This window comes from Streptopelia decaocto (assembly GCF_964273445.1).
Source record: "Streptopelia decaocto genome assembly, chromosome: 14".
In the NCBI taxonomy this organism is placed as follows: domain Eukaryota; kingdom Metazoa; phylum Chordata; class Aves; order Columbiformes; family Columbidae; genus Streptopelia; species Streptopelia decaocto.
This window is the reverse complement of record NC_138669.1, coordinates 1,100,724-1,240,544: the sequence shown is the minus strand read 5'-3', so window position 1 is coordinate 1,240,544 and position 139,821 is coordinate 1,100,724. Positions and strand designations below refer to the sequence as shown.

Sequence of the window (139,821 nt, the reverse complement as noted above, 5' to 3'; positions counted from 1 at the left end):
CGGGGTGGGATGGAGCTGTACCCGCCATGGGCCCAGGAAACAGACCGGAAGCATTAAACTTCTTAGATCTATTCACCCTGAGCAACTTGTACTTTGTTTAGTAGGAAATACACTGCACTAACATTCCTCAAAAGTGGGTTTGCTGAGCTGGGACTCTGCTGAAGGCAGGTATGTAAAAACATAGCAAATGTACCAGAGATAATTTCCCTGCATATTTGATAAAAAAACCTTGTGCCTCTCAGACCATTCTTCACTGCCATGTCAATGTCAGTGTGCGGAGGGCTCAGAGGGTGGGATGCAGGATAAGAGGACGCCTATGGAATGAAACCATGCCAAGAAAGCTGCACCTGCCAGAGCTGGTACAATGCAAAGTCACTCCAGATCTGAACGAACCTGTTAGGTGTGGTGTTGTTCTGTACCTTCACAATGGTGTTGACCCAGGCCACATCAACAGAGCAGGTGTTGACAGGCTGCATCTATCCTAACAAGCCATTATGGGCTGCAGCCGGTGCTGCGTAGCTTCACACGGGTATTGAAAGCCCACCATTCATTCTGTGGTTTGTGTTCCTTGGCACAGCGCTGGACCCATCCTGAATCTGTGAGCACATCTGTTCTGCAGCTAGGAAAAGTCCTGCACCCGGGCAGGAATAACCCCGGGCACCAGTACAGGTTAGGGCTGGACCTGCTGGAAAGCAGCTCTGCAGAGAAGGACTGGGGAGTTCCGGTAGACAACAGGTCGACCATGAGTCAACAATGTGCCCTTGTGGTCAAGAGGCCAATGGTACCTGGGGTGCATGAGGAAGAGTGTGACCAGCAGGTCGAGGGAGGTTGTTCCTCCCCCTCTGCTCTGCCCTGGTGAGGCCACATCTGGAGTTACTGTGGCCAGTCCTGGGCTCCCCAGTTTAAGAAGGCCAAGGAATTACTGGAGAGAGTCCAGTGGCAGGATATGAAGATGCTGAGCGGCCTAGAGCACCTTTCTGATGAGGAGAGACCGAGAGAGCTGGGGCTGTTCAGCTGGAGAAGCTGAGAGGGGATCTCATCAATGTTTATAAATGTATCCAGGGTGGGTGTCAGAGGATGGACCAGACTCTGTTCAGTGGTGCCCAGCGCCAGGGTGAGGGGCAACGGGCACAGACTGGGACACAGGAGGTTCCATCCAAATATGAGGAGGAACTTCTTTGCTGTGAGGTGCCGGAGCCTGGCCCAGGCTGCCCAGAGCGGGTGTGGAGTCTCCTTCTCTGAGACAGCCAGCACACCCGAGCACAGAACACACAGTCCCCTAAGCCCACAAAAACCTCTTCACCACTCTTGCCCCAAATGTGCAGTAAGGAGCCCCACAGAGACAAGGGTAGGACACAGCAGAACGAGGGTCACCCTCCAGGAGGTTGTTTTGTACCAAGAAGCCTCACGTAGATTAAAGATTTAGCGACAGAGCAGAGCCAGGCTTTACAGCCACCTTCAGAGGGTGTGTGCAGATGGGAAGAAGTGACAAATTCCTGCAGAAACACACTCCTCTGGCAGACTGATCTTAAAAAATGGAGGTGACATGGAGCAGGTAAAAGGAGATGAATTGACAGTCCAAGTCCAGAGGAGACTGTCAAAGGAGCTTGATAAATATAACCCATCATAGCATCAGGGGCATGAATGAAGGATGTAAAAGCACTTGTCCAGGACTCAGCCGTCTTGAATGCAGCTGGAGCACTTTGTGCAACTCCTGCACTCTGTTTTCTACCTGCTCTATCTCCCAGCTTGTCCAGTGGAGGAGGCAAAGCAGCTTTCTCATCAGATATTTCACTTATCCTCATAGCCCCTTTCCAAGCATCATCTGGTTTCCTGCTCTGTCTAAGCAGCAAGATGGGCAAATTTTTTTGCTGTTTGTGTTTCTGTTCTCTCACCAATTTGTTCAATGAGAAAGGTCCCCTGTACCTAGAATGGTCCTCCATAATTACCCAGCCTGCCTCTAGGTAAATAATGTCATTAATCTCAGCTGACCGCACTAATTAACAATGACCTGTAGGGAATGCTCTCCAACTGTCATCTCTACATTATCTGAGAAGGTCCCAGTAAGGAGAAGGTATGTGTGTGAATCAGCAGGAACATAAAGCTGTTTGTTCATAGTCTCTGGACAAAGAGGTGGTATAGCCATTGTCCTTCCTACCACCTGGAGTGAAAATTGATCATTCTCTGATATGGTGTTGGCTGGAGACAGTGCTGAGAGGAAGAAGAAGAGCCATAAGCATGTCTGAGAGATGCCGAGGAGGTTCCTGGCCTGGGAACAGCGCACAGCCCGGGGCGGAGCTGGCACAGACAGACCCACAAGGAACTCGTTTCAACCCAGAAAGTCAGGTCTAATCTGAAGGGAAGATTTCTTTTTTACATGGTAGTTTATCTTGCCAGCCTTGTTCTAGTTTGTTATTCTTGTGTTCTAATAAAACGCAGCCTCAGCCATTAGGAGCCTCCAGTATTTTTTGCTACATTCATTAAAAAAATAATAATTAAAAAAAAAAAAATCCACAAAAAACCAAGGCACACCAATGTTCCAGCCCAGCGCTCCGGGATTGCTGCTGCCTGTGTGCCCCATGCCAGCATCCAGCCCCGTACTAGTGATTAGCAGTGTATGTGGGGTCAGACTCATGCCAGTGATTAATTTATCCCCGTACTCCAACCTGCAATTGCTTTTTGTTGGCACGTTCCTGCTCAGCGTGAGGACCAGCGGGTCTTTGCCCTGGGGGAAAAGCAACCTTCCTTCCCCCAGTGCAGGCCCAAAGGAGGCCTGAACGGTTTTGTGTTCATTGCCATACTGTTCCTCACACATTAAAAGCTCTTCTCCTTCATCCGCTGTTTAAGATGCTACCAGGAGATTGCTGGCTGTGCCCTGCATTTGTCACTGGACAGATTCCCTTGTTCATGTCTAAGCTCCTTCTAGGCAGGACCTCTGGGTGTTTCTACAGAAATGAGCTCCTTAACGAACAGGATGAGCAGCCCTTCTGGCCTGGAGCCCGGCGGTGTTGCGTTGTGTGCAGCATAACACCATCTCCTACAACTCAGTTACACCTCGAGGCCTCTCCACACACCTGCTGCACGTTGGGTGTCTCAGGTGTGCTCTGCGGGCAAAGCCATTGATGCGACTGGAAATCAATACACTGAAAATGGAACTATCAGTTTCTGTAAAGTGTGACATACGGTGGCATTTAAGGCAGAGCTAAGTAGAATTGCTTCCATTGCGTTGCGCAGAATGCTGAAAGGAATTGATTTCAGCCCGTGAAGGCCTGTGCTTGTTTATTCAGTAGCTGAGGGTTTTTTTTGGTGGCTGTTCCTGATTTTGAATGCTTTGTTTAGTCCCGTGTTTGGAGCACATGAGAGGGAGAATTGGAGACCCTCTGTAAAATCAAGCCAAGATTGCACGGGCAAGGAGGATTCAGCTCCAAAGAGCGTTAGAAGCTGGAGCCCAAAGCAGTATCTGCGTTCTCTCTCTCTCTGCCAGCTCAATGCTCCCTCTGAAGTGAGATCTGCTCCAGTCAGACGGACAAACCAGGACAGCCTTGTTTTATGGGTTCATCACAAAACAACACGCTGTGGAAAAGCTGCTCGTAAAGCTGCCTACCTGGCACTGCACGTCTTGGGGACTCGACTCAAGGCTCCTTGTGTGAGGTGGCACTTTCATCGTCACCTTCCAGGATGCTGCAGGTGGAGTCTGACGGGAAAAGCCCTTATAAAACCTGTCTGAGATAGATCCCTTGACTACCAATGAGGAAGAGGATAAATGGCTGCAAATAGGGGATGCTGCCATCCTAATAATGCAAACCACGCGTTCAGACAGTGAGCAAACCATGAGCAGTGACTGGGATCAGAGAACTGGGACTGAGATAGGAACTTCTCATCTTCCCGGTCTCTGCTCAGTCCCAGCCTGGGTTTGTGCCTGCAGAACATCGCTCGGGGCCCATGGGGCAGACTGAAGAATGGTGCAGGATGCATCTGTCTGAGGCAAGACCCTAAAAATGTGACCCAGTGCCCTCTGGGGCTGCTGGAAAAGCTCCCAATGACTCTCCAGAGTGTTTTCTGACACGGGCCCAGGTCGTTTGCTGACCGCTCAGCCATGCACTGAAGCCACCAGCATTCTTCCAGTTTCCCCTGCATTGCAAACAAGCCGTCACGATCTGCCTGACATCCCTGAAGTCGAAGCCAAGAAATAATTGAGCCCAAGATGCCAGACTCCCATTTTGTCAAGGAGACGGTGCATTTCGGTAACAGCTCAGGCACATAGGTGCGGTCAGAGGGGAAGCTCAAATAGCTGCTGCTGTTATCCTGTTAACCGAAAAGTGTAACTGCAGCCTCATGGGCAGGGGCAGAACATCACTGTGTCTTGAGATATTTTTTCTTTCTCATCTAATGATGATTTGCTCATCCTTTTGTTCAGAGGATATTCATTAAACAGGGAACAGGAGCAGGTGGCAGCACTCTAATTTGACACATGCTGCAATCCAGAGGGGACTCATTTCTTTGCTCAGTAAGGTTTGCATTTCCCATGTCATATCTGTTGCACTGTGTCCCTTTGTCCTCTAATGCTGTAGGGGCTCTCGAGCCCATCACTAACTTGGTTCAACAGACAGCTAAGAGTCGGTTTAGTCACAGATTTATCTCATCAGTCTGGGAAGTGCTCAAATCCCTCTTCAGGTGGATGTCCTTATCTCTGATTATGCACACATTTTTCTCCTGTATTTTGAGATGAGAGGAAAACATGGCTCATCTTTTGCATCCCCTGAAGCTGGAGTCTCACTCCATTCACCCTCACAAAAGCCTGGAGTCACTTCATTAGTCGGAGTCGTTCCAGCCTGCCCAAAATCAGGAGGGAGCCGGGCGCCAAGCGGGCTGGGAGCAAACCTCTGCTGTCAACAGCTGGAAAGAAAGGGAGGAAGAAAATAATCCACTCTGCTGACTACCTCCCTAACAGGATAAAGGCAATATTTTGCAATAGTCTTGCTCAGAGTGTTTTCCACAGACATTTGCTCTGGTGTGAGCTGCTGTGCCGATTCAGCTGCTGTCAATATTTCCATAGCTCGAGTCTGCAGAAGAAGAGCGACATTAGTGTCAGCGTTGAAAAATTCATACTTAGATTCACTGCCTCAGCTTGCCAGGGATTTTAAGGCCGGAACGGACCATTACGATTATCTACCTGATGTCCTTGATAACCCAGGTGAGCAAGGTTCACACCAGGGTTTCTACATCAAAGCCAGAGACTGGCAGCTGAGCTTGTGTTTGAAAAGGACCCTGGGCCTCAGTTCAACAGACTCCATAACCACCTCTTGGTAACCTGACTCAGGGATTTAAGTACTGCCACTGCCAAAATGTGAGCTTTATTTCTATCGGAATGTGCCTAGTTTTTACCTACAGTCCTGCTATTTACAGATTTTACAGGGTAACTTCTATTAAGTCACATAACTTCCTGCAATAACAAATGAATCTACTGTTTTTGCAGTTATGGATCATACCTGCTTGTCAAAAAAGGAAATTAGAAGGTATTTTACCTGACAAAAGATGAGTTAGAGATTGCAGGGTGCCCGTGCCAAGTGCAAGGGCATCGATACTTAAAGCGGTGGAAAGCATAGGAGCTGTGCTGTACTGGTTGGTGTGAAGATCATGATTGATACAGGTGTAATCCAATGAAGGAAAAATGATTGATATGTTTATTATTTGAAGTTCGGTTTCAACCATTTTGACTCAGCCTTAAATGCATTAGGCTTTATTTTCACTCAGGGGCGACACTGCTCAGCTAATTGCGTTTGGGGGCTGCGGGTTCTGCGAAGGTCCAGCTCCGAGGAGTGGGGCTGCTTCCCAGGGCGAAATCAGCCCGGCTTGCAGCACCACGGTCTGCTCCTGTACCGAATGATGCTCGGGAACAGGCGGCAGCAGCTTCCTTCTAAATGGGATATTGTTTCAAGAGAAAATTGAAATAGAAAAATCAAATCTCTTTCGCTACATTTGTGAGGCTTTATATCCAAACAACCCCTCACAGTCGCCATCGAATATTTTGTCAGACCCAACCTGATTTGTCCCAGCAGAAAAAGAATAAAAATAAGAACACCTAGCAAGGGTTAAACAGCCTTTTAATGTCTCACTGTTGCTCTCTGACCTTCCCAGGTTTTTCAGACAGTCCTTCAGGAATTCGTGATTAAGGTGAGATGTTCGTGGAGCAGCTCCTGCTGCAGCACCAGCCGGTCCCAGAGGTTGGTGAGGGGAGCCTTCATCGCAGAGCCTGGGAGGGGAGGAGGAGGAGGGACGCAGTCTGAGCGGGTGAATGGCTGCAAACGAAAGCAGGCGCCTTCAGCGATTCTGCCTTCACCGACTTCCTAGGAAATGTGTTCCGTTTGCTTTAAGGATGACACATCTATGACAGGGTTTCTTTTTAAATGCTGTTTTGTTTAATAAATCATGTAAATTCCAGCATGTAAACTAGAGCACTACAGACAGGCTTGTAAATAATTAATTGCTCGTTTGCATGAAGGGGGAGAAAATACCCAGCTGGGCAATGAGACAGGGAGCTGCCCGTGTGCCCTCCTGCCGAATAAAAGGTTGGCTCCTGAAATTCTTGTGGGTTTGCTGATGTGAGGAGAGAGATGGGGTTTGTTTGTGGGGTTTTTGTGTGGGTTTGGTTTGGTTTTCTTCCTCAGGATGTTGGTTTGAAATAAGGAATCTAATATGTTCTGAGCTGGCTAGTAAGTATCCCTCTGTGTTTAAGCTTTGTAAGAGAGTGATAATAAAGCTTTTCCTGCACTTAAGGTTTTTATTTGGTTTTCTTAGTAGTTTGTTTTCTCCTGGAACCCTTTCACTCAACTTTCCGCTTTGGGAGTGCGGGGGTAGGAGGGGTGAGCAGCAAGATGATGCTTTTGATAGCTGGAAGTTAGTGGTACTAAAACCAAAACTGAATGCACGTAGGAATTATTAACTGATATGTGAACCCACACAGGCATCCTAAAACCCAGGAGCTCAATGTGTCTTTTGGGGGCGTTCTGTCCCAGCTTCAGTAGAGTTACGATTCTTGCACTGATGGTGCCCTCAGCCATGGAAGGATTCAGGGCTTCAGAGAAATCTGTGTAAGAAAAGCACCGCAACGTATTTGTCAGTATCTCAGAAAGCACTGACACCTTTTTTTAGGCTTGAACTTCACAAACAATGGGTTTTCATGTTGCTGGGTGAAGCGTTAGGTCAGTTAATACTAAAGCTACATATACCAAAGTTTTCTGTGATGCTGAATCCTGTTCTCTCTCACTTGAAGCTTCAAGTCTTTGAACCCGGTATAACAGTAGCCTCTTATTTCAACAATAAAAACAACTAAATAGGGGGTTACACAGACCGAAAGGAAAAGAAATCTGCTTTGTCTTTGCAGGTCTTTCTGCATAAATGCCTCTAGACACATTAAAGCCAGCCAAAAGCACTACCTTTGCGGTTAAATTGCCGTGATGTGATATATTGGTCAGAATCACACCATGCTAACCAAGCCACTTACTGGAATATCTTGGTGAAAATAATAAAATTATCCAGCAGCAAAACACATTAGAATGACAAATTGACTGTTGCCTAAAGCAGCCCCTGGCTGCCCGGCCCCTCCTGGCCAGCCCGTTGCCGCCTCCTCGCTGCAGCCGGCGGCTCCGTATCGCGTGTGCGCGTTGTTTGTACTGATCGGAAGCTGGATGTGGGAATGAATTGTGGTGTCATTCCGGGCTGCCTGTAAAATGGGTTGTTTTTAGGAAAAACAGCATCTGCGATGTATCTTCAGTGTAACAGAGTTGTATCTATCAGCGTGACAAAGCTTTGCGTTTCTGCAGCACTAAGTAGCTAGGGATTTAAAGGCAGTGTCTAACCATTGATTAGGGTGTGGCTAATTATGGCACAGTCTGGTAGGTCAGTGCTGTTAGCTGCTGCCTTTAGAGGACAGGAATAGGCTGGGGAGGTGAGCTGGGGACGGAGCAGTTGTCTGGCAGGGCTGCGGTAAGAGCGGACACCCCCTGTGCGTGGTATGGGATCAGTGCTCTGCTTTGCACACCCAGCTGGGGGTACAGCACCCAGAGTGCTTCTCGTCCTCTGAGGTACCTGTAACGTGTCCCTTTAGACAGGCAAAGTGCCCCAGCCGAGGGGAGCAGTGCCAGGATCGCTGTGCACAGGGAAATGGAGGTGGGGAGATGCGCTTTGTGCACAGTCCTCGGCCCCAGCCTGATGCATTCACAGCATCCTCTGCAGGGTTTTCCTGATGAATTCCCTTTCTTGGGGAGCTTTGACATGCTGAAGCCTGTACTCTGTTTACACAAATACCCATGTCTGCTTCTCTATAGCATTTTGTGTGGCGTTGTGCTTTCTCTATTCCCTCCTTCCACCTGCTCTTCCAAGGGGACCACTGTCCTGCCAGCGAGATCGGTCTGTTGCTATGGAAATCTTTGTCACAAATGAAGACTTCACAGCACGGCAGTGGTATTAAAACCAGACATTTACATATGCCTCTGGCTCCAGGGGGATTTGGGTCTCATCACTGACTGCGGTGAAGGATGCAGCTGCTTTCCCGTTCCACCCAGGCTGGTGCGGGCTGGGGGACGCGGGACCTGCAGAGCAGCCGGGAGCCCTCCCCGGGTTGGGCGCCTCTGGCATCCCTGCTGGGTTGTGGGTCAGACGCCCGTCCTGCAGCATTCCTGCCTCCTCCTCAAAGCAGCTGGAGCTTCTCTGAAGTGCTGCAGAGCAGCAGCGTCAGACCAGCAGAGTGGAGTTGGGAGGAGTGTTGGAAATGGATGTGTAGGGAGGGTAGTGGTCGAACCCAACCGTGCTGCGGGGCCAGGCAGCCTCCTCAGCGTCAGCGTGGGGGATTCAATCTTCCCCCTGAGAAGGGGTTAGGGGTAACGGGAGGAATCCAAATATGTCATCTTCACGCTACTTCCCCCTAAGCGTTGCTAAGTTTAGCTGTATTGCTTCCAAGAGGAGCTGCTCATTTAAATCCCAGGGCCTGGCTTTGAAAATTTCAGCACGTCCCCTGTACTGCAAAATCAAAGCTTCTTCCCTGCTGAATACACCTTTGATCAGAACTGTGAGAAATATTTGCAACCATGTGAAACTTGAATGATTTGGGGTTTCATTACACACTTGAAACTCAGACCATTTTCATCAAAGGCATTGCTAAAGTTCACCAACCCTCTAACAGAACCTTTGATGGTTTATGGCTTGCATTTTGTGTGAAACTCGCAGGTTTGCTAGACTTTTTTTTTAAGTGAAACTAGCGGAAAGTGGCTTTGACTGCATTTGGAGAACTTAGAGAAGAAACCAGCCATCCAGATTTGGTTGCGTTTGCCGCTGCCGCGTGCTGGAATCTCGCCGTAACGGGTAATTCTGCTGAAAGCCGGTAGCTGGGTGAGAAGGCGGCAGAGAACACTGGTGTTGTGCCCTCTGCCCTGTTCCCTCTGGGCTGGGGGTCCCATAGTAGCACAGGGCTTGGCCATTCCATGTACCAAGAGGTTGGGCGTTTCTCAGCGCTGACGAGTACCTTGTCCTAGACCAGCCTGGCAGGCCGGGTCTAACCTGCCATCAGAGCACTTGGGAGGTCTCGGTTTCTGGGAACATGGGATTCCCCTGAGTCCAACCTGTCCTTATCCTGGCTCAGTCCCCAGCAGAGTGTTGATCATCTCCGATGGCTTAGTCCTGCAAAATATCACCCACTCTCTTGCCCATTACTGAGTTTTGGGCCTCCTCTCCCAGTCCCTCCAGCAGCCTGGGAGCCGGGAGCTCCTGCTGCTTGTCCAGGACTGTTCTCAGGCTTGGGCAGCGAGGTTCCTTCCCACATTGTCAGCCACGGCTGTTCCTGACCCTGCCCGTCCCCGAAGCAGCCTGGGCCAGGCAGAGTGGGCTTCTCCGTGCTCCTCTTCACCCCTGGCAGGGGGATCTCTCACTGACCACAAAACGCTCCAGCTACAGCGCTGTCCTGGTCAGCTGCTTAAACTCTGCTCTCCTGCCACCCCTGCTAATGAGCAGTGAGGAGCATGAGGGAAGAGTGGTAGCTTATAATAAAGGGCTGCAGTAGATGGATGAGTGTTAAATTTGCCGTTTGCACAGGCGTTCACTGTGGGTCTGTTGTATTTGCAAGTGCATGTTCTCTTCTGGAAATGATGGAAATGCTCAGAGCAGTGTTTCCTACCTGGCACCAGTTGCAAACCCTTCGGAAGTCAGAGCAGCCAGAGCCTCTGCTCCATGTTTCCACTTCACCTCTTTATTTTATGGATCTCATTTTCCTTTAGAAGAGATGGAGCTTGGTTTTGGTTAATCCTTTGGTCCAAAGGCACAAACCTGAGGAAACTGAGATGTCATTCCTCCATTCTGGGTTGGAAGAGATCTGAAAGAGTTACATTTAGATTATGTATGTCTACCTTTGCATGTTTGGATGCAAAATTTGATTCAACTGAAATATAAACCTTGGAAAATCATGCAAGTAACTGCAATAGATAAAATGCTGGTACTTTGCTGCCTGAGGAAAGTGTTGCTGGGAGTGCCCCAAGGGACACCAGGAATGTCCAGCACATGATGCATTCTGTAATGCATAACTTGTATGCCATGAAACTTGACCCTTGTCAAGATTTCCTTGTCCTCCACAAGGAAAGCACCAGTACTCTGTCTTAATTAGGGGTGTGCTTGGCTTGATCAAAGCATCATGCTTTGAAATGCAGCACTTGCTTTCAAACGTGGACTCAAATGGCCCCTGTCTGGTACTGACAGTGCTGTGAGGACACTGATTGCTGCTTTCTCTACCTTTTTGTCCTGTTGCCTGACCACAGGAGGCAGTTCCCTCTTGCCCCAGTGAAAGCCGCGGTGCATCACAGCACAGTTCAGAGCCCTCATCTGTGGCGCAGAGCTGGAAATAAGGCCCGGAGAAGCACGGCAGCAGACTGGATCTTGAGACAGAGGGTCCTGTGGCTTTGACGGGCACCCCCCGGCGCTTTCTCCCATGGAGACGCGCCAGCTGTGCGGGGACACCAGGCAGAGCTCTCTGTCCCCGAGCTGCCACCCCAGCAGCCAGGCTGCTGCAGCACGGGGAGCTGGCACATTTCAGGGCAAGCTGGAAAACTTGAGCTTGCTTAAGGTGCTGATATGCCCCATGATTTAGGCGCGATCAGGGCCTGTTGCTAAGCTCTTCTTCCTCAGACCTGTCTGAGAGCAGTGAAGCAGGCACCCAGGGCCGCCCGCGTTGCCTCTAATGAGGGCATCAGGGACGCGATCTCCCCGGTGCGGATGTTAATGTGCAGAGCAGACAGCAGCAAACCGAATTTGCATCAGCTGAAACAGCAGCAAACCTAATTTGCATCAGCTGAAGTGACGTGAGAGCAAAGCCAGGCCACGTGTCCTCGTTAGGAGGCTCAACAGATAGGGCTGAAAGTCACAAGGGACAGTGAACTCTGCAGGGCTTGTTTAGTTAACGTGGTTACAGCCCCCCTTTCTATCTTCTTCGTGCATGTCCTCTCCCGTTACAAGAGTTCTTTTCTGCTTTACGCCTTTTCCTGGTTTAATACATCAGAATGAAAGCTACAGTGACTTACGGCATCTAACCCTCCTAGTCTGACTCCTCCCAGCGCTGTACCAGTGCTGTGAGTGACCGCTGCTCCGCACACAGCCAAACGTGACACAGGAGAAACGAGCAAGGGGCAGGAGATAGGCTGGGCCTTACACCACAGCAAATCCAAGGCTGAACTTGTTGAGTCTGCATCGGAGCAGGCGCTCGGGAAGCATCATCTGTGCCTGGTGGATCGCTCTGCTGCCCCAGAAGTCACGGGAGGCAGATGGTGTTGTGCAATCCAGGCCAATGCTACGCAATGTGGACACGACCAAAAAACCTTTTTCTCTGGCATTGTAGTGAGATAAAAATGGGGGGGGCGGGTTGGGAAATAACAAGTCTTTAGCTGCATCTGAATGAACTCCCCATTGCTCACTTCAGTTAACGTTTGAGGACCGCTGCATGTCCCCAGCAGGTCTGGAAAGCTGCACGTACTCAAGGCTGGAAAACTGAGGAGGTGCAGCAGATTGGGAGGGTTCTTGTTCATGTGTGTGATGTTCCAAGAGCGTTGAGGTCTTTGCATGTGCTGCTTGCTGAGCGTGGGCTCTGGGGGCGCAGCCGGCCCACGAGGGGGCTGCACGAGTGTGCTCCTGGCCCCCCACACCCCGCGCTCCCGCCTTGGGGACGTCCCTTCCACAATGAGGATTCGTACCCGGTGTCTGCATGTGCACACAGACGGTGCACAAATATTACCGTGGGGGTGTGGGGTTTGTGTGTGGAGGTAGGAGTCGGATGAGGATAAATCGTTCTGCAGATCGAAGAGCACAGGGAAATGCAGGCAGCAAATGTAAAAGTAGAATGAGGGGCAGTTATTGTTAGAAAAGCTGCTCTGAAGGGGTGGGATGAAGAGGGAGGGTTTCGCTGTTACCTCTGGGATGTGTGAAGGAAGGCATCTCGTCAAAACAAGCTAGAGATCTAAGGGCACTATGGGCTTCTTAACCTGGCAAGAAACACCAGCAAAAAGGTATAGGACATGGTCCAGCAACCTAAATTAACAGTTCACTATGGATCCTGGGCTTTTAGAACAGAAGCCCTCGCTGTCACCTTGTTACTGTGGATGTTAGCTGAGCTGATGAGATCAAAGCCAGCAAGGGACTGGCTGCCCAAACTGCATTCCTGCTGGATCATGACCTAAAGATGGGATTTGGCCAAGCAAGGGCTGAGCAAGTAAGCGAGGAGAATGCAGCTGAGAAGCTGTGGTGAAAGGGAGAAGGTCAGGCGTGCAGGAGGAGCTGGTGAGAGCGGTGATGATCCCAAGACAGCTGGGGTGCCAGGAGGGCTGCAGGACTGATCGGAATCAGGATATGAAATTTGGGGCTAGGAGAGAGTTTGTGAAGAATGTTAATAACCTGGAAAATGCCAACTAACGTTTACTGTCACGGCTGCGTCCCCGAATGACACTGGATGTCTGTGTCAACAGCAGCAAAAGGCGATGAAAGGACATTGCACAACATGGCATGCGTGCAGGCTGGAAAAGGGGAGAGGGCAGCGAAGCATCTTTTATGGGCTGCTCAGACAGTGCCGTGTGATCCCGCGTGCGGCAGTTCAGGCCGAGGCCGCCCCAACCAAGCACAGAGCTCATAGCTGCGCCAGGTTTTGTGTGGGTGTGCACGCAAAACGTGCGTCCAGACCAGCCGCGATGCGTGTGTGCGGTTGCTAACTAGTGTGTGCAAACCATATGGCATGTGAGAGCAAGTCAGCACGAGCATTGTCAAGGGGACAGTTGGAGAAACAGTCCTCCCCTCCCACCGTGGGCAATTTGTGCCCTACCTTATGCCAGAGAAAAGAAATTCAGAAGGAGCTACAAGAAGAGCAGCCGGTCCACAGGGAGATGAGAGCCTGTCAGACTTGGAGATTAAATGGAAGCACGACAAATCTGGATCGTTCCTGCCAAAATCAACTTTGATTACTTTATAATTCAACATGTGTTACCAGCTCCTATTATTAGAAAGCCAAACTTCCTCCACTGTGGGAAGAGGCTGAGATGGAGTTTTTCTAGCCTGGTGTAAGTTAATTACAGTACACATGTTAAAAGCAGCATCTGTCTTAGTCAATCTAGTTGATTATTGCAGCACTTTATTTTTAGTTATCATCAAGGTGAAGGATGACACTAATATAAGTGGAGAGCTTCCCACAGATCTTGCTCAACTGTGTATTCTCTAAAACCAGCTATGCCAGATCTGGTGGGACCTTCTCTCCTGGAGCTGGGCCAGGTGAAGCCCTTGATGGACTTGTTGGAAAAGAGTCTGTGTAACATGCTTTGACTACAGAGTTACAACAAAGATACTGAGACCTGGCTATTAAAATCAGCTGCGAAAACACTAGGGCTGTTAGATCTTTGTGATGCTTCACTTCTATTCTGAGCTCCCTCTGATGCAAGTGTTTCTGGCCTCACGACTGAATGCTTTGATTTATCACGTAATAGCACCCTGTTCTTTCCCTTACATCTAATTCTGCTGCCTGGTGTTGTTTCAACTTCTGGACAAGGTCTGGGATGTGTGAGTGTCAGGCTGACTCTGATAACTCATCTGGCACGTTTTTGTTGGCTTTTTCTTTGCCAATGTGGGAAGCTTCTCCTGAACGACTGAGAGGTCTTGAGGTCTGGCCTTGGGTAAAAGCAACAGCTCCTCCCTCCTGCCTCAGTGGGCTGGGGTGCTGCTGCTGTCCCGCAGGAGCTCTGCAGGTAAAATTCATGGTGTCTTCAAGAGCTGCTGCAGTGCAGATGGGCACTGATACCATTCCTCGGGAGCTGCAGGCCTGGGGAAACCTTGGTTTGCTTCCTATTCTGAGAGAGAATGATTATTCTCCTTCCCAAACTAAAATGAACAGGTAAACAAGAAATTAAAAACCTTGAGCAGAACAAACCCTCCCCTTTGTGTTTTAAGGCAGCAGCCCCCAGGCCAGCAGCACTCGGGAAGCCCAGGGCAGCCTGCAGAGCCCGCAGTCTGATGGCCATGACTGTCTCCAGGATGCTCCTCGTGGACCTGCTTTGTGATCCAAGTTAATTGGTGCTGGAGAATGGGAAGAGCATTGACAGCTCCTGTGTTAGTTCTCATAAGAGGTCTTGGCTTTCTCAGCTCGTGTTTAGAAGAGCCTACTGTTGGCAATATGTCTTGTGTGTGCCGTTTCAGCAGAGGTGTTGCAGGTGCCAGATGTGGGTTTGTGTGACAGACGGGTACACAGACACCTTCTGCAGCAGGTCTGGGATCTGTTTAGCAGATCAAAAGGAAATCTAAATGGGCTGACTAGCTCTGTGCCTGCAGCAGCACGGTGGGCTGGTGCTGTCTGATAAGAGATCAGACTTCCCTGGCGTTTGCGCAAGGACCATTTCCAGGGTGGCTTTGCCATTCTTATTCCTGTCTTTTGCTTTGCTGCTTATCTTTCCAGAACTGACAGAACAAAATGTAGCTAGAAAAGTGATGCCTGACTCTTTACCGTAAAGGCGTGGGCACAAGCACCAAGTGCCTCTCGCTTCTCTGGGCCCCCGTGCCAGGACTCAAGCAAAAGCAGCGTCTTGTCCCTGGTTATGGTCCTTGCCGGGATGCACTGACCCTGTTCACCTCCCTCCGGCTGTGAACCAGTATTGACTCATGGTTCACATGTGATGGGCATTGCAGTTTGCTCATGGTAAGAACTGACACTCCCGATGGTACCATAGCTGAACGTGGTCTCCAGGTCACTCTGCAGAGACGAGAGGTGTCAACATACAGGTCAGGTATGCAGAGAGGCTCTTGGAGTACTCCTGACTCAGCTGGAGCAGTAGCTCTTGAAATACTTCGAGGAGTAAACCTTAAATACCCAGAGGAGCCACTAGCTGGCTTTCCAGATAAAATGCAGACAGATTAGGCTGTTTGGGAGAGGAGTTAATGTCCCTTGAGACACCAGCAACATGAGACACAGTAGCCCTGTCCCCTTTAGTTCTTCTATTTAAAGTGGGCCTGGGGCCCATGCAAAGGGTGTCTCCGGGATCAGTACCACAGGAACAGCTGGAGCAACGCAATCTTCACGAGCGCTGGAGCCGATGTGTCCAACTCCCACTGGCTACTGAGGGAATGTGTTTATTATTAAACAATTAATGGTTGTAAGATTAGAAAGAACTATTACTCAGTGGAAGATAGCTTCAAAAGGTCACAGTTGCTGTGTGTTTACTCCCAGGAGGTCTGGGAAGCCACTGTGGTATGAGGGATGGAGAGCACCGTGCCCTTGCTCCCACCGCCTGCACGAGCCTCGTCGTGCTGCACCTCATCCAGCTCTGCCCGACCCTCCAGCCTTGCGCTGGGGTGACCCGGGCACGAGGGGAAACTGTTCTCCCGTGGCTCGGCTGTTGTGCGGTGGGTGGCCATGGTGGCCAGGGCTCCTCTTGGTGCTGCAGCCGCCCAGCACGCCAGCCGTCCCGGGCAGGCAGAGGCGCAGCTGCTGCTGGCGATGTGTGTGCGCACCCGCGCACAGCGGGGGCATCAGACGCAACTTTACTGTTCCTGTAAGCCGGGAAGAGTGACTGGCGTGGTGAAAATGCCTCTGCTCAGCGTGAGTCTTTGTAGTGCTGCAGCCGGGGGATAAAGTGTTCAAACGCGCTCCCTGAGGGAACCTTCTCCTGTCTGACGGGAGCTGGAGCCCTTGGCAGGGATTCCTCACCTGGGACGGGGTGCTGCCCTCCTCCTCCGCTCCCCACCATGGCGAAGAGGCGCCGGGTGGAAGCAGATGAGGGATTGCTTCTCCTTTGGTAACAAACAACTTCCAAGCCTGTCCAAGAGACTTTCAACTTAACCGCTCTCTTTGCTCCTTTCATGTCTCCTCTTTGTTTGGCGAGCGCACTAATGTAAGCTCCAAACAAGCATCTGTACTCAGAAGACATGAACAAATAGGGAAGGGATAATAATATCCAAAGGTTTTACAGGAGAGGTTAAAAAGGGAGCCAGACCACAGAGACTGCTGAATAGTGGTTTGCTTGACTGATGTTACAAAGGCAAAAGAAAAATCCTTGGAAAATGCCTCTGAGCAGTGATTGCTTTCTCAGAAAGCCTTTCAATTAGGCATGAAAGGAGTCTTTCCAAGCTTCTAAGATGCATTAAAGACATTATTATGAAATAATTAAGCTTCATGGGATGACTTGAGATCCACGCCATCCCCTACATCCCCATCTGTTGAGGTCTTTAAGTAGAGCCAATGTAACTGGTCTTAACATCCCTCAGACCCTTTGGCTGGTCCTGGCTCCCTACTGCTCTGTCCCACCTGCACGCAGTTCACACCGCCCTGCCCAAACTGCCCAGGAAAGGCAAAATGAGCTCCGAGTGTTAATAGCACCATCCTAAGGTCCAGACCTGCACAGCTGGAGCCCTGACAGCACCGACTCCTGACCTCGGGATGTCCCTGTGCCCTCGGAATGAAGCAGAGCTGCTGTCCCTTGCCCAGGTCCGTCACAGTGCACACACAGTGCAGGGACCACCCAGGTACACATGGTGGCCAGCAGCTCTGTGCTTCTCCAGGGGTCTTTTGTGTACACTGAGCACCGCATTGCTGCACCCAGAAATGACAAGACTGGATTGACTCATTCTTAAATCCATTAAGTAGCTGATGGGTATCTTCTCCTATTCATCTTTTCCACATTTGAGGACTGGGCACTCCTTGGCAGAATGTGCTGACACACCAGGGTGCAGTCGGGTCACTCGGGACAGAGACAGTGATGGAAGGGGCTCTGCATCCCTGTCTTGTTCGCTCCAGATCATGAAGAGCTGAGAGCCAAGAGCACGGAGCTCCTCGGTTATTCTGTTCTGCTCCTGGAGCGCGGTCTGCGGTGCGACCAGCAGCGAGGGCTGAGGGCCAGTCCTGCCGCTGGTTATTCCGAGGTCCCAGAGTCACTAAGGAGAGAAAGCCCATGTCAGCACAAGTAGCTCAGGGAGGCTCAGTATTAGTTGAGATAAAGAAAAGTAGTTTCACCATCAGAAGGGCAAGAAACCTTCTTTTTCTTTTTAAATGGAAGCCGCAAGTTTGAAGCAAAGAATAAAATCTGTGGGGATGCTCTAAACTCTCAGAATTTGTGGATTTTTTCCATGGTTGAACATTTCATGTCCCTCTGCTTGTGCAAAATGAGTTAAAGGTTTCAATGCAGCTCCTGGTGGGAAAAGTGCTGGCATCACAACTGGCACTAATTGGCTCCCTCGTTAGCGGCCTGGGAGCGAAGGTGAGGAGCAACCTGAGCGTCCTGCCCCAGCAGCTCGAGGGACGGGCTGGGAAACAGGACCTGCTGCTTTCCCTCCTAACTTTAGACTCGCTTTCTAGGCCCGCCAACTTAGCATTAAACTCTCTTAAATTTTGTTTGCGATGGAAGTGTCACCCTGACAGATTAATTGAGCTATAACATATGCAAAGTAACGTGAAAAAAGAATGCAGTTGCGTTACCCAGTGCTAACGCCGCAAATAGGCACCGCTACCTGCAGTGATGACTGTCTTGAATGCTAAAGGATCGCAATCCTGGGTGCACCAAATGAGCCATTTTAATGGGGAAAAACATCATGTTAGGCTCACCTACAGTTGAAGGAAGTGGAAACACATCTGGGAAGTGGTTCTGTGGTGAGTGCAGGGGTTCATCTATCAATATTAATAATAACACATAAAACTGTGGCTTGCATATTATCTCCCAATGAACAGGAGACAGAGACTGAGTTCCATGTAATTTAATTTCAATTAGTGCATTGGAGCTTTTTAAAGAATGGACTATATATTCTTCTACAGTTATTCGCAGACTATTAAACACAATGCAGAAAAAATGTTATGTAAATGAGAATTATCTTATTGGCTTTAGTATCGTTCTCCCTTTTCCTTCCCCAGGTAATTGGGTGGGTAGGTGCTGGGAGAAAACAGATGATGGGAAATGTGAATAATGAAATCTCTGCAGCACTCTCTCCCCTTGGATGCAGAAACCCAAAATATATGTGTGTGTCAGTTTAATTTAATTTGCTGTTAATTAGCTAAAATACTAGCCTTACCTTCCTTTGCTTTCACTGCATTTCTGTCCGGGCTCTCATTAGGCAGCATGATAAAGCAGGTGCTTGTTAAAAACACTGTGAGTACCCATTTACATTACAAAGCTGCTCCTAGAACTTGTGGTGAAGGAAACTGGAGGCTTGTCCCTGGATGCAGCTGCTGGGAGAAGGGAAGCAGCATCTTGTTTTCACATATTTAAACTCTAGAACACTAATTCCAATGCTAATAAGACCAGAGTTTAAAAGACAAGGTGCAGAAGCATCCAACAAATGAGTAGGTGTGCAGCTTCCTCCAAAGCGAGCTGGACGTTGACAAACAGAGCTCTGCCTGGGGTTCAGGTGTTCTCACCAATTTCAAATGTGCAGAAAGGACTAAATCTACACAGGGTTTGTATGGAGATCATCTTTGAACAACCGTCATTCAGAAAGGAAGTTCCCAGTTATTTAATTCAGGCCAACGAAGGAAGCATCAAGTCTAGGGTTGATTTTTATCAGCACAGATAAAGCCGGGAGGGTGAACAAACAGGGAAGAGAAAGAAGAGGTGGGAGGGAGGCAGCAGGGACAGCAAGGGGCATGGAGTGAGAATGCAGAATAGGGTGCTGTGCTTTCAAATATTGATATGGAACACGTACAAATAGAAAGCATGCTTGTGGAGCTAATAAAGGGCTTGTTTACAAGTAAGCAGAGTGATTCATTAAGAACGGGAACAAGCACCTGCTCTGAAAATAAGGAAAAAATTAATGAAAGCACTGGGAGACTAGAGAAAGTGATTTGAGTGCACGTGTGCTCGGGGAAGCTCCCACGCTCACCCGCGCGTGTCCGTGCCGCGGGCGGAGCTGCCGGGACAGCGGGTGCTGCCGCGGGCCGGCGAGGGCGGCACGAGCAGCTCGGGAACAGGGCGCCTGGTTCCCCAGGCTTCTATTCCAAGCACTGTTAGCTCCAGGAAAAACAAAACAACAACAGCAAAAATCCCATCTCCTTTCTCATTTGTAATTCAATAACTTCTCCTGTTCCTTCTTTTCATTTCTCCAACTAAAGAAAAAAACACAGACAGGAAATAAAGTCAAAACTCCCTGGCGAAGAGCTGAGTTCCACTGGCAGAGCAGCAGCCTCCAGCTGCACCTGGGCTCTGCGGGTGTGGGGATCAGGCTGAGGTGCTCTCAGATTAAATCCTTCCTTGTCTTCATCTTCAGAAGGACCCACCTCTTTGGATGCGCTCGTGACCCCTCCTTAAGGAGGAAGATGCATTTGGTAAGGTTGTGAGACCTTGATACGGGTTAAAGAGGGAAGATGGTCAAATAGCCTCGAATATGGGTGCATATGGAGGGTAGTAAGAATGGCTGGCTGTCTTCCCTGGACCAGCTCTTACCAGAGCACGGAGGAATTGCAAAGGGTGTTACTCAGTGTGGGAGAGCTGTTTTAATCCCCTCCAAGGTGTGCTCTGACAGAGCTAATGCCACTCACCTAGCGCTCTCCTTCCCCAACACAGCTGCTATTCATCTTTGTTCTTCTTTTGCTCAGCAGGGCTTAGAAAAAAATCCATGCAGAAATCACGCCGGTAGCACATCACCACCCTTGCTGTCTGCCATGTGCTTTCTGCCACTTGCTGTCCGGGGCTGTGACAGCTCTGCTCCTGGCACCCCTATACCTGTCACCTGGAAGGGACAGACTTCTCTTGAGTTTGGTACCAGTGAAGGACAAGAATGTTTCCCTGTCACGTTGGGAAATCTCCTGTTCGCTCCCTGCCGGCCAGCCCTGCCTGGGGCAGACTAAGGAAACAACTCCGCTGTGACCCCTGGGAGGGCTGTGGCTGCTCCCAGCAAAGGGTTTGAAGCTGCCAGTTGGTGAACTGGGCTCTTCACCGGCCTCATGGGACTTCTGAGGTGAGGAGAGTCAGATATGGACCTGGGCAGCAGCCTCGAAGCCAACATTTGCTTTCTGTGGGGAGCAATGCAGTGATCACCGGTGGCACCCAGTGCCCTGGGAGGGCAATGTCGGACCCCTCATTTTTTCACGCTGGGGCACTAGGAAGCCCCTGCCCCTCGCTGGCCTCTGCCTGCTTTCTGGCTGGGTTCAGCTGTACCAGCACACACTGTTTCCAAAAAGCCTTCAAGACAGTTGCAGCAGATTTATCTATGCAGTCAGTTTAGCACAGGTTTGCTCCTGGGACCAGCTAAACTCCTGCCTCAGCTGGAGCTCTGCGCAGGGAGGGAAGCCCAAGCTTTGATCGCGGGAGCTGCGCTGACACGCTGCTGGCAGGGCTTGAAGCATCCCAGACCCACCTCTCCTGGGCCTCTGCAGACTCCCCAGCCAGGCAAGCACACGGTGGTGGGGGGACTGTCCGCTTCCACGCTCACCTGCCCCGGGTTTGCTGGGACCGTGCAGGTCCCGCCTGGCCCAGAGGGAGGAGCAGCCCTGCCCGGCGCACACGGGGTGCAGAGGGTCTCCTGCCCTAGCGTGTCCCGCAGTCAGCACTGAGCGGTCCTGATGTCCACGACAGGCGATCGCCCCATGGCTGCTCAGCAAAGGCGTCATGTTGTCAAAAGCTATGGGAGGGTGAAGATGGGCTTGGCCTTTCTATACGCTGCCATCGGAGATGGGTTTGAAGGGCAAACGGAGACTGAGCTGCCCTGGTCTCCCATAACCGCCCCGTCGTGAGGACAAGGCGTAAAGAGCCCGTTTGTTCATTCTGCCGGTATGATCTGATGTCGTGCTCTGTGTTTAGCAGAGAAGCTCTTTCCCCTTGAGCAGTGTTACGCACTTTGCAGTTACTTCTTTAAAACGACTTAGTTATACATTTGCTACATCTTATTTTGAATTCTCTTGAAGATCAAGGACGCTACAAAGCCAGCAAGATAAAATTAGCATCTGAGCTGTAGCCTTTGCGTGGTGTAAGAAATGCAGATCAGCCTCACTTGTAGTGAATGCTGGAAGGTGATTTTCGTTTATGCCTCTTTTCAGCAGACCTAGTTCTGCCACCCCTGCTTGTTTTGAGTGTCACCACAGCCCGTGAGCTGTGCCGGTAGTGACGCTGCTTCCAGTTTATCCCTGGTAGTCTGGTTCCACCAAGAGCCATTCGGTGTTGCCCTGAGTACCGGAATACACATAAAGGAGATGGGCCCCGTCCCCAGAACATCAGCAAAGATAGGAAATTGAAAACAAAACTATTGGAGTAGAATAAGGGAACAGGGAAATGGCCATGATTGAAAAGAGAGAACATGAATAAGGGGATTGTATTTCACCCCTCTAGCATCTGTCTAAAACAAACACCCCTGAAATGGTTTGCTTGGTCCCCAATTCACTCTCATTTCAGGCTTTCCGCTGTTATTTTACATTTCATTTTCTCGGTGTTTTCAGCTGAAAATAGTCTCACTCCAACAAATTGCTGGCAGTGAGCTTCTCCTCTGGTGCAGACAGACCGTCCCCTGCTCCTCCCCAGCGCTCAGCACACGCGTGTGAGCTGGACCAGCGCTCGGCGCCCCCGAACGCTGCCCCCCTGCTGGGTGTCCTGGCTGAGGTGGAGTGAGCGCTGAAGAGCAGATCTGTGATTTTCTCACTTTGATAGCAGTAAGAAAACACATGAAAATAAGCACAGGTTTTGTTTTCAGACCGTCTTCCGCTGCATGTGGTGTGCGGTTCCTGGAAGAAAAGGCACTTGGATACACAGAGTAGGTGCACAGGAACCAAAAATAACGCCAATATTGATGTCACATCGCGCAGGTGTTCTGCACCCGTGGCGGCAGCGTGCAGACCGGCGTGAAAAGCGCAGCCCTTCCCCAAAACAACAGCTGTACGGGTACATCATGGCCACGTTACAGCTTTCTGCTTTTTGAGATGCTGTTCACTGAGTTTTCCTCCTTTAAGGTGAAGCCGGATGAGACCCGGTTCCCCCCCCAACATCCCTTTACTGCTTGTAGACTCTGCGATGGGGCGGAAAGCGAATCTGAGAGCGGTGAGTTCCGAGGTCAGCGCTGCTCACCCGCCTCTGTCGTCCCACCGAGCTCACAAATTGGTGTTAACACGTCCTGGAAAAAACACCATCTATAAAAAGGGAACCTGGCTCACACATGGGAGCAAACCCGTCACTGGGGCTGCGGAGCACGGGTCCGGCAGGACCACCAGTGCAGCCCAAAGCCCATCAGTGTTCAGCCCCCGGCAGCATCTGCCCAGAGCAAGCAGGACAAAGCTGCCTGTTTAGGCAACTTATTTTCTTTAAACATCATAAAGCACCTACGTATTTTTTGTTCCTCTGCTTTCAGAAATCCGCTTTTGCAGAATGATCTTTTTTTGGCTTGTTCTTTAAATAGCTGCTTATAGTGGGGCCTCATGGTGGAGAAGGCACAAACAACTTCAGAGCCTTTGAGAGCCACCCTCACCCCCTCCACCAACAATTCTCTTCAGTGGGATTCATAAAATCTATTATTGTTGCTGCAGATTGGCCACGATGTGACTTTGGAGAAAATTCTTTCTGTGTTGACACTGTTGCTTCATTGTTATTCTTTCTGTACCAGTGGAACAAAATGAAAAATTCATTAAAAACAGAGAAAAAAGGGAAAGAAAGAAAACCACTGGCATTTCTCTGTCTCCCAGCATGAAAATCAAATGTAGAAGATTGAAATCAGGGTGATGGGAAGAGAGGGGTGAGAGGGTTAAATGTCTGAAGGATTCGCAGCCACACACCATGTCCTGGACAAACGTGCTGATAAAATGGCCCTGTCAGCTCCTTCGCAGGGCGCTGCTGCCAGCTGAGCGGTCAGAGAAGGGTCTGGCAGGAGAACCTGCTTTCCTCAGGGCGTTTGAGCAGGCAGAGACCCCTTGGAGCAGCTCAGGAGGGAGGGCGCCAAGCAGAGCAGCACATGCACTTGGGGCCGCCCTGGAGCCCAGAGACGTGGTGCTGAACTGGGGTACGTCCAGCAGCCTCCCAGGAGGTTGGATGAGACCTCCAGGGTCCCCTCCAGCCTCAGGTCCCCTGGGACTTCGTGGCTCCTCAATTCATTTCCCAAACCTGCCGCAGGTTTGCTCTATAGCTGCAGCTTTTTATTCTCATGACGGGCCTCGATCTCCATGATTTTAGTGAAAATACTTTTCCACCCTATGAAAGGGGCTCCCTCAAGAACAAGCATCTAAATCTTTTTGAAAAATAAAAATGACGAAACAAAGCACTCCCCAGGATCTCTGCTCAGCAATGTCACAGGGCAAGAGAAGTTCTTTTTGTGATCAACAGACTTAACTTCAAAAGCATCCAAATGGCAGCTCTCTGTGGGGCACCTTTCTGCAGGGTTATTAATAAGAAATAATTGTTTTAAGTGCAGAAAAGTATGTGTGCTTTCTATTTCCTTCCAAAAGCCCTGCACCATTTGTCCTTAATGAATAATGAAAGATACTTTTGTATTGCTTCCCACCCACAGACTTGAAAGAGATTATAAGCAATAATAAATAGGACTTTAAAGGAAGCCAGGTTTTGATGAAAGCTTAATTCTAATATGAGAATCACCTGCCTTTGCAGGAGTTTACAGATGTTACTGAGGCTTTTGTGGGTGGAGAATTTTGGTCAAAAAGCTGAATGTCCCAACACTGGGAAAATATTGCTAAATTATTCTGAAATGCTATTGCATAGCTCCATAGAAATTATCATTTGGTGCCCCTTGATCATCCCTCTGGAAGGAAACCAGGAGATTACCTTGCCCAGGACATGCACTTTGATACTCAGAACACAGAACTGCTACGATTCAGTGTCTCGGTGCTTATCACAGGAAGCAAAACCCAGGGAAGAGATTGTTTTCTGAGGAGAGAAGGGGCACAATGTCCCATGCCAGACTGGGGTATATGGATCTCAGTGGAAAATTCAGTGTATTACATGGGGAAGATGATGCGGTTTTGTCTTCTTTGTCTTCTTTGGGAAGCCCACTGTGCTGGTGAAAAACTGAAGCTTGGAAGAGATATGGGAGTTGTCCAAGAAAAACTGAGCGGAATGAACAGTTATTTCTTCACGTCTGGGTTGGTAGGTACCAGAGATCTTGTCTCCAGCCCTTGGTGAGTCAGGTCTTGATGCTGGCAAGAGCGTTCACCTTATTATGGGGTCTCATCCTACTGACCAACCCACTGCAGAGGTATCTTCTGAGCATTATGCTGGCTAGTTTTGTGTAACTGAGCATTTAAATGCCACTACAGTCATGCTGGGATTATCAGAGAATGCTTCGGGGGGGATCTGTCTCTGCCTTGATCGCCAATGAATCATCTGTGCTATGGCACTATCCCAGAAATGTTTGACCAGGAACACTGCTAAGAAAACATCTGATTCCTATAAGAATTTGTTTTCTTCCTCATAAGTGTGAGGAGCAATCAAACCCAAAATAGAGAAGCCAACCGGTCTGTTAGAGCAGCTGAGGAGCAGCGGCAGAGGGGGAGTTTCAGCTCCGGGTCCCGGTGTGCAGCCCCAGGCTGGGTGCCCCGCTCCGGGCGGCGCTCACCGGGGAACTCTGCTGCTTGGCGCGGGCGGACGAGCGCGGTCTGCGGGTACGAGCGTCGGCTGCGATTTGGAGGAATCTGGTTAAAACACGGAGCGATCGGCTGCTCTGCAGCCCCTGGAGGCCCCAGCGCCGGCTGCGGGACCCGAACCCTCGTCCACCAGGACCCGTCGCCACCTGCCCCGCAGCCGGAGCATCTCCCCGCCCCAGCACCACGCTGGACTCTTCCACCGCGCCGGCTGCAGAGCGGGAGGGGAGCTGAGGGGTACGGGGAGGGAAACGACATTGCCCTGGGCCGACCTCCGGCGGCGCGGCACAGCACAGCCCCGCAGGACGGATCCGCTCGGATCGGCACCGGGCGCGGGCAGCGGCTGCCGGCCTGGGCACCCCTCCCGCCGCCCGGTGTCTTGTGTTCCCCCCCCCCTCCGGCGCCGCGCCGTGGTACGGTCGGCGGGAAGGAGCCGGCGCGCGGGGCGGCGCGCGGCACTGTGCCTGCGGCTCCCGCGGGGCGAGGCGGGCAGGGCCGGGCTGGGGCCGCCGCTCCGCTCCCTCCGCATCCTCCGCATCCTCCGCGCCCGGCGCTGCCTCCCTCCGGCACGGCCTGCTCGGTGAGTGCTCCGGCCGCGTCCCTCTTGGCTGCTCCCCGGGGCCGGCGGACCCCGCAGCGGGCTGCCTCCGCCCGACCGCCCGTCGGCTCCGCTGCGCTCGGCGGGGCTGCCCCTGCGGGACGGGGCGGACGTCGGCGGGGGCTCCGCTCGCCGCGGGGGTCTGGCTGCAAAGGAATTACTGTCTCTTTTTTTTTTTTTCCTCCAGACTTCTCCTTTACCTTCTATTCACCGTTTTTCTCGTGTTTGGTTTTCTCCTCCTTTTTTTTTTTCTTTTTTTTTTTCTTTTCCTTTTTTTCTGTGGTGTTTTTTTTTTTTCCTTTTTTCTTTTTTTTTTCCGTTTTTTCTCTTTTTTTTTTCCTGTTTTTCCTTTATTTTCTATTTTTTTCCTTTTTTCTTTTATTTATTTCTTTTTACTTTTTATTTTTAATTTTTATTATTTTTCGGTTCTTTTTTTTTTAATTATATTTTAGGGTTATTTTTTTTCTTCCCCAAGCCCGCGTTTCCCCGTTTTCAACGGGAAGGCTGCGCGGACGTGCCGGCACCTGCGGGACGGGAAACTTTGGCGTTGAAAAGCGGCCGCTGGGTGCATTCCCGTCCCCGCTGCCGCCGGGGTGTGGGTCCCGGGTGCCCCCGCTCCGCCGTGGGGCCGCGTCAGCCGGTCCCGACGGGCCCCGCGGTGCTCGGTAACGGGGGGCACGGCCGGGAGGGGTGTCCGCAAAGCGACCGCAACGATCGCAAGTTACTTTGTGTAAATTGTCGGCTTCTCCGGGAGCGCGGCCCCTTGGGCGGGCGGGAGCTGCCTGAGACGCTTCGTACCGATACAACCGGATAAATAACGAGACCGATCGGCTCCCGCGGCAGCTCGAGCCGCGCCTGGGTTTGTGCCCTCGGAGCCAAGAGGCTTCAGAAGCAGCCCCACCATCTCTTAAAAGGCGATTTTCTAGCGTTTGGGAATGTCACCTGTCATGAATACGTTTGGGTTGGAGATTTCTGTACCTGTTTGAGGTGATGTATATGAAACTCCAGTTTTAACTCCGGGCTGCTGTCAGAACCCTTTGGCTCTCAGCGAGTTTGGCTGTGGCTGCATGTTTATAACGGTGGTCCTACGGCTCGTTTCTTTTATGATTAGAGAACGTGGAAGGCAAAGATATAAATTGCCTGTATGGAGAACAGTGTGGATGCTCACCTTTATTTTCCCAGCTGTGCTTCTGAGTGTAATTCTCTGGTTTGTTTTTGTGGGTGCTGTTTTTGGTGGGGTTTGGGTTTCTTTTTGTTTCTTGGCGCGAGGAAGATCTGGGCTGTAAGGCCAAGTGGGGAACCAGCTTGTGCTGGGCTGCGGGGCTTCCCCGCGTTCCGCAGCTGCTCTGTTTCTGGCCGCTCTTCTGCTTTAGTGGAGACTGGGGTTAATAGCATCGTGATTGGCTTTAGCTTATTTCTGAGACAAGAAGAAAAGACCCTCCTATTTCATATTGAGGAAGTTATTGCTTTCTTTCCCCTGCAAATCAATACCGTGAGGTGATCGATAGCTGATGCCGGTGTTTGCCGGGCTGGCGTTTCTCCCGGGCTGGCAGGGGCTGGGTGCGGGTCAGCACTGGTATTTGCTGTGGATCTCGGCGTCCGGGCTGAGCCTGTTTTCTTTGGCTGTCACCTCGGCCGTGTCGCAGCGCTCTGGTTGTCCCTTCTCGCCTCTACAGGTGCTCCTGCTCTTTGTGGTTGGGGAGGGGAAGGTGGTGCTTTCACCCGCGTTTTGTCCTTTATTCTGCAGGTTGTTCTGGTTTGGGCTCTTTGCATTATTTTCTTCCAAGGTAAAGCATAGGGAAGGAGTTTTTCTGAGCACAGCCAGCAGCGGGGCTCCTGCATGAGGAGCCTGCGCTGACTTGCTGCACAGGGAAGGACCTTTTTCTGCTCTCCACGGGTGACCAGGGAGGTCAGGAACCTGTGTGATGAGCAAAACCTCAGGTTAAACCGCAGCAGTGTGGCTCCGTAGCATCGTTTATGAGCTGCTCCTCAGTGACAGCTTGTCGTGCGGTTTATTGCTCGCGCTGCTGGAAGCGTTTGTGCCGCTGTGCCGGCGCTGCGCTGCGCCGTCCCTCCCGTCGGGCGCGGGTGTCAGTGCGGACGCTGTGGAGTTCACCGCGCCGTGCCCGGGAAGGGCTGCCCGTGTTTTACTCCTGTCAAGCTGATGTTGTAGATGGATTTCAGGGGAATGTCAAAGCAGAAAAAGCTGGGTCTCTTAAGAACCACTTTCTTTAGAAAAAGCAGATCACAGGCAGAGAGTTTTGGAAGGATGTTTTATTTAAGAATTGTAAAGTGAGGATCTAAGCTCTTGACAGAGAACAATTCATGTTGAATAAGTCATAAGACTCGATCGTTTGGAAAAATAAGTTGCTAACACATTCCCAGCACCCACGGAGTTTTCAGTTTTCCTCATCCCAAATTATTCAATAAAAGCAACTGAACTTCTGTTGATTTTAGTTCTTTATTGATGGCTGCAGAAGGAGTTTTCAGACCGAGAAGTAAACTTGCGTCTACTCAAAGAAAATGTCCTGTGGATATCATAATCTCTGGTATGCTAAAGGTGCTGTAGAGATATCCAACATGTTAATTATTGATATTAGGAGTAGCTGTGCCTGTCTTGAAGAGAATCACAGTTTCCTCTGCCTTGCTCCCATGAGGTCTCACCCAGCACAGGGCTCGTGTCCCGCGTTTGAAGAGTGCAGGGGCATTGACTGCACGGTTGCTGAGGTGAAGAGGGTTTTGTGGAGTGGAGAAGAAACAAGGAAACACATTTTGGGCTCCAGTTTTGATTCCAAAACAATTTGCTCATTCTTTTCACAGCTTGAGCTTTGTAATGGGAAGATCGAAAACACCCAGCAAGAGAAATGTGCTTGGAAAATCCCCTCTGAAATCAGGGAAGCAGAGTGGAATTCAGAATAAAATGTCATCAGAGTGTTTATAAACCTACTGAAGAAAAGGGAGGGAGAGAGGAGCCATTTGGGTCAATAACAAGTTCTTTTTTATAACTGTACAGCTTTAATTAAATCGTTTAAAAAAAAATCATAAATGTGCGCTTTTTATACCTGTGCTGGTAGCCAAGGCTGAATCTGCAGAGTTCATGCTGCTCTGGGTAATCTGGATCAAGCTGAATAGCAAAGAGGCTCTTAGGAGAATCTGAAACCCGGGAGGTGTTTTTCAGACCTGAGTTATGTCACTTTTTTAAGAAGTGCCTCAGGCAATTGCATTTTAAGAAGACAAAGCTTTTGTTTTCAAGCTGGCCTAGAAAAATGCCAAGGATGAATCCCCAGTCAAGGCTTTCAGAAGTTGTCATTTATTATTAAGTTGATTTTGCTGTTGTGCACAGGGATGCTGCTGCTTCTTCAGCCTGGTGTGAATTGTCTGGTTTTATTTTTGCCACCAGTGTACCTGCTTAATTCAAGTGAGTAATATTGCATGTGGTGGTTCTCACCTGAAAGTTTGTATTTCACTCAAAGGTCAGGTGTCTGCTAGCTCCATCTTGATATAAAATTAATTGGATGTGCTTTGCAGAAGGCAGAATGGAAGTGACACCGATGCAGAGATTGACTCAAAACCAGTGTTCTGCAGAATTAACATCTGCTTCTAAGTGTCTAGTTTTGCATTTAAGATGCTGGAACTACCAAAGCCAGGGCTTGTAACAGTGAGTAAAGCAAAGACTGGTGGGTTTTTTTGCATGTCTTAGGAAATCCTCAGCTTGCATGTGGATAAGAAGTATGCATGCGAATAGTGAATGTAAAGCTTTTCTTGTGGCTTCTTGTGTTTCGTGCAGCTTAAACCAACCAGGAATAGTATAAAAACAATCAGAAATAGTATCCTGTTGTTGCCAGGCCGTGGGCAAACAAGAGAAGCCACTTCTGTGGAGCCTGAGATGGGGCGGGTGTGTGGACGGGCCAGGCGGTGCTGGAGCGTGGATGTGGAAGGTGTGCGGCCTGCGGTTCCGTGAGCTCCCAGCGAGGTTGTTCTGGATTAAGAAAGGTGAAATATGGGGAATATTGTCATGACTTTCCTCAATAAAACGAGAAATCTCACAGCTGTAAATCAGCGTGGGCCTTGCTGTTGGTGTCTGAAGCCACGTGGCCAGGGCAGGGTGTCCCTGGGCCGGCCTCCCCCCGGGCACAGCGGCTTTTTGTCACCGTGCTCTGGGCACCCAGTGCGAGTCATCTCTGTGGCTCTTGTACAACGCTGGGCAACACAAACAATCCCGTTTGTTCGGCTCCTGGAGGTCTCTGGTATCTTCCACCTTGAGGAGAGCTGGGGTGGATGGACCATCTCCGGGGGACCTGTGGGCCGCTCTGACTGTTTGAGGCGGGTGGATTCTGCATTTGTCACTCTGGCACGTAATGTTAATAATAATAATATTTTTAAAAAGCAAGCCTTGAGACGTCGAAACCAAATACTGACATAGAGCAAGACATGCCGGGGAGAAGCTCCTGAGGCAAGACTTGGCCTCGCCTTAGCAGGCAAGGTCCTCACATTGATTTAAGGGCTTTTGAGGTTTTCTTCTCCCCTGATGCTGGAGCTGAACAGCAGGACGCTGGACTCGCTCTCAGTCGCATTTCTGCACCTGCAGCAGAATTTCCTTTACTGAACATCCATTTGTAGACTTCGCCAGTGAATGTTGCACAACTGTCCTTTTTGCTTTCGTTCCAAAAAGTCTGCCATTAGAATAGAAAACATAATGCCGCGTTGTGGTTTGTGCGGTTTGCGGGTGCATTGGGTCTTTTGTTTGTGTTTTCTAAGCGAACAAGGATGAGGTGAATAGCGTGGGCACCCCCGGGCTGTGTCAGTGTGAATTCAGCGATTCCCAGGTGAATTCTGCGGCATCTTCAGAATGTGGTGGTATCGAACAATAGGCTCTGAAAAGTGACGTAGCTTTACCTGATGCGTTTGCGAGTGGGTTATATTTCAACAAATACAGCCGCAGCGGGAATGAATGTGAACTCATCTTCTGATGGCTGTTACAAACAGAGGAAGAATTGTCAGGCTAAATGCATGAGCAAGAGCAATAACCAAGGCAGCTCTGTCTCCTGTGCCAGGACGAAGCGGCTCCTGCCGCATCTCGCCCTCCTTGGAGCAAGAACGCCCTTCCCTGTGGGGCTCACCTGCCCCAGAGAGCCATCAAACAGGGGGTCAGGGTGGCGGTTTCTGCCAGAGAAGGTGCTGTGGAAATGATGGGAATGGACGCTTGTTCTGGAAGCTGCGAATATATCAACGCTATTATTCATTTTAATATATGAATGTGTGAGGTCAGGACTAGACTGGCAAGGTGGATGGTGGAAGTGGGTTCTGATGTTCCTCACCTGGGCTCTCAATGTCTTTATTATTGTAAATTTCATGCCTTTAGCAAACTTTTTTTGGAAAACTGTCTTGGGAGCATTTGTGAGGAAAAAATCCCGCTGTTAGAAGGACATGGGGAACAGCATTTCTGTCACTTCTCCTGCGCAGGGAGGAAATACCTCTGCTTGGGGTGGGAGGTCTGCTTGAGCTTAACTTGAGAATGAAGCCCACTGACTTGGAGAAATAAGGATAACCTGGTGCTCCAGTGAAGAGGGTTGGACCGTGACCGTGTGGGGTGGCCTGTAGCAGCTCCTTGCGTGGGTGTTGTATGACAGTCGGCTGGCAGGCCGTGCTGTCCGCATTTTGTAACCTCTTTCATCTGGTCTTCACTTGCTCTTCTCAGTTCCATCCTGGACTTGCCAGGACTTCAAGGTGACTCTCCTGGTCTGAAATATGGCCCCTATGTAGGAGATTCCAGGTGGCTGGTACTGGGCTTATAGTTTGGGGCAAGGCCTTTAGCCTCCACCGTAGTTTTAATTTCTTTTTCTAGATAGCTTTGAGCAGCCCTGTGGTTGCTGTGGGACAGAACGTTGCGGAGCTGAGGGTGCTGCTTGGCCTGGCTGGGCACGTCTCTGCTGGAAGGGCGACGCTGTGGTGCTTTGGGAGTTCAACAGCTCCTGGTTTCTGTTCCTGGGGCTGTGTCTGCTTGTAAAACAGGTATTTGCTTGCAACCGTTGGTTCTGCACCAATGTGCAGTGCATGTAACTCTTACCAAGCAAGCCCTAGGGCCTCTTCCTGGAGTTGGTGAGAGCTATAAGCACTACAGAAATCCTCTGGAGCCCCTCTAGTAACTTGGGCTTAATTTTTAAATTTTTATTTTTCGCGTTTTCCTCCAAAGTTTAGTAAGAGTTGCAGGCAAGACGAGTGCTCGCGCATTTCAACGAGCCAGTGGAGCTGGGCCTGGCGCTCATGCTGCCCTGGCTGTGACGGGTTTGGGGGGTCCCAGCCGGTACCCAGGGCCAGACCTCCCCCCATCGCTGCAGGCACTGGGGCGCTGGAGAGAATGTCACAAGGATGAGGACCCAGACTGTGGATTTGTGCTTATAAAACGACTGAAACACCCTTGGTACAGCTAATGTCATGCAGAGGGGTCTTTTCTCTACCTCCAGTATCATCTTGGCACCCACGAGGCGCAGGCGATGGTGAATTCCACGGGTGGGCTGCCCGGTGAGGCTGATGCTGTTGAGCAGCTTCACAAGCACGTGGGGAATGGCGGCTGCCAGCGGTGCACGTTGAAGCTGGGCCGTGTTCTTCCCGCCTGGTGAGCATTGGGGGGCACTCCTGCAGCCGAGCTCCCCAGCGCTATGAACAGCATTGTCAGGGAGGGCATGTTAATAAGCCGGGCTTTGCTAATACCTCCTGTGACAGAGTTACACCTCATGGCAGGAAGGGCTTAGATGATTTTAATTAAAGTTGTTGTGAGGAAGAAATTTAAATTTAGTCTCTTGCCCTGCTCCTATTAGGAGGGGAGAGAGCTCAGGCTCTGAACGGAGCTATTAGCCGCCTTCTGCTTGCCTAGGAAAAGCAGCAATTTCTTTGTCAGCTTTTACCCTGGCTCCTGGGCCATGGCTGCTGGTTTATTTTCAGCAGCTCCCCAAATCACTTTGAAGATGGGCTTAAACATTGATCATCTCCTACAGTCCTTCATCTTGTTCTGCCAGCAGACAGTATAAAAGGTATTTTAAATTACCTCTTTTCCCAAAATGACCGGGCTCTGTATATGGTCCAGGAGAATAAAGCTCTTTCAGCCAAACTATAAATTGGCTGATGTGTTTGCTCCCGGTTCTCCCGGTTTTGCCTTCCAGCCTGGTCTGGAAAGCAGCAGGGGTTCCAGGGAAGAAACAAGCCAAAGTGCTCCTTGATTTCAAGGCAAAAGCTGCACGTGTGTTTGAGTGGGATCCCGTTGCAAACCAGCTTGCTCTCCCCTCATTGCAGCAGTGGGTTCTTTCCTCTTGCTGCTGCCGGAGGGCGGTGGTGCGGGGGGCGGTGGTGCGGGGCGATGCTGTGGTGCGGGGCGATGCTGTGGTGCGGGGCGATGCTGTGGTGCGGGGCGATGCTGTGGTGCGGGGCGATGCTGTGGTGCGGGGCGATGCTGTGGTGCGGGGCGATGCTGTGGTGCGGGGCGATGCTGTGGTGCGGGGCGATGCTGTGGTGCGGGGCGATGCTGTGGTGCGGGGCGATGCTGTGGTGCGGGGCGATGCTGTGGTGCGGGGCGATGCTGTGGTGCGGGGCGATGCTGTGGTGCGGGGCGATGCTGTGGTGCGGGGCGATGCTGTGGTGCGGGGCGATGCTGTGGTGCGGGGCGATGCTGTGGTGCGGGGCGATGCTGTGGTGCGGGGCGATGCTGTGGTGCGGGGCGATGCTGTGGTGCGGGGCGATGCTGTGGTGCGGGGCGATGCTGTGGTGCGGGGCGATGCTGTGGTGCGGGGCGATGCTGTGGTGCGGGGCGATGCTGTGGTGCGGGGCGATGCTGTGGTGCGGGGCGATGCTGTGGTGCGGGGCGATGCTGTGGTGCGGGGCGATGCTGTGGTGCGGGGCGATGCTGTGGTGCGGGGCGATGCTGTGGTGCGGGGCGATGCTGTGGTGCGGGGCGATGCTGTGGTGCGGGGCGATGCTGTGGTGCGGGGCGATGCTGTGGTGCGGGGCGATGCTGTGGTGCGGGGCGATGCTGTGGTGCGGGGCGATGCTGTGGTGCGGGGCGATGCTGTGGTGCGGGGCGATGCTGTGGTGCGGGGCGATGCTGTGGTGCGGGGCGATGCTGTGGTGCGGGGCGATGCTGTGGTGCGGGGCGATGCTGTGGTGCGGGGCGATGCTGTGGTGCGGGGCGATGCTGTGGTGCGGGGCGATGCTGTGGTGCGGGGCGATGCTGTGGTGCGGGGCGATGCTGTGGTGCGGGGCGATGCTGTGGTGCGGGGCGATGCTGTGGTGCGGGGCGATGCTGTGGTGCGGGGCGATGCTGTGGTGCGGGGCGATGCTGTGGTGCGGGGCGATGCTGTGGTGCGGGGCGATGCTGTGGTGCGGGGCGATGCTGTGGTGCGGGGCGATGCTGTGGTGCGGGGCGATGCTGTGGTGCGGGGCGATGCTGTGGTGCGGGGCGATGCTGTGGTGCGGGGCGATGCTGTGGTGCGGGGCGATGCTGTGGTGCGGGGCGATGCTGTGGTGCGGGGCGATGCTGTGGTGCGGGGCGATGCTGTGGTGCGGGGCGATGCTGTGGTGCGGGGCGATGCTGTGGTGCGGGGCGATGCTGTGGTGCGGGGCGATGCTGTGGTGCGGGGCGATGCTGTGGTGCGGGGCGATGCTGTGGTGCGGGGCGATGCTGTGGTGCGGGGCGATGCTGTGGTGCGGGGCGATGCTGTGGTGCGGGGCGATGCTGTGGTGCGGGGCGATGCTGTGGTGCGGGGCGATGCTGTGGTGCGGGGCGATGCTGTGGTGCGGGGCGATGCTGTGGTGCGGGGCGATGCTGTGGTGCGGGGCGATGCTGTGGTGCGGGGCGATGCTGTGGTGCGGGGCGATGCTGTGGTGCGGGGCGATGCTGTGGTGCGGGGCGATGCTGTGGTGCGGGGCGATGCTGTGGTGCGGGGCGATGCTGTGGTGCGGGGCGATGCTGTGGTGCGGGGCGATGCTGTGGTGCGGGGCGATGCTGTGGTGCGGGGCGATGCTGTGGTGCGGGGCGATGCTGTGGTGCGGGGCGATGCTGTGGTGCGGGGCGATGCTGTGGTGCGGGGCGATGCTGTGGTGCGGGGCGATGCTGTGGTGCGGGGCGATGCTGTGGTGCGGGGCGATGCTGTGGTGCGGGGCGATGCTGTGGTGCGGGGCGATGCTGTGGTGCGGGGCGATGCTGTGGTGCGGGGCGATGCTGTGGTGCGGGGCGATGCTGTGGTGCGGGGCGATGCTGTGGTGCGGGGCGATGCTGTGGTGCGGGGCGATGCTGTGGTGCGGGGCGATGCTGTGGTGCGGGGCGATGCTGTGGTGCGGGGCGATGCTGTGGTGCGGGGCGATGCTGTGGTGCGGGGCGATGCTGTGGTGCGGGGCGATGCTGTGGTGCGGGGCGATGCTGTGGTGCGGGGCGATGCTGTGGTGCGGGGCGATGCTGTGGTGCGGGGCGATGCTGTGGTGCGGGGCGATGCTGTGGTGCGGGGCGATGCTGTGGTGCGGGGCGATGCTGTGGTGCGGGGCGATGCTGTGGTGCGGGGCGATGCTGTGGTGCGGGGCGATGCTGTGGTGCGGGGCGATGCTGTGGTGCGGGGCGATGCTGTGGTGCGGGGCGATGCTGTGGTGCGGGGCGATGCTGTGGTGCGGGGCGATGCTGTGGTGCGGGGCGATGCTGTGGTGCGGGGCGATGCTGTGGTGCGGGGCGATGCTGTGGTGCGGGGCGATGCTGTGGTGCGGGGCGATGCTGTGGTGCGGGGCGATGCTGTGGTGCGGGGCGATGCTGTGGTGCGGGGCGATGCTGTGGTGCGGGGCGATGCTGTGGTGCGGGGCGATGCTGTGGTGCGGGGCGATGCTGTGGTGCGGGGCGATGCTGTGGTGCGGGGCGATGCTGTGGTGCGGGGCGATGCTGTGGTGCGGGGCGATGCTGTGGTGCGGGGCGATGCTGTGGTGCGGGGCGATGCTGTGGTGCGGGGCGATGCTGTGGTGCGGGGCGATGCTGTGGTGCGGGGCGATGCTGTGGTGCGGGGCGATGCTGTGGTGCGGGGCGATGCTGTGGTGCGGGGCGATGCTGTGGTGCGGGGCGATGCTGTGGTGCGGGGCGATGCTGTGGTGCGGGGCGATGCTGTGGTGCGGGGCGATGCTGTGGTGCGGGGCGATGCTGTGGTGCGGGGCGATGCTGTGGTGCGGGGCGATGCTGTGGTGCGGGGCGATGCTGTGGTGCGGGGCGATGCTGTGGTGCGGGGCGATGCTGTGGTGCGGGGCGATGCTGTGGTGCGGGGCGATGCTGTGGTGCGGGGCGATGCTGTGGTGCGGGGCGATGCTGTGGTGCGGGGCGATGCTGTGGTGCGGGGCGATGCTGTGGTGCGGGGCGATGCTGTGGTGCGGTGATGCAGCGCTGAAATGATGCCCGGCCCTGGCGGCTGCTGGCCGGGGGTCTGGAGAAGAAACTGTGGATCTCTTCCTTCCTTGTCCGTTTGAGCACTGAGAGCTGCCAGGGCTGGGATCAAACACCCCACAACAGCAAAACATTCTGTGTAAAACAGCCAGGAGACGGGAGGTGGCTAATTCAGTGTAGAAAAGCCCAGAAGTTACAGTTGAATAGGAAGCAAAAATTTAATAAAGCGATATGTAGCATGCTTCTGATGGCTACTTTATGTATGCATATACTTATTTTTTCTAACTTTGTTAGCACCGCAGTGGTAACAGCTCGTTCTGACCGCTCTTCCTGCGTTAACCTGGAAGGGAGCGCGTTGCAGACCTGCTGAGCTGCCTCTCGCCTGGTTCCTGCCGCGTGTTCCGAACCCCGCGAGCGGCGCCGCGGGTGCTGCAGCAGCCGGAGCGGCGTCTGCTTGTAACACACGCCGGCCTCTGCATTCGTTGCTTTTATTACCATTTCCTTCCGCAGTCCAGTTTGTAGATGCTGTATCACCATCCAATTTTGTGTGCTTCTAGCTGATGGTGTATGCTTGTTCAAATACTGACTTGCAAGAGGGGCAAAACACAGTGCTTGTGACCTCAGAATTAATAGATTTTAGCCATATATGTAGCATAAACATTGATACTTTAATTTGTTGTGAGGCATGGGTGCATGCGACTCTGGCACAGCAAGTCATAGGCTTTCACCCATTAAGTCATTTATAGCTTGGCCTGAGTCTTCACAGCTGTGTTGCCAACCTATAGCATGTATGGGGAGTAAACAGTGTATGTCCACACAAAGCCTTTTCTTTCGGGGTCCCCAAAAAGAGGATGAACTCCATGCTTCAGCAATATGCTCAGCCTGAGAAGTTGCCGTGTCTCGGAGCAAAATGCAGTTGGGCAGAGCAGCCTGGCGATATCTTATAAAAATAGACACTTTTGTGTTTCTTTCTTTGGTTGTAACACAGGGAGAGCATTACCGAGAGTCTCCACAAGCCACAATGATGCGGCGGTGATGTGAGCGAGAGAGCTTTGTGCAGTGATGGAAAACAGCCTCTAGAACCACTGAGTTACTGTTTGAGAGGAGAGAACGGTTCTGGAGTTCGTGCCCTGGGACGCAGGCCGGGGCTGCGGAGGTGCTGGTGCCCATTGCACAGGGTGACGCTCGTTTTTAAAATGCCAGCAAAGAGCAGGTAGTGAGTTTGGATTTTTTCTCTTACCTGAAGTTTTTAATGTGTTTCTATCCCCTCCAGAGCCTCACAGTTGTGAGCAAGGGGAGTCTTTAGCAAGTAGACTAAAGACTAGCTGGTAAAATGGATGCAGACTGATAAAATTCAAGGAACAAACAGGAATAAGCAAATTAATTTCTATTAGAGGTTTTCCAGTAGGACTCAAGAAGATCAGGAAGCAATCGATAAGGCTTCCCGCTCTCTAGACTTGCTGCTGTCCTCGTTCCCTGGGAAAAGGGTTTGTTTTTTAAACATGGAAAGTGTGGAGGATTTACTGGTCTTTGCCATCTTTCCATGCAGTAGGATGGTATCCGGAGCTCTGTGTGTGTAGCTAGTGGGAAGCTGTGGTGACTCCCGAGTTTATGCTCTAAATATATAAAAGGTAGGAGGGCATGTGACTTGGCCTGACCTTGGGTGGTGGCAGAGCTGGGAATAAAGCCAGGAGCCCTTGCTCCCGGTTCGCACTCTTTGACGTTAGTTACGCTGCCCTCTTGTCTTTCTCCATCAAAACCTGCCTGCAGGAACCTGCCTTGCAGCCCAAGCAGCTGGTGGCGTTGCAAGCCCGGTCCCGGCTGTGCAAACGCGCTGGCTCTCCCGGGATTCCCGTTCTGAGGGGCTTTGCCCCGTCACGGCTGATGTTCTCACGGGGGTGGGCTCTGGGGGCCGCGTGGCATCAGGGATTCAGCGCGGTGGGAGCGCAGCGGCCGTTCCTGCCTTCCCGCGAGGCCCGAGGCTGCTGTGCGGGGAGGGAGCTCCCTTGCTGGGAACTTGGCACATCTGGTTGGAGCCTTCATGTTGTTTCATATTCCTGCATCTGCTTGTTTTCCCACTGTCGAGGTTTGATTGTGGGGTGACAATAAAACCATAGCAGATGTATTGTTAACCCGCTCTCACCCCTTCCCACTAAGGGCAGGAGATTGAGAGGAAAAGAAGGACAGAGAAAAGAGTTGGACAAACTAGAAATGTTTTACTAATGCTACTGATAAAATAGAGAAAATAATACAAAATATACAAAACCAATCTGGAAAGTCCCAGCAACTGCAGAGCTGGCAGCCGAAGTCCTGGACTGGACTCTGCAGCCACCGGAGCTGGATTCAGTCTGTCACTGGCCTCTGTTTGCAGGGACGACTCGCAAGGTCCTCTCCTAATGTCGGCCATAAGGAAAAGGGATGAAATCCTTGTGATCTCCCACTTTTATATGAAGTACCATGTGAATGGAATGGAATACTCAACTGTTTTTTGGTCACCCGTTTCTCGTTGCCCCTCTCACGAGATGTGCATCCATTCTTAGCAGTGACCTCACATTCCATTGCTGTCTACCAAAATGTGTATCTGGCTTTTCAGGAAAATGCAGCTAACATGAAGCTTTAGCTGATAGGGAAATTCACTAAAAGAGAAACTTGTTTTTAACAAAACCAGGACACCTATTCTCTTTTTTGTCTCAAGGTTAAACTCTGGGATTCTCTTACAACAACAGACACCTACTGCACTTGGGCTTTTGATCGGTCATCTGGATGTGGAGAAGCGCGCAGCTTATTTAAGATACAAAGGCTGTTGGCGCTGGAGGTGCCGTAGTTCTCGCCCGGTGGCGCGGATCCAGCGCTCGGTCCCTGCGCCGGTGCCATGGACTGTCAGGCAAAACTGCAAAGATCCCCAAGGGACAGATGTTGATCCCTCAGAGTCCTGCCCAAGGTTATCAGTCCTTTCAGTCCTGGTAACAAAAGCTGCATCTTAAACAATCTTGAAAATGATCCATGGAACTGTGTATCTAAACCGGGATGGACGTGGCGATACCGAGTTCCAGGCGCAGCCTGGGGCAGCGCTCCGGTGCGCAGCCGCCTTTTGTTCCTGCACGGTTCCGAAGCAGGGGGTGGTTAATTTTTTTGCATTGAAAAAAATAATCTGAGTACTATGTGAGGCTGCTCACATCTGTGCACTCTATGTAGGTCAGATGCGTGTTCACTTCTTTATGAAGACTAAACTTGACAGCATTTCCTTTCTGCAACCAGGGAGAGAGAGTCGCGAAATTCGCATGCTGGCTCCACAGGGAATGTCCTGAAGGAAAGACCCCAAAGGGGACACGTGTGCAGGTGAAGTACGTGAGGTTTACCATGTGCTTCAGGTTTGTGACAATGAGCTTAACTGATGAAAGATTTATCTAAGCTGTGTATCCAGGGTTGATGGAGTGTCATAACAGATTAGCCTTAAGTTCAGAATACTAAATGCTGCTGTGCTGTGCTTCCAGCAGGTGCCTCTTGCTTTGCTTTCACTAAAATACCTGTTTCCTGTGCTCTGAAGCCTGTGTTTCTATTGCTGTATTTCTTAAAATGCAAATTGCTCTCCTTCCTGCCCCCCAGCCAACCCTGTTCTGCTATTTCTTGACCTGTTCTGACTCTGGCTGTGGTGGAAGATAAAATGAGCTGGAAACAGGTAACCTGTCTTGCCCAGGAGCATGTTAGACACCTGATCTAACTCCTTTAAAACAGAGTCTCCCTTTGCTTGTTGGACGTGGCCTCAGATCCAGATGTGTTTGGTCTTTTGGAAGATGATCTACTAGGGTGAAACTAGTGGGGATCAAAGATAGTTTCTACTAATGTACCCACTTGAGCGTGGTCCTCTGATCTCCTTGGTCCGTGGAGCAGGGGACCTCAACCAGTCTGGCTGGCTTCTACGTGTTGGGGAGTTTGTCTTCAGTGCTGAAGCCATGGGATGATCCAAGGACTTTGTTTCTCACAGAAGGAAGCTACAAGGAAAAACTTGAAAATGTGACCCTGAACATCCATTAAAACCAGATAAGTAGAGGATTTAGGGTTTATTTTAAAGCTGAAGGGGGAACTGGCTCTGCTACCCAAAGTATTTTTCCTCAGCTGCCATGACCTTCCAAGCGGCCGTGAGTGAAACGGTGGCAGAGGAGCACCAGAGCAGGTGAAGGTGGATATGTGATGTCCTTATGCAATCCAGTGCAGCGTGGAAGATACTCCTAGTATTAAAGCTGATCTGCTGATCGAGAAACATTTGAAATGGAAGAAGGGCTGCACCTGTCACCTCCTCCTTCAGCAAATAACTTGCATCTGCAAGCAAATGAACATCAGCTGCAGCTCTTCCAGATAAATAATTGTCTACAAGCACTACCAGCCCCCTGAGAGACTCGAAATGGGACCTGAGGTTCTGTGCGCTGAGGCAGCTGGGTGAGCAGACAGCACGTCGGGACCTCTCAGCAGTGAGCAGATCCCGGTGACCCGGGCAGGAAACTGTGGGAGACGGCCCATGCGAGTGGCCTTGGCTGTGGTCGGTGTGTGGATCTGGAGCAGTGTCGTGGGAGCTGGGGCTGTGTTGTGGGTGCCCTGTGTGGGGAGGTGGGCTGGACTTCGTGGAGCTGCTCAGGGTTGCTTGGAAAGGAGCTGTACTGGAGCACTTGAGGGGGAATTGGAGTAAAACTTCTGTCTGTCCTATCCTGCAAAATTCTGGCTGGAATCCTGATTGCCAGAGTGTAAATCCGTGAAGCGTGTGAGGACTATCGGTACAGATGTCTCTGCTGGACAGACCACCTTGCTAATTGCTCTGTTGCTGTATTCAGCAGGATCGAGGGACGAGATGTTTCCTATGACTGCTCTTTCCGTTCTTCCTAAATAGATGAACGGTGCTAGGAGAGCTCCCGAGTGCGATCAATCTCGAGTCCCTGCTGACCAGCTGAAACTAAGGGGAAACTCATGAAGTCCCTGTTGTCAGGAGGTTTGGTTTTTCTGTTGACCTTTAAAAGGGGAACGTGCTGGTGAGTCAGGAGCCCCGCTGGGAAGCCTGTGCGGCTTGTTTTGGGCAGAAGGTGAGCTGGGACGCAGCGGTGACAGGGCGGTTTAGAATAAAGACAGCGATGGGTGGTACAAACGTGCCGTGCTGTTGTGTCTGGGTTCTGCAGGAGCGGAGTCCCCGGGGCTGTCGAGCGTCTCTCAGCTGTTCTGGTTAGGAAGCAATCAGAGAAGTTGGAGTGTTTTGCGTTTTTCTCCTGCCTTGATTTTAAAACTGGGTTGTAAACTCCTTATTTTCGGAGAATAAATAAAAAAGAGGGCAGAAGAATGCTGTTCCCTGCCCTGCATTTACATGAGACGCAAAATGGCTGTTTAGGTCAAAACAAATAATCTTGAACACTTTCATGGCAGTAAATCCTTCTGAGAAAGGTTTGGATGGAGTTTGTGCTTCGAGGGGAGTGAGCCTGGCTGGCACTTCAGCAGTTCCACGAAGCCTTTCTTAATTTTATGCAAATTCAGAGTTGGATAAGAGAGGATGGGACGAGGCTGAGTTCAGGTGCTGCTAATAGCCTCAAAGTTCTCCTAATAGCCTCAAAGTTTGGAGGATTGAAGTATTTTGGTAGGCTTGTGCATTCATTGACCTCTAGACATAGGTGGGTGACTGTTGCTTTTCCTGGTTTGTGAAGAATTTACTCGCTTTGCAAATATTGGGCTGTGTTTTCCTGGCAAAGACCTTTGGCTGCCAGTGCTGCTCTCCCTATTGCCGGCCCTTCTGACGCACCACGGTGCGACCGCACGTGTGTTTCCCTTGGCCTCTGTGCACACGTGGATTATTTTGATCTTATCTTTGATATGGTAATGCCACAAGAGCTGGGAATCCTGCGTCCCCTGCTTGCTCCGGTTTATTAAAATAACTCATTATTAATAACTCAAAGCCCTGCGCTCCAGGAGCTGCAGCGCTGTATCACCTATAAAACATGATCCTGCGATAAACGGCCTCTGTGGGCAACTTTTCATTCTGACCACCCCTGAAGTAATGTTCCAAACCAGGCGTCTCCTGTCCATTCAGCAGAGCCCGAGTCTCCTTTAGGTAAGAACATGACCCTGGGTGTTGGTGAGATCTTATTTGTCCCTTGGAACGGGAATTATTTCCGTAGAGGTGTCAGCAGTGCCTCCTATACTGTGGGATTCAGTTGCAGATTAGCATGAGTTTGTTGTTCTAAAGGAAGAAGAGAAAAATATGCCAGACCAAGCGATTTGACACCACTTTATTTTTATCAGTATTGCGGTGGCAGTGAGGAGCTCCCCCAGCCTACGCTGATGCTTTTGGGTGCTGGTGGTGTGTGGATGTCACCCCGTCCTCCCTGGAAAGGGCCTGAGGAGGTGGGAGAAGCAGCTTTTTATGCCTCGCAAAAGGAGAGAAATGCTGTGATTTCATGGTGACTTAACGGTGTAAACTGGGGGGGGCTCAGAGGAGTTGTGTGAAACTTCAGCAAGAGTCCTGCACATCTGTACTGTCCCGTCACAGCTGCGTCTTTCCCTTGGGTGGAACTTCATACATTTCAAAGTAATAGTCTGGCACAACCAGCTAAAAAGTTGAATCAAAAATCATTCTTCCTACTTGCGGTGTTCCCCGAGTAAAACACCTTTCATTAACCTCTGCGCTCTGCTCTGCTCCAGCCGAGCCACTGCTGCTCCTGCTACTGTGTGGTGCTGAAAATCCTGAGCTATTTCTGCACCTACAATTAATAAGGAAGAATACTTGATTATTTTTAATATAGCGCTCACCTGCAACTTTCGGGAGGAGGGGGATCAGTGGAACTTCCTTTCCCTGGGTGTCTTTGTGCTCTGGTTGGTAATTATTTGGGAGCTGCTCATCATGTTGTGGGTTGGGTTGTTGCGGAGTTTGTTTTGCAGTTGTCAAAATGTCAATTCCAATGAAAGTCTCCACAGACATGCTGTACATAAGTGATTTAAGCCTTCAGGCTAAGCCGGCTGTTGATAGTATTTTGAGATGAGTCAGAAAGGTTTGTGTGTTTTTTTTAATATATTTTTGTTTAATGGAATGTCTTCATCCAAATGGGTTTTTGAACTATTTTCCCTTTTTAAAGGCAAAGCTGTTGCCTGTCAGCTCCCCACAAAGCTGCTCGCAATTCAGCGTCTTACATGGCATCTCATTGGGGAAAAAGGAAGTGCCTGTGTAATAACAGTAATTGAAAATTAATAGTAGATTAAATTAATACTTAATTAGAAAACACTAATGCTCCCTGCGAACAAAGGCTGATTCCTATAGGAGCCTTATGAATTGAGGAGGAAAAGTATATGATGCTTTCCCTGGGCCCTGTCTATTCCAGCCTGCAGATCATTAAAGCAATTCTGATTTCACAGAGGTTTGATCTGGGATTGATTGCTGTGTGATGATTCAATTTCGGGGCCTGTTTCCTCCGGGGCGGCAGGTGGCAGAGATGAAGGGTGTAAACGCGCGGCTCATTCCACGGGCACGCGTGGGGACCGGCGCCCGGCCGGCCGGGGCTGCTCCTCTTCTGACTGCTGTGTCGGACCAATTAGTGCTTAATTAGGAAACGGTCACTAGCAGGTTTGTGCTAGGCCGTGTTGTCGCAGAGGCCGGGTGGGATGTGTGCTGGGTGTGGGTCCTGTCATCCTTGCTAGGGAGTGTACCAGGAACATTTTGGCCATCTGTTCCACAGCCCACGGTGAAACCCTGGAGGAGAATCCATGAGGATGTTCACTCACCTGCGCCAAACGTGTTTTGCAGCCTGTCAGCTGCTTTGGGCTCATCTTGATCAGCAAAAACCAACATAACCCAATGGGACCTGGGGTGGGTTAGAAGGGGGTGGTCAGTAGGTCAGAGAGGTTCTCTCTGCCTGGGGAGACCACACCTGGAATCTTGTGTCCAGTTGTGGCCCCTCAGTTCCAGCAGGACAGGGAACTGCTGGAGAGAGTCCAGCGCAGCCACCAAGATGCTGCAGGGAGTGGAGCATCTCCTGTGTGAGGAAAGGCTGAGGGAGCTGGGGCTCTGGAGCTGGACAAGAGGAGACTGAGGGGGGACTCGTTCATGGGGATCAAGATGGAAAGGGGGAGTGTCAGGAGGATGGAGCCAGGCTCTTCTGGTGACAACCAGTGACAGGACAAGGGGCAATGGGTGCAAACTGGAACACAAGAGGTTCCACTGAAAGATGAGAAGAAAATTCTTGATGGTGAGGGTGGCAGAGCCTGGCCCAGGCTGCCCAGGGGGTTGTGGAGTCTCCTTCTGTGCAGACATTCCAACCCGCCTGGACACCTTCCTGTGGAACCTCAGCTGGGTGTTCCTGCTCCATGGGGGGATTGCACTGGATGAGCTTTCCAGGGCCCTTCCAACCCCTGACATTCTGGGGTTCTGTATCTGGTAAAAGCAGGACAGTTGGCCCCAATGATGGACTTGTGAAGGATTTTTTTGGTAGCCAGACCTGGGTGTTGTGATAAAAATGTGCAGAGAGAGAGATGAGGAAGAGGAAGGAAAATAAAGCAGAGGACAGTAAAATACAGAAGGGCGCAGTGAATCCAGGGCAGCAGGGAAAATCGGGACACCATGAAAAATAATGATAAAGTTTGCTGAGCAGTTTCTGTGCTCCGTGCCTGCCCCCCCGATTACACTGTGTTGGTGGCTTGTGGGAAGGAACATGTCCAGCCCAAACTAGTACAAGGCAGAAAGAAATATCCCCTCGTTAATTTGCTTTCTTCTTGGCCCAACACAACATTTAGCGTTCATTTTGCAGCTTTGTGCACGAACACTCCCCGTGTGTTTGGGATCCTGGTGGCACAGCTGTTCTGGCTGGGGTTTGCTCCTGCATATCAAATTGTGTTTGTTAAAGTGGTTTTAGTCGCTGCTCCATTTCAGGGCTTTTTTCTTTTTTTTTTTTTTTAACCAAACAAACTCCCCCAAACAAACCCTGTTCAGAAGAAAGGAAAGAAATTAAGAGACTTTTAGCTTTAATTGCATTCATTAGGCTTGGCAGTGATAATAAGGAAATGTCAGGGAAAGATGAATAAAAAAATCCATTATTTCAATCAAGGTAGGCAGGAGGGTTCATGGCTGGGTTATGTAATGCTTCTTCACAGCAGCCAGCACTTATTCAATCAGTGCATTTATTTTGATCTCTCTTACCTCTATATTTAGTGAGGGTAAAAAAGAGCCGTCTCAGCCCTGCAGGACGTGTCCCTTCCAGCGTTCTCCAATGATGGGAGCGCAGGGAGGTGACATCCCCGGTGGGTCCCACGTGGTGGGTGCTGTTATGTCGGGGGGTGCCCCGCTCTGCAGGAGGTTCCTTGGTTTGGGGGGCGGTGTGGGGAGGTGACGTGACACCCCGTGGGTCCCTTTGCATGGCGTCTCCTTGCTGTGATCCAGCAGTGGGGTTGGCTTTTCCTGAGTCAGAGAAGTGCGTGTGTCCCGGTCATTAGGAAACCAAGCTGGCCGGAGCTACACTGTGGCGTTTGGAGGCTGAATGTTCTTCAGCATTGAGATGGACCTTTTTCATCATGTCTTCTTTGAGGGTGTTGAGGTTTGATTGTGGGGTGACAATAAAACTGTGGCAGGTGTATTGTTAGCCCCCTGCCCCCCTCCTCCCCCTTCAGCCGCTTCCCACTAAGGGCAGGAGATTGAGAGGAAAAGGACAGAGAAAAGAGTTGGACAAACTAGAAATGTTTTACTAATGCTACTGATAAAATAGAGAAAATAATACAAAATATACAAAACCAATCTGGAAAGTCCCAGCAACTGCAGAGCCGGCAGCCAAAGTCCTGGACTGGACTCTGCAGCCAACCGGAGCTGGATTCAGTCTGTCACTGGCCTCAGTTCGCAGGGACGACTTGGAAGGTCCTCTGCTAATGTCGCCATAAGGAAAAGAGATGAGATCCTCGTGATCTCCCACTTTTATATGAAGTATCACATGAATGGGATGGAATACTTAGTTGGTCACTTTCAGTTCACTGCTTCTCGTTGCCCGTCTCATGGGATGTGCATCCACCCTTATGAGTGACCTTGCATTCCATTGCTATGTCTACTAAAACATGTATCTGGCTTTTCAGGAAAACGCAGCTAATAAGAAGGCTTTAGCTGACGAGGAAAATTCACTAAAAGAGAAACTTGTTATTTAACAAAACCAGGCCAGAAGGCACCTCCCGCCCTTCAGCCCCGGGCAGAGCTGCACGGGGACGCGCAGGCTCCGGGTGCAGGGGAATTGCTCATCTGCACAACTTGATTTCTGCATGGTGGAAAAATACACATCGGAGGCTGCTGAGCTAATGACTGGAGTGACAACGGTCCGGGTATGTCTGGCATCTCCGCAGCGTCTCTGCATCGCTGATGAGACAGGCGGGAGATCACAGGAAGGTTTAAACTAGACCGGCACAAAAACCCCTGGGAAGTACTCTGCTCTGTGGATTTTAAGGAGACATCGCAGCCACAGTTTGAGTGGAAAGAAGGCTTAATATTGGATGGTCTTTTAGAGTCCAGGGCAAATTCAGCAACATCGTGCAAAGAGGTGAGGTGGGAAGTGTCTTCGCTGTGAATGGGAAGACACGAGGAGAATAATTTGCAGGAAGGCGTTGGGAAGCTGGAAGGGTTGCTGTGGAGCTCCCTGGGTCACAGAGTGGACATGGTGCAGCAGCCACAGGAAACGTGAAGCTTTGATCTTTCCTGCTTCTGTGAGCCCTGGACTCCATGACTGGCCTTGGGGTGCCTGTCCATGCACAGCAGTGCCAATGAGTTCATCATCTTTGCTATCTGACACTTTTTGATCCATATAGCAACCCAGCACAGCAGAATGCCTAATGCATTTTGATGTTTTTTGTCTAATTTTGACCTGTGACCATAGTTTATAAAGACTAAAAGTTGTTTTGTGGTACAAGAGAGAGAGAAATCATTCGGGTCCACGTGCAAGGATGGATCCTGATGCCAAAGAACTGCCATGTTTTATATTGTATGACAGAGCCCAGGGAACGGCAGAAGATGTGCCAGGGAGGGGCAGTGGGACATGGGGAAAAGGTTCTTCCCCAGAGGTGCTGGACACTGAACAGGCTCCCCAGGGAGGGGTCACGGCCCCAACCTGACAGTGTTCAAGAAGAGACTGGACACCGTCCCCAGACACACGGGGTGACCTGCGGGGTGTCACTGCAGGGACAGCAGTTGGACTCCATGAGCCTTGGGGGTCCCTTCCAGCTCAGGACATTCTGTGATTGTGTTAGTGTAGGAAACAGCTGTATGTCTAGAATTGTTGCTCCTTCAGCCCATACACCCCAGGAAGAAAACCAGCCTGTGGTGCTTGAGGAGACTTTGTGCCCAGTGAACAGATGGAGGGTTGTGGGGAGTGGTGGTAGGGACAGCAGGACACCAGGTGGGTGTCGGGGATGCTGTCGTGGTGGCACCTCTTGGGTGACTCTGGAGCAGGTCCGCACTGAACGTTGTGGGGGATGTGGAACAGCCGCCACTCTCTCAGGTGACGACAGCGCAGCATGTGTCGTGTTTGCAAAGTGTTCTGGGCTCCCTCGAAATGAGAGGCATAATATGAAGGTAAGACTGTATTTAATATACCATGTTTAATGGCAGGACTTTCAGTAGAGTCTGAGTATCTGACTTGCATCTTAATGAAGTCCAAGGCTATTTAATCACCTGCCTTCCCCAGGTGTTTTTGTAAAGCCAATCCTAACAGCAGGAGGGAATGCAGAAGGATAAGCTATGTGTAATGCCAGCTATAAAGATAGGTGCTGAGCACTATATATAGATATTTATCCTATAAAGATAGGTGGCTCTATCTCTCCTTTAATGTATTTTGCAGTATGTTTCATATGATCTAGCTTTAGTACCAATAAAGTTTGGTTTAAATTGGATATTGGAAAAACAGGCAGATGGGCAGACATGGCAAGAACGTGCCCTTTGCTGCATAGCGGTGTCCTGGCTGGGAGCAGCCATGTGAGCTCGTGGGTAACCTGGACCCGTGGTGCTGCCCCCTGAAAGCACAGGGGCTTTGGGGAAAAGACTCTTCATACTCAGAAGTAGGAATCTCAAGTTGATATTCCTGCTTCAACAAGACCTTTACGTTAAATGGCATTGATCTGCTTAGCTGCATGAATCAGAAATACTCTTGCAATCTGTTTTGCTCTTCCCTTAAGCCAATGGGAAATCAATTTAGGACAAATTGGGCTAAATTGAACTGGGGATGATGCTGTTTAGAGTCAGGGAAATGCTTATTTAAACCAGGTTGCTGAGGACTCTGGTAAAATAGCCAGGACCAGCATGTGCTGGGGTCAGGTCTGGGTTATGGGTGGACACACGCATAGCATCCTTTTAATTTCCTGAAGACAGAACAGCGATGGGTGGTTGATCTCATCAGGAGGGGTTGGGGAGCAGGAGGGAATTGTGTCAGGTCTCCCACATCTGCTGGATGGAGAAGCAGATCCCAGCAGGCAGTGATGTGTTCCTGTTAATCCATGCCACCTCCACCTTCGTGCAGGGACACAAGATTGTCATTGGAGAGATGACAGCGAGGGCGCCTCTTCCTTCCCACTCTCAGATAGTGTCTCCAGGGTCTGACGGCTTGTCTGTGCAGTGGGTTGCATAGTCCTGTGTGAAGTACCATAGTGAACGGGTTGACTTGCTCTTGCTGTGTGCTGAGGAGGGGTCTGCAAAGGAGGGGTGCCTGAAGTTGGAGGTTTGGGGGAAACTGGGGTGTTGGCAGAGCAAGGAGGAAAGTGCTGGGGCTGTTCTGTGGGCTGGGTTGGTGTTAGGAGCTGCTTTGGCAAACAAAAGTGCTCAGGACCTGAATTACATCATTCAAAGTGATGGTAGATACTTTGTACAGGAGAGAAGCTCATGTTGGGGTGCAGGACCCTCTCCAAAACGTTTGGGTGCGTGCCTCAGGCTGTCCCCTCCGCACCCAGCTGCCTCCATCTGTCTTGGCAAGGAGAAGCTGTGTGTGTGTGTCAAGTGAGCCCGGCCAGGAGCTGCTGAGCAAGCAGGGACAGATTTAGTGGCCTCGCAGCTTTGCTGACCCCAGCTGAACTGCCGTGTCCAGCCCCGCGGTCGGCGCCGCAGAGCTGGGCACCTGCGGGACCTGCGCTCGGAGCCACCGGGTCGCGTTTGCTGCTGCCGTGTGCTGGAGGATTCGCACCAGGTCCCTGAACATCAGCCATCTGCACCATCTGTTAACCACGCAGTTGACGGCTTTGTGAGCAGCTCGTGCTTGGGATTTTGTGCAAGTTTTGAGTTGCTTTGTGGGCAGTGAGCTGTGCGGGAACCGGGACGGGGGCTGCAGCGGTTCCTGCGGCAGGGCTGGTGTTACAGGTGACACGCACGGTATGCGAAAGCGGGGCTGGTGTTTCCTTCACAGGTCCGTCATTCCCTGTTTGCTTTCAGCAGGAGGATATTCAGGTGGCAGGGGGTACTTTATTTCAAAAAAGCCATTCCCATGTGTTTCCAAACAGTTAAAATTCCCTGCTTGATTGCCAGTTCTTCTGCATCTTTCATCCAGGCATCTCATGGCCAAGAAGAAAGTCCTACGATCCCAGCACAGTTCTCCTAACCTCCCTAATGGAGCAGTTTAGGTCGGAAGGGCCCTTTGGAGGTCCCCAGTCCAGTGCCTGGGCTGTTGCAGAAGCTGCAGGAGATGTCTCTGGACGGGGAGATGTGGGGATGGTCTGTAGGTCGGTGTTCCTCACGTGGCTGCACTGGTGTTTCACAGCGTACAAGCAGAGGGCTGCATTGAGCTTCACCCCGGGGGTTCCTCCTCATCAAGTTCTCTATCCCAATGATCCTCTTCCAAGGATCTCTCCCAAAATGTCCGAGTTATTCTCCCCTTTTCACCCTTTGGGGTGTAGTAACCCCAGAAACATCCCCATAGGCAGCGCGTGTCCAAAGTTCTGAGGCTCTTCATCCATCGCACCATATGTGACTTTGGAGAGCAGTGCTCAGTTTGCTCATCTGTTTGGATGATGCAACAAAAATTTGAAAAAAAATAAACCCCTAAACTAAAAATAATAATAAAAAGAATTCCTGTGTGCACTGAAACAGCAAATAAAAGGTTTTCTTACCTTTGACAGGGATACCAGCAGGGAGAGAGCTATTCCGGCAGCCCTGTGTCCTTACATGCTGTGTGGGATGTGCTGTTGGGGTACGCGTTTCTCCCAGTGTATAAGAAGCTGTCCTCTTCTCACCACCACTCATCGCCTTTAGGTAAATCAATACTTACTCGTCTTTGTAAGATTGTTTCATGCAATCAGTCAAGACGAGATCCTGAATGAGGAGATCTTTGTCATAAAATAACTCCTTTCATCAAATTTGAAATGTTTGGAAAAATACAGATGTGCCAGGAGAAGTGTTGAATAGAAAAAATATTCCACTCCCAAGTCTGTTTTGAGAGTTCAACTTCTTTGTTTCAAATTTCAGCTTGTGATGGAGGGTTGTTTTTAATGTTTGTTGCTATTATTGGGACATTGTGACACCAGGCAACTTGTGGGAGTGACCCTTTATTTCAGTGCTGGCCAGATAGAACCACACTTTGTACCAGAGGAAATGCAGAGCATAAGAAGCAGACTTTTAGAAGCTGGAGTATTTGAATATTCGATGTTTGTTCCGAGGTGTGACAGCTGTGTGAGTCCCAGCTGTGCGGATCAGTTCTCTGCTGATTACTCAGCCGTGATTTGTGTTCTTCCAAACTGATTTCTGTTTCCTCCTTTCCAAACCACTCACCTCATGTTTCGTGGAGACTGTTACGTTTTGGACAACTACTGAAATATCGCTGCTCTTAAGTGAGAATGAACTTGTGTCTGAAGTCAGTTTACACCTGTACTTTGTTTACTATAAGTATGCATTAGGGTGTTTCTGTGTTGGGTGCTCTGTCACCAGGGCAGTGACGCAGGATGTCCCTGTTGGAGGATACACGCTCCCAATTGCATCTTCAACTCGAGCCGCTGCTCATCCTCGTAGCTCTGAAGGTCAGTGGTCATGTCCTGCCCATCCAGGAGGAGCTGGGTGGCCCAGGGTCAGCCAGGGCACCCCAATGGGACGCAGAAACCAGAGTTTCTCACCGTTGGGAGCTTGGCTTTGTGGAACATCCCGAACAAGAAGCAGGTGGTATTATTTGGAAGAAGGGAGACTTGGAACAGCTCGTCTCATTGATGGCTTGCCCAAGGTCTTTGGTAAAGCCCAACAAGAACTAGTTTTCGTGAGGAAAACACGGCAGGCTGTGAGCGGCGCCCCGTGTGCTCGGAGCCGGTGGACGCGGCTGCTGCTGCGCCTGCCCCACTCCAGACAGGACGTTTCTCCCAAGCTTCTTCCTCAAGTGGTTTTGATGAAGAGCTCTCAGAGTTGTTCAGCTTCAAAAAAACATCGAAAATTCAAGCTGTGCTGCTTACTTGTGATTGGCCTGAGGAGCTGGAGGGTTCCTAAGAGTCACTCGGGGCTGTGATTGCGGTGAACAAATGAGCACTTCTGGCCTGAAAGCCTGCAGGTGGGGACAAGTCTTCATCCCACAAACAGCACTGCGAGGAATTTGAGGAGCAGGGACCGTGTACCTGAGGGAAAGCTGCAGAAGAGGAAGGAAACAAGATTTTTTGCATCATAATTTGACTCTCACCTGGCTGTGCAAATAAACATTTTGTTTAAATTAGCCCCAGGCATGACTGCAAACATAGATTAGGGGTCCTTGAAATGTTTGTTAAGGACTTTCTTTAAAGTGCTCCTTAATCAAATGCTTTTGTCGTTGTGTTGTGAGTTGTTTGTGTAACTGGTTCCTCCTTTTCCCACCTGCCAGTGCTGCTGCTGGAAAAGCAGCTTAATGGAAAAACTTTTCAGGGTAAGTCTATCATTTTAGGAGTTTTGTTGTCTCCAGTGTTTAGAGCTGCCTTTTTCTATATTTTCCATCTTTTTGCAAGTCCTGCCATAACTTGTCGTAGCTGGAGCCCAGCCAGAGTGTAGATGTTACTATCTCAGAAGCTCTCATTTGGAATCCCTGGTGGCCCCACTTGGAATTTGGTGGCCCCCTCTGGCCACCTCATCTCCAATCAAAGCCACCGCTGCACTGTCCCCTCTTCAGTGAGAGAAGTTACCTAAGGTGTAAATACTGCTCAGAGTAGTAAGGCAGCCATGTGTAAATCTGGTAGTAGAGCTGGCTGTTCTCTTGCCAGTAGCTGACTCCGTGGCCGGGGGCCATTTCTTGTCTCCGCTTCATTTCCCCAGCTGTAAAAAATAGTCTAATGGGGAAACCTCAGGCTCAGGTCTCCCAGGAGAGGTTTTTCCTGTTGCTTTACTGTTTCGTGCCTTTGGTGCGTCCCTCTAGGGTGCAGAGCGTGCAGTTAGAGGTGCCCGGGATAACGGGGGTGACAGTGATGTGCCCACGGCTATCGCAGAGGACAGAGCTCGGGGAGCTTTTTAAAGCCGCGATGCTGGGGGTGCGGCCAGATCCTGCTCTTGGCTGTGCCACAAGGTGCTTTTCTGCCTTGGGGTGAATTAAAGCGGCTTTGGGTGTCAGTGTCCGTGCTAAAGCACCCGTGTCACAGCATGTGATGTTGTCCAGGAGGACCGTGCGCTGGCGCTGAGACGATGCAGCACTTTGAACGGGAAAGGTGGTACCCAGACTCCCAGTTATCCCAATTGGTCAGGTAAATATCCCAGCAGGAGAAGGAAATCTCAGAAGGAACTGGTTTTAATATTTTTTTTAACTTGCTCCTGCCTGATCTCTGTTTCTTAGCCATGCAAAATGTGCCAGAAGTGAAGCATTATGCACGCCTTGTGAAGGTCTCAGAGCCAAAGATGTTATTTGTTGCAGATTACCAGTCAGCTCTGGGAGCTACGGAGAAATCTGTTACCGTCTTGTATAACCCCTTCCAAGCAATATTTTTTCTGCTGTGTGAAATAACTCAGTGAATTTCTAATTACACAAATCTAATTAAAGGCTGAATGTAACAACTATGCCTAATCATAATGATACACCCCCTTCATTAAAAAAAAAGAAATTGCTGGTGTACGACAAACCACCTAATTTAGTACACAGTTAACATCCACCTCTGCAGCTGGAGCCGCGCGAGCGCGGGCTCGTGTGGCCTCCCCGAGGTCCCTGTGGCCACGCTGGGTCTCGCGTGGCTGCGTTTGAAACGCTGGGAGTTGGTTCTTGAGGTGTCTGTGTAAGATGGGGGCGAGGAAGGACCCCCCCTCACTGACCGTGGGCTGTGCACTGTGGCCAAGTGGCCAGGGAGCCGCTCCCCTGGGATTTAGTGGGGGGTGTGTGAAGCTCAGCAGAGGTGGAGCAGAGTGGTGCCCTTGTGGGGTGCTGCTTTGCTTTCCACATCAGCTTTACTTGATCTGATCTGCTCTGAGACCAAAGCAGCACAGAAAATTATTTATCCCCCATTGGAGTTCTTTTCTTCTCTGGTTTTCAGTGACCGCACCAAAGCCTGGAACGGGTGTTGCATGTTTGACAAAAGCCTATTTTGTAAAATTCTCGGATCTGCTCTCCCGCAAGGTGCCTCTGCCATCAGCAGCAAGAATAAAGCACACAACCATGGTAACGGGCGGGACCCTGCTGTCACCGTGCTGTGGGGGTCTGGGCGGCTTCTCAGGCCTTTCCCAGCCATCTGCTGGTCTGTCCATTCTGCCTTTCAGCTCCAGTGCAGTGTCCTCTTGTATGAGAGCTCAGCAGCATTGCTGTCAGGAGACACAGGATCCCAGGCTGGCTGGGGCTGAAGGGACCTCTGCAGATCCCCCAGTCCAACCCCTGCTCACACAGGGTCACAGAGCAGATCACACAGGGGGGTCCAGGGGGTTTGAATGTCTCAGAGAAGGAGACTCCACACCCGCTCTGGGCAGCCTGGGCCAGGCTCTGGCACCGAACAGCAAACAAGTTTCTGCTCATGTTCACATGGAGCCTCCTGTGTTCCAGTCTGTGCCCGTTGCCCCTCACCCTGGCGTTGGGCACCACTGAACAGAGTCTGGTCCATCCTCTGACACCCACCCTGAGATATTTATAAACATTGATGAGATCCCCTCTCAGCTTCTCTTCTCCAGCTGAACAGCCCCAGCTCTCTCAGTCTCTCCTCATCAGAAAGATGCTCCAGACCCCTCAGCGTCTTTGTAGCTCTTCACTGGGCTCCCTCCAGTAATTCCTTGGCCTTTTTAACCTGGGGAGCGCAGAACTGGCCACAGTAACTCCAGACGTGGCCTCACCAGCACAGAGGGGGAGGAACAACCTCCCTGACCTGCTGGTCACACTCTTCCTCATGCACCCCAGGTACCATCCATCGTCCTCTTGGCCACAAGGGCACATTGACTCATGGTCGACCTGTTGTTGACCAGAATTCCGCAGTCCTTCTCTGCAGAGATGAGTTCTTACAGTAAGATATGGACTTTAATCCGTGCAGTGGCGTGCAAGTTGCAGAGGGCATGGCTGTGCTTGTAGATCTGGAGATTTCTATTCCTGTTTCTGCATTATTTTACTGGTGAAATCACCCTTGCAGAAGCCGCAGTGGCTTTAGCCTTTGCTTACCTTGGTGAATGCAGGAGGAGGTTTGTCCTGCAACCTGGAGATCGCACCCAAATACCTGGCAAGCCTGCAAGAATTCAGATATCAGAATGGAGCCAAGTACGGGACAGAGGGGATAATATCAGGGCAGTGAGGTTAAATAGATAATTGATTTTTATTTTTTTTTTTCAGTGCTGGTCTCGGGTGTAAATCCATTGAGGTTAATGAAGTAAGGCAAATTGAATTGTATGGAAAGCGCAGCCTGGCACGGAGCCGGTTTCAGGGTCTCCTCTTGGTGCTCCCGTGGTGTTTTTCGTGGCTGCGTCTTGGTGTCAGCGTTTTGGCCGTTTACGCTGGCTGAGAGGATCCAAACTCTGACAGTTGCAATCATTTTAACTTGCCATTAAGAGAGCAAACCTCCTGTTTTATTGCTCTACTTAAATACCTGGAGATGTGTGTTCCTTGGGCTTTCTGATTTTTTCTTTTCTGTTTTGTGGAGCTCTGGGGGCGTCGCAGAGCCCGGGGCTGCGGCTGCAGGACCTGAGCTCGGTGCGTCTCAGCCCTGCGTCCTGGGGCTCCCTGGCGCAGCCGTGCTCTGGGCAGTGTCTTCTGGATGAGGCGTCAAATGTTTGTCATAGAAGCACTCGTGGCACCTTGGCAAGCGTGAGCTCTGGGGCCCAAATTAAATCCCGATGCAGATCAGTGTATCCTGCCAGCCCTCCCTGAGCTGGACTGAGGGGGGTGTTTGACTTCCTGGGCCGAGCAGTGGGACATGGCCATGCTGATGGCATCGGTGGGACAGGACGAGAAGGGAGGCCTGGCAGTTTTAGGATTAACGAGCCCGTCAGGGTTTGGGTGGGAGGTGATGCACAGGTGGGTTTGCTAGAAATAGAGAATCTATGACTCTGTGTGCAGAGATGCTCTCCCTGCGGGAAGGGCTGATGCCCGAGCTCCCAGGTGCTGGGATGGGGCTGTGCCAGGCAGGAGGGTCCCAGCCCTGGGAGCTGGCACAGTGGCACCAACATGAGCTGTGACCTCGTGGCCAGAGCTCTCTTGGACCCCCATTCTCGCACACCTCGCACCCATCCCGGCTGAGCATCGCCCAGCAGGACCTGCGCCTGTCACACCCGCAGCGTTCTACAGAGGACACTTCACTGCGGAGGTACCAAGTGTCAGCAGTGCCCGAGTTTCCAAAAGAGGTGGCCCAAGAGGAGGGGTTGACATGATGTTTTCTCAGGCCACAGAGATGCTTCACTGGTTTCTCTCCTGCTGGGCTCAGAGCTTGTGGAAGGACACGTGTCTTATTACAGAAATGGGTCTGAGGGTTCATTCGCCAGTGGGTCATCTGTCCTTAGCATCACTTAGGTCTGGCTGTTGTTAAATGGTCGCTGTCATGGGTAGTAGATCATACCCTGTCCATCCCCACTGTTGATGCATTGCTCCATACAGCTAGTTCAGCAGGACCTTTTGCTGCTCATGGCCAGACTTCCAAAAGCTTCTCGAGTCCAGTTAGTGCAGGGTTTGCTGTTCTGAAGGATGTGAGGGTGAGCAGGATGTCTCGTCTTCCCTGCAGCCCCAGCTGCTGCTTCCCCACACCCGCTGGGCTCTGGCAGGACACGGTTTAACCTTGGTAAGTGAAACTTTGCAGGTGTTACTGGAGAAAAGGACTCTGCCAAGAAGCTCTCACTGGGTCTAATCTGTTCTTCTGTTCTTGGGTTCTCCTTGTGACCCAGAACTCTTCTAAGAGCAAGACAGGAGCAAAATCAAGCTGAGAAAACCTTAATCCTATCATGACCTTTTCCAACATTTTTCTCTTAGCCCGGAGCTCTTTGGGAATGATTCTCATCATAGATACCACAAACTGGACAGGTCTGAGCATGGAGCCTGATGGGGTTTGGGTCCTGAGCTCGCTGTTGTGGTGGTGAGGGCGAGAGCGTTTGCCGGAGCAGTGGTTTCCATCCCTCGCCGTTCCCCTCTGGTCCTGCACGTACTCTGCTTTGTGCAGCGACTAAAGATAATTGTAATGAAGGTGTGAGCCCACGGTGGGGGAGAGGGAAGCCCAGTGTCTGCGGAGAAACCGGACTCCTGCAGCTGCCCGCAGCCCGTCCGTCACACAGGCAGCATGTGTGCGCAGCTCTGGCCCTCTTGCTGGATAGTCACCGGCTACATAAATAAACAGGCTCTGTTTTTGTCTTCGGTCACCTTACCAGCGCCTCTTGCTAGCCTTGACTTTTTGGCTTGTGTCTGTATTTTTAGCTACGGGACACCCTGTCCCCAAACCCAGAAAGGACCCGAGTTTTCTCATACCTTTCTAAACGCGTGAAGCCAACTCTCGCCCTTCTCCGTGCCCTGGTTTAGAGAAGGGGGGGCGGCAGTGCGGTTTCTTCCTGCTTGTGCTGGTGTGGCTAAGCTGGGGGCCTGACATGTGAGCATCTGTCTGCCCAGGATGGTTGCAGTAAATGAGAGTTTTTGAGAAAGGATGCGGAAGGCATCTCTGAGACGCAGCAACACGAATAGAGGAGCCCTCGTGTGCAGCCCCGTCTGAGGTTACAAGGGTCAGGAATAGGCTGAAATTGTTCAATTCAGGGGCTTCTGCGCATGTCTCTGTCAGCATGGCTGGCGGTGGCGCGTTTCTGGTGTCCGTGGGTGTGCGTGGAGCGGGGCCGGCAGTTCGTGTGCCCATCCGGGACCAGGCGCAGAGGCTGGACCCCCGGGCTGGGCAGGTTCAGCACGGTCTGCGCTGCAGTTTGTCCCTTGAGCCTGAAGCTGAAGGGGCCCTACGCTTCCCTTCCAACTTTTATCTCGTTCATGTAAAAAGAAGTGGAGGAAAAACCCCTGCGCTTGTTTACATTTCAGCAAAATGCAGTATTTCTTTGTATTTTACTGAGAGTGGGTAGAGTTTGGGAGTTTATTCTCTAAAAGTACAAAATTATTTATCACAAGGCAAAATTAAATGTCACTTCGAATAAATAGTCAAATATTCTTCCATTTGGCAAGTGTTGAAACCAGCTTTATTGTGTGGTAGCTTCAGTCACACCGAATCCACCTTTGCATCCTTCTCCGCTCGTGCAGCGGAACCTTCTCAGCCAGACGAGCTTTTGTGTTTACCTGGTGCTGCTTTTGGAGCTCCCTGCCCTGTTTGGGCATCTCCGCCCAGGACCTTGTCACAGCTTGGGGGGGCTCAGCTCCTCCCCATCCTATTTACTCCCTCTTTCTGCACCAAAGGCCTCACTCAGATGCTCAGTTAGTCATGGACTTCAGTTTAAGTGTCTGAATGGCTCCCTTGATGTAATTAAGGCTATTTGTGTGCTTGGAGTTAAGTATGTGCTGTAGCACTTGGCTGGATGGAGTCATAAAAGCGCATGAGCTTCAACCGAGCAGTAAAATAGGTTTTCCAAGGCACCGGGGGCTGGCAGCCCCGCTCTGGGCCGGTGGCTGTTGGTGTAAGGTGACCCGTGTGTCGTGACAGCTCCTGTCCTCTGCTCTGCAGACCGGACGGCCCGAGGTCCATTTGCGCCGTGCTGACGTGTGTCCCTGTAGGGCTGTGTGACCACCTTGTCCCCTGGAGAGCCGCACAAGGTCCCAGGCTGCTGACGGCTGGCGAGCCTGCAACGGCCGTACTGGGAATGAGCTGTGGAGATGCTGGTTTGGCCCATTGAGGTGTCGCAAGGCAGGTGGGGTGTGGGGGTGCTGTGAGCGAGTCCCAGCCAGGGTGTGCCCCCCACCCCCATCCCCGGCGCTGGGACAGGCTGCCTGGGGAAGAGCTGGAGTCACCATCCCTGGAGGGGTTTAAAGAGCATTTAGACGAAGTTCTGAGGGACGTGGGTTAGTGCTGGAGTTGGGTTGGGTTATGGTTGGACTCCTTGATCCCGAGGGTCTCTGCCAACTGAAGTGATTCTGTGATCCCCACACCACAGGTGCCGTCGTGGGAAGCTACGGAGGGGCAGCAGAGGGGGATTTGTTCTGCCACAGAGGTACAGTGGGGCTGAGCAGACGCAGGCGCAGGTTTTACTCGGTGTGCGCAGACTCTGGGTCCAGCTGTGTGACACAGACCACACACCCACCTTCTTCCATTCTGGCACCTGTGGTGACGGTGGCTTGAGCTTGTCCTTCTTGTCCTCTGCCAAGAGAGGGTGTTGTGGGCTTTTGCTGTCGTCCCACTGCAAACCGGGCTGGGAGAAGGCATTGCATTAGCTCATTTTCAGTCAAAGCAGAAATATGTGTATTATGGGGCAGCCATACAGTTCCTTAACGAGAGGCTGCTGCTGGGTTTTCATGGGCAATATTACCTGACCTCCCCGTGCAACCAGTGCTAACCGAGCTCGTTTCCTATCCCAGTTCCAATCTGAACAGCTGAGATATTTTGCATTTTTTAATGACTCTCCACTGTGACTGAATTAATGGAAAAAATGGACTGAAACTAAGATGAGGGTATTGAAGGGAGAGAATGACAAATTGGCTTTGGAGCGTGGCAGCAATGAGCACTGTCAGGGGTTCATGCACTGACCTTTATCTAAATAGAACTGTGTGTAACAGATAAGAATATTTAACAATAATTAATGTCACATCAGCGCAGAGAACAAAATGACTACATCAAGCAGGCAAGAAATCCACTGCAAATTACTCAAAAGAGAAATGTCGGCTTCTTCGTATCTGCAACCTGCCTTGTGCTGATGGGGCTGGAATTAGATGAGAGGGCATGCGAGTAAAGAAGCTATTAAAAATGATTTAGGGACTGGGTAATATATACATAAATGAGCGAGGGAGGCAGAATCAAGCAGAACAATGATAGATCTGCTGGACCAGAGTTGCGTAAAATCAAATACTAAACTGAGCTGATAATTGAGTGCGGGGATAAATGTGTATAAACCAATTATCTCTGCTGCTGAAGTTTTGACAGGTGGCTTAGGGTTTCCCTTTCTATTCCATCTCTGGGGGTCCCGCTGTGCCGCGCTTCAGCAGACACCTCTTGGCTGAGCCCCTCTTGGTGTTTTATAGATGGGAGGAACTGTTGCTGGCTGGGGATGTTGAGGTGTTTTTCATGCTATTTCCCAGTTAGAATCATCGAATGTCCCGAGCTGGAAGGGACCCCCAAGGCTCATGGAGTCCAACTCCTGTCCCTGCAGTGACACCCCGCAGGTCACCCCCTGTGTCTGGGGACGCTGTCCAGTCTCTTCTTGAACACTGTCAGGTTGGGGCCGTGACCCCTCCCTGGGGAGCCTGTTCAGTGTCCAGCACCTCTGGTGAAGAACCTTTTCCCCATGTCCCACTGACCCTCCCTGGCACATCTTCTGCCATTCCCTGGGCTCTGTCACTGTCACAGAGCAGAGCTCACCCTGCCCCTCCTGCTCCGGAGGAACCTGCAGCCCATGAGCTCTGCCCTGAGTCTGCTCTGCTCCAGCTGGGGTTGTCCTGACCTCCCGGGGCTGTTCAGAGGGCCGGGGTGCTGGGGGGTGGCCGGAGGCCGGTGCGGGTCTCTGAGGCTGCGGAGCGGGCAGCATCTTGCTGCAGCATCCTCCCGAAAAGCTGCTGTGCAAATTTCAGCTCCGCTAGTTCAGTCAGTAAAAGTGTCTGATACGCTCAGCCGCTAAACAAACCTTGCCCAAGGTTGGATGAGCAGATAAGTTCCAATTAGAGGATCTGAATATTGATTCACTGGGGAGAAAGTATGGCATTAAAGGATCACTGGAAGACTAAAGCCAAACTGACGTATTGCTTCAAATGAAAGGCTATGAATTTGCATCAAAATAGAAGAGCAACACTTTGACAATGACAGGCAACTAATTAAAGTGCATCAGTTAAATTAATGCAGTTCCTCCCTGTTTTATCTCCCATGGCTGGAAGTACAGAAAAGGCACTCATTAAAAAAATAGGCAGTATGTAAATCCAGGGTGTTACCGATACCATCCAGAAAGGCACAAAGGGAGGAGGTGTCTGCTCTGCCTCACGCTTCAGACATCTCTTTTTAGGAGGAATATACAACCGTCAGCTCAAACCAACCAAGCAGGCAAAGCAGGAGCCTGGGAACGCTCACCTCGAGCTGCTCCGTGCTCCCATAATTCTCCGTCAGCCTCGGTCTGTCCAGGCAATGGTGAAGCAGGGACCATCGGGGCTCCGGCAGGTACGATGGGAGCAGAACATGAGCCCTTTGCTTTTCCACATCCCTAGCACCTCAGAGTTTTGATGTTCAGGGCTCTGCTCAAACCTTGTTTGGCCTCAGGTTTCTCTTTCTCCCCTCTTCTGCACTAGGGCCCATTCTCATGGCATTGCTGCACTTGTTGATTGTAGCACTTTACATATTCAGTTAAACTTCTGAGAGATGCTGCCGGATCTCTGGAGAGACCCGAATGATGGGTCTCTTGAAATGGAACTGAGGGAGCACCACTGGGAAGTTCATCATCTTTAATGCTTCGTTGGGTTCTTGGATGATGGCAAACTGGCCGAGTGGCAGCATTTGCTGCTTTTAGCTCTTGTCACCGTGGTTGCTCTTTCAGGCAGAGCTTTGAACCCCTGTGCAGGAGGAATTACCCATCGGTGCGGTGCCGGAGCGCGCAGAGATGTCACTGTGAAAGCCAGCGTGTCACCTCTCATCTGCTCATTAGATACGTGTGGCGTTGTTGGGTGAAACCCAGTGCTTCATTTCGCTGTCTCTTTAGTGCTTTCTCTCTTTTAATTAAAGGCTTCATTCCAGTTTGACCTTTTGCAGTGCTGTGGCAGAACTGAGGCTGAATGGAGCCTCTAATGAGGGAGGGTCCCTCCGGCAGGCTGGGTCCGTGAGCAGCCGTTCGCCCTGAGGTTGATGGAGACGGGCAGGAGCCCTGACGGCTCCTCCTGCCCTGCCCCTGCCATCGAGCGCCCAGGAACCCCAGCGTTTCACAGAGCGGGGTGGAAAAGTGCTGCTCTTTCAACAAAAAGCATGGTTACTCGAGGAGCAGAGCTTGGAGGGCAGGAGGTGGCAATCATCACTGGTTTGAGGAGGGTGGAGAGAGCCGAGGAGTGATCTCATAGTGATTTTTTGCCTCTTACACATCATCATTAGTGCATTGTCGGGCATTGGAACAGGCTGCCCAGGGCAGTGCTGGAGTCACCATCCTGGAGGGGTGAACAGAGATGAGGTTCTCAGGGATGTGGGTCAGGGCCAGTGTTGGGTTAACAGCTGGACTCTGATTGTGAGGGCCTCTTCCAACCCAAACGATTCTGGTTTTATTCTATGACGCTGCCCCACCTGCTCAGCCGGCGCTTGTGTGCTGCCCAGCCAAAAAAAATACTGTAGAAAGTCCCACAAGTTCTTGTGTTTCTACTTGCTGGGTGTCTCAAGGTGGCCCATCAGTCACTGTGTGTGGCCCAGCCAGGGGTCGCAGCCGTGGCAGGGAAGGGAAGGTGCCCTAATTTCAAGTCCAGGAGGTGTTGCGGCAGCTCGGGCCACCCAGGGAAATGACTTAAAGCAGGACATTTTATTTCAATTCACTTGCCTGACCCAGAGCGAAATCTTAAGTTTCAAAACATGTTTTTTAAAACAGGAAAACAAACAAACCAGCATGAAAGTTTCTGCTTTACTGTGGGATGTTTCAGTTTGAAGAAATTCTTTTTCCTTGAACAAATCCCAGCTCTCACAACCAAAAGTTCCTGCCCGCCTCTATCCCCCAGTTATCTTGTTCTCTGCGAGTATTAACGTGATGTAGCAGTTTTTTGTGGGATTTCTGGTGCCTGAGCCGCTCTGAACCCCGTCCCCAGCAGCAATCCCGAGCACCGAGCCCTGCAAGCACAACCGACTCTGTCTGCTCCGCTTTGAGCTCCTTGCTAAGTAGCTCAGAGCCTTAGCCCTGGGAGCCCTGGGTCTGATCCTCGCGGGCGCCAGCGGCTTGTCCTCCCGCTGCAGCGCACCCTTCCCGCCCAGGGTTGGAAAGTACGGGATTATCTGCTTACCGCTGGCAAAAAAAAACCCTCGGTGTCCTGATTCTTGCAGGGTGAAGCTGAGACCGTACAGGGCTGAGCCACCTGCTCCCGGACCGGTGACGGGAAGGACTGACGGACCCCAGCGCCCAAACCAGTCCCGGTGAGTAACTGTGCCCTGAGGTACCTTTAGATGGGGTGGATGGTGGAGACATCCCCGCGCTTCCCAGGCTTCCCAGGCTATGGTTGGACTTGATGATCTCGAGGGTCTCCTCCAACTGAAATGATTCTCTGAATTTCTGATTAACTCCCTAGAGAAACATACTGCTGGCCAGAAGGACTGAGGGTGGGCTCTTCACTGCTGCGGTTCTGCTGTGCGAGGTGGGACGGGGGCGGTCAGGACACCCGGCCTGGGATGCGGAGCGGTTGTTACCTGAGTTACCTGAGGTTTTCTCTTCCTGCTGGAAGTGGCCTCTTCCTGGCCTGGTGGGAAGTGTTGAAGGAGTCAAAGGGTGCTGGATGCGCTGAGAATCTGCTGTTCCCGCATGTACTATTGGCTATAGAAATGGGATTGTATTAATTATGCCCTGATGGGCAAATTGTGATTGTTTTGGACACGGTACGTTTTGGTACGTTTTCATTTCTGGTTCAGCTGTGCTGTCCCTTAAGAGGAAGACTCTGATCCTGCGTGCACACGCTGCAGGGCCTGAGCTGCAGCAGCTCCTCATCGGGGAGCTCTTCACTTTCACAGGACTTCTCAACACATGGATATTGCTGGTTGATTGTTTGCTTTTTCATTTTTCACTTCTCCCTCCAGTGACTGGGAGTGCACAGAATGCAGGTTGATGCCAGAGGGAGCTGTTAAACTGCCTGTTTACTGGGGATTGCAGAAACATCTGTGGAAAGATCTCATTCAGACAATCGGAGCAGAGCACCCAGAGTAACTCTGGAGAACTAGGAAGGCTGATGAAAATGTGTATGATTCCAGCAGTGCAGGGACCGTCACAGAAACAGCTGTTAGAGTCCACCCTTGCCGGGTTGGGACACACAGAGCGTCCTTAAGTAGCTCAACAAAAACTTTGTGGGTGCAACTTTCTGTTCGTCTTCTTAGCAAAAACAACAGTGGGCCATCACAGCGTCTAATCACAGATAAATCCAGACTGTAATCACTTGCTCGGGTCATTTACCAGCGCCAGCAGTTCCTGTCCTGCCAGGATTAGGCCGGCACTCGGTAGCCCTTTAAGCTGTGATCTGGCAGTGACCTTCTCAGCTGCCCGCGGGCCGGGCAGGACGCTGTAAGAGGTTCTTACTTTAGAAAGGACGGCGCGGGTCAGGAGGAGGCGGCCGTGCCGGCGCCCCGGGCAGCTGGTGCGGGCTCCGGCGCAGGCTGCGGTGGCCGTGGTGCTGGTGGGATATGGACGGTGCCTTCATGGAGTTCATGATCAAGTCTAAAAAAGCCTGACTGTGGGACCAAGACACCCTCTGTGACTTAGATACCTTGTCAAGGACACGAATGGGTAGTAGGACAACTCATGTCTCACTATGAAGTGTTAATTCTTGGAGCCAGGGGGGGTCGGGCTCTGCTCCCCAGGAACAAGCGCCAGGAGCAGAGGAAACGGCCTCAAGTTGCGCCAGGGGAGGTTGAGGGTGGATCTGGGAACAATTTCTTCCCCAAAGGGCTGTGGGGCATTGGAACAGGCTGCCCAGGGCAGTGCTGGAGTCACCAGCCCTGGAGGGTTGGACAGACGGAGATGAGGTTCTCGGGGACATGGGCCAGTGCTAGAGTTGGGTTAGGTTATGGTTGGACTTGATGATCTCGAGGGTCTCCTCCAACTGAAATGATTCTATGAATTTCTGATTAACTCCCTAGAGAAACATACTGCTGGCCAGAAGGACTGCGGGTGGGCTCTTCACACCTGTTTCTCAACCACCTGGTCCTCACCACCTTGGCTTGTTTTCCCCATCACCTACAAGGTGTTTTCTGCCTCTCCTATCACACACCAGTTGCTGCCCACTCAAGGAGTGGTGTTTGTGATGGAGAGAAAGGCCAGGGGACAGGATTTAGTGCTAGATGAAACCAGGTTTAAGTCTCTGCTCAGGGTTCAAGCTCTCCACCATCATTTTCCCGCATTCCCTGGCCGGTTGGCTGCCTTCAGCCATCAAAGTCGGCCAGTGTTGAAGGAGCTGGGCCTGAATTTCTCAATTCTCAACCTTCAACAGGAATAATAGTCTTTCTCCTAAAGCTTGGGCTGCTGTTATGACTATGGAAACATTGCTCCATGAGGTGCTCAGACACGAGGGACAGGAGACAACCGAGCAGGTCAGTGCTGCTCGTTCGCCGTGTCCTCTCCTATCAGACGCAGCTTTCCGGCCGAGTACTGCAACGTTAAGTCAGGAAGCAGAAGGCAAGGAGATGCCTTAGAATGAAAATCTGAAAATAGAACTCTCTTTGCACATCTTTTCTCAGCTTCCCCTTGCGAGGCTGTATCAGCACGTGCTTGACGGGACGTGGTGGCTCTGACCTTGTCAGATGCATCAAATACAACGTGTGAGCATGGATTTTATTTTTGAGGAGAGAAATATGGGTTAGCGAGAAGTGCAGAAAAGGCGAACAGACAGATGGCTGCGTTCCTTCAACAGGAGAAATCCAGGCCTGAGATTTGCTTCCAGCTTTGCTTGAATTGCAGATTATAGGAAATGAGCTAAAATGTTGCTTATTTTGTGGTGTTTCATTGTCATATGTGTTTCTTGCATAAGGCACTGACCTTTTGCAGGCTGGGTTGTGACACAGAGACTAATGTGAGGGACTTTGTGCTGCCTGGAGAGTTGAGGCTGGGTTCCCCGGCGAGCTGTAACATCCGAAGGGTGCTGAGTGGTGCCGCGCACCCCGTGTTTATGATGAGCCATGTGGGGCTGGGGTGGGGGTGTGTGTGTGTTTGTTTGTTGGGGTTTTGTTTGTGTTTTGTTTTGTTTTTCCTTCTGAAATCCTGTCATTTTCTTCCTGGGGATGGAGGTTTGACTGAAACAAGCAGGTGAGAAGGTCGGTGAGGACGACGCGGGGATGTCCTGGGTAACCCTGGGGGGCTGCGCTGGCGCAGGGACAAGCTCTCGGTGACGGGCTGTTCTGCCCTGCACGCAGAGGGACAAACAGGGACCGTGGCAGCCGTGGGTGTCTGCTTGCACGTTCTTTCCTGCACACTAGGAAAAGCCTTATAGCCAAACCCTGTATTGTCCTTGTGCATCTTTCCCAAAATGCCTGGTTGTGCCAGGGGAGGTTGAGGTTGGATTTAGGAACAGTTTCTTCCCCAAAGGGCTGTGGGGCATTGGAACAGGCTGCCCAGGGCAGTGCTGGAGTCACCAGCCCTGGAGGGCTGGACAGACGGAGATGAGGTTCTCAGGACATGGGGCAGTGCTGGGGGTGGGTGAACAGTTGGACTCGATGGTCTTGAGGGGCTTTTCCAAGCAGAATGAATCTCTGACTGTAGGGTTTGGGGTTGACCCCACAGGGCCCTGGGCAGGCCAGCGGCCCCGAGCACACATGGGTTTGATGCGTTGATGCTCAGCACAGCTGCACTGCTGAGCACGGGTGCACCGGAGAGCTGCCCTGCTCCTGTCTCACAAACATCGAGAAAGCCCCGATGCCCCGTTCCCAGGGGAGATGCTCGGCTGCCGGGCTGCAGAGCCGGGCTTGCTCCATCCAGCCCCAGTTCCCATTCTCCCAGCACACGTGTCATTATTTTGCTCATAGCCGAACAGCTTCAGTATAAAAGGGTGAAGGCAGCTCAGCTCAGGAGAACCCCTGAGGCAAACAGGGTGCTCCCCTCTGTGGTTTCAGACCCAGCATTCGAGTCCCCCATGGCAAGTGGACCCAGCGGGGACTTGAATGTGAGTCTGTGCTTGTATAATGTGAGAAGGGCCCCCACCCATAAGCAGTTTACAGCACTTGGGGCTGGGAGATGTTATTATTTTTTCCCAACCTATAAAAGGAAACTCCAAATCCCCCAAGGCCAAGGTGCTCTGCCCACCACCCAAAGTCCGCCTGTCCCATCAGCCTGGAGAAGTCAGCAGGGCACATCCACACCATAGCGTGGGCTGAACTCAGCTGCGCTGGCTCAGATGTTGGTGCGTGTTGCTCCGGAGCTGGGGGATCCCTTCAGAAATGGTTGCAGGGAGGGCTGTGGTTCTGGTTTGGAGAGCCATAGGGGCTCTGGAGGCAGCCAGCTCGAGTCAGCCTGCTCGCCCCTTCCCCTGTGTCTCAGCAGACGTGTTGGAGATGGCCAGCTGAAGTCACCCTGCAGGCAGCGCCGGTGCCCTCTGCTTTGGGGGCTGCGGGGTGGGGGAAGGAGATGGGGGTCAGTGCCCCATCACGCTTGGCTGCAGAATCCACGGCGAGAAGCCTGGTGTACCAGAGCCTCAGCACCGGCAACGCCGCCTCCTTCCGCGAGGCGCTTCCTTTCTTCTCCCATGGTTTCCTGCCTCTCGGACTCTTGAAAATGCATCCGCCTCGTTTATCTGCCCCTCACACGTGGGCACGGCCTTTACAGCCTCTGCCTTGGCTCTTTTACTTTTGAAAGCCTCTCCATTCCCTGGGTCCTCTAATCTTTCCACCAGCACCCATATTTTATGCCTCGGTTATGCCTCCCTTCCTTTTAATTATTTTTTCACACTGCCTTGCTTGTCCCTGTTGCCCTCTTTTATTTAATTTATTGCTCACTAGCCATCATAACCCCTGGGCAAGCCTTTAATTTATCTTTTCCTGCATCCCAGTCACCCCCTCTGTCCTTTCCCTTTATTGATTTCTCTGCTTTGATTTCACCCTGTGCTTACCAGCATCATTTCCTACTCTTCCCTCCCCCTCAAAATTGCTCAGCTGAATTTCTCCCCCATTAGTGACCTTACTGCCTTGTAATCCCTTTCTTGGGTTCCTGCCTTGCTTGTGCTTGGTTTCCACCCCCACCAACAAGTGTCTCAAAATTAACTCTGTAATTCTCATCTAAGTCGCCGTGATAAGGAATTCGTCCCTTCCCAACGAGCCTCTTCCAAATCCAGAAGCTTCGATGGCCATAGCCTGGTGTGTTTTCTCCCCGAGCTGCCTGCTCTACCTGCCCTGGAGGCAGCTTGGCTGCTCGCAGTTCAGCTCTTTCTGTTCTGAAGCTTTTTCCTGCTCTGCGTGTAAATGGTGAGGATGTCGTGGAAGGGGAGAGGGAATAAATGGCACTTCTTCTGGCTTTTGGCAGCTCCTTGCCCACCGTGGCGCAGCAGTAGCTGGGTGTCCGCAGGCTTGGACCAGGAGGGAATCTGCAGCTTTGCTCTGTGGTTGTGAGGAATTGAATGTTCTTATTTATGGTCCATAAATAAATGGTCTGTTTACTTACAGACCAGTTCCTGCCATTGCCACAATGGGTTTGGAAAATAAATTACGGCAGGTACGCGGCTCATTTTGTCACCTGTAACAGAGTGATTTGCAAGCTGAGCCCAAAAGTGGGAGAGGGTCAGAAATAGGAACCATGTTTCAAAAACACATAGCAAGGCAGGGTCTGGAGCTGTTACCTGCTTGGAACAGGTAGAGGACGTGTGCATGCTGTGCCTCCAAACTCTGGTTATCTCTCTACAGTTCCCTGAGCTGTCATCACTAAGAAGTGCCTCTGGTTAGATCTGTGCTCATGTGTGTGGTGTCCGTGTTCTGAAGGTCGGTCATTTTCCCGACGCTTTCAGGGAAATCTCTAGAAGTCTGTGAAGTACCGACCCTTTTTCCAGCTTAGGAATATCTCCTTGTGCATCTTGGACAGTTTTTGTCATTACATGAAGTAGAGGAGCTTCCTGCCACCTCTGTTTTGTGTCTGCAGACACAGAAATACCCTCGTTTAATGTGAGAAGGGCCCCCACCCATAAGCAGTTTACAGCACTTGGGGCTGGGAGATGTTATTATTTTTTCCCAACCTATAAAAGGAAACTTTTAAAGATTATTAAGACCATATGGCTGTGTCCATTAGGCAAGACTTGGGGTAAAACCTGGATGTGTTTAAATAGGTTTCCTTTTCGGTAGTCCTGCAAGGAGCAGGGCCCGGACTTGGTGATCCTCAGGGGTCCCTTCCAACCTCAGCCATTCTGTGATTCTGAATACCAGGAGCAGCGCAAGCAGAGGCAGCTCCCCTCGTCATTGCCGCTTGGTCACACTGAGAAACCGGGGGACAGAGACCTGCACTTTCCTCTTAGACCTAGAAAAAGGGAACTTTTGCTTTATTCTTTCCAAGTTTGCATCAAAACAGTAACTGACAGGAAAGGATGCATGAACCCTCGGATAATTTATCTTCTGTTGTGAGCTGTGGCTCTTCTGTGAAATACCCCAGGCCCCTGTGCGCGGTGATTGATTCAATACATCTGCCTTGGCCGGAACGCCGTCTCATCTCCACAGGCCCTCTGCAATACGGAGCTGCACAGAAACACCAATATCTGTATTCGCAGGGGGTGGAAAGCGGCGCCGGAGCTTTTCCATTGTAAGCTGTAAACAAAAACGGACAGTTAGGGGATACTGTAAGTCAAAGCCGTGCAGAAATCGGGAATGCGCACAGATGCTGCTTTGCAGCGCGTGAAACCTGCAGCATTGTACAAGGATGTGATATCGTTTGTAGTTTGAGGAGAAAGCATATAAGGGCACGGCAAGTTTCTAGTGAGGAACAGCCAAGCCTTTCAGTGAGCTGTTTGTTTCTCAAGCCTACAAGCAGAGTGTCCATGGTGTCTTTGGTGGTCCGGGGGGTGACTGAGTCACAGTGATGCACCAAGAGGGGTGGAAGCTGCTGCCATTTGGTGCCTCTGCCCGGCCCCAGAGCTGGAGGAACCTGGAGTTGCCTGTCCTGGGTTAGAAAGTCTGTGACACCCACCTGTGGGGAGATTTGGGGAAAAAGCTGGTTGTTGTGGGGCCTCGGTGCTGTGAGCTGAAGGTGGAAGCCTGAGTGGTGCCTCCTGTTGCTGTGTGCAACGGTTCAGAGAGGGATTACGGGTTATACGTAGCGCAGCAGCTATTGATAAGTCCATGGTAAATGTTTTAATCAGAGAGAGACTGGTTTTGTCTCAGTGTCTGGCACGTGGGGTTTGATTCGGATGAGCATGAGTTCAAAAGCTGAAGGTGGGAGGCATGGCTGGCTGTTCAGGTCTTGGATTCATTTATGGCACAAGCCCAAATCTTGGGGCCGCCTGCCTGGTTGTAGTGGATCTCAGAAGTTAAACCACACAGCATCGTGTTCGTTCTTTGGAGAAGCAATTGAAAGCAAGCTCAGTCCTGTTGGCCTCAAAGCAAGTGCCGATGGAGGCGCTGTGAGTGGGGCTCAGACGTGAGGCTTGTGCGATGGGGGCATTGGAGTTGTCCTGCTCCGAGCCACCTGCTGAGTCCCTGTCACTCGGTTAAGAGTCTTTCTGTGACCTCATAAGGCTGTTTTTCTAAGAGAAATGACCCCAGAAAATGTTTCCCTGAGCTTTTCTTTACAGGGATGGCATTTCTTCCTCATAAGCATTTTTCCCCAGAGCTGCCTCTTTGCTGAACTGTAATCCATAGAGCAGAAGCTCCATTGCAGAGCCACATGTGGTACGAAAATCCTTTGCCGTCTCTTATCAGCATCTAATTCAATTGCAAGAGAAAACAAAGCCCGGGGGGGCTCTGCCAGCCCATCACCGCTGTCCTGTTTGCCCTTTGTCCTGTATTGTGGCCTTTCCGGACATAAAAGGGGCCAATAAGAAAGATGGGGACAGACTTTTTATCAGGGCTTGTTGCAATAGGACAAGGGGTGATGGTTTTAAACTAAAGGAAGGAGATTCAGGCTGGACATGAGGAAGGAATTGTTGCCCTGAGGGTGGTGAGAGCCTGGCCCAGGTTGGCCAGAGAGGTGGTGGATGAACCATCCCTGGAGACATCCCAGGCCAGGCTGGACGGGCTCTGAGCACCCTGAGCTGGTGAAGATGTCCCTGTCATGGCAGCGGGGCACTGGGGAGCTGGGAAGGCCCTTCAACACACTGTTCTAGGATTCTATGACATTGCTGCATGTTACAAAAACAGGCTCCTCCTTACTGCCCTGCAAACAGGGTTCTGCTCTGGTCAGTGGACCTTCTCACGTGTGCCTGCCTCTCTCTGCTCCTCAGTCCCTGTGGTCCACCTAACCTCATCTCACTTACACAAGTATTTCTGTAATGTCTATGATAGTGTGTCAGTCCCTAGGGCATGTTTTGGGCTTCTTTGCCTTCACTTTTGTAGCATCTGTGTTTGTTACCACAGCGCCAGAGCTGCCTCGTTGTTGCAGCGCAGCTCGTTCTCAGGCAGCAGCATCGCCAGACTGGAAGAACAGCCGACTGTGTTCAGCTGACTTGAATTTTCTTCTTAAGCCTCGGTATTAATATCAAACTTGCAAAATTGCAAGGTATTAGGTTTTTATGGAGATGCTGCTCTTTGTGTGCCAGGACAGCTGATGGAAGTCTTAATACCGCAGGTGGTGTGGGCCAATCCATGGGAAGCTGTGCTGCATTAGCGCTCTGCTGCCAGAACCGTCCCTGCGACGGAGAGCTCGGGAAGGCAGGACGCGTCGCCCGTGTCTGGGCATGTGGGTGCCCGCAACCCTCCTGGCTTCCTGGTGAATCTGCAAAGAGTCTGTCGCGTCAATAATGCCTCCTGGGGATGTGGGTATTAGCGTGAAAAATAATAATAACAACGTCCTATTTCTGAAAATGTCCGATGGCGAGACAGCCGCCGAGGCGCGAGGGGGCACGGGGCTGTCCCCGTTGGGTTGTTTCTGCACAACTGGGGGTGCTCAGTCACTGATGGTCCCATCTGATGGAGGTGCTCGCTTCTTTTTCCTCTGTCTTCTTCCAGACTCATCTTCTCCCTTTCTCCTGCTGTGATACAAGCCCATGGGCAGATGTGGCCACGGTCCTGAGCCTCCCCAGAGTTTGGGGACCCGGCCTGGCTCGGGGGTCCTGTACCCAGACCCTGTTGTGGGGATGCAGTGGAGGGGCCGCATGGACGTCTGAATTGGGAGCCAGGCTGCCGTCTTTTTAATACCAAGAATCTGCTTTCGGCTGGGCCACTTCTGTTTTTCAGTTCTAAAAATAACCCAGAACAGTAGGCAGGAAACAAAATGTATAATTTATCAAATGAAACTATTGTGGTTATTGTGGACAATCACATTTTTAGAAAACGATTTTCTTCTTTTTTTTCACTAAACCTCTCCAGAATGAACAGGCTGTGGGTTTTCCCCACCTTGTTCCAATCAGCAAACGCAGCTTAGTTCAGGTAAATCCTGCTCCTCCGCCGTGGTTCATCGTTCGTGGTACCAGGTCCAGCCCTTGTCTCGGTGCTGGGAGCAGGGCGGGATGGGGGGGGGACGGAGGGACGCGCTGCAGACACAGCGATGGGACAGCGTTCAGTGCGCCATGAGCAGCGAGGGCAGAGCTTGCAGCTGCATAAATACGCAAAATGTTTTATGAAGTAACTTGGTAATTCTTAATTAATACCCTAATTGCCTTTTTGTAATTATTGACTTCAAAATTACTGAGCCAAGTTGCAAATGCTATGGAATATAAAAGGACTCTTTATTGACATTTTGGAATTACAAATGATGTTTGTTGTGAAAAAATAAGAAACCGTGTGTTTAATTGGTTGCAGGTTGCAATTTGTGTGCACTTAGGTAAGAAAAATACAGCTATCTAGGGGATCATTAAAGATCACTTTCTTTTGAGTCAGCAAAGTTCAGAGCTGGGAAGGAAACAGATCTATATCGCATAAAACTTCAAACCAACGAGGAGCTCAGTCCGAGATGCTGGAGGGAGTGGAGCATCTCCCGTGTGAGGAAAGGCTGAGGGAGCTGGGGCTCTGGAGCTGGACAAGAGGACACTGAGGGGGGACTCATTCCTGGGGATCAAGATGGAAAGGGGGAGTGTCAGGAGGATGGAGCCAGGCTCTTCTGGTGACAAGCAGTGACAGGACGAGGGGCAATGGGTGCAAACTGGAACACAGGAGGTTCCACTTGAATATGAGAAGAAACTTGTTGGGGGTGAGGGTGGCAGAGCCTGGCCCAGGCTGCCCAGGGGGGTTGTGGAGTCTCCTTCTGTGCAGACATTCCAACCCGCCTGGACACCTTCCTGTGTAACCTCAGCTGGGTGTTCCTGCTCCATGGGGGGATTGCACTGGATGAGCTTTCCAGGGCCCTTCAACCCCTGACACTCTGGGATTCTGTAATTCCATGTGGGGAAGTGAGCAGGGAGAGCTGAGGAGAAGGTGTATGTGGACAGAAACACGGGTCTCCTGCCTGCTTTCCCCTCTACAGCACCTCGCCTCCTTGTATTTCTGTCCTAAGAGCGTCTCCACGTGCCGTGCGCGCCGGGCAGGGTCCTGCCTGTGCTGCCTCTCCCTGCAGTGTGGATGTTCTCCTCTTAAACAGTACCTGTGGTCTGCTAAATGCAGCAGGAGGTGAGGGCTCTGCCATCTGCCCCGTGTCCCCAAGCCATCTCCTGTCCGGGTGAAGGTGCAGGTGATGCTGAGCTCCTCCTCTTCAGCTGCTATGGGTCTTGCAGCGTGAGCAAGACAGACCCACCCTGCCTGAACCCTGCAGCTCCCCTGGGCTGTGCGCAGTGGTGTCCCCTGGCCTCTGGCTCTGGAGCAAGACAGGAAGGATCGAAGCTCCATCCCTCCATACGGTGCTGTGCGATGGCCAGTGCTGGGAGAGGCCAGCAGGCACTCGTCAGGGAGGTGGAACGGGTGATGGAGGAGGGGGTTCCTCATCCGGTGTGCACCAGGATGATGTTCTCCTGCAGTCCGTTTGCTCACAGGCTTGCAGAGTAGTTTGCCTCTTTGGGCTTCATCTTCATGATCCTTCAGGCCATCTGTGTGGGTGCTGGGGCAGAGCATCGCCTGCCTACCACTGTCCTCAATGCAGGGGTGCGTGTGAGTGTTTGACCGCTGATCCTGCACCCCCAAAGTCAAAGAGGGCTTCGGTATTGACTGCAGTGTGTGTCATATTGAGCTGCAGCTGGAGTGTTAAATCTTTACCATCCCACTGCAGCTGCCTTTGAAACAATATAATTAATAGTAATACCTCGTGCCCCAGGCTGAGATTTAGTTCACAAGCAACTGTGAGTTCCTCCTGTGATGTTTTTTTTTTCCTGTTTGTTTTAACCAGATGTAATCAATGCTATAAAGGGCAAAGTGGCAGTATTCTTTATTCATCATGGGAGCAGCACAGCAAACAGTCTGTCACTTTGCAGTTTGCTGACCAACATTACAGATAATCAGTGTTCTTCACTCTCTGTGCGGGGAAATCCTGCAGAGTACAATGCATCAATAATGCAGTGATTGTAGGATTTGATGGGAAGTCCTTTCTGTGGAGAGCAGGAGCTGAGGGGAGGCCTTCTGATCTCTGAACTGCCTGAAAGGAGCTTGGAGCCGGGGGGGTCGGGCTCTGCTCCCCAGGAACAAGCGCCAGGACCAGAGGAAACGGCCTCAAGTTGCGCCAGGGGAGGTTGAGGTTGGATCTGGGGAACAGTTTCTTCCCCAAAGGGCTGTGGGGCATTGGAACAGGCTGCCCAGGGCAGTGCTGGAGTCACCATCCCTGGAGGGCTGGACAGACAGACATGAGGTTTCAGGACATGGGGCAGTGCCGGGGGTGGGTTATGGTTGGACTTGATGATCTTGAGGGTCTTTTCCAACCAAAATGATTCTATGATTCTACGATCCATAGATTTCATAGCTCTTCGTAGTGGTAACATTGGGGTTTTAGTTCTGCAGAACAAAAATAAGAAGACCTCTCCAGAACTGCCAGATCCTGATGTTCACAGCCCAGAGGAGTCTTGCTCAGGAGATGTCATGGATTGTGTTTACAGAAAGATGTTTTTGTTTTTTAAGCTTCTCACTTAGAGCTGGGCTTTTCCAGCAAGGAGTTATTAGCCATTCCTTGTGTCCTCTCTGCTCTGGATTTGGGGGAATCCCAGCAGCATCCCTTGGTCCAAGCCCAGCCCTGTGGCAGCAGGGAGCAGCCCCAGCATCTCTGCAGGAGGCTGCACTGGAGTGTCCCCAGCCATGTCCCCCCTGTCACCCCGTGGGAAAAGACCCGTTGGACTTCGCGGGGGCTCTGGCTGTTGAGCAACCTCAGATGTGCAGGTACCTATTGATCCATCTCCTGATGATGCTCTTTGCGGTTAGTGGGACAATCGAGGCGTAACGCACAAATATTTGCTCTGTCAAGAAGCGCTTGGCAGCCCGTGGGTAAATATTATCAGAGCGGTGAGCAGCAGTGACTCCAGTAATACAGTCGCAGAGATGCGGGCGCATCCTGCGCTGGTGTGGACGAGGGGAAGGAGGAGCAGCGGGGAGCCGCTCACACGCCTCGTCATGGTCGCAGCAAAGGAGGAAACGTGGATTTTAGTGAGAGTTTGCAGTGTCTGTAGCACGCAGATCAGTTATATGATGTGCAGCAGCTGCTATCAGTAAAGTGTGTCGACGAGCCTCATTAACGTTGGCTTATGAATGCAGTCAAGTGTGATTGTTCACTGTACTTAAAAACCAGAACCAGGAGAAATTGCCAGAATATATCCTGTGGGTGTGAAATGCTGGAAATAATGGAGCTGAGGGCTAGACATTCATGTTTAGAATAGTGTAAAAAAAGCAGAGCTGTGATTTAAGGAAGCAAATAAAACGTTTCACCTGGCGCTGCAGTTTTACACGGGCGGCCGAGCGCTTGCAGCTTCTTTTGCTGTGCGGCGGAGCAGCTGGAGCAGGGAGATGGACTGTGTGTGGGCTGGGGTGCCCAACCTGGGGTCCTGGTGTAGCATCCCACAGCAGGCCGGCATCTCCACCAGTGCAGTGTTAACGTGCCGCCTCCCAGCGATGGGAAGGTGCCCTGGGGGTGGATTTCCTTCAGGAGGAGCCCAGAGGGGTCTCCATGGTGCTGGCATCAGCCCATCACCATCACTCCACGGTGGGTTCTGCCTCCTGGTGTTCACTCTGGATCTAACCAGGCGTGGCGAGGACTGAGCCTGGGGACCTGTGCGTGGTTGAGGTATCTCTTTCAGAAAGAAATGCAGTTAAGATGTCAACAGTCAAAGACTCCCCTGCCCCCCTTGTCGCTTGTGCCAGTGGTTAATCATCTCCCTGTTAAAATGTGTGCCCTTTATCTCATTTGAATTGCTTGGGCCTCCGCTCGCAGCCATTTATTCCTGTTCTGTCTTTACCCTTTTGATTTAAGAGCCCTTTCGTACCCGCCATTGTCTGCGGATGAAAGTTCTTACACCGAGTAATCACATCACCTTCCCATCCCCTTTTTGAGAAGCTAAACAGCACAAAGGCTTTAATTTTCCCTTTGTCAAGCATTTTCTTCAACCCTTGAATCATCTTCCTGGCTGTATTCTGCACTCTCTCCCTTTCATTTTAATTTGTAGAATTTGGATGTTGAATGGGGCGTTTTGAGTTTTCGGATCAGAAGTGCAGAACTCCGGCCGAGCCTCCAGCCCTGAGCGCGGACCCTGCCCGGCCCAGGGCCCGGCTCTCCCCATCCGCAGCAGCCCCGGCCGCTGAGACCGTCCGTGCTGGTAGAGCAGGAATCCCTGAATTCCTGGCACTGAGGGTCCCAAGGGCCGGCAGGAGGGTGCAGCACAGCTCTGAGCAGGGTCCGCGTCTCTAAACCAGCCTTGCTGGTAGCTCCGCTGCACCCCCAGGCTCAGCCTCCTGCTGTGCTCTTTGCCCGGACAGGCACTTCGTGCCCTGCAAGCACCAAGCCTGTCCTCTTGCTGCCATCATCAGGGACAAAGGATGCTGGAAGAGATCTGGCTGCAGCTTTGCCAGGTGGTCATTCAAAGCCCTGTTGCTTTTCAGTCCGCCAGCGAGCAAAGGGAATCTCTTGTCCATCTGTAGTACTTAAAAGGGATGGGGAAGAAGGATGGGGACAAGGGGTGATGGTTTTAAACTAAAGGAGGGAGATTCAGGCTGGACATGAGGAAGGAATTGTTGCCCTGAGGGTGGTGAGAGCCTGGCCCAGGTTCCCAGAGAGGTGGTGGCTGAACCATCCCTGGAGCCATCCCAGGCCAGGCTGGACGGGCTCTGAGCACCCTGAGCTGGTGCAGATGTCCCTGCTCATGGCAGGGGGGGCACTGGGGGGCTGGGAAGGGCCCTTCAACCCAAACCATCTGTGATTCTATGCAGAGCCAGAACAAGTGCTGTCTGAGGTCCACATTGCTGTCTCTCTTGCTGAGATTGGCATCTGAACCCACCTGCCTGCACTGCCCCCTCGGTGTTGTTATTCATCGCACCTGTCGGACGAGGAGCGCGGGACAGCGCGCAGAGCGGTTCTTTGCAGGTAGAGTCTGAGTCTGGATTAACAGCTCAGCACAGGCTCTGCTCTGCTAAAGCCAACTGTAAAGTCCCAGTCTGTTCCTCCCTTTGAGGATGCAGAATGACTTTCAGTTTTAGATAATTTACTGTTGCCTTTGTAAATAAGCCCCTGGAGAATACTGTGGGTCAACACCTAGCTCAGTTTTGACAATATCATTTTGAGCTGCGATCTTCTTAAACTGAATCAGTGTGAGTTGCTGGTTGATGCAAGATCTTTTTTCATGTAGCAAAGCCCAGACAGATACAACATCTCCTTTCTGATCTGGTGCCCCACCAGCCTCCCCAGCCATGTCGCTTTAACCCCTCTGGGAGAGGCCAGCTCAGGGTCGGCTAAACGCAGGCGCACAGGGGCTGCAGGAGGCGGCAGAGGGAGATCTGGGGCATCCTCCTGAAATCCAAGCAGCTCCGGGACTCTGCAGCCCTGGGGATCAAGCTCCTTCATGAATGCTCCTGTCGGCACCTCGGAGCCGTTCCGGGGTGGTGCATCCCCGTTTCTGTTCAGCAGACCTTACCGTGGACCCAGAGAGGGGTTGGATTTGCATAATCTTCACTCTTTTTTTTGTTTTTATCACTTTGGTGTGATTTTTGAAAGCTTCGATATCTGAGGCGCTTAGCCCTGCGTTGAGTGTCTCATTAAATTTCACAGCCCTACTTTCCCCGGCTCCCTTAATTAGGCACTTGATTGAAAGTCTAAATCTGAAGGCTTGGGTATCGACTATAGCTTTGCTAACCTAAGGTGATCTGTTCGGTGTAGTTAGAGCTTGCCCAGCCAATTTCTTTTCTTAACGTTCTTCACCCCGCTATTAAACAGGCATCACAAATTGCTGAAAAACCCTTGTGTTTCTACTGCGTTGGCTGGAGAGAATCTGTAAGATTTATTTTAGTTCTTGAGCTCAGTTGTCACTGGAGTTCTCTGCCACAGTTGTTGTTTAATAAAGGCTGCCTGTTCGTTTAGCAGACAGCAATTAATGACCAGCAAGAACTTTATCTCGCGTGCTTGAGTAACCTGTTGGTTTTGTGTCTTTTGGTTTGTTCTTTTTTTTTTTTTTAAGTTCTTTAGAGAATTTCATGTCTTTGCATAATGAACAAACAGCCCACGGTCAGATGCCAACACGCTTTTCATGGCTGCACTTTAGGCTTCAGTATTTCCATCTGCCTGACGTGGAGACGTTTAGAGCTGGTCTCCACACGGACACGCGGGATTTTGGGTGGGACACAGTGGCATGGTGGACCTGACCCAGTGGACCACACACCACTGCAGGTGCTGGGTTAGGAGTGGATGGTGCGGAGCTCCCGGGAGGGAGCAAGGCTGGGCGGTGGGACCTCAATGGAGTTATTTCTCCTATATGCTCATCCCACTGCAAAGCAGCATAATTATCTACATGCGGCTTGTGCACAAAACCCTCAGACGTGTTTTGAACATCTGACGTTTTTCCAAGAACAAAAGAGGATAGTTGTGAAATGTTCACAAACTTTTCCTTCCCGCTTCCTGACCTCCAGGAAGCAAACAGAAAATTTTGAGTGCTTTCAAATGTTAATGAAATTTTGTATTTTGAAAGAAAAAGAAGCAAGTAGAAAAATAACCCCGAAATAATGCCGTCCCTTTGTTCTGCCATCTCTGGTCACTTGGTTCCCTTCATCTCATGGAGAAGTCCATCCCTTTGTCATATGTTCCTGTTTCTGCTGCTGGGCTGAGTGGCTGAATTGCTTCAAACAGCAGGTGATGGGGTTTATTGTTAGTGCAGGACGGGCAGCGCGGACCGGGCGGGAGGACACATCCATCTGCCTCCTCGGTGTTGAGCAGGTTCACACCTGCTCCGGCTGTGTGCTAAGAGAGCGTCTCTTCCAGCCCCACTTTGTACTGGAAAATACTTTGCTTTTTGCTGCTTTACTTTTTCCTGTGGGGTTTAGCATCAGAATGATGGTCCCAGCGAGCAGGTCGCAGGGCCCGTGGCGCTGGGGTCGGCAGCCGGGGAGCCCGCGCCATGCAGCACCCACCATCCCTGTATCTGCGGGGTGTGCTGCAGGCTCTGGGGTGGAATCTGAACATCTTTTGTCTTTGTGAAATGAAGGCAGGGTGCTGGTGCTGGTGCTGGTGCAGATGCCAGCGGCTGTGCATCCTGATGCCTCGTGGTACAATCCGGGCTGTTGCTATGGTTTCAGCACTAATGGATCAGGTTGTAGGAGGTGAAGCAGCGCCTTGGAGAAAGAAAAAAGTGCTGCTTGGGGAAGGGATTATTAAATATCATTTTGTTATTATTATTGCTGCTTGTTTCATTTATATAGCTGTTGGGTGTGTGCAGGATTGTAATTACAGAATCCCAGAGTGTCAGGGGTTGAAGGGCCCTGGAAAGCCCATCCAGTGCAATCCCCCCATGGAGCAGGAACACCCAGCTGAGGTTACACAGGAAGGTGTCCAGGCGGGTTGGAATGTCTGCACAGAAGGAGACTCCACAACCCCCCTGGGCAGCCTGGGCCAGGCTCTGCCACCCTCACCCCCAACAACTTTCTTCTCATATTCAAGTGGAACCTCTTGTGTTCCAGTTTGCACCCACTGCCCCTTGTCCTGTCACTGGTTGTCACCGAGAAGAGCCTGGCTCCATCCTCCTGACACTCCCCCTTTCCATATTGATCCCCAGGAATGAGTCCCCCCTCAGTGTCCTCTTGTCCAGCTCCAGAGCCCCAGCTCCCTCAGCCTTTCCTCACACGGGAGATGCTCCACTCCCTCCAGCATCTTCATGGCTGTAATTAGCAGCAGCCCAGTGCACTGTACCTGCAGTTTGTGCCTATGGCCCCCGTGACCACTCCTGGGGACAGCCCGGGACTGCTGGTATCAGTCTCCATGCCAAAATCCCAGTGACAATCCCACCCCTTCCTCAGCCCCTCGTTAGCCAGTCTGCAGGTGTGACCCCACAGGAGGACCGTGTCACCCGCCCATTGTACAGATGGGGAAACTGAGGCACAAAGCTACAAAGGAACTCGCCGGGGTCCCCAGGCCTCGTGAACCTCACCTCATGAACCTCAAGTCAGTGCTTTATTCATTCCATTCACCTGAGCATCTCTCCAGTCTCCTGTGTGAGCCACTGCCCTTGGGTATAATCCAAAGCTTTAGGCTGGTTTGGCCTTGGAAGAGTTTTGTCCAAGGTGGGATCTTGGGATGGCCTGGGACAGTGTTTCTAACCTTTAATGTAGCAGAAAATGGTGCATCCTTGTGGCAGCTCGTCGCTCGCCCATTAGAATGACACCCTCTTGCTGCTTATTTACCTCTGTGTGTGCTTATGAAAGAAAAATAAATGCTAAGGGATTACTCCCCTAATGAATAGACCTGTGTGTGCATGCATGTAGCGCAGCATCTTACAAGTCCATCTCAGTAGTTTTTAGGTTTGAGAATGACAGTTATAATGAGTAAAATATTGATTTCCCATAAAAGGGTTTTAATCAAATGCCCTGACACCCCAAGGGGGACAGAACCCTGCTACAACACAAAATTGCACTTCATACACCATCTATTTTTCAAGCCCTGTATAAATGAGCCTGCCGGCTGGATAGACGAGGGTTCCCCGCTGTCGTCCATCACGGGAGCAGGGAGAGCGGCGAGGGGAGCGGGGCCGGGCTGGGGCCGGCTGGGCGGACATGGGGAAAGCGAGGCCTGTGACTCCTTTGGCGGCCCTGCAGCAAAAGCCAATTATTCCAAAGAAAACAAGAGCAAGAGAGAGGATTAAGTGGGCAGTCCCGTGTCTCACAGCAGTAGCAGCACACAGACCAGCCTTCTGGACTCAACAGAATCCATGGTGTTTGGTGGTGAAGCAGCTCTGCTTGGACTTGGGTACAAGAGCCTGAGATGGGAGGCACAAGCTCTCCTCTCCTGCACCAGTTTGCTGCAGGGCACTGGGTTTGTCACTGGTCTTACGGGGGCCTGGCGGTTCACTGCAGTAATGGAGATAGCCGCTGTGTTCCACCGTGCCCTGGATCCGGAGTGTCCTCCGGGTGACTTCAGGGGGTGTTTGCTCTTCAGGGGGTGGCCCAGCGCTCAGCCCCAGCAGCTGTTTGCAGGATGTCACTGTCCTCTCCTCGCCCACAGCCAGACCGCGTGGGCTCGGTCACGGTGCGTACGGTGAACGTGGCAAAGGAACACAGCGCTCAGCTCCAGGTTTTGTGCCTCCTCACGGGCAAAGGCAAAGCGTCGAGGAGCCTTTGCAGTGGGAGGTCCCCTCTCCCCACAAAGCGTGGTCTGCTTGGTTATTCACCTTCTTCAGGAGAAATTGAACGGGCTTAAGACCGAGCTGGTTTCTGGAATAGCTGAAGTTGAACAGACTTGAAACATGAGGATACATTTCAGCATCCAAATCACTGTGACCTTTCCAATGGTCTGATTCAGACTTGAGTGGTGCCTGAGTCTTTGTTTTATGATCTGAATGGAGACCTAGATCTCTACTTAAATAGCAATCTCCTAGATTTTGGATCTTCTCTGAACCTGCTCCCCAATCAAGTTTTTAACGGGTCTGCTACCTGGCCTCCAATAGGAGTTGTTGTCTGACTGCAAATGTAATTCGGTCTGATAATGCATGTTCTCCTTCCACCGCAAGAAGGTGAAAGCCTCTCTAGGTCTGGGGTTTGATCTCTGCCAACTCAGGGGCAGAAAGGAGTTTGTTGCTGCTCAGGAGTCAGCGACTTCAGAGGAGCTCCCAGGTGATGCTGTTGACCCCAAGGTTCACACTTTGCTTGAGCAAAATAAACAGTGCATTGGAGCCCCAGACAAAAGCTTTGCCTCGGGAGCCATTTCAAGCGTTTCTGGAAGCCAGTCATTCTTAGTGACTTGCATTATTATCTTTCGTTTTCATTGCTTCCATATTTCTGCCTCACCCTCCTCGTCTGCCTCACCTCACCATACGACTGGGAAGTTTTCATTTATTTATTACGCTTTGGCTTAAATCAAATCGCCTTGACTTTGTAGCAGGGAGCCAGAAAATATTAGCACACGGGAATCAGTATTCTGGAGGTGCACTGCTTGCTGTTGAGTACTTATGTATCCTCCCGGAGGGGTGCGTGCTGGCCGTGCCTCGTCCCACCTGCAGCGTCCTGCTGGCCCGGCAGCCACGCAGAGTCGGGATCCATGTCAGGGTTCTTCCAGGAGTTATCTGAACCGCTGTTGTTTTGATTAGAGCGGTTTGTCCTTCCCTGTCACACATAATTTCTGCTACGATGGCTCATTTTTCTTGGCTGCAAGTGGAATTGCAGAAAACAGATAAGTTGTCTTGCTCTTCGCGCTGATGAATCATGTTGCCTTCCTCCTCGTGTCCCGCGCTCTCAGTTCGCTGTCGCCTCTGCTCTGCAATAAATACTTTCCTACACCCGGTGCTCTGTAAATCTTACCCGGAGCCTGGGAAGTTTTAAAAGCTCTCTGTCAAGTCACGGTGCCGTGGCTATTAGAGCCAGCAGAGGTTGTGCCCGAGGCAGGAGCGGTTCAGCCTCTTGGAACCAGTGGCGGTTCTGTGCTGGGCCGAGCGCCGCTGGCCATGAGGGGGCTGTGCACACAACGGGGACCCGGGGACACGCGAGAGCCTCCCCAGGGCTGGCACCCCAGGGAACGGGGCTCTGCGCTCAGCCAGGGATGGTTGGTGCCACCAGGCACTTGAAACAGGGACACTCATGTTCGTCTCTTATCTCTTTGTATCTTATCAATGCTGATAAATATCTCAGGGTGGGTGTCAGAGGATGGACCAGACTCTGTCCAGTGGTGCCCAACGCCAGGGTGAGGGGCAACGGGCACAGACTGGAACACAGGAGGTTCCATCTCAACATGAGCAGAAACTTGTTTGCTGTTCGGTGCCAGAGCCTGGCCCAGGCTGCCCAGAGCGGGTGTGGAGTCTCCTTCTCTGAGACATTCAGACCCCCTGGACCCACCTGTGTGATCTGCTCTGTGACCCTGCGTGAGCAGGGGTTGGACTGGGGGATCTGCAGAGGTCCCTTCAGCCCCAGCCAGCCTGGGATCCTGTCTCACTTGCAATGGGGTGGAGGGTGCTGCCCCTCCGAAGCCCGAGCCCCCCAGGACGTGGGGGGAGGACGCTGCCTTCACCCCTCGCGCTCCCCCGGAGCCACCAGCAGGTCCTCTGCGGCAGCCAGAGGCCGTTTGGAAAGCAGCACCAACCCTCTAAATAAATCAGGAACAAGTCACAGAAAGCATTGAGGTTACACCACCTCTAGAACGAGGGTAAGGAGAGAGCAGGAGCACTGCTGGGGTGTGATTACAGTGATCAGTGCTCTGTCTGCGGGAGGGAACCACGGATCAGATCAGGAGATACAGCCCCTTTCCGCAGGGCAGCAGTGCAAGGGAACCAAGGAGCTCTCTGACTCCACAGACCTTATGCCCATGGTCGGGCTCTTGGGAACTGGAAACCTCGGCGGAGCATCCTTGCTGCCCACCTTCTGGGCTCTGCGGCTGGGATTTTGTAATTGAACTGAAACACCTGAAACCACTGAATCCCATTAACAGACATAATCTGTCTTAATGTCTTTTAGCTTTGCATAGCGTTTTTGAAGTATAAGTAGGTTAACAGGTTTAATGCTCTAGTTCATACCCTCTGGCATGGGCCTATTTTCATGATGGTTTATAACGCTGCAGGGGAGGCTGAACTACATAAAAATGTATGTCACGATTTATACCTCTCTGCACCTCTGTTGCTGCTTTAAAACAAAATGTAAACGATGTGTTTGCAGCGGGGCTGTATGTTGGTGCACCAGTGCTGTGTGCCCAGCGGTGGCCGGTGTGCTCCTCGGCGCCTGCTCGTCACACACCCGCGGAGGTCGGGCCCCTTTCAGCCTGGCTCAGCCGTATTGCAGACAAGGACCTTGCTGGGAGTCGCTTTCGGTGCTGGGGTCTGAAGGTTGCAGAGGGTTTCTAGAAGTGCTGCAGCTGTGCGCAGGCTTGGTGGGCAGCTGGGAACAGGTTCTGCAAACCCAGGAGGTGAGGCGTTTGCTGGGGGCTCGCGCTGCCTGGCTCCCCGGCCTTACAGGGACTGAGGGCAGAGAAACCTGCGCATGAAAGAGCCAGCATGGAAGGGCACCTGCGCTGGGAATCGCTTCTCCTCCCGCAGGAGTTGTGTTTGGGGCCAAGGAGGAACCTGCAGGAACAAGTCTGGAACCTGCACCCAAGGCTGCTCAGCACCCCCGTCCTGCCCCGTCCTTCTCTGCCGCATCTGCGCCTGGGGACGATGTGAAGAACAGATTCTCAACGTGTAAACCCACCTGGGAAAGCCTTCAGGAGCTCTTTCTACCCCCTGCTTTTTACAGGCTCGGTGAAATTTTGTTTTAACTGGCCCAGGCAACCAGTTAGCGTGGGAAATAGCACAGTCCTCCTGGAGCAGGAATGGGGCCGACAGAGGGGAGAGAGCTCGGCGGGGTGTTGCCGGTGCTGAACTCAAACACTGCCCATACGTCTGTGGAAAATCAGATGTCTGCACTTCATTCCTTCTGCGAGTGTTCCAGTGGGACCTCTGGCATGCTTTGGGAATAGTGTTCAGCCTGCCCCAAAGTGTAATTTTTAGTCAATGAACCACTCATCCGGAAACGTGGTTGGCAGCTTTGCTCCAGCAGCGTCACCTCGCCGGGTGAGCCTGCTCTGGCACCAGCGTTTGGCTGTGACTCTGTTCTTCTCTGCTCCCCCAGCGTTATCGCAGCTGCAGACAGCGCAGTGAGGCTTGAGTGCGTTCCTCTGGGTCATTAGGAAAGACAGAAGACACCGTGGGTGCAAAAAGCAGCTGTGGTGGGGCCCCAGGAGCAGCTGCATCCGAGATGGTTGCAGCTTCCCTGGTTAGCCAGGTCTGCATCTGAGCTGCTGTTGTACTGCGCAGATGCTTTAGTGAAAACACGTGCTCCAAGCCAAACACCTGAAAGAACTCTAAGTTTATCGATACTATTATTATCTCTATAAACCCAGCTTGGGATCTTACTGTAAAATGATCTCATTTTACTTGACAAGGTGTATATTCCATATATGTGAGTTGATTGGCATTAATGATCTTACAGACGTTATATATAGCAGCTGTCACTGTCATCATTTGCATGTACAGGTTGCATTTCATCAAGGTGATTCACAGCCATGAACAAATCTTCGTATATGTTGAACCCCAAAAGCAACCCCTGTATGCTGATGTGGATTATGGCACAGGGAGGTTAAAGATCACAGTGAAAGGAAGAGGATTTCTCGCGGCTTTCCCACGTAAGGTGCTCTCGTGGGTGCTTTGAAGGGTGCAGTTAGGACGACCCGCACCCTTCCCGCAGAGCCCTCGCGTTTCAGCTGTCCTCCCGAATCGTCAGCAGCTGCAGAGAGCTGTGTGAGCCGTGCAGACAAATTCCGAAATGAAATTACTTTGGAGGGAGCGAGTGCGATGATATTTACTCCTCTCTGCTCGGGAGCGAGAGGTCGGCTGGCTGGTGGCGCTGTGGAAAGGCGCCTCTGCAAAGCCAGGAGGATAAACACGACTGGTTATGAATTCTGCCTTTGGGAAAAGCAAAGTTTAAATAGCCTGGCGTGGTAAAACCTGACTTGACGCCCCGTGAGCTGCAGCTACGAGAAGGCAAAGCGTCTTTTTGGTACCATCGCATCTCTGGTCCAGCCCAAACGCCCCCGTGGGGCGCTGCTCTCGTGGCACTGCAGTGTGCCCATGGTGGGACATCCCCAGGCAGTGGTTCTCCACGGGGGGACCGGTTCCCTCGGGGCAGGTCGCGACAGACGGCCCTTCGGTGCATGGCGCGGGTTCGTCTGTGTCGTGGCTGCGGGTGCGTCAGGGTGCGTGTTTGCTGCACAACCAGCAGCCTTGCAACCGGGAAAATGCGGGAATGGCTGAAACCCCACTGCAGCCAGCCGTGAAGGTTTCACCAACCAGCTTGAGCTGCCCATTTAACTTCATCAGGTTCCGTTCATCAAAGAGCCAGTGCTCGGCTCTGGGCTGTCGGCACAGTGGTGGAACAAACTCCCTCATTATTCATTGCGAGGTGCCCAGTGGAACAGAGCAGCGCAATTAGCGCCCAGCTCATTTGGTGTTTGCGGATGATCGCTGACCAGGGGAAGCACGTGTGGGTTGGTTGCCCAGGGTTTCTCTGTTGAGGTTCATCACCCATCAGACCAGAAGGAGCCCTGGATGTCCCGGTGCTGGGACCGGCTCTTCGGCGTGTGTGGGAGACGCAGGGTGAGCTCTGTAGCAGGAGCACTGTGGTGTCCGTGTTCTGGGCGATGAAAATCACGCAGGCAAACTCGCCCAAGCAGGACAGGGGGAACTCAAGGTTATGAAAATGAAATCATTCTTCTTTTGCTTTTCCAATGACTGCTACTGTTAAAATGAATAATTGTGGAGCAGCCGTGTCCAGGCAGCTGTCTCTGCCCACGGTTCTTGGTGACAGTCGAAGATGCCCTGCACAGAAGGGAAGCAAAGAGCTGCTGAACGTCACGCTGACTCGGCTGAGTCTCCAATGGTCTGTAGATTAGTGGTAGACACAGTCCCAAGTAGCCAGTTTTGCTGATGAAAGATCAGATTTGATAGGGTTAAAGCAAGGTTTGCCATTGTGGATGCTGCCTTCACCGTGCCCAGTTAATTAAAGCCAAACAGGCTGTAAACTTCCATGGGCCATTACCCCTCTCACAGAGGAGGTGATGAGGGCCAAATTGCCCTTTAATGTGATCTAATTGATTTTATTAGGTGTTGTGTTAGCAAGAAGCTCTGCGGAGTTCCCCGACATCACCCGGACAGGTTGGTGACATCCGGTGTGTGCCCTTCCCAATGGTGGCGAGCACTGGGAGGTGCGGGTGGGCACCAGCTCTGCGTGGTGCCCGCACACCGGGGCTGCTCCCCAGGGCGAGGGTCGGGGAAAGGGACCGGGACAGCTTCCACCGTCCTGCCGTGACTCGGGGGCCAGGAGCTTTGTCCGGACTTCCCTGGGGCATTTGGGAGCCCTGGGGCGGGGGGGCAGAAGAAGCCCCTGTCTGGTGCAGGGAAGCTGTTCAGCATCCCGTGGGAAGGCCAAGGTGGAGCAGCCCGTGATGCTGAGGAGCTGCAGGGTCCCGGCGGAGCCACTGGTGCCAGCACCAGCCCCTGCTCTGGCAGCAATATCAGACTTTATCTGGATGCGTTCTTTCAGACTTTGAGCTACGTAGAGCTGGAGAGGCATCCACCAGCTTGTGGTTCTGCCAAGTCTCCTGGTGTTCGGGGTTTTGCTAAACCCCCCGTGGCAGGAGGCACGTGGTGACATGGAAACCTCTGACTTGTGCTCAGTCATTCGGAAGAAGCAGCTGCAGCCTCCTGTGTTGGAAGAGGCAGGGCCAGCCCCGGCAGCACCGCGCAGCCCCGGGCAGGAGCGGGACCGGTTTGGCTGGCAACAGAGCAGCATCTGTGTGTTCAAGAGCCATGGCACCAGGATGCAGGACTTGTGCTCAGAAGACAGCAGTGGAGCGAGATAATGAGAATTGCATCAGCGGAGCTCCATCTGCAGCGGCTCCTTCTGGGTGCCCGCTGGCCCTGGTGGGTGATTCAGTCACCTGCGGTGGGTCGGCAGCGTGAAATGGGGTCCCTCCTGCAGCCCAGATCTTCTACTTCAGTGTTGCCCTGTGGTCCTTCCCGCAGGAACCTGCGTCGTGCCCTGTGGAGGGTGGGACGTGGCCCAGCGTTGGCGCTTGGGAGCGCTCCTAAAGCCACCCTCTAGGTACAGCAAAACCCACAGAGGGGTTTGGGGGTTTTCATTGTAATATAAACTGGATTTTATAATTCACCTCTGAGAAAGGCTGGGATATGTGCATCTCAAGAATCCTTTCGCCTCTGGTATTCTGATATGTAAATAATCTGGACTGAGAAGTGTTCTGTTCTGTTGGGCTAAATCATGAAGAAGGGAAAAAAAAACAGTGGAATCTCTTTTTTTCCTGAAGGATCTGAACCATTCTCTCAGCACGCCGTCAGTTACTGCCTAACGAATCATGGCATGAGAAAAAAACATATCCATATTATGGCAATTTCCATGTTGTCCTTGCTTTTTGAGTTTCCCCAGAATGGCACCAGGATGCCCGAACCCCATACGTTTGGGAGCGGATGTCGGAGCGGAGCCTCTTGTAGCGCGTGGCTGCAGTTTGGTTGTGGCATCGGTCTGCTCGGAGGCAGAACTGTTGGCCGCTGTGACAAACCAGGGGGCGCCGGTGCACGGAGCAGGGCTGGGGCTCTCGAGCGGCTCCGCCGCCGCTCCGCGTCCTCTGCCGCACGCGGGGAAACGCAAAGAGCAGCAGCGAAGATGCCAGTTCGTTAATAGCTAAGAAAGTTCCCAGAAAGTTCACTTGCTGTTCCTCATAAATAAATCGTTTGCTGTTAAAACAACATCTGGGCTGGTGGGGGGTGTTGTTCATTAAGGAACATCGAGTCAATGGGTGGCTGATGAGAACCTGTCTCTACTGAATACGAGTGGGAGAGCGGGAGATGGAAACATTGTGGTTTCCTATTAGGCTGTGAATGATGAAGAATTAAAGAATAGTTCTCAAGAAATTAGTCATGGCCAGCCATTAATGAGCATCTTGGTAACACTAATGAGCTGGCTTCAGATGCCTGTAAAAAGGGACTTTAATTACATTAATACATGTAGCACTGTCCATAGCCCAGTGGGTAATCATCGCATTTTGCACCAGTGGGATTACGGATGACATTCTATTTAATTGCTGTTTCCTTTTCATTTTCTTTCCTTTTTTTTATTTCTCTTTCTTTCCTTTTAAAGATTCTTTCCTCCAAAGGATTTCGTTTCTGTTCTCGAACGTAACCTAAATGTTATCCATGGAATTCTGCATGTGGAAGCGCTGCCAGACTGGGCTTATCTGATTCGATTGACCTTTACAGTTTATTTTGCTGCTGTCAGAAAGCATGCTAGTCTGCTCACGAGGGATTTCTGAGACGATTAGAGGCAGAGGCTACTGAAAAGTCTACTTGTTGATGCATATTCTGCAGTCAAAGGATGATCCTAGCTTTGTTGTTGTCGTGGTTTTTTGTTTTTTTTAGGAAAAAAAGGCCTTAATGAGCTGTGCGGGGTTTGGAGCGAGCCCAGCCCTGCGGGAATGGGCACGGGGAGCAGCCAGGGGCTGCGTCGCAGACCTCCGAGCTCTTGGTCTCCCTTTGTCACGCTTGTTAGGAAGGGGAGGGTTCAGACTGGATATTAGGAACAATTTCTCCACCAAAGGGCTGTGGGCATTGAACAGGCTGCCCAGGGCGGTGCTGGAGCCACCAGCCCTGGAGGGGTTGAAAAGGCGTTCAGACGAGGTTCTCAGGGACGTGGGGTAGTGCTGGAGTTGGGTCATGGTTGGGCTCCATGATCCTGAGGGTCTCTGCCAACCAAAACACTTCTGTGATTCCATTCTATGATTTAAGGCTCTAATGAATAGATTTTGAAGCTTTCTATAGGCACGAATAATAGTAGGACAGATGGTGACAAACCACGACTATAAACTGTATGCTGAGCTGATAGGGTTTTTAACCATTGTACCTTTAACAACTGATTAGATACTTATTAAAACAGCAATTGATTATTTATCGTTCCTTTATGAAGGATTTACCAGTTGCACTGAAATTTAAATCAGAGGCAGGTTTTCAAAGGCTTGGCAAGATTTCTCCAGTGCGAAATGACTTGTTGTTTTAATTAAAAATTTAAAAAGCAGGCTATTTGCATAGCAGGGTGGATCGTTGAAGGAAGATTATAAGGGAGCTAATTCTGTTCACGCTGCTGTGCGCTCAGCAGCCACCTCTCTGGGCTCCTGCACTGAGCAGGAGCGAACCCCACATTTATGGAGATACTGCTCAAAACCAGAGGGGTTAAGGAGACTAATTCTCCTGCCGTCCAGCACAGAGGCACCAGCGGGGGGGCACAGATGTCCCCATGCTTGCAGGTCCCAGTGCTTCAGCAATAGGTGACATAAACCAGTGACAACGTGCTGCAGCTACGCCGAGCCCGGGGCGGCTCTGGGGGACAATGTACAAATTCACAGTGCGTCCGAGGTGGCACAGGGTCCGATGGACGGAGGGGACAGCGTCAGCCCTTCCTGCCAGAGCCCCCGAAACGCAGACCCGGCATCTGCCACAGGCCGATGGTGTCAGTCTGGATTACTTGCTCACGTCCTGCAGCAAATGTGCTTTGGTGAAGCAGACTTGGCTGATGTTCTCTCTCCCTCTCGGTAGCTTTGCTTTCTCCTCTGCACGGTGGATGCGCAGGGTGGGTTCAGCCTCCATCAAACAGCGGCGAAGGGGACCGGGGTGGGCAGCAGCTGCTCCCGCTTCACCACCCCACACATTGAGACCCCAGTGCTTGGTGGAGAGCAGGCAACGAGGTCAGGTTGTAACATGGCTGTGACCCGAATCCCCAGGGCTTTCCAGCTGCAAAGGCAGCTGCGTGCTGACCCGGGGTGCTGCAGCTGCATCCCTGTGTATGTGACATGGGCAGTTCCTATGGGAGCTGGTACAGCGGCGCTGCCTCCTCATGTCAGGTGTTAACACGATTTCATTCTACCAAGGAAAAATATGATGTGCATGGTGGAAATCTGCTGGAACTGGGCTCACTGCGTAAGCCTGCAGAGCTCAGGGGAGGAAACGTCCTTGGGCAGAAAGTGGCCCCCGAGCGAAAATGTCTGGGGGCTGTGGGGTGCACAGTGCAGCATCGGTGCCTTCTCCATCTCTGCTCCAGCCACAGAACACTGGTGGGGGGGCCCGAGTGTGCAGAGAGGATGGGGTGGGTGGCACTGGGGTCCGGCACTGGGTGCGTCAGGGATGGGCGCTGACCCGGAGCCAGGTCAGCGGTCGGCACCAGCAGAGCCTGAGCGGGGCCGGGCCGACCCGTCTGCATGGGACCCTGGGAGGCGTTCGGAAAAATGCACACACCTGTGCAAGGAGCCCCTTGTCTGATAGGAGACGGGACAGCTCAGAGCAGCACTCAGAGAGCCAGGGATCCACCCTGCCCGCAGCCAAGGCGTCGGGCTGTGCTCACTTGTACTTTGCAGAGCTAGTCTAATAATTGTGACATCTTTGTCTATCCCCTTTTTTTAATAACTTTCTGGTCCCTTAACAATCACGTGGAAGCTGTTTTCCCCAGAACACCCAAGGACTGGTGTCCTTCTTGTTCTGTTTATTGAACCACACAGCAGCGAGAAGGGCCGTCCTGAGCCCCCCCGGGTTTCTGTGCAGGACTTGGTGGGGACTCAGAAGTTATTAAAAAGATTGCAGGGTTTGTGTTGGTTATTAAACTAATGCTTTGGAGCTTGGCTCCGGTGTTTGGGGACTCACTAGCAAATTACTTGCAGCTCTCAGGGGAGGGATGATTGGCACCGGGGGTGGCGGGACTTTGCTTTTAAATGCACGTGCGTTTCTGTGCTCTGGATGGTGCTGTGCCCGTGCAGTCAGTGGGGTCTCTCTGTCTTGTAGCTGCCTGTGTTGCTTTTTAAAACTGCTTTTTTTTTATAGCTAAAAAAAGGCTTATTTTAGTCAGAAATCCCCTGGAGCCAAGTGTCTGTGCCGGTTGCTGTCTGAAGCGAGATGCTCACCATGCCCAGCCATGCCAATTTGTGTGTGTTAACCGCCCTATTCCTCCTTAAAAATCATCTTTCTTGCCACTTGCAGGTACAGACGTTAAAGGTTTGGGATGAAAGCAGCGGGGCGACCTCCAGAAAGCACTGAGGTGGTGCAGGAGTGCGTTTTGTCCTATGCAGGAGTACATGAGATGGTTAAAGAAGGGTGGGTGCATCATTCAGGGGTGCCGCAGCCCGGGTGTAACATCCATATGCTAGCAAGGCACAGGTTTGCTGGTGCTTTTTTGGCACCCTAAATGCCAGATTTTCCCCAGAGCTGGAGGGTCTGTGGACCCCGCGCCGCAGTCCCTGCAGGACGTCTTCGTTTGTCACCTGGCTCCCAGTGGAAAGCCACCAGGTTGGGAAAACTTGTTAGTGAATGGAGGTGGGGACAGGATGAAAAACTGCATCTCCCCTTTTGTGAACAAGCGTGATAAGAGGAGAATAACAGGCTGGCTGTGCGGAGCCATCGCTCTGGAATAAAGAGAGCTTTCTGCAGGGGGGAGTGGTGAGACGCGGTGGCTTTTCTTCGCCGTCTTCTTTGACAGTTCGTCACTAAGACTGAGGCCTCTGGGGTTTTCAGACGCCTGGCTCTCAATTAAACAGCTAATCTGTGAAGCAAGGCACTTGAAGCAGGGAGGAAAAATAGCTTATCAAGTAAACCAGTTCTGGCCTTGGGCTGTTACCGGATTGAATATCAATATTTTTAAGGGGTTCCTGACCGTTGGTGGCAGCAGGGACCGTGACGCTGGTGCCAGCCGTGCTGTCCCAGGACGAGGAGCGGTGCTGGTGCAGGGGGTGCTTGGTCGGTGGGTCCCTGCACCTCCGAGTGCTGCAGCATCCACATGGGGATGCACAGGAGCGTGGGAGCCCCGTGGGACCTCAGAGCGTCCTCAGCACCTTGAGGAAATGGCACAGGGAATCCCTGACTTTTTGGGGTACAAAGCTCAGTTCATCTCATATTGTGTTTTCTTCTCAGCCTGGTGCTGGCAAACAGTTTTCCTTGTGCTATGCATAGTAGGATGGTAATCACAGATGGTTTGGGTTGAAGGGATCTTCAAAGCCCTTCCAGTGCCCCCCCTGCCATGACAGGGACATCTTCACCAGCTCAGGGTGCTCAGAGCCCCGTCCAGCCTGGCCTGGGATGTCTCAGGGATGGTTCAGCCACCACCTCTCTGGGCACCCTGGGCCAGGCTCTCACACCCTCAGGGCAACAATTCCTTCCTCATGTCCAGCCTGAATAAATTCTATGAAGAGCTGTGGTTCTGGGATCTGGGGAAGGGTCAGGCTGCAAAGAATGGTCAAAGAATGGCTGGAGAGTGCTGGGATGGCACAGGAAGGCAGGAGGGCAGGCCGCTCTCGTGTCTTTGTGGCATTTGGGCATGGGAGGCATCGTTATGATGTGTCTGCAGGCTTTGGTGAGGCACACACCCCTCCACCCCAGAGCTCTCCTGTCTGGGCCTCAGTTTCCCTTGCAGAGAACAAGGATAATCCTGCCAATCTGTCCTTGGTGTCCTCTGGGGTCCTACAGATGAAGGATCCCCTTACACATTCATTTATCTGTGTCCAGTTATTATTACAAGTTGCATTTTGTCTTCTTGTCTTTTCCAACTCGAGCCTGTCTTGTTGCAGTTGTGGGTTGGGGGATGAAAAGTAAAATAATAGCTGTGAAAATGCATCTGCTGAAGACAGCGATAGTTACTAGAATATTAATCCATAACCAGTAATACGTGTCTCTGCTGTGTATGTTTTTCTGATCAAGAGGAGGCGCGGGGCTCGGTCGCTCTGCTGTGCTGTTGCCCGGGGGGGGGACACGAGGCCAGCGTGGCTGGTTCCTGTGCTGGGTTTGGTCCGGGCACAATGCAGAGCGCTTTCCCGGAACGCACTTACCTGGAGTATGAAATATTAATGTGTGGTGATTAAAATGTCCTTTTCCAGTTGTTACAGTAAGGGAGCCAATAAGTGGTGCAAAATGAATATTGAAAGACAAAAGCCTTAGTGGCTGGGACGGAGAAGGTGAGGGAGGCTGTTTTCTCCAGGGGACGCCTGGCTCGCGTGGGGCAGCAGGAGAGCACTTTGCACAGGGTTTTCAAACACACAATATATTTTATAAGCTGTGAAATGAGAGCGGTGCAGGCCACTTGTTAAATGAAGGCCATCGCTGGTGGTGCCCAAAATCTCCGAGCGATGCTGTGCTGTAAGCCCAGAGTCCCAGCTCCTCAGGTCCCTGGCAAAGCCGCGCGCCGTGCCTGGGCAGGACAGCAGATGGCCCGGGGACAGCATCCCATCTGCAGACACGTCAGGTCCTCCTTGGCTGCCTCCCAAGGCTTTCCCAGCAGCGTGGCCGTCACCTTGCCTGACCTTGAGTTTGCCATCTGGTGGCCCGTCCCATCGCTCGTCAGCCACAGGCACGTCCCCCGCGCAGACCTGCGTGTCCTGACACGGCCTCGAAGCCACCAGGGAGCCAGGGGAAGGCTCTGCCCAGGGAGGAGGGTGCTGAGCTCCCCACTCCATCGCAGTGGGGAGGAGACAGGCAGCACAGGGGACAAACACACGCTGGTCCAGCTGCAGAGAGCTCGGGGGAAGGTCGCAGGAGCCGGAGGGGGGTGCGAGGTGGGGATGGGGGAACAGGGACCTGAGAGAGGAGCGGGATCCCCTACACCCTCCCACCTGCATGGCAGCCAGGATCATCACAGAACCCTGGAATGTCAGGGGTTGAAGGGCCCTGGAAAGCCCATCCAGTGCAATCCCCCCATGGAGCAGGAACACCCAGCTGAGGTTACACAGGAAGGTGTCCAGGCGGGTTGGAATGTCTGCAGAGAAGGAGACTCCACAACCTCCCTGGGCAGCCTGGGCCAGGCTCTGCCACCCTCACCACCAACAAGTTTCTTCTCGTATTTAAATGGAACCTCCTGTGTTCCAGTTTGCACCCATTGCCCCTTGTGCTGTCACTGGTTGTCACTGAGAAGAGCCTGGCTCCATCCTCCTGACACTCCCCCTTTCCATATTGATCCCCAGGAGTGAGTCCCCCCTCAGTGTCCTCTTGTCCAGCTCCAGAGCCCCAGCTCCCTCAGCCTTTCCTCACACGGGAGATGCTCCACTCCCTGCAGCATCTTGGTGGCTGCGCTGGACTCTCTCCAGCAGTTCCCTGTCCTGCTGGAACTGAGGGGCCACAGCTGGACACAAGATTCCAGGTGTGGTCTCCCCAGGGCAGAGCAGAGGGGCAGGACCCTCTCGACCTAGGGTCATACCTTGGGCTGTCCCTTAGGAAATGTCCTTCTCCAAGTGAAGATCCATCTGGTACCTTAGTGTCGAGCTGAGAAACACCTCGACTCCATCCAGCTCTTTGATTTTTAAAGCAAACCCACAGAGTGGAGGGTCCATTGGCAGCAGCAGAGCTGGCTCATGTTACACCTGCTGAGAGGGGGCAGCCCACTAGATTTGGGGGAAAGCACGTGTTTTATGCCCCCACACACCTCCCATCCTACACAAATCCTCCAGCTAGTATTTTCTGTTCCCATGCACAGAGGCAGCTTAACCCACGTCCCTCCTACACAGGCTTAAGGAGCTCAGCACCCTGATGTAATTGGTGTTTGCAACTGCAAACAGCTGGGCAGAGATTCAGACCAGTGTAAATAACACACTGCTGCGCTGGGTTGTATTTGGGAAGGATTTGGGCAAAGAGCAACAGCTTAGGGGTTTCCTTAAGCTGGGACTCGGGGTGTAGCAACAGCGTTGGAGTGTGAAAACAGATCCAGAGGTGTGTTTTATTTGAGCACTACGTTTTATTTGGAGGAAGAGAGCATTCCTCCTGCACGCCTGCGGCTGGGCCAGACCTGGAAATGGCATGGCCGCCTTTCACCAACCTGTTGGCTTTCTGCGGCAAAGCGTGTGGCTGAGGATGTGACATGGGTGACGTCTCCCTGGCCTTTGGGGAGGCTTTTGCGATGGTCTCCTGCAGCATCCTGGCATCCAGGTTGGACATGGCAGCCCATGTGGGTGGCGTCTCAAAGCAGCACAACCTGGCTGGTGGGGATGGGGAGTGGAGGCCATGGGAGTGGCGTGGGGGAGGCCATGGGGGTGGCAGGCTCGCATAAACTCTGGCGGCTGAGCGAGGATGAAGAAGTGGGAGCGCATCATCTCGAGGGGAAGGAGCAAAGTGGGACTGGGGTATCCATGTGCCATGGCCTAGTGTGGGTGAAGGAGGTGCCAGGGCAGATTTAGTCTGAAACAAAAATGTGGGCGCCAGGAACTGGGAACTCCAGGAGTCACCAAGTGTAAAGCCACGTGCTGAAGTCACTGTCCTGCAACACCAGGTCAGACACGTAGCAAGATCAACCAAGGCCACCCAGCTGCTGGCACCCTGCGTGTGTGCGGCTCCGGGAAGGTCCCGCCGAGCCTCGGCCATCCCAGCGGGTTTAGGATGGACTTTCCTGGGCCTGGCCATCCCGGAGCAGCCTCCAGCCCGGCTTTGTGCAGGTACTTCTGCAAAACAAGTCCCCGAGGCTCAGGCTGGGTACTCAATTGACCAAACAGCTGCAAACAGCCTTGGCTCTTGTGTCTGTCCACTTCTGCAGCAGGATTGGGGACAGTTTCCTTGGTGAACGTCCTCCTGACTGCACTGCAAAAATATGCAAAAATAGATTGCATTAAACTAGTGTTATTATATAGGTTGGAACTTGGCGCAGCCTGAAGAGGTTGGGCACCACTTGGCAGAGATGTGAGAATTTAATTCACTCATGCTTTTAAAATTCCTGTCCTTTGGTTATTTTTTCCTTTTGTTTTAGGAACACTGTGTCTGCTCGGAATTGTTTCTAAACGAGTAAAACAAAAGTCTCTGATTCTTTTAATCTATAAGGGTGAAAGGGAAAATAAACCAAGCCAGACTCAGACAAAGTCTACATTTTTTTTGTTGGATTTCGCAGGCAGATCATTTCCAGCCTCAGTGATGGGTTAATAGAGCCACAGGGCTTAGAGCTGGATGAGTTTATCGTGCCATCGCCTCCTCCCTCTGCTCCATGTAGTCTCAGCCTGGCCAGGTATCTCCGGCGCTCTGTGTGCTCCGGCTTTAATGCTGAAAGGAGTCGAGTGTCCGGTCCTTTGTGCTCTCAAAAGCACAATTAAAAAGGTGGAGGTCTGCACATCACAGCTTGTCTGTTCAGAGCGCATTGATTGCAGTCGGTGTTGAGTTCCGTGTCTCCCCAGGTCCGGCTGCAAACACCATCTGCACGTGGGGCTGGGTGAGTCCCCTCTGTTGTCTCTTTGCCTCTGTGCTGGACTCAAGTTTCAGATCCTGCAGACACAGAGCCAGGGGCTGCAGGAGCTTGTCTGTGTGGGCAGAAGTACCCGCAGGCAACGTGGGACCATGGGCAGGAGCAGCCCCGCTGGGTGTCCCGAGGAGCCGGTACCTCAGGACACCCATCACCCCAGGGGCCAAACCGGGGCTCACCGGGCAGGGCTGAGACACGTGCGATGAGTTATCCCCGCTAGTGGGTTTAAGAGGAGATAGAACCAACGAGGGACTTCATGTCCTGGGGGGAAGTTCAGTGCAGGAGAAGACAAGGAAGGAGGGCTTGGGGTTTTGGAAGGTTTTGGGTGCAACCCCAAAAAGCAGACCTGGAAATGTGTGGCTTTTTCCCAGGCTCTACCTGCCTAGTGAGGAGTGTGGGAAAGACTCACTGTGTGGTTTAGGGCTTGGCAGAGCCAGAGCATCCCGGGCTGCCGGCGGCAGTGCCCGCGCAGACCCTGGGGACTACCAGGGAGGGGACACCATGGCCCTGTGCTAGCCATGCATCCCTGTGCCAGGCTGAGTGACCTCCTGGAGCTGGGGACACCCTGGTGGCATCGCCCGCAGCGCTGGGAGTATCTGCAGGTGCTGCTGCGAGGGGCTGGGGAGGAGCAGCACCTCAGTGTGCATCGTTAAATACCTTCCACAGCTCTGAGCTGACATTTCCCGGGTGAAAACCACAAACCACACACTGTTTTTTCAGCACCAATAGCGATCCTAAAGCACCCCCTCTGTTTCTGGAAGAAGAAAATCAAAGGGATCTCTTAGGACAGCTGTAATTTTTGCTGCAGAAATGTGAGCAGGCAGCCAGACCACCTTTAATTTCGTGCAATTTCCAGCCTTGCCCCTTGGTCCTCTTGGTCCTCAGAGGTGAAACCTGTTCTCTGGGGGTGCCCATGAAACACCCCAGGTAAGAAAGTCGAGGATGGTGCCTTGCAGCTGCGGGAAGCGGGTCGGAGCGGCTTCCAGCTCGTCTGGAGGATGCTCAGTGATTCCCAAGCAAACAGTGACACCTCCTGTTCACAAAAACACAACTCAGAGCCCAGTGAGTACACGCACAGGCAGGCAGCAGCGTGCGGATACGAGACAGGAGCACATGGGCTGCTTCACCACCTAAATCCCTTCATTTGCCTCCAGAAAAGTCAAGTCCACTCGCAGCTGTGAGTGCGGGTCCGTAGGGACGAGGCTGCCGCTGTGTCCCTGTGCATGGTGAGAACTGGCCTGAGCTGGGAGGTGCTCAGCCTGGCCATGAGCAAAGGTGCTGAATGCAAACTGCTTTATAAAGAGCGGTGCTTGGGATTGTCATTAAGTATAGAGAGGTAAAATCTCTCATACAGTAGCATTAAAGATGTAAATTTTTTAAAAACTTGTTTTGTGCTCAACCAGCTTCTATCCAGCAAGCCTGATAAACAGGTTTCCAGCAGGAGTTTCGTGCTGGCTGTGACAGTCACCCCCTAACACACAGGGGATCCCCGCAGCTGTGACTGCTTGAAGTTGAGGAGCTGGTTCCTTCACTCCAGGCTTACCGGGAGATTTATCCCCCAGCCCTTTTTGTAAACGCCTCCCTTGCACGCCTCCCTGACCCTCCATTTGTTCATTCAGGTCTTCAAGATGTCATTGAAGGTGCAGACGAGCAACATCACGAACAAGAATGACCCCAAGTCCATTAACTCCAGAGTCTTCATTGGCAATCTCAACACAGCTGTGGTCAAGAAGTCCGATGTGGAAACCATTTTCTCCAAGTACGGCCGGGTGGTGGGCTGCTCGGTGCACAAGGGCTACGCCTTCGTGCAGTACTCCAACGAGAGGCACGCGCGCGCCGCCGTCCTGGGCGAGAACGGACGGGTGCTCGCTGGCCAGACGCTGGGTAAGGAGCTTCTCCAGCCACTTTGGGTGTCCGGGTGCAACACGGGTTGGTCGCTCCTTAGGGGATGGTCAAGGGATGGCCAGTCCGAGGCCAGACTGGGACATCCATCTGCAGATGAGGGTCAGGTTCAGTGATGGCGAGCAGGTCAGCACAGCCCAGTGATGGCCGGGCAGGCACATAGTGACAAGGTGGATCTGGGGCCAGGCTGGGAGGTCGGGATCAGCAGGGTCCGTGGCCAGGAACAGCGGTGACGGCGCTGGAGACCAGCGCTCCTACCACAGTGCTCAGGCAGGGCTGGAGGTGCCCAGGTCCCCTGTGTGTGGGCGTCAGAAGCGAGGCTGGTCTTGGCCATTCTTAGTACCCTCAGGGCTATGGCGTTGTGGCCCAAAAGCTCATGTTATGGGCTGTGAGTGCAGAAGCTAAAACACAGTTCTGAATTGTGTCCTTGTCCTTGGTCTGGTGGGGAAGAACAAGGGTGGGAAAAGACATTGTCTGGTTCTCTTTCTGGACCAGGCCTGTCAAGAGAGGTGATAGTCTAACTCAGACTAGCTCAGACTAACTTTAGCCAGGTGATGTTAGACAAGATCACTCCCCCCGGACACATGGAAGTGTCTCATCTGCACTGCTGTGAGATAAGAAATAACAAACACAACCACCCCAGCTGCTCCCAGCTGCATCCTTATTCTGCAGATTGCTCTGGAGTGTCACATGCTGAGCAGCTCTTGCCACCAGCTCTAAGCCGAGAATTGGAACTGGAGACAGTATTTTTAATGAAAAATTGTTATTTCCAAGCCTGCTGCAGGCGGTGGTCATTGGGCACCCAGGAAAGCGATTTGCAGCCCATTCCCACCTGCCTCTGGCACAGCGGTCTGAAATGAAAAGTTGTGTGCTAGATCTGCTGTTAAGACAGTGTGCTGTTTCTGTCTGTGGTTTGTTCAGATACCAGCAACCTCTTTCCGCTTCTCGTACGGTGCAGAGCGTGGAGCTGCAGAGCGGGGCGGGCGCAGCGTGCGGGGACGCTCCCAGCCCTGCTGTGCGGAGCCCGGAGATGCGATGGAAAGGGCCTTGGGGAGCACAGGAGCTCGTTGTGGTGCTCCAGACAGATACAGCAGATGCAGCCAAGAGATGGGCAACACTTGTTTACGCAGCTGGAGAAAGATGAAAGGTTTAGCATGATAGGAACCTCTTACTCTCCTCTCAGTGCTGGTGCAGAGCTCTGCCATGCCAACAAGGCAGAGGACTGTATTATAGCGGGGAGTCCTACACGTGTACTGGACAAGGTGCAAACTCAGCTCGCTTTCATGTGCCTTCCCTTCATGTCCCACAGAAGAGCTCAGCAGGCTTTCCTTTGCTGGGCACGGACCTGGAAAACCACGGGGACGCTCCCCTTGGAGGAGAAACCAGCAGAGAAGAGCTGACAATGTCGTTAGAAAATGTCTTTGCACAAAACAAGCTAGAAAGTCTCCCTCCCGTGCTAAAAAAGGCGATAGCCACATAGACATGTGGAGAGGAGGGCCAGGGTGGGATTGACATGGACGTGGCTGAACAGACTGTCCCTGCTTCTGTTCATGGCCCGGTTTGGGGGTCCTTTGAGGTGGTGACAAAACTCGCCTCCCCAGGTGGGCAGCGGGAAGGTTTCTGCGTTCTGCCCCCGCAGCTCCAGCCAGTAACTCCACAGGTGCCACCACACGATCCTGTGCAAGAGCCACCAACTGTGGCTGCGTTTGGTGTGACAGGAGCTCCTGGGACCCGCCGCCCCGCGGTGGGACAGCACGGCTCGGGCAGAGGGGACCAGAGGAAACGGCCTCAAGTTGCGCCAGGGGAGGTTGAGGTTGGATTTAGGAACAATTTCTTCCCCAAAGGGCTGTGGGGCATTGGAACAGGCTGCCCAGGGCAGTGCTGGAGTCACCAGCCCTGGAGGGCTGGACAGACGGACATGAGGTTCTCAGGACACGGGGCAGGGACAGGGTTGAATTAATGGTTGGACTCGATGATCTTGAGGGTCTTTTCCAACCAAAACAATTCTCTGATTCTGTGTGCAGATGGGAAAGAGACTTTGCACCTTCATTTAAGAAACAGGAAGGCATCATAGTTTTGCGTGTGACAGGAGTGCTGTGCCTGCCTCTTGTCGGAGTGGGCATGGAGTTTCGGGATCTCACAGCTCCCCCAGCTGTTGCAAGTCTTTCCAATCATAGAAAAGCTGTTCCTTGCAGAAACCCTGCGGTGCAGGAGCCCAGCTCTCGCTGGCACTGTCCCCGCTGGGGGCACGGCTGCCTGGCTGCCCCGGCACAGCCGCCCATGCTGCTCCATCTGCTCCCAAGCGCCACTGATGGTCTGCAGGTGACTTTTTCCAGTACGTACCAGAAGGAATGAGCAAAGCAAGCAGCATCTTTCTAGCTCACAGCTCTCAGCTCAGGTCAGCTCTCAAGCTAAGCGGCCTAATAGCATTTCTTCCATTTTTTTCTTTTTTTTCCTTCCTTTTTTACCAGATGCACAAACAAACTTGCATTTTAAATGATCGGCAAGATACTGAATGCATCACAAACGGAGGTGTTTGAAGGCACAGCTGCAGCCCATCCTGCGCTGGGACAGGGGCTGCTCTGCCGGGCGGGTCCTGGCAGCCTCGGCGCTCCCTCCAGAGGCTCCCGGTCAGCCCGGCCATTGCGGGGGACAGTGGCCAGTACAGCGCGGGAGCTCCGCACTGAGAGCTGGGTCCGCACCACGGCCTGACCCTGGCATGTTGGCTAGACAAGGCACAACCTCCCCATTTAGTGTGGGCAAAGGTGCCTGGATATGAGCAGGAGGGACAGACGCTGCTTTGGGGTGAGCAGATGGGTTCAGTGATGGAGAGAAGGGAGCCAGAATGGGAATGAGATACAACATCTGTCCAGGTTGTGCATGCTGAGCTCTTGTCTCTCCTCGTTCACTGTCAAGGGAATCCTGAGGGATCTGACTGCCCATCACCACTTGAGGTTGAAAGGATAAACTTCCTGTTCTGTCTGCGTGTGCTGCTGAAGGCTCCGCAGTGCTATTTCTAGCAGCGCGTACCAGCAGATTGAGCTAATTGTTGTCATTATCCACCATTGGGCTTTCATTGCATCGCCCTTGAAAGGTGTTAATCAACGTGGTGCTGTCATTAGCTCTCCGCTTTGCAAGAGAAGTGACTGGCAGCTGGCAGGATGCACCCTGACAGCAAAAAGGGTGCACGACAAGGGAACTGGAGCTGAGCAGGGATGTGGTCTGGGATGCGCCAAGGAGGAGTTTACTCCTCTCTCCCCGTACAGCAAACAGCATTGCCAGAAGCATTGCGCTGCTCAGCAGCCTCAGAAAGACAACCACACGCATGATGTTCACGCTGGCAGCATTGCCCGCAGACCTGTCCTGTGGCCACGCGTGTCCTTGCCAGCGCCGGGCTGGACGCGCTTCTGCATCGCCCGTAGCCGCTGAGTGCGAAAGGCGGCAAAGCAGACACGCTCTGGTCCGCACGTGCCTGCAGAGGGACACTCGGTGTCACCGGGCAACTCCCTCCTTATGGCGATTTGTAAACAGGCTGAGCTGCAGCTTCAGTGGGAATGAGGTCTCTTGCTAGACCCCAGAAAACAGGCTGGGGAATTACACATCCAGGCATCTGAGCAGTGGGACCGTGTCCGTGCCCCTGCAAAGCCGTGTCCCGGCGTGTCCCAGCCTGTGCTCCCGCGCACGTTGTCTCAGCAGCTTGTTGCGCTCCTGTAGGTAATTTTCTTGGTTAATGTTGAAGTCAGCAGACTGTTCACTTTGGATCACTTTGCAAGCTCTTGATGTTGAGGGTGAGCAGACCAGCCTGTCCACATTTCTCCATAAAGTCCCTTCATGCAGCATGAAAAAAACAACAATTAATAAGCTTAAAGCCGCTGAGTTTCATGGCATATCCTGCAAGTCTGGAAGAGCTGAGATCTTCAGTACCTGTGTTTGCAGTCACAGGTCCACGAAGCCCGAGCCCCAGATGGAGACCTTCAAATCCACCTGCCCCTCAGCTGTAACTTGTGCCACTGGCTTGTCCCAAAGACCAGCCCTGCCCAGCCCCGCGGAGACGCTGCTTTCGGTCTGTGTGAGGAAATGCTGTCTTGCTTGGCTCAGATCTGGCATGCCCAGAGGTCTGACGCCTATTTAGACAGAAAGGACTTGAAGAACGAGAGTATTTAGGGCTGTTTGGAGAAACCAGCAGGGATTTGCTCACTTCCGAGCCAGGAATCAAGAGGAGGTGAAGCCTCGTGCTCCTGTGGCTCCTCTCTCTGCGGTTCTGGGGCCACAATCGGTGTTAGATCACCAGGCTCCCAGCAGCCTCTGCGAAATTGGCTCTATCACTTTATTCGCACGTCTAAGGCACGTTTGGCACTGAGGCCAAGCAGAGGAGTTTCCTTGGCGGATTAGCAGGGCTCATTCTCACCTCCCCTGGTAGAAGATGCTCCTCGGAGACCAGCCGGGCCGTGTGCCGGCACTCGCAGCGCGGCCGCAGCCGCAGCCGCAGCCGCAGCCGCAGCGCCGCCGGGCTGGCCCGTGCTCAGCACTCGTGTTTATTCCAGAAGGAGCAAGGGAGAAAGTGTTAGCAGTTAGCAGGGTGCAGCGGTTTTATATGTTGTCCGTGCCTTATCATAAAAGCACAGAGTTCTCCTGAGAAGCCTGTCCTGAATTTGTGAGGGGAGGTTAGACCATGTGCAAGGCCTTGACGTCAAAAAATCAATGGTTAGTAGCTTTGTAAAGGGAAAGGAGGAGGCTTGCCAAGTGCAGGAATATGTTTGTCTTCGTGTGGAGGTCCAGCCAGGCCCCAGACGTGCTAAGAGCGGGTGGGAACGCGGTGGGAGGTGTGGAGGAGCTCGTTTTGCCGTGCGGGTGCAGCTGCGAGTGCGCAGGACATGCCGGGTCACAGCTGCCTGTCCCCTCATTGCAGATATCAACATGGCCGGGGAGCCCAAGCCCAACAGACCTAAAGGGCTGAAGAGAGCAGCCTCCGCCTTGTACAGGTCGGTCTCCTCCGCGCAGTCCCCGGGCTGGTATTTGCCTTCTGCCTGGGGTGGCGCGGGCAGTGCCCTCCTGACGCCGTCCCGCTGGACAAAAGGCAGCTCGGAGGGGTGTTGGCAATGCTGGGAGAGCAGCTCAGCCCACGGTTTACAGCCGCAGCCCGTCAGCTGCACTTTGAGCTTCCCCGGGCAGCGCGGGGGGGCTGGTCCCTGCGCCCCAGACCCGGCCGTCACCTCACATGTAGACATTCCCATGGGGTGTCGGTGGACACTTGTCCCCAGTCCCAACTTGCAGGTGGTGAGGGAGTAATAACAACAAATTGCCAGCACTAATTAACCCATGTCATCCCGCCTCTGTCTCTGCAGCGGCTACGACTTCGACTATGACTATTACAGGGACGACTTCTATGACAGGTGAGCAGGGGAGGCATCAGCCAAAGGGGTTTGTTGTGGGGCGAGATCTGTGCTGCAGCACGGCTCCTGCCATGGGGGCAGCGGGTCCGGTGGCCGGGCTGGCCCTGCTCTCCACCAGCTGCTCGGCTCCGGTCGTGGCACTGATGGCTGGGGGTGCCGCGGGGCTGCTTCACCCCCGTCCTTCCCCCCTCTCCAGGCTCTTCGAGTACCGGGGCCGGGTCTCTCCGGTACCCAGGGTGGTCCCTGTGAAGCGGCCGCGGGTCACCATCCCCCTCGTCCGGCGCGTGAAGGCGACGCTCCCCGTCAAGCTCTTCGCCAGATCAGCCGCCATCGCCAACAGCTCGGCCAAGCTGAAGCGTGAGTCTGTGCGTGGGTGTGCGGGACGGCGTGGGGACGACGGTGCATGTGGACATCCATCCCAGCCAGTCACCCACAGGGCCGGGCGCTCCCAGGGAAAACCTTCAAAAAGAAAAAAAAACAGGGAATCGTAGAATCGTTTCGGTTGGAAGAGACCCTCAAGATGATCAAGTGCAACCATAACCCAACCTGTGTCCCTGAGAACCTCATCTCTGTGTCAGTTCAACCCCTCCAGGGCTGGTGACTCCAGCACTGCCCTGGGCAGCCTGTCCAATGCCCCACAGCCCTTTGGGGAAGAAATTGTTCCTAAATCCAACCTCAACCTCCCCTGGCGCAACTTGAGGCCGTTTCCTCTGCTCCTGGCGCTTGTTCCTGGGGAGCAGAGCCCGACCCCCCCGGCTCCAAGCTCCTTTCAGGCAGTTCAGAGATCAGAAGGTCTCCCCTCAGCTCTGTTCTCCAGCTGAACCCCCATGTCCCTCAGCCGCTCCCCATCTGACAACAGCAGCCCAGGCCGGGGCTGTTCAGAATCCCGCAGCTGCAGGTGCGGCAGGGGAAGGTACAAGTACAACCTGAGTGTGCCAGAGCCCAGTGTCAGCCTCCACAATATGCCTGGACAATGGACACACAGGCTTTTTTGGGTGCCTATGGACCACCCACAGCCCCCTCAGCCTTCTGTGCTCTGCAGGACACTGAATGCCTTTTTTTCCTTCTTTCTTTCCTCCCAAGTGAAGTGCAGCGAGCTGCAAACAATCAAAACGGAGCTGACACAAATCAAATCCAACATCGATGCTCTCCTGGGCCGGCTGGAGCAGATCGCTGAAGAGCAGAAGTTGTCCACAGGTCAGTTGGATGCTCACCGATGCCTGGGAATGGGCAATGAGCACAGGGATGTGCCCTGCAGAGCTGGCCAGGAAGCCACCGCGGCTTAGAGCATCCTCCAGGCTCCGGTAGGGAAGTGTCAACCCCCAGCTCCCACGGTGGAATCACAGGCCAGAATTACATGCCAAAATTCCCTAGATTATAATGAGATTTTGTTTTCCTTTTGTCATATAGTTTGGGGTTTTTTTAGTTTGCTTTTTTGTTCTATTATTCTGTTATATCTTCCTCCCACGCTCTGCCCTCTCTGGGGCTGCCTTGTCAAAGTCAGCAAAACTTCCCATTGCAGAGGAAGAACTTAGATCCATTCTTTACCTGCTAACTGAATTTGGGGGCCCGCTGCGTTAGTGTCACCGGGCTGCAGACATTGTCCCCCAGCCCTGAGCCTCGGCTCTTCTCTCTCAGAGGTCCGGAAGAAGGCGGAGGGCAGCAAAAGCGAAATCTCGCAGGAAGACACAGCGTCAGAGGCCGAGGTCACCACGGAGGAGCCGCTGAATGGGGACGAGGGGGAGGAGGAGGGTCTCGCGCGGGATGAGTGTGAAGATGAACTGGTAAGAGTTTGGGTAACGCATCCCTCCAGCGGAGGGAGTTCAGTAATGGACCACTGGAACTTATTAAATCCCCAGAAAAATAGATTTGCCTTCCTCAATAGAAATTGTTGTACTTAAATCCCATGATTGTTCACAGCTTGTTCTTTCTAAGTGTTCTGCTGCCCGCAAAAACGCTCCTGGGTCTGTTGGGCAGAACCTTTCCAGAGTAAGGAGCCAGAGGAGATATTTGGGTTTGCCTGGGATGGTGTCTGCTGGAAGACACATCTGGTGTCCCCGTGAGCTGTGGTTCGTAGCTCGGCCACCGCACTGAGCAATGTGACCCTGTGAGCTGTCCCACGGCGGTGACAGCTGCTCACCACGTGCCGGTGCCACAGTGTCCCAGGCAGGGCAGGGGGGACACGTGGTGATTAACTATTGCTGGTTCCCTTTTCCGTCCAGGAGAACAGCCATTACACAGACGTGGAGGATGCCAGGCTACAGTAACCAGGTACAGCTCACACGCTGCTGTTTGGGGGCTGATGCTGAGCAAAAGCTGCCGTTCCGTGCACGTTGGGGTCGGGGATGCTGCTTCGGGAGATGCTGTTTTCCATTGATCCTCTGTGTTTTCCTGGCACCGAGCGTGGCCACTGATCAGCCCCTCCGTCCCTTTCCTAAATCACAAATCTTTGAAGTTCGAGGAAAATTCTGTACCTTTTTTCCCACCTTCTCCGTCTCCCCTCCAGAGCAGCAGCGAGCAACCGCGTGAGGAAAGCACGAGGATAAACCCTGTCCTGGCACGGTGAGCAAGGCAAGCTGAATCAAAGCGCTGCTGTCATCTCTGCCTGGCATTCAAAAGGAGAAACCCGGCCCGACATCTTCCACCCATCTGTAAAGCAAAGACAAAAGTCATCATCCCAGTGAATCCCCACTACCCCGTGCGATGGATTTGGAGCTCTGCAGCCGCGGAGGCAGGAACCGAACCCTGCACAACCCATAACCACCACCGACTGGACAACAGGAGAGTGGTTGTGTCACCAAATGAGTCAGACATGTTACAGAGCTTTTTGTAGGAGAGGAGGGAGAAAAAAGCCTGACCTAATAAAGACGTTCTTTCCTGTGCGAGGTGAGAGCCAGAGCATTTGCTGACTGGAGGAAAAGTACTGTCTCAGTTTGGACAACGTGTGTTCTCACGCTAAAGGTCGTGCTGAGGCTGTGGGGTGAGCTCTCCTCGCAGAACAGTCGCCTCCTGTCGTGTCTCGTTTGCCCCGTGAGCTGCCACAGGTACAGGCGGCATCCAGGCGGGAAGGAGTCGGTGCTGGTGCGTGTGCTGTGCTCTTTGCAGCTGCTGGGAGAGAGGGAAGGGGACGGGAGGCAAGCAAGTGATCCCGAGCAGGAGGAGCAAAGCATACGTCATCTTCATTGGTTTGGGCTCCTTGTTCTCCGTCGGGAAACAACTATGTAAAGGCTGAGCAAGTCTCTGCAGAGTGAGGGGGTGCAAGCACGTGTGGATTAGACCCTTTTCTTGGCCCAGCTGCTCTGTGGAAGGGATGTGATCCACTCGCTTCTCCAGCCCAGTGCCAGAGACGTCAGCCCCTTCCCCAGGGCGCCAGCATCTCCTTGTGCTGCAGCCTCGCTGGGTCCTCACACCGACCTGGCCCCCCGGAGAGCGGCACGACAGCTCCTGCACCCCAGCCTGACGGGTAACGGTGAACACCCTGAGCACGATGCATGCGGGCGTGCGAGCGCCTCCCCTTCCTGCCCAAACCCCGGCTGCGTTTGCCCCGTGCACGTCCTGCGAGCAGAGGGCGGCAGCCAGCATGCCACTGGCGTGGGAACCCCCTTACACCACAACACCCACGGAGGCTCTTGGCCTTTTCTCTTCTTGTTCCTTCCTCCTTCATGGGTTTATGCGTTTTTTCGGAGTTCAGGGGTGGGTGGGACTGAGACTCACGTAGCACTTTATTCAGATCAGGTGTGTCCGGCCCATCTCCTCTCTTCCCCTCCAAAACACACACATCAGTGCTTTGAATCCGCAACAGTGTCCACACCTCCTCGGTCAAACTCTCCCACAAACCGTGTGCCCCCCCAGCTCTGTAGGGTGCTCCGAAAGGGGTTCCTGCTTTCTGCTCCAGCACTCAGAGCCGGACCCTGTCCACGGCATCGCCCTTTGAGGGGTGGAGGGGAAAACAGGTCCCAGGGGGGCCCCGAGGGCCGTCCCGGAGCAAGCATGGCTCTTGAAGCACAAGGTTTTATTTGCATTTCTTAGTTTCAAATAATTCACGAGGGATTAAAGGGATAACCGTGCTTTCCCCTCCCTTTTTCCGGTTCCTGTACAATGGATCCGTTGTGTTGTACTGAGCCGCTGTAGAGCTGTTTTCTAGGCTTTGAGAGATGAGCTGCAGTTTTTGCTATGAACTGACTGTGATGCTGATGTTTGGGAGAAAGGTGACCTTGTACATACAATCCTGTATAATAAAAGAAAGAAATCTAATTTGCTTGCACTCTCCTTTCTCTCTGTTATGCATCCATATAACACACTTTTTTGCTCTATTTCAGACAAGTAATTCTTTCCCTTCCTAAGCTTCATCTCCGCCCACAGGATTTGATTTCTCATACACAATGTATCCACGACACAAAGCTCTGTCACATCTCAGTAGCTCTTGAATGACTGCAAAGGCCCCCGCTTTGTATTCACCCACATGCATCGTCTCACCCCATATGCACCGACTTCCTTTTCCAGGATCCGGTGTCCCCATAGAGCTGCGCCAGGGGGCGCGCGAGGCACCGGCCGGCGGTGCCGGCCCGGGAGGGGCCTGCGGGGAGCGCCCCGCCCAGCGCCCGCGGCCCCGCCCCTCCCGGCCCCGCCCCTCCCTGCCCCGGCCCCGCCCCGGCCCGGCCCCTCCCTGGCACCGCCCCGGCACCTCCGGGCCCGCCGCCAGCTGCGGCCCGCGGGGCGGGGCGCCTGCAGATGCGCCGCCGACCCTGCCTCCGCGCCATTGGCTCCGCCGCGCCGGGTGGCGCTGCCCATTGGCCCGGCGGCAGCACGGCGGCGCCGGCGATTGGCGGGAGGCGGCGCAGGGGCGTGGCCAGCCGCGCCCGCCCGCCCCTTACCGCAGCGGCGCGGCCCCATTTCGCGATGCTGCCCCGGGCCGCAGCCGCCTCGGCGGGGCCTGGGCGCCGCCCGCCGCCGCTCGCCGGCCTCGAGCAGGAGGAGTCGCCGCCGGGCCGGGCGATGGCGAGCGGCGCCGCCGAGGGCGTCCCGCCGCGCGCCGAGGCGGCGGGGCCGCAGGCGGAGGCCGCGGAAGAGCCCGAGGGCGGCAGCCGGCGCTGGGGCGCGCAGCACGCCGGGGCCCGCGAGCTGGCCGAGCTCTACTCCCCAGGTGAGAGCGGCGGGGGCTCCCTCGGGAGCTGCGCCCGCTGCCCGGCCCGGCTCCCCTTTCCCTGCAGCGGCCGCGGCCCGGGGAGCGGGGGCCCGTGCCGGGGGTACCGCTCGCTGGCGGCCCCGGGTCCGTCCCGGCCTGGGCAGCGCCGGGGAGCGGGCGGCTCGGGGCGGCGCGGGGAGCGGGCGGGGAGCGGGCGGCTCGGGGGGGAGCGGGCGGCTCGGGGCGGCGCGGGGAGCGGGCGGGGAGCGGGCGGCTCGGGGCGGCGCGGGGAGCGGGCGGGGAGCGGGCGGCTCGGGGGGGAGCGGGGAGCGGGCGGCTCGGGGGGGAGCGGGGAGCGGGCGGCTCGGGGGGGAGCGGGGAGCGGGCTGTGCGTTGGGCCCCTCGCTGCGTTTCCGGTGCCACGGAGGGCCCGCTCGTTGGCTCCCGGTGCCTCGGGGATGTTTTATCGAACCACTGGCTTCTCCTCGCGGTTTCGCTGCGGGAGGCGCTTTCCTGTGCGTCCGTCGCTGGTTCCTGTGCCCTTGGGGTTTGACAAGTCTCAGCTATAAACCCGGGCTTTATGGCAGTACTTAACGCAGCACTTTGAAAGCCAACTTTGGAGGGGTTAAGCAGGCTCTGTCCTGGAGGGGTTGGCTGGTCAGCTTGTGAAAAAGTGCCGGGAAGAGGCTGGAGTTGGTGTCTGGTTGCTGGGGTGGAGGTTATTGCAGCACAACCTGCCCAGAGCTCTCTTCCCTTTAAAAAGGAACAAAGTTAACCTTTCCATACAAAAGCAGATATACAGACTTGGTTGCCAAGCAAAATAACATCATAAGCTTTTACTTCAGAATATTTATTCAGTGAACTACTTTGAGATACCCAGTATTGGCATCTCAAGAAGAGGCAAAGGAGCGTTTGAATTTTTGTTTCGGCCTTGTGTTCCTGAAGTTATTATTTGTTAGAGCTCAATAAAGTGGCTGCAGCTATTCAATTATTCTGTGGGAGTAAAGGTGAACTACTTATAATAAAAGATTTAATCTGTTTCTAGCTCAAAGTGTCAGCAATTTTAGGTATTCTTGCCATTCCCTGTGAAGTCATTTGCAGGTGAAGGGTTAGGAGAGGGAAGATGCTTTCAGCATCTTGCGGTTCCCAGCAGGATCAGCTTAACTTGCATATTCAAGGCAATTACTGGAAGGGCAGGTGTTTTTACTGCACAGAGCCAAATAATGTTAAGAAAACAAATGTGCTCATGACTTTGTCAGTTTTCTAGACTGTTCAGGGCAAGTCTGCCCCTTCCAGCTTGTACTGGTCATCTCTTCCTTGCCTCGAGAGAAGATGGTGTGTGGCGCTGGTCTAGATGTGCAGTTCTGATCCGGACAGTGACCGATTCCTCTGCTTTACAGCGATCACTGACTTTACCTGCACACTGTGATCACAAGGAAAAGGTTTTCTTTCCCAAACAACTTGCTACCCTTACCTTTAGCTGTAGATGAAGGTCCTGGCAAGTCTGAAGTACTGTATGTGTAGTGGTATCTACCACCAGTGAGCTGTGCTAATATATTAGATGTGCATTTTTTTTTTCTGGTGTTACATAAATAATGTCAGAGATGTGTTATGGTGGAAGCACATGATGCTGAGCTACTGTTAAGAATGCGGATTACATATAGTTGTGCAGAGTGAATATGGCTCTGGAGTATTTCCATGGCTGCTTTAAGTGTGTATTTTGTGTCTTTGGCAACATATTCCTTCATGTGGCACATACGTTTAAATTGGAGTGCTCTTTAAAGACAAGTTATTGGTGTTGAGTCTCCCCTTGGGCCGATGCTCTTCCCGTCTGTCCCGCTCTGGGGCTGTTTCTGGACTCGGTGCCTGCAGACAGTCGTGGCGGGATCCCCGTGTTCGGAGATCAGCGGTGTTTGCGCAAACGGAGCTCGTGGGACTTGCCAGCCGGGAGCCAGCTAATTGTTCCGTGAGGATCTACCCACTCAGCTCCTCTAATCAGGGTGTGGTTTTCTCGTGTAGGAAGTGAGTGTTAATTAACTCTTACTTTCATTACTCTGGGGATCTCTTTATAGAATCTCCCACATTGTGACCTGATGCTGTTTTGAAATATGCTTGTTCTTGTGTCTTAATTTAATTTTAAGATTCTCTTCTCTGCTACTGCAGAGAATGTTAGTTTATGTGCTCGTGGCCTTTCTAGAACAGAACTCTGAACTGTAGAAGACTTTGTTCACACCTCTTTAAAGTATTGCATTGTAGGCGCATTGAAGATAATACTGATACTACTTTGTTCCTAGTTTCCTTCCCGTTACATGGTATAGCTGAGAAGAAGGACTTGATTTAGCGTTTAGGAAGAGCAGTTTGACCAGGCAGCGGGTCAGCAGGGAGGAGCAGTAGGAGAGAAGCTCATTGCTCAGCGCAGGCCAGACGTGTGGCTGTGCCGGTGCTCCCGTGCAGCTCGTGTGTGCTCGGTCCTGGTTGTGCCCCACGCGATGCTTTGCCCCAGACCTGACTGGTGGGGCGCACATGGGGCGGTGGGAGGGAGTGGGAGCGGGCTGTGGGTGACCTGCCCTGGGAAGCCCCTGGAGGCGCTGGACCCGGTTTCAGCTCCTGAGCACGAGGAGCTGCCCGGAGCCGGGTCCTCCTGGGCCACGGCGGCAGGTCAGGTCTCCTGCTGGGATTTACGCATTAAAGGTCTGTTTCTGATGCCTTAATCCATACGGGTCCTGCTCTCTGTGTTCCCTTGCTCTCAACACCAGCGCCTGGTGAGGATCCGGCAGTGATTAGCAGCAGAAAGCTTATGACGGTCAATCTGAACGTTCAAAGTGTTAACGTACTCTCACGTGTCTGGTGGTTTGGGTTTTGTTTTTTCAATAGTCAATAAATGAGATTTTTTGTAGAGCTGTGAAGTAGTACAGCAAGGTCCGAGACAGAATTTGTGCCAGTCCTTTCTCTTTCCTTATTCTGTCTCTCGTCATCTCCGAATGACTGACAGGTCGTGGTATCCGACAAGTACACTTGCAGTGTTAGGAAAGCAATTCTAGAACCACCAAAATACAGAATGATGCTTTTTCCTGTTAGTACAACAGCTTTATTTACACGCTCTGAGATTTAAAATATTACAGATCATAAGGTGATTTAACTACAGGGCATCTGAGGCCAGGAATTTGGTCCCAGATTCAGCCGTACCAGCAACACCGAATACTGAACGAAATGCAAATTTGAAAAAAGATGTGATGTGAAGAACATGATGTCAGCAACCGCAGGGAAAAGGAAAGTAGGACAATGTGAGATGATGTCTGATTTGTCCCTGTTATTTGGGCAAGGGCAGAGGTACGGGGTTGGTGGTGGCTCGGGGAAGAGCAATGTAATTTAGCAGAATATGCACATGTCCCATGGATAAATAAGTTTCTGTTTCAGTTCCCTGTCAGACAAATGCAGCGAGTCATCCAGGCAGTAGAATAGTCTGTCTGTATTATTTCAGACTTCGAAATGTCCTCTCAGATTAAAAGTAAAACATGCTTTTTTCCTTTTTTTCCCACCAGGAAAGAGACTACAAGAATGGATCTCTGTCATCTTATGCTTCTCTCTGATCTGTTTCAATTTTTACAATCTTCTCTTCTACTTGCGACTGGAACACACACCCTCTGTTATTGTTGGGATATGTAAGTAGGAACTGTTCACTGCCGTGAACAAGGCAAGACTGTCTGTTGTAATGCTGGAAACAAATGTGCGATCTTTTAGGCTTGGCTTAGCGTTAGAAAGGGAGAGGGGTGTGAGGTCAGTTGTGCCTCCAGAACTGAGACCATCTCAGAAATTGTTACTGCTCTCTGTCTTTCAGTGGCTTCTCGGTATCTCAGAGGTGAGGTTCTTAACGTAGCTGTTTAAGTTTGGTGTTCTTACGTGGGCATTGCAAGAGTGAGGATTATTGAGAGGGAAAACAGCTGGCCAGGCGGTCAGAGATGGGAACAGAACACATCGATCCACAAAAATATTTACAAGAACTTTTCAGAAAGCAAAAGCCCCCCCGAAATCTTATAAAAAGTGTTCCAGACATCAGACTCAGGACTGATAACTAAAACGGAGTATTTTAGAGTATTATGTTTTCAGGTCAGGATGTGGAGTTTGGCCTTTATCCTGAGTGATGACATTTCTCCAGCAGTGTAAGAAAAGTTGCTGCTTTCTCGTGGTTACGAGTGTAACTCCTGGTCTCTTAGGTTTGTGTTTCATTGGCAGCACAAGCTGGGTCTCGGTTCTTCGCCTCAGCTGTGGGGGGTGTCCGTGCTGCTGCATCTTGGCAGCCCCGTTGGCTGGTTGGGTGCAGCGGGACTTGGGGATTTCACCTTTCCAGTGAAGGAGGGAAGAACTGGGAGAGAATTCCAGTTTGGTGCTGTACGGCTTTACTGATGGAATTGGAGATGGCTTGGAATTAGCCAAAGGGAAAACTCTCTCAGAATAAGCCGGGTGTGAAAAGGGTTTGCACCTCTGCGATCCATGCCTGTCAGCATTTTCTGGTAAACTTCTCCTATGGGACGAGGGAGGGAAGGCAATAGGAACTAAGGATTTCACCCGTGATCACTGGTGATCTGCTTGCGATGTGTATTGAATGCAGTATTAACTGCCTGTGTTGGGTGTGTATGAATGTTGACATCTTTTCATATGAATTGCCTTGTTAGCTGGAAGAACACGTGGTGTCATTCATTAGGACACCATACAAGCTCGCTACAGGTCTTTGGCTTCTGTGCTTCCTAATAAAAATTGTCTATAAATTGTGAGAGGTGGTGTATGTTTTAGGAGACAAGGATACTTGTTTGTGATCACCGTTGCATATCGCTGATGGTTTTTAAACAAACCAACAAAACCCCACAAAACCAACCAAACAAAAAATAGGTGATTATATGGTAGGTGCTATGAATTTCAGTCCGAGCTGGAAATGGTCACCTCTGGTGTCTGTGTAAAGGTCATTGGCTTCACGCTGGGGCTCAGGGGGAGCTGTGTCCTCCCATTGTTGATCACACCAGCTTGCCTGGCCCAATTTAATCCTGCTCTCAGCTGTGAGCTGGAGGTGTTGGGAGGAGTGGAGAAGCACTGGCATGAGAACTGCTCCGTACTGATAAGGACAGGTGTAGACAAGAGAATCAGGAATGATGGTTAACCTGTGCTGCAATCTGTTTGCAACTGGCTTTCATCTCAATGTTAATATTGATAAAAGGTCGAGTTTTCCAATATCCTGGTTACCAGTTTAGCTGATAAAGCAGCCAATTCACTGATAATATTATTTAAGCAGTAGTGAATGATTAAAGTAGCAGAATCTAGATTCTGTGTAAATAAAGCAGTGTGGAAATAACTGATAATGTGTACAAAGATGAGTGCAATAAAATAATAAGTGCTGCACGCTATCTTGTTGGTCTTCTTCAATACGTTGTTTCTCCAGGTGAAGTGTGAGTGATGTCTATAGTTCCCAGTGATTAGGTTTTATTAAGTTTTGTGAAGCTAATCTCCGTAAACGTCCCGCTCCGTACGTACCACGCGCGGCACCGTGGGCGCGATAGGCAGCGCTGAGTCAGACGCGTGCCCGTTCCCAGCGCTCCCGGAGCCGAGATTAGAATATTGACCTTTGGGCTGAGATCACAAAGAGAGCGTTCTGCTAATACAGATACAGCTCTAGATCAAGTTGACGTCGGGTCTGTGGAAATCTGAACGTGATCAGTGATCCAGTGGGCTGGATCTGCTCTGCTGCACCGGCCTGTTCATTGAGGTGCGTTGCTGGGACCCTCAGTGTACTTTTATGTAAATATGGATTTGCTTTTAAGAATAGGGAGTAGTGAAATGATGCAGGAGATCCAAACCTCACCTAAACCCTCTCTCTATAATTAAAGGCTGTGTTATATCTTATTTTTTCATGCCTTTAGAGGCAGACATAATTGTAACATGGGTTATACTGTGAATATCTTAACCTAGAAATTCTTGGGACAAGGAGGAGCCGGTGCTCCCGCGTCCGGCGCTGGGAAAGCTCCGCTCCCCGTGCGGCGCGAGCCCCTCGGGCGGGCGCCGTGCGATGGCCCCGCCGGGCTGAGCCCTTATGGCGCTGGTTTAGAACGGTTCCAGCTGGGCTGCTTCTGCGGCCGAAAGCTCTCGCGGGGCAGGAAGAGGAGCCCGTCTGCGTCTCCTGCCTTCCAGGCTGGTTTAGAGGAGCCATGAGGCGCTTCCCTTCCCCTTCTCGCTCTCAATTTAAAAAAATAGAAGTAGGCAGGGGGTGGATTTTTTTGTGTTAAGTCCAGGCATGCCCTGTGCTGAATGTCCAGCTGCTGGGGAGCTATGAACATTTTCCCTTCCATGCAAACTGACAATGGGATTATTTCCGTAGTCTCATAACTCGCCATAGCATCAACCCCCGCCTTCTCTGTGAAATGAGCGGCTCTGTGCTGAGAGCCACTAAATGTGGAATGCAGGTGACTGAGGCGTTTTACTGGTGTAAGCGTATAAGTTACAAACAACTGTTACTTCTTAGCATGTTGATTTTTAGAAAACAAAGCAGCTCTCTGTTGTGAGAACACTCCCCCAGCTCCTTAGTGTTGTGACATTCAATTAGTTTGCACAGTCCCTGATTAAAATGACTGCACTTCTCCATGATGTTACACAATAGCATCGAGTTATTTAATAACATGCTGGATTTTCCTCTTCAGAGACTCTAACTGAATTTTTGCATTTAATATATGAAACTTTGTATGCTCTGCTCTGAGGCCTCCGGGTTACAATTTGAGAATTGTATCTATGCAAAGCCAGGCTTACACGTAGCTCTGTACAATTTTGAAGTACAACTTGTCCTGTGTTCACTTACTTTGAAACACACCTGCTCCTGGTTGGAGTTCGTTTGCACACCTTTGGTGCCCCGTATGCTGCGCCTTGGTCTTGTCTCCCCATTCAGCACTCTGCTTCCAAGACAAGGAAATCCTGGTGATTTGAGCGAGTTCTGCAGCTCATGTGTGAAGCGCAGGCTCTTCCCCCGCTGCCGTGTGCTCTGGGTGCTCAGACACCGGCCGCAGGTGCGCTGAGCCCCGTCCCGCTGCTCTGCAGCCTGGAGTGAAACTGATGTGTGCGGAGCAGTATTTTGCTCATGCTTTACTGATTGCTGCTTATGAGCGTGCGAATCCACCGTTTGCAGTTCATATATATATCTATACCGTGGGTATCCTGCTCTTTTTGACTTTAACTCTTAGTTCATGTCCAGGGCTGTCAGTCTTATCTGGCCCTCCGAGTCTAGATGGCAGAGCATCATTGTCCCACCTTGGACAGGCAGCTGAACACCACGCCTTCGTTTTCCCCTTTTAACTAAAGACAACACTATGTGTATGGGAATATTGAGTTAAATTTCTTGCTGTCTGATGTGCCTTCTGAGGCTGGAGATGGGATGCAAACAAGTTGCGCTGCTAGTCATGCAGTTCTGGTACAGTTCTTGCTCTTTTATTACATCTCGTCATACGCAGCTGCTGAGGAGTGAGCAAGCCCTTCCGCAATACAGCCCAGACATGATTGCTACTAGTTAGGCTTTTTCAGATTGCCTTAGTATAATGCACTGCTTCGGGCACCTTGCGTTCTTTCCTCTTAGCTTTCTACCAGCTGACAGCAAAGGAACATGCAAAATATCTATTGAACTCTCGGTGTCTTGCCTCTGTTTTCACTGTTCTTGCTCTGGTAGTGCGGCGTGCCGGAGGCGCCGCGCGTTACCGGGGTGATGAGCTCGGCCAGAACGGCACTTTAGTGGCTGCAGAGGAAATGCTGTTTGGATGGATATCTCCCCCTGAGTCCGGGCTGCTTGCTCTTTCGGCTGCGAGATGCAGATCTAAAAGCTGTTGTGCTGCGCGGCGGATTGCATGTGTGGTCTGAAGCAAAACCAAGTGTATGGAATTTATTGCTTGTAAAAAATAAGCTGTCTTCAGTACAATAGCTAATACATAAACCATGAAGTGTTTCCTGCTGTATTTAAGAGTTTGGCCCGACTAGATAATAGATTCAGCAGTGGGGACTGATTTGTAACATGAAAAGAAAGCATTTTGGGGTAGGAGGTGCCACGCTGATCCTGGTGTTTTTCTCCCTTTTTGAAAACGAAAGGCACTGTCGGTAACTGCTGTGCCCTGAAAATAAAGAGCACTTGGTCGGTAGTTATAGAACAGCCTCGTCCTCTGTCATGTTCTAAACATTACATGATGTTTAGCAGTCCTGCTGATGTTATGAGGACTTAATTAAACTGGACTCTCAAGGCAGCTGACTTGAGCATCCTAACTGGAGTGGGAAAATCAGGCAAAGTGCAGATTGCAACCAGGGTAAATAAAAGTCGCGTGACTTATGGGGAAAGATGCACATTTGTTAAACAAGTAAATTCGTAAAACAAGTATGAAATGTGAACGCGTCAGTAGAAGTGGTTGTGTCTATCTAACCGTCTCTCTCCTCATTCAGTTGCAGGAGTCATTACGGCCGACTTTCTATCAGGATTATTCCACTGGGGAGCGGACACCTGGGGGTCTGTGGAGCTACCCATAGTTGGAAAGGTTTGAGATTCTTATCCTTGAGCATGAAAAGTTACAAAATACTCTTGTGAAACACTTGCAGTACTCCCAGGCGTGTCAGACGGTGTATATGAGCTGCATCTTGCAGTCTTGCCAATGTAAGCAGCTCCCCACCTCCAGAGCCCTTCACTAAACAGTACAGTGTGGTGTTGGTCAAGCGCCATGTTTGCGCTGTGCCTGGGTGACATGGGCACAGTGACACCGTTCCGTTTTATCATGTTATTGAAGTCTTGCACACAGTTTTGCAATACTGGTGCTCACAGACCTTCCCGAGCAGCTGTGGGACTGACCCGTGACAGCACAGGCGCAGAAACGGGGCTGGACTCGTGTAGATCTTCCAAAAGGCCAATAAACGCAGACATGGAGAGCTGTTCCTGCAGCTGGACTCCAAAAGCTGCTTTGTAAACCACAAGACACTCCAGTAAGGAATCTTTCCAGTTCTCTGTGCCTACTGGCCGCTGTTGTAAATGTAGTGTGAGAATGGTCATGAGCAAAGATGTAGGTTTGAGATGCGTTATACATCTGCAGCTATAAGTGCCAGATAAACTTATTTATAGCTACCATTAATTATTCCTCATAGTGCAACATTAGAAGGATCTCCATTAAAAAAAAATCTATATGGGATATTACTTGTAATCATCCAGAAATACATGGACAAGCACAGCAGAATTAAGACTGGTAGTTTTAGGCTTATTTTGGTTCACCTTCAATGGACTTAGGAGCCCTTGAATCCTGTAGTTGGGGACCGTAATTCAAAGGAGAAATAAAAGCGCACGGCAGGAGACCATGTACTCAAAGAACAGAGCTCAGGCTGCTCAGGACAGCTTTGCGCAGGCTGTCCGTGACGTGTATGTTGTGTATGTTGAAGGCAGGTAAGTGTGCTTGTTTTACTGTCCCAGTCCTGCGTGCCACATTCGCTCTGTCTCCTGGAATTATGTGTTCAAATGCGATTTCTTCTTCTAGAGGAGACTTTTGTATGGTCTGTTTGACTTGCATTGGTTTGTCTATGTAATTCAGCTTGCATTTAGTCTGTTAATGCTGTCATCTATAGCCCATACCAAACGTTAGGCTGAATTTCCATTTTTTAGTGTTTTCTTGTGTTCTGCTGCTTAGAAAGTGACTCATTTGCTTGTGAATTTCAGAGTTGTTTTGGCCATGAAATGAGGTGCTTTGGTTCTGAGATCTGGAGTCTGGAGGTCCTAAGTGAAAATTAAAAAGCATAAAACTAAAAAGCAATCAAAAACTGGACTTGAGTCTGGGAACCGAAACGTTCTGCAAATACATCAAATGATCTGAACTGTCCTCACAAGAGTTTGGACCTGCTTCCATGCTTGTGCTGTGGAAGTCTCTTAAACTCAGTCATCAGATTTGAATGCGCGTGGGTTTTGGGGGGTGTATTATTGATCATTATTGATCATTACCAAGCCATGGTGTCATGCTTAGGAATTTGTTTTTTCAGGCTTTCATCAGACCCTTTAGAGAACATCACATTGACCCCACAGCAATTACCAGACACGATTTTATAGAGACCAATGGAGACAACTGCTTTATGACACTCGTCCCGTTGGCAAACATGGCATACAAATTCATTTCTTTTTCCCCAGGTAAGTTGTTATTTCTGACTTTGGTGGATTTAACGTTTTTGTTGATACTGAAATGAACACTTTTGTGTGTGAGGAGAAATCGGTGACTATGGGGTGAGGGATCTGAGCTGTTGGCAGCGTGATGCTCCCGGGAGGATAAATATTATTCTTGTCCGAGGGAACACGCTGTGCGCACATAGGGAAGTTCATTGTTCTAAACTACATAAAAATGCTTCGTCTGTTTGTCGAAGTACTTTATTTGCAAACTAGAAGTGCAGGAATTAAAGGATTAGTTTTATGGATGGTAAACTCTGAGTTTAACTTCCTGTTTGTGGCGAGTTGCCAGGCGTTGGCACTTAGGCTGGGATTTGTTGTGTCTCGCCGGCTCTTGTGCCACTCCTGCCACAGCAGCTTCACCGCGGCCTTTGGTAGTTCCTGCAGCACCAGGCGGATCTGTCAGGGGCAAGACCACCTTTTCCTAGTGAAATTTACCTTTTCATAAATGGTATTTAAGGACACCAATCTTGTTTTACAGAAGCGTTATGCGAATCATGTCCTTGGGAGTGTTACGTCTTTGCCCTCATCATCTTCATAACCATGACGAACCAAATTCACAAGTGGTCTCACACGTACTTCGGCCTTCCCCGCTGGGTCGTGTTTCTGCAGGACTGGCACATCATCCTGCCGCGGAAGCACCACAGGATCCACCACGTGTCCCCGCACGAGACCTATTTCTGCATTACAACCGGTACTGCCGCCCGGCACGATGTAGTTTAGTGACGGCCTGTGAAATGCCTACAAAACGACATGATGAAGTTAACCGTGCTCTTAGCTGCACGAGCTCTTGGCAAAGCTATGGTTGGGTTTGTTGCTTAAGAAAATGGGGACAGGGAAGATTCAATGATTAGCTAAATGAGTGCAGTGTGGTGTTGCAACAAGTTTTTCCTGTCACAAGCTTCATTAGCAATCAGTTGTGCAAGTTTAATTGAGTACCTTAAACATGAGTACCTTAAAAATGAGAATTGATGTTGGAGCTACCTGAGCTTGAAGCTTTATTCAAGAAAAAACTTGGTTTAGTTTGCTGAGCCTTAGTTAGCGATGTTTAGGTCCCAAACAGAAGTCTCTGTCTTTCCTTCAGTGATTTCTTTTCTTTTCTAGAAGCCGTGGCATTGATGTTGTATTTGAGATGTCAGACCCCTGTTCTGTGCATTTACTTTCTTGCTGTACCGTTTAGCGAGAAACGCCAGAAAAAGCCGAGCTGGCTTTGAGGGGGGGAACTAACCAGGGAAAAATAGCTGAAACTGTTGGGTTGGGGTTTCATTTAGTTGCTTATATTCCAATACTACACCTGGGGTGCTACCAATGTACGTGTCTTCTAAACTACAGTGTACGTGACTTGTAACATAACTTGTTTGACTTGACGGTCCCTTTTCTGCTGGCTCTGCAGCGGCCATAGAGCAGGCCGCCATTTCCTTTGTGTTTAGTTTAAAGAATGTTAAATAAACACTGCAGGACATTGAACTTTGGATGCTGTGACAAACTAATCCTTGTTTTCTTTGCAATCACTTAGGTTGGCTGAACTATCCGTTAGAGAAGATAAGATTCTGGAGGTGTTTGGAGAACATTATTCAAGGAGTTACTGGGGAGAAGCCCAGAGCGGATGACATGAAATGGGCTCAGAAAGTCAAATAACTGTTGCCAGCCTTCTGCAATCCTTCAATTGTTGCCAATGTTGTTTTTTTTTAAAAAAAAAAAAAAAAAAATCAAGCCATCAGCCAAATTCAAGACCTGCAAAGAAATAACAGACTCTAAAGCACAACTAAGAAGTGCTAACACAGACTGTAATGAAAGAACTAATTCTTTAAACAATACTTGAAATGAAGATGATTACTCTTACTGAGCACCTTTTCATTTAGCCATGTCTGCTTACATCGTAGGAAATTCTTCATCACTGTATCTCGTCAGGCACCTGGCAGGACAGTCACTCCAGTGGTATGTGGTGGCGTGGTAAACATGTGTTGTATCAACATTATCTAACACTTCAAAAAGAGCTTGTTGCCTAAACCCATAGGGGAATGGTGACAGCAGTTGGTCACTTCATGTTTGAGTCCAAATACACCGCATGAAAACAGTGTCAGAGTAATGGAAGCCTATGGAATCATCACTGTTCAATGCACTTAGTGACTGATAAACTTGCAATTTCATCTTCACTATCATGTTAAATCAAATTGATGTCATGTGGAACAGACCTCGAGAATCCCGCTCCACCAGGGGGCCATGAATCCTCAAGTGTCTTCAGTTTCCCTTAAAATAAAGCCGTTCTGCTCTCTCCGTGGAATTGAGCAAAGCGTTTCTGCATAAGCCTTCAACCTGACGAGCCTCTGAGGAGACGGCACCCAACACAACACACGCTCGCGTTTGTCACGTGGAGAGCTCACTGAGTCTTCTATTGAGTGTTCTGTACCCTGACGATAATGTTTAAAATAGCTGTAGCATTGGGCACATTGCAAATAGCTGTATTCAAGAGCTCAAGGTATCAAACTTGTCATATTAGAAGGGAAAGGTCAATGACTGGTGTTTTGTTCTTTTTTTGTTTTTTAAGGTGCTTGCTTGTTTCTGTAAATAATATAAAGCCTTAATCTCTTCTGGTGTAATGGAATAATATTTTAATGTGATGTTTGAATGTATATAATATATTTATAACAAAGCAGTTGGATACTACTAGTCGTGTTTGTTCAGTCTCGTTGCTGTTCTTCATTCACACGCTGTCAGCACTTAGTCCAAGAACCCAGATCCCTCGCTGCAAAGTGCTTGGTGCTGTTCCCGCCACCCGAAGCATCCGCAGCCTGTTTAGTCTTGTTTAGATTGAAGCAATCAGTTGTATTTCAGCTTTGCAGGAGCTTGGCTGTGTTATACCAGACTCACACACCTTTCAAGAAGAGCAACCCATTCTGCTTTGGAGGCTAAGGAGTAATTCTGCTGGGCTGCCAGGGCACGTTCCCCAAGATCATCCCTAAGAACATCCAAAAGGCACTTGGTTTAATTATCTCCTAAATGAAATCTTACTGGGGGTCAGGTTTAAGACTGCTCTCCCTTCCCGAGGTGTAAATTGTATTGAATTCAAACTGTCTTTTCCTGAAGTGTATGGAAAGGGGGGGTTTGAATCATAGGTTTAGACTGACCTTGGTCTCAGCTTCTTCAGAACGATGGACCACAGCTTCTTCAAGAGTTGGGCTTTCTCCTGTGGAAATGGCTGAATGCAGACCTGTCCGAGCTGGGTTCTGCAGATCAAAATTGCAGTGGGTACCTTGGTTACAAAATATTTTATATGTTTAAATGATTCAGACCCTTGGAGAACTTTATACCATCACACGAAACTCTTGTCTGCTCCCGTTGCCATAGTCAGCGTTGGGTCTCCGCGTACCTTTGACAGTAAAGAATGCTTCTGTAGGAGTTTCAAGATGCTTTTGGTTGGAGGGGAGGAATATTCCTCCAGTGCTGTTATTGTGGGAGACAGGTGTGTGATTTCACACTATCTTTGGTGAAAAAAGACAGGTTTTCCCCTCTTTCTCCCACCCATGCCATCAAATGTTACTCTGAATCAGTGAAGTTAGATCCACTAATATTTGCTGTTTGTGGCTGAAACTTATTTTCAATTTCTTTGGTATAACAGGTGTTGAACTGAATACGTGCTGGATGCTGGTGTGGTGGGGATGCAAACCCTGTGTGTCCAGAGCAAAGGATGCGTCTCCTCGCGTTTCCCCGTCGTGCGGTGTCCTGCGCTGCGGGACGTGCGGGAGAGCCTGGGGAACAACGCTGTCGCTGTGAGTACAGAGCGCTGCAGCAGTTGTTGCTGCCAGCTTGACTAAAGTTTAAATTCACACTTGTTTCTACCTTGAGACTGCAATAATCCATATTCTAACCGATCTGTAGTCCTTGGTTGTCCGTCCCTCCTCCCCTCATCCCTTTCTTCCCCATTCGCTCACCTGCGACCCCAGTTTGAGTCAAGTGAACCGGTGTAGAAGCCCAGTACCAAACTGGGCTCAGGGCTCCTGTAGAACAGCCTGAAGCGCTGACTCCCGAGAGCTCATCTCTTCCTGCAGTTGTAAATGCCAAGTGAACAGCAGCAGCGCAGTGTACGCAGCAAATGGATGTGAAGCACAGAAGGTATTAGAATTTGAACTGGAAGAGTGCCGCTAAAGGCAATTGCTGGTGCCCAGACCTCTCTCAGCCACTTGATCTATAGTCTTACTGGAAACAAATCTGAGCTGCTCATACTGGTGGCCCCTGGGGCTATTTATCTGTTAATCTTGCTTAATTATGGGAAACTGGGCCAGCAGTTGGTGGCTGGATGCTGTTTGCCATGATGCTGTGCGGGGCTCAGAACGACCCGAGGTGCTTGACGGGGCTGGCGCTGCCCCGGGTTCCTGTCACAGCCCATGAGCAGGTTCTGGTTTGTAATCCTGGGTCTTTCCCCCTCTGCTGAGAGTCGAGGTGTATGGTAGAGCTTCCTGCTCCCTGGAGGAGGGTTAATGAGTCCCTGGAGGAGTCGGCTTGTTCTTGGGTTCTCAGTTGGATTCTGGAAACGGTTTTACTCATTTAAAGTAGTGGATGCTTCTGTAAAATCAATGCAGTAATTCTGGAGCAAAAGGCTACGTGGATCCTTCTTAACAGATGGAAATCTGGCTTAAGATAAATTTGTCCTAAGTTGATTAGGAACAGATTAGAGCTAAAGCAGAATAAGGCACTCCTTTTAAACTCCACAGGGATGGCCTGCATTTCAGTCTGACTAAGGGCTTTTAAAAGCTATTTGATTTCAGTCTGTCACTTCCATGGAAAGATATGGTCGCTCTTCTGCTCCCCAGACCTTCAGGAGAAGGGCTTTTGGCCCCTCAACGTCTGCGATGTCTGTATTTGTCCTCCGACGAGCTGGCTGCTCCTGGTCATGGAGGGCCTAGCAGGAGCAGGTATATTTCTTCGCAGGTATCTGTGATGTTACAGAGATCCACTGTTTGGGGACTCGTCCGCAAAGCATTGCACTGTGCCTTAAAATCCTGGTTGACCTTTTCTTAAGCCTGATGGGTTTGGTGTGTGCTTGGGAGTTCCCATGGGCGCATGTCAAACTGCTCGGCTTTCTCATGTCTCTCAACTTCTTCAATTTTGCTTCATTTTGCTGCTGGATCAAGTTCTCTGTGTTCTCCCCTCTCACCTGCAGCCTTGACCTGTCTGGTGCTCCTGTGCAGCGCGGACAAGGAGAAACCCTGCTCAGAGCGGCGTTGGCTGCAACAGCGTGAGGCAGCCGCACGGCACAAGGAAAGAGGGCACAGCCTGCCGACCACAGCGCGGTGTCTTTCTGCCATGATTTTATTCTGCACTATATAAAAAAGAAACCCCTCAGGAGCTGGTGTGGCGCAGAGCTGTTTGCTGGCCCTGCTGCCTCATGCATCAGCAGACTTGCCTGTGTGAAATGAGGCCGAAGGAGGAGGTTTTGGCTCAGGTGCTGGGGAGCGGGGGCTGTGGGTGCTCAGCGCAGCGCTGGGTCCCGCTCCCGGCAGGGCTGCTGGTGCCACCTGCGGGCCCCGCCGCCCGCTGCAGCGGCTGCTCGCAGCCCGGCCCCAACCGCCGTGCCGGGGCTGAGCAGTAAAACAACCACAGACCCACGGTATTTTAAAGTAGTTTCAAAGAATAATTGATAGAACTGGTACATTGGCTTTGTTTGCTGCCAAAAGCTGGGTATGGTAAAGTTGACTTAACTGAGTAAATGGCTTCAACTGCAATAATAGGTCTCCAAAACACTTTGTTTCTGCAAATTTTCGTATGACATCTTGGGGCACAGTTTTTGGAGTGCGTATTGCAAGACAAAGCAGAATTCATTTCCCTCTGTATTTTTTTTTTTAATTACTGGATTAACCGGAGAGGAGTAAATGACGATGGGCTGTTGATTAAAACGTGGCATTGTAGATTTTCCTCATGTTTTTTATGTCTCTTCTAGATTCATATCAGCCAGCTTAGGCCTGAAAATACTTTTATGGCCATATATTGGACAGCAGCAACCTCCTGAAACACAGTAAGCAACATGTGGATGTGCTTCACGTCCTCTGCTCTGCAGAGAGGGCGTCCCAGACTGTCTGTCTGTCCGTGTGCTGCGGTGCTCTGGTCTGGGCTCTCATCCCACCATGCTGAAGCCCCTTGCCCCTGTTGTGTGCTCCGGCACCCCGGGGTCGCGCTGTGTGCTCCTGCACACCGGTGGCTGTGCTGCTGGAGCCGGGATTCCTGTGCTGGTTCACAAGCAAAAGCCAGAAAATTCAATTAATGCTGCTCAGCAGAGTGTCCTGGGGCTTCCCTTGGCTCAGACATCTCGGGAAGAGGTTTGGGATGCAAACGCATTAACAGAGTCAGGTTGTTACAAATTGACTACGGATACTTGTAAAGCAGGAGAGCTGATGCTGCTCGAGCTCTGGCAGCATCAGTTCGCTACTTATTCATATTAATTGCATTTGAGGTTTATGGCCTGTTAAATGCTGTTGTTGCAGAGCTCCCCGGAGAGCTCGCTGGGGCTGTTCTCCCCAGCGGGGCGGGGGGCTCGTCCGCTCCCCGCAGCCCCCGCCTCTTGCCCTCCGGGGAGCCCGCCCGCGCAGCGGAGCTCCGGAAGCGCCGTTCGTGCACCACAGAGCTGTCCCTGCCGCCGCCGCGCCCCGGCCTCCGCTTTAGCGCGCCCGCCCGCCCCCTCGGAGCCGCACTTCCCGCGTTGCGTTGACGTGGTGGGCGGGGCGGGGCCCGGCCCGGCGGCAGCGGCGCAAGATGGCGGCCACCACGGGTGCGGGTGAGCGGCGCGGGGCCGGGTGGGGGTGGCCGGGCCGCTTGTCGCCGCGGGGCTGCGCGACCTCGCGGGGGCGGCCGGGGCCCGGCTGGGGGTGTCGGGGCTGGAGGGGCAGCGGCGGGCGCTGGGCCGGGAGGCGCCCGGCGGAGGGGCGAGGGCGGCGGCGGGGGAGGGGGCGGCGGCGGGGCCGGCCCGAGGGGCGCGGCGCGGAGGGGAACCGGCTGCCGGCCGCGGGACTGGCGGGGCCGGGACACGCTGCTTCGCCGCGGCTGCCGGGCGGGCCCGCCGGCACCTTCCCGGGGGCTGCCGAGGCCTCGTGGTGTGAGCGGCCCCGGCGGGGCGAGTGCGGCCCGGGCCGGGCGGGGAGCGGGGCCGGGCCGGGCCCTGCGGGAGGGCTGTGGGGCCGGGCCCCGCGGGAGGGCTGTGGGGCCGGGCCCCGCGGGAGGGCCGCCCGGCCCTGCTCGGTCCGTCCTGCCCGGCTCCCCGCGGGAGGGCCGCCCGGCCCTGCTCGGTCCGTCCTGCCCGGCTCCCCGCGGGCCCGCACCGGGGAGCGGCGCCGGCCGGGCTGGACCCGCGGCCCCGCGCGGTGCTGGGGTGCGGAGCCGGGCCCCGCGGCCTCCCGGTGCCGGGCCCGGCGGAGCCGGCGTTCGGGCGCTTTTCTGCCCGCCCTGCCCCTCTGGGGGCCGTGGTGGCCGCAGTGCCCTGCGGGGTCAGTGCTCACTGGGCAGGGACCGCGGTTACGTGGGTGAAATGAGCTGCTGTAAAAATCTTGGTCACTAATAATACCTTCCTGTTACATCAGAGGGATGTAACTTCCTTGTCAGTACGTGTCTGCTTCAAGAAGTCAGTATATTTTTTGTTCACCTTTAAAATTGCTTCTCGCCTGCTTCGAGTAGTTAAGCAAACTCTGTATTTACATTTCTCATCGCACATTGAACAAAAATACTGCAACTAGGTTTTTTAATGTGATTTTTCCCACTGACATGCTCTTGGACAGATCAAATAAATTAGTTTCACTTCTGTTTAGCCAGTTTCATTTTCCTGTGTTGATAAGTCCATATAGGGTTTCAAATGTGCCACTGTAATGCTTATTCTCAAATTGCTTCCTTTGAAGTTTAAATCGGAGTTCACCAGAAGAGTTCACTGCTCTTGAAGATACAGGAACGTTTGGGTTTTTTTGTTTACAGGTGCTCTGTTGATAGCCTCTTTCAGCTTTTAAGAATAGCCATCACAATGCAGATAATTCATGGTATCAAGTTTACAGAAACACTTTTAAAATGCAGTAGATGCCGTCCTGAGAAATACGATTTACAGATCTGCGTTTGAATGTACATGGTTGTGAGGCGCTGGAACGCTTGATTAAAATACACAAAAAAATGTCGTGGAGCCTTCTTGCTCCTCTTATGTCACATCATTCTGGCCGCCATACTTTCCTCGTAATCCTTTCAAGCTGCTGACTTTTCATTTTGTAATTGGCTGGAAGAACAAGGCAAATATTTTCTTTTTAAGCCAGTGCAGCTTCGTGAATTAATTGTCTGGGTGGTCACGGAGGGGTGTGTGTCCAAAGGGACTTGGACTGTGGTGACCCAAAGCTGTCCAACGGCACAGCTTGCCTTTCGCAGCAAGCAGCCTCTGTGATAAGCTGTGGTTAACCGTCATCTGCCAGCCACATTGTGTCTTTTGGGTTGCGTCCTGTTGTTTCCTGGGTTTCCAAAAGCTGTCTGGTGGCGCCGGCGCTGGGAGCGTGGAGCAGCCCGCAGCCAGGTGCGTGTGAGCAGCGGCCTCGGTGTGTCGTGTCCGCAGCATCCGACAGGCGCCGCGCTCCAGCGGCTCCTCACGTCCCTGTATTTAACTGCTGCTGGGAGAGAAGAAGAAAATTCGGTGTGTGACTTACACTTTTAACAGTGAACCCTAAATTCGATGCGGGAGAACCTTCAGCTGTAAATCATAGGCTGCCCCGCCAGCAGCGCTCGGTGTTTTCTTGTATCAGTGAAGGATGGAGATTGTCCTCTTCTGAGAAGGAGAACGCCCCGGCGTGCAGGTCCTGGTGGCGGCGGTGGCACTGCATTGCAGTTCGTGTGGTTCCTTCTTGAGTCGGTGCTGAAGGCACTGCCTGGCACACACAGACAGCCTGGAAACGACACCTTGTTTGCCACTGCTCATTGATTCACTGTGGGGCTTGGGCAGCATCTTTACTCATATGTAAAACACATTTTGTTGATACATGTTTCATTGAATCTTATTGTATTCATATTCGTTTATAAAACACTTTAATGTGTTTGATATCATGAGTTTATAGTGGTTCAGCAGAGGAGCTTAAACAGAGTTTGAGGGTGAAAGATGCTCAGTCTTTCTTTAAAACGAGCTACTGAGTCAGAGGAAGAAATGGTAGCAAATGTCCCTGTCAGTTAAAAAAGTCATAAGGCTGGTCCTGGGCATTAGACAGGTAAGCGCTGTGTTTGTACAAACACCCAAACTGTGTGTGTCCGTCCTGCAGACTGGGGTGTGTGCAGCCCGCTTGGCGGGCTCGGGCACCAGGGGCGATCCAGCGAGAAGTCACGGGTGCCTCGGGGGCTCACGTACGCTCTGCCCCCAGGGAAACTGGGCTACGTGGAGTCTGTGTTCCAGCTGGGCTGCAGGAGCTCGCTCCACCTCCCTGGCCTGCAGACTCCAGTGTTTCCATGGGGTAAAACCTGACCACGTTGGCCTGTGGAATCCTGTCGTTCTAACGTTCATCCTGGGAAAGGTTTAACATCCTCGTTTAACTCACTCTTCTCTCTTAAGTCCATTTAGAGGGTCTGTTGCAGGGCTGTGGGAGACGCTGCATTTACCAACAGCCTGGAAGAACCGAGTAGCAAAATGGTTTGCCCAGATTGAAGTTATTCAAAGTGAAGAACTCCAGGACCATTCATTAGGTGAACCGGCATGATAGCGCTGATGTATGTGGTTTGATGTTGCTGACAGAGAGAGGAGCTCAGATTGGTTTTAGTACAGTATATTTAAAGTATGTACTTGTTGGGGGACCCCTAACATCACTGTAAACTCAAACTCAGGCTTGTGAGAAGCAAGTGAGACATTACAATGCAGAAGAAACTGCGCGTTGAAGGATGTGGAAGGTGCACCCTGCCTCTGCAAACGGCCCGTGATGTCTCCTTTGGAGCGCACTGCACACGAGAGTCACTGTTATCTCAGAATAAATATTGCCAGCCACCCAGTACTGAGGCTGTAAGTAAAACACTCCAGGGTAGGGACAAAGTAATTGAAGAGAAACCGGAAAGATAAATTCTGCCTTCTTAGATAAGATGGAATAAGGAGCGTATGAAAGAGCAGGTGCTAAAGGAGCTGATTGCAGAGCTGCTTTGTTTATTGTAATGCGAGGGTGCAGTAGCTTGAATATAAAGGTAAATAGTTCAAAACTTACAAAATGATTGAATGGTTGAATCTTTTGATGTATAATGATATAAATTACGTAAGATATTTGAAAAATGCTATTCTGGGTGAGAACTTAAAATGATTCATTAGGGTATTAAATAAGTAAGTAGGTAAGGATCATAGAAGATGAATACTGACAAATTTTGTAAAGTGCAGGAAGGTTGGGATTTTCAGATTGTAAGGGAGTTTTTTAACTGTTGCAAGTCAAGATTCTGTGATGGGTTTTTCCCTGGGGAGATTTAGTGTAAAGATTGGAAAAGATGTAGTGAGGGCTGAATATCAAATACACAAAAACAACCAACAGAAGGGGCTTTAATATATCAAGCAACAGAGGTGTTTAAAGCTATTGGCTTTCAGTTCACTTGAGTTAGTGAGGCACGTTGGTTTCACTGTGCTCTTTTCAGCTTGGCGAGGTTTCTGTATTTGTAATTGCTTTCACTGTACAACTGGGGAAAGGTGTTGGCTTTAACTCGTTAAAAGCAGACGATGTACTGCACATGAATGTAGATTCAAGGTGAGAACAGTCCTGGACTGGTAAGATCACTTCTATAGCTGTTGTAAGACACATTCAAGGATGTATCTGTGTGTCTTGAGTGAGATACACTAGAGATGTGTCTCACCCCAGAGTGCTGTGAGATCTTTGAAAGCCCAGGTTAGCTTGTAACTGTTTTCCAGGAATAATTGTTAGTGAGCAGACCCTGCCCAGCCCGTCTGTCCTCATTTCAACGTGGTGTGTGGGAGCTGGGCCGGCTGCTTGTGAGGGGCATGGGAGCACCGGCCAGGGTGACGTTTGTGACAAGGAAAATGGAAGGTCCTGGTCCTGTTTGAAGGCAGAAGAGCATGTCACCCAAAGCCTAGCAGCTTAACTGTGACTTTAAACTCTGTAACACATCCTGACTTGCTGGAAAACTGTCTGTGGTTTAGTTTTGTTCTCTAGTTTGCCACAAGAATATTTGGTGAACTAGTGTCCAGGGCTGAGGATTCACAATGCGTGTTTACTACAAGGGGAATTTTTAGAAAGTCCATACAAACCTGTGTCATTGGAGATCTTACCTTGTCAGTAGAGTTATCATTTAGCTTTCATAGCTTTGCTGTTGTGATTAATAGTAAATATCTCCTTTTGCTCTGAAATGTTTTATCAGTTCCATTTCTGGGAGCATTTCTGTGCAGTCAGGCAAGCTGCAAGTGAAGTAATTATCTAGATACAGTATTTTTGTATCAAATGAAGCTACTATTTGAGAGTCTTCTTGAACCATAGCGAAGCTAAATCAAAATGCATAACTGAAAGTACTTTCGACAACCTGATTGCTTTTTAATTGCCTCTTACTTTATTTAGGTTTACTTCTGTTAAATGAAGGACTTTTAGAAAAACAGGTTGGTTTGGTTGCTGCCTTGAAGGTCTCCATTGCTACACTGAAAAGATTCTGCAAGGTATTTATTGGGCAGCGGGAGGACGACACGCGGCGTGGTCGCGGTTGTGTCGGCCGGCGCTGGACACGTCCTGACTCTGAACGTGCTGTGGTTTAGCCGTGGGAGTTGTTGGGCAGATGCTGTGGGTGCTTAGAGCAGATCAGATCACTTTCCAGGAATCCTGGTGGACAGCAAGTGTGACGATGATGAGATGTTTGCGTACGCCCACAAGCGATAAAGCCGGTGTGGTTGCTGAGGTCGGGGTCCCAGAGGATGTGGTAGCTGACCATGAGTGCTCCAGGCCATGGCCGGTGAAGAGGAGACGGGCTTGGCTTAATGGCTTCATGCAGCTTTCCAGGCTGACCAGAAGAGTGAGTCTGGTCTTTTATTCTGCCCTGCTTAAGGGTAGGTTATTTAGAAATTATTTGAAGCATTTGTGATCATTTGGCCGTAGTCTTTTATGTGTGTGTGCGTGTGTTTTTCTTCCTGTTGAATCTCCTGAGAACGTGTTGGGGAGGGAGCTGAATTATCACCTTTAACGTGACTCTGAACTTGTGCAGTGGCTGAGGTGCTGCTCTTCCTCGTTACACCCCTGCGCTTTAGGACAGGGCTAAAACATTTTTATCTCCCATAGCCATTTTCTGTGAAGTGCATAAAAACTCACATACATGTGCTTCACTTCTCACACCTCCCTTTACCACTGGTGCTGCTGTAGGGCTCACAAGTGAGCAGTTGCTGTGGAATTAATAGTCATTTATGTTAACTTTTTCTGTGAGATAGGAGCCAGCGCACAAGCCAGCTATCTGTAGACCTCAGACTTGTCCGGGAACTGTAAAATCCTGTGTGACTCTTTTATGGCTCTGATTCATGCTGAATCAGAGCAGCTGTATCTGGGGAGAGCTCCGGAATACAGTTGCCTTCTCTTGCTGCGAGGTTGTAAAGCCAAGCCTAGCTCTGCTTAGCAAATGTCAGCATTAAGGCCGCCTTTCAGCCTTGGTTGTGGCCTCCTCAGATATATGCGTGATGATGTAATTTTTAATGACATGATCAGTCGATGATCCTCAGGCAGGATTCCAGCCCCGCTCGGTGAACAGGGTGTGATGCTCAGGGGAAGGGTAGGTGGGCAGTGCTGTTGGTGTCCTTCTGTGTCTGCTTACCATAAAGCTGATTCCTCCCAGCTTGTTTAGAATCATTGAATCATTTTGGTTGGAAAAGACCTTTAGGATCACCAAGTCCAAACACTAACCTAATGCTGCCAAGTCCACCTCTTTGTTTTGGTCTAAGTGAATATCAGTTTGCACCAGTGATGGGTATGAAGTAGTACTGTCAAGTACTGAAGTACGGAGGCTGAGATGATGCCTGTTAAGCACGGTGACTGCGTGGTCCAGAAGGCAGAGTAGTTTTCAGCAGCACGACACATCCGAGTCAAGTCTTCTGCTGCCTTCAGCTTATTGTTTCTGCGAGCGGGTTTCTAATAATAGTCACGGGCGGTTTCCTTTGCGGCATCACCTGCATTGTCGAAGAGCTGCTGTGTCAGACAGAAGGGTGGAGTTCACCCCCCAGAAGACCTTTTCTTTGTCTCTTGTTTGCCCTCCTCCCCGGGCTGTTTCTTCCCCGGGTGCCAGCAGGCAGGGCTGAAGCCCAGACAGAGCTTCAGACATGGCACAGCGTGAGTCCTTCCCCATCACCAGCTCCCCATGGATCCACTGCAGCACAAACCCTGAAGTAGGTTGTGTGAGTGTAAGTAAAGGTGGTACCTTGGCCTTCAGCTCGTACTCATCCCGTCCCCCAGCTCTCTTATCCCCTGCCTTGGAGCTGGGCTGCTCTGTTCTCTGCCACCCCTGTCTAGAGCATGGAGAGCATTGGGAACAGAATGGAAAATGGGGTGGCTGATCTGTCATGATTCAGGTATGAACGGCATACGTGAATCTTTGTATGCCCGAGGTACACAAGATACATACTTTATGCTTTTAAGACTTACTGGGAGTGGAAACACTGGATTTTTTGTGCGGGGGAGTGGCAGTGGTTACCAACAGGTCCTGCTGCCACCGAGGGGCTGGGGCTCGGTTAATCTTGTGGCGATGGCTTCACCAGCCCCAACTGACTCATTTCCTTTCGCAGCCAAAGATCTGTATTACTCAGCAGCCATGGTAGCAGCTCAGCCTTGCTGGGGGTTGAAGGTGCAGATTTGGCCTGGGCTTGTGTTTGAGCTGCGCTCGGCAGCCCCCGACGTGCGGTTTGGTATCCGCTGTGCGGCTCTGGCGTCTTCTGTGGCCGCTTTTCCCATTCCAGGTTTCTCTTCCTACTGTTGCTACAGCTGTGTTATTGAATCGTATTTCCCCAGAACATTCTTGATGATGTTAGACATGTATCAAACTGGCCAACCAACTAATTCCTTTAGTAAGTTGCTTTTTTGGTTTCTTTTATGCTTGTTTTGTAGTGGTCTGCACCGTGCGCTGCTGGGGAAGCTCCGCTCGGTGCCTGCAGCACCAGTTCCCCTCCTTCCTCCCTGACCTTGGTGTCTGCGGTTGTTTCTCTCTCGTATTCTCACTCCTCTCCTCAGCTGCAGCTGCGTGGGTTTTTGCCCCTTTCTTAGCCGCCTTACCCACGAGGCGCAGCCGCCGTCTCTGCCAGGCTCGGCGTGGCCAGCGGTGGCTCCGTTGTGGAGCCGGTGGCCCTGGCTCTATGGGACACGGGGGAACCCTCCAGCAGCTCCTCGCAGAAGCCACCCCTGTAGCCCCCTCTACCAAAACCTTGCCGTGCAAACCCAGTACGAAAGAGAAGGGGTGGCCTAGAGCGCAAGTGTGTTTTATGGTGCCTGGGCTGCAGATACCTTGAAGAAGAATAAATCAAGTCCCTTGTGGCCTGGCTTCGGGATCCTCCTTTGCTGCTGGCTTAGTGTGCGACCTTGGGTATGCCGTTGTTGTCCATTGATGTAATGAGGATAAGACGTTTTCCTGGTTTGCTGTGCATTTTGAGGATAAACGTACCAGCCGTTCAGAAGTGCTGAAGTTCCTTGGTGGCAGAGGTCAGAAGTACAAAGGATGCTATTGCTGCTGACAAAGCCCACTTAAATTAACTTCAGATTAACCTACTAACGTTATGAAAGGGTTTTATTTGCTTTGAGAGATATTTTTAAAAGCTCTGAGTGAGTTGAATGATGTCAAGCCTTTCATGGTGTCATTTTGTAGAATCTTCTACATTTTTATACTGTATCATATAGACAAGTGCTAATTAGAGCTCCACAATACTGTGTGTATCTGTGAATGGACAGAGATGCCTTTCATTGTGTTGCCTGCGCTAATATCAGCCTGTCAGCCTTCCAGCCAGTTGAATTGTGGATACCTTGACGTTGCTTGTAAAATCCAAGCTAAATATGGGGTTATCTTTCCGTAGTGTTGAAATATTGTCATTCAAAAATAGTGATATTTTGATGTTTTTACCAAAAATGCTTTCTGTAGAATGACCACAAGCGTCAGTGAAGTTACTCTGGCTTTATTTCTTTACTAGATTTCTCAGCTCAAAATATTTTTCGGATTGTTTTCAGGAGTAAAAGTTCCTCGTAATTTTCGTCTGTTGGAAGAGCTGGAAGAAGGTCAGAAAGGCGTCGGCGATGGGACAGTTAGCTGGGGCCTTGAAGATGATGAGGATATGACACTTACAAGATGGACAGGAATGATTATTGGGCCTCCAAGAGTAAGTATCCATTAATTAGTTAAATAGTACTGTTACTTGTTTTTCTTCCCCCTTTTCTTGCCTTAATCTGACCACCGAAGTAGAAAACAAACAAAACACTGATGAGTGAAAAAACACTTCAGCAAGTGATTTATGTTGAAGCTTCAAGGTCAATGTAACGATGGCTTTCATGTATCTATATGTCTTTTTGATTATAATTTGGAATGTTTTTAGAGCCTTTCTCTGGGTAGTTCTGTTACATGTCTGCTTTATATTTACAGATTCATTAAGACATAACTTTAGAGATTCCAGGATTCTAGTATCCTGTGCTCTTGAATACAGCAAATTTTAAAATCCTGTGGCTAGTGAGATGGAGCTGATGCAGGTAGAACGTGGCTGTTTTGTTCAGTACTGCTAGTCCTTCTCCCATTTCTTGTTGAGTTTATGGGCTGGTTTGTATTGCAGCAGTACTGACTTGCTCTCGTAGAGTTTCAGCTAACTCAGGAAACTCCCATTTTAATGAATTCAATTGCTTCTTCAAATGTTCTCGCCCTGAGCAGTTTCTTATAATGCTACCGGGTGTTGTGGTGGTATCGTTGTGTTGTCTTCTCCCCCAAAACCCTACTGAGCTGTGGGGCTCCACTTTCGTAGCGAACTTGAGGACTTGTGCATTGTCTATACGCATTTATTCTAAAACCACCACTTGTCTGTTCTCTCCAGTTTCACCCTGTATCGCTGCCATTTCCGTAACGTCCTTACCATGGAGGGCGAGTGGCCGATCCTCCTTCCCGCAGCAGACGTTGTCTTCTGTATCTGGCCGCAGCATCACTTTTCCATAATTCCAGTGTTCTCAACCTATTACATGGAAACCATTACAGAGCTATGTGTCTCTACTGTATCAGTTGCCTTTTCTGGCGTACAATGAGATTTGTACAAGAATGTACATTCTAACTTTACACGTGCAGTGTTTTCTATCTCATCCAGAAGTTTTGTTCACTTTTTGTCGGCCACTTTTAACATCTCCCCATTCGTGATCATTTTGTCTGTTTATGACATGTCCAAATCATTTTCTAGAACAGCACTTGATTTTCGAACATTAGGAGGGTGTTAATGAGCCTGCATTAATGAAGAAAGCTCACTGTGTGCATATGCTTTATGGAAAATCTGAGCAGCCTTGAAATCTACTTTAGAAAATTAACTAGAAACTGCACTGTGCAGCCGGGCGTGTGCTGGCTCGTCAGCAGTGACAGAAGTTTGTAGGTTGTGTGTAACTGTCCCAAGTGATTCAGCTGTGCCGCTTTTGTCTTTCTAACACTCTTATGAATAGAAATTTTTTCCAAAAGTATCTTTGGCTTCTTTTGAGCTTATTGCTTGAAAGCAACAGGCTGTATTGAGAGACATTCTGCGAACTTTGGGTCATTCTTGTTTTCTAAGTGACTGTCCTGCTTTTAGCACTGCTTATACTCACTTATTACCATTTTTTTTCTTAATAGGATGAGGGAATACTGGTAAATATTGGTAGAAAGCAGTCGTGCTTGTAGCAGGTGGAAGAATCGTACGTTGGGCATTCCAGAGGGAGAAATGCCCCGTGCTGCAGAGCGCGATGGGCGCTGCTGCGCGTCCCTGTGCCGAGCGCGGGCTCCTGCTGCTCCTCCCCAGCCTTGCTGCGGGTGGCTCTGCAGCCCGTGATTCATCTTGTTTGTACAAGCTATTTAGAAACGCTGCCACAGTCACAACTTCAGCTTTATCTGCACAAATGTTATATTGGCCGTAGGCATACGCACAGTCCAAGCTTTCCACCCTCTGGTCCCCATGTGGAGCTGCTATTTGCAAAGACCCTAAAGCCCGCGGGAAGCTCTGTGCTGCTCACGGCGCAGGGACGCGGTGGCGCGGCCTGGGCAGGGCTGACGGATCGCTTTGTTTCCCCAAAACTTCGTGACAGCGTTCCGTTTGTCACCGGCCCGGCTCCGCACTTGCGCAGACGAGGAGCAGCTCCATCGGAGGCCAGTTCTTATGTTTTTGATAGTGTTCTGCATCAAAATGCTCATCAATATTACAGGACATACTAAGATGTTCAAGGGGTGTAACAGGCCCTTGAAAGCTATTGCACTGAGTTTTATATTGAGAAGTTTTTGTGCATCGAGCAGCTTTTCTGAAGATGCTGGTGGAGCATCGTGCGTTGCCGCCGTGGGCGAGCAGGAGCTGCTGGCCGCTCCTGGGCTGCTGCGTGCACGTGTTCCCCTGGATCTTTCCTTATGGCCACTGCCCTTTGAGTTTAATCGTCATTGCAATGTTGGGGGTGCAGGAAAACGGGTCAGAAGCCCTAACGTGTAGCAGTGTTACTGCGGTGGGACAAAGTGGTGATGCTGTTTGAACCAGGATGTGCTCTGCAAGGTGTTGAATCTCGGGGGTTCCCCTCACAACTGCCACCCTGGTTTGTCACCACCCGATATTCCTAAAATGCAGCTCTAGGACAGGCCGACTTCACACAGTTGCCCGAGCTAAAGCTGTGGCTTCAGTTTCAAGATAGTGTGTGATTAGTACACTGATAAATCAAAGCTGCTTTATGAAGATTGGTTGGAAAGTAGGTATCTGAGCTATGTGATGATTTAAAAAATCGTTTCAGTTGGTGAATGGGAAGCAATGCCAGTTTCATTCTTTATATGAAAATGTGATGCTTAAAAGACCAGTAGAATTTATTACCTTGAAGAGATAACATTTGATACTCTGAGTATTATAAAATGTACCCAAAACAGAGGTAGCCAGTGTAGCATATATCTTATCGTTAGTAGTTTACATGTCCCGAAAGCTCCCGTTGTTTTAACCAGATGCTCACAGAACTGCCTGATGTGATTCTTCCTCCCTTTCTTTTCCCCTCAGACAATTTATGAAAACAGAATATACAGCCTTAAAATAGAATGTGGGCCTAAGTATCCAGAAGCACCTCCATTTGTACGATTTGTAACAAAAATTAATATGAATGGAGTAAATAGTTCTAATGGAGTGGTAAGTTTTTTGGTTTTATTCGTTTTAATGTGCAGTTTCAAATGAATGTTCTGATTGTACTTCCAGCTTGCTTCACTGCTCATTGCTTTTGCTTTGACGAGAAGGACAGGGGGGTAGAAGGGAGGTGCATGAGCCAAGTGTGTTCTGAAATCAAAACGCAGAATTGACTTTTCCTGCCCTTTTGCAGCTCGCAAATAGTCGCGTTATGTGGGGATTTATTGCGCTTTAGGAAACCGCTCGCTTGCTTTTGCTTGCTGTGGTGTCTCACGCTCAGGCTGTGTCAGACCTTAGCTGGAGGGTGTGTGGGGAGTCCGTGTGTAACGGATCCGTTCTGACCCAGGTGGTTTTCTTGTCTGTTTTAGGTGGACCCCAGAGCCATATCAGTCCTAGCAAAATGGCAGAATTCTTATAGTATCAAAGTTGTTCTGCAAGAGCTTCGGCGTCTAATGATGTCTAAAGAAAATATGAAACTTCCTCAGCCACCCGAAGGACAATGTTACAGCAATTAAAACAAACAAACAAACAAACATGCCCCCTTATTCAATTTAAGCTGTCTTCATTTTCCACAGTAGTAAATTTTCTAGATGCATCTTGTAGACCTCAAAATACTGGAAAGGAAGTTCCCATTCAAAGGAAGTTTTTCTTGAGATACTGTAAATGATACTAATTTTTTTTTTTTGTTTTTCATTTTAAATATAAGTTGTGCTATAACAAATAATCCTGTTGTGTAACCACTGTCCACATAGCTGAACTGCTGGTATCAGGAAAAGTCTATTTAAGTTTATTACTGTCAAGACCAGTGTGGCACATCTGACTTAACTGTGAACGCATACGTCCCACAATCGCCCGCTGTGCGTCTGGCCTGGGCTTGGGCTTTGTTTGGTTTTGTTCTTCTGTCTTTTGCAATAGAGTTGAAGCTCAGGGCTATTTATTAGAGTGAACACAAAGGTTTTTGCTTCCAGTACGACACTGGGCTTTACGGACTACTAATGGGGATGTGTGCTAACCTGGGTCATCCCTCCCTTTGTGCTATCTCTAGTAAAGGCTGAATGTGACTGTGCTCATTTTGGGGTTTTTTGTTATGTTTTTGAATGCCCTGCTAATCCGGGGCGAGCTTTCCTTCTTCCCCTCGGCCAAGGCGTAGATTGTACTTCTCTTCCTGGTCCCCTCACCAGTGACGCGGGGTTGGGTGAGGGATTCAGGGTCTTTCAATCTCTTCCCCCTTCCCCTCTTTTTAGCGGGGGTGCTGCTTTCTTTTCGCCCCTCTTTGTGACTCTTCTCCCCCCTGCGCGCCAGGGGCAAGCGTTGGGGCAATAACTTGACGTGTTCCTTCCTGCTTCTCATTTTGGTTTTGCAACAGATTTAGTCTTCACCAGCCTGGGAAACAAGAGTATCTGTTGTGCTGGCACAGCTGGATGTCCCTGTCCCCAGCACCGCTGCCACACCGCCAGGCTGCCCGGGCCGTGGCGCTAGGTAGGCTTTGACACGGGGAAAGAGCAGTCATTTACCAGGATCGCCCAAACCTGCTGCTGCCAAACTCCCAACGGGGAAACTCCGCACGTAGACATTCTGAACACACTCTCCAGCTCTCTCATAGTTGTATTTTGGTGCTTCGGATTGACCTAAGAATGTTAATTAGTGAAATGTTGCACTTACGTTTGGCCCTTCTAAAGATGTGACAACTACAGACAAATCAGTGCGGTAGATCTTGTTAGGATTCTGTGAGTCTTAGAAGAGAAACCTCTTCAGTGATGATTTTGGGGAGGTGGTGCATACAGCAGATTGAGGACCTTAATTGGCTTTGCATCCTGGCAAATCGCTGCCTTTTCTGGTTTACTGTTTGGACCACTCACTGCTGAAAGGTGGATGCAAGCTCACATACAACCGACCTGGTGTGTCCTGGGTTCTACCACAAATTCAGTGTTTGTGTAAAAAAATTTTAAAAAGAAAAAAAAGGAAAAATAAAGACATTTTAAAGCAGCAGCTATCAAGTCAATGAACAATTGATGTTTCCATTAACTCTTTTGAGGAAAATATTAGTTGTAAGGATTTAACATCCTCTGTAATTAAAGTTTAACATAACAGTATTCCATAAGCAGCCTTTTTATTGTATCAGACCATTGCCTGATTTTAATATAATAAAAAGTGTGCATTAATATTATAAGGCTTTAATTGTATTTATGTTTAGAATTTTGATCCCTTATGGAATTCTTGATTTGTTGGAAGTATCTTCCTACAGATCACGTTTAGCAAG

General features: G+C 51.6%; 3 protein-coding genes across 9 annotated transcripts; all 3 read left to right on the top strand.

Annotated features, from left to right (window-relative positions):
• The first annotated feature begins 25,516 nt into the window (after positions 1-25,516).
• Positions 25,517-106,833, top strand: RALY (RALY heterogeneous nuclear ribonucleoprotein). 5 transcript variants are annotated; one of them, XM_082065148.1, is made up of 10 exons: positions 25,517-25,634; positions 62,524-62,613; positions 98,277-98,541; positions 103,469-103,541; positions 103,905-103,952; positions 104,149-104,309; positions 105,036-105,149; positions 105,591-105,736; positions 106,175-106,223; positions 106,464-106,833. In XM_082065148.1, the coding sequence occupies exons 3-9, from the start codon at positions 98,286-98,288 to the stop codon at positions 106,217-106,219; spliced, it is 843 nt and encodes a 280-aa protein (XP_081921274.1). In that variant the 5' UTR covers positions 25,517-25,634; positions 62,524-62,613; positions 98,277-98,285; the 3' UTR covers positions 106,220-106,223; positions 106,464-106,833. The 5 variants fall into 5 exon arrangements, with proteins under 5 accessions (XP_081921274.1, XP_081921271.1, XP_081921273.1 ...); XM_082065145.1 differs by having other exon boundaries at positions 106,459-106,833; XM_082065146.1 differs by lacking the exon at positions 25,517-25,634 and adding an exon at positions 37,081-37,267 and having other exon boundaries at positions 106,459-106,833.
• A 2,000-nt stretch (positions 106,834-108,833) lies between these two features.
• On the top strand, positions 108,834-121,945 carry LOC309445928 (plasmanylethanolamine desaturase 1-like). Its single transcript, XM_082065218.1, has 6 exons — positions 108,834-109,095; positions 112,620-112,739; positions 117,532-117,623; positions 119,101-119,245; positions 119,760-119,972; positions 120,795-121,945. The coding sequence occupies exons 1-6, from the start codon at positions 108,852-108,854 to the stop codon at positions 120,914-120,916; spliced, it is 936 nt and encodes a 311-aa protein (XP_081921344.1). The 5' UTR covers positions 108,834-108,851; the 3' UTR covers positions 120,917-121,945.
• Positions 121,946-125,910: 3,965 nt separating this feature from the next.
• On the top strand, positions 125,911-138,631 carry LOC309445930 (ubiquitin-conjugating enzyme E2 variant 1). 3 transcript variants are annotated; one of them, XM_082065220.1, is made up of 4 exons: positions 125,911-126,047; positions 134,434-134,582; positions 137,442-137,567; positions 137,930-138,631. In XM_082065220.1, the coding sequence occupies exons 1-4, from the start codon at positions 126,026-126,028 to the stop codon at positions 138,074-138,076; spliced, it is 444 nt and encodes a 147-aa protein (XP_081921346.1). In that variant the 5' UTR covers positions 125,911-126,025; the 3' UTR covers positions 138,077-138,631. The 3 variants fall into 3 exon arrangements, with proteins under 3 accessions (XP_081921346.1, XP_081921347.1, XP_081921348.1); XM_082065221.1 differs by having other exon boundaries at positions 125,913-126,041; XM_082065222.1 differs by lacking the exon at positions 125,911-126,047 and adding an exon at positions 130,832-130,907.
• The last annotated feature ends 1,190 nt before the right edge of the window (positions 138,632-139,821 follow it).

Coding starts and splice junctions, on each gene's coding strand:
- RALY (XM_082065148.1), top strand. CDS start 98,286: ATGTCATTGAAGGTGCAGACGAGCAACATCACGAACAAGAATGACCCC. Junction 98,542..103,468: donor GCTCGCTGGCCAGACGCTGG/GTAAGGAGCTTC, acceptor CCCTCATTGCAG/ATATCAACATGGCCGGGGAG. Junction 104,310..105,035: donor CAGCTCGGCCAAGCTGAAGC/GTGAGTCTGTGC, acceptor TTTCCTCCCAAG/TGAAGTGCAGCGAGCTGCAA.
- LOC309445928 (XM_082065218.1), top strand. CDS start 108,852: ATGCTGCCCCGGGCCGCAGCCGCCTCGGCGGGGCCTGGGCGCCGCCCG. Junction 109,096..112,619: donor GGCCGAGCTCTACTCCCCAG/GTGAGAGCGGCG, acceptor TTTTCCCACCAG/GAAAGAGACTACAAGAATGG. Junction 119,973..120,794: donor CTATTTCTGCATTACAACCG/GTACTGCCGCCC, acceptor GCAATCACTTAG/GTTGGCTGAACTATCCGTTA.
- LOC309445930 (XM_082065220.1), top strand. CDS start 126,026: ATGGCGGCCACCACGGGTGCGG. Junction 126,048..134,433: donor GGCGGCCACCACGGGTGCGG/GTGAGCGGCGCG, acceptor GATTGTTTTCAG/GAGTAAAAGTTCCTCGTAAT. Junction 134,583..137,441: donor TGATTATTGGGCCTCCAAGA/GTAAGTATCCAT, acceptor TTTTCCCCTCAG/ACAATTTATGAAAACAGAAT.